We start from the raw sequence: 144,179 nt of genomic DNA, 5'->3' as shown, positions 1-144,179 counted from the left end.
AAGAGGATTAGGAGCTCATGGTCATCCTTGACAGGGACTTGAGACCACCCTGGGCTACATGAGACCTTGTCTCAAAAGACAAAAAAAAAAAAAAAAAAAAAAGTTTCTATTGTAAGCCCATTTTTTTCTCCCTATCTTAGAGCAATCTTTTCTTTTATAGAATCTAGTCTTACATTTAATTTCTGAAACACTGGGTTTGCTATAACACTGTTTTCTATTTGTCCCTTACATTATATGTTTCTTCTCTCTCTTGTCTTCTTTTTTAAAATTTTATTTATTTATTTGCAAGGACAGAGAGGGAGGAACAGGGAGAGGACTGGCATGCTAGGGCCTCTAGCTGCTGCAAATGAACTACAGATGTATGTTCCACTTTGTGCATCTGGCTTTACGTGGGTACTGAAGAATCGAACTTGGGTCATTAGGCTTTGCAGGCAAGTGTCTTAACCACTGGACAATCTCTCTAGCCCTTGTACCTTCTTTTTGATGAATGAATTTTTTAAAAATCTATTTTTATACCATAATGCAGTGGTTACCTCAGTAAGTCCAACATGTTACTGGGAAAACCACTATTGGAATTGTGGCCTGCTCCATGGGAAGGAATACTGAAAACTTAATCAAAAGCTTATGGCTAGGGAGGTCATAAGCCCAAGTAGAAGAACTACTACTGTCTGGCTAAATGGATGCATTATGTCCACCAAACTGCCCTCTACAATGTTTATGTCCACATATTAATGCTACTCTCACTTCTTGTTAGAGAAGCTTCTCTTTCCAGATAGTGATGACCACTGGGGTGACTCAAAGCTCACCAAAGTGCCGAGAAGCAATGTTCAGCACTAAGTGAAACATCTCTATTGCACCTTCCAAGGCTCAAGGACCACTGTGGAAGAGGTGGAAGAAAGAATGAAAGAAAAAAATGTTGATTTCAAAACAGAAAAAAGACTAGTTAGAAAGAAGAAGGTATTCAGTAGAGGAGAGATTTGGGAGGAGGACAGTAGTAGAATGGGATTAGGATTATGGTTTTTATATTTATTGAAGTTTTCAATACAAAGTTAAAATAAGAAATGTCAACATGTGTTAGTAATTGAGATCCAGTACAAATGAGTACTTTTGCCACTTCCTGGAAAATTCAAGAACCAAAAGCACTTTATTTCCATTTATGATCTGTCTGCCTTTTGCTGCTGTTTTTTTTTTTTTTTTTTTTTTTTGGCTCAAAGGCCAAAGGCAGAGGTCAGATTTGGTTCATAAACTACATGTGGTCAATCCTTCCATAAGACACTCAGGGAAAAGAATGACTGTGCTTCTTGCCTATATATATGGAATGGTCGTATGCTTCTCCCATACTTGGAATAGTTGAGAAAATAGCCAATCAGATCATGCTCTGTGAGCTTCTCTCATAGAATACTTGTTGAAAATGTTTGCATCATATTGGCAAAAATGAAGATTAAAGACAAATGAACTGATGATGATATGAAGTAGCAGGGCCTCTTCCACGGGGGCCATCAGAATAAAATTGATAGAATCGTTTTGGAGGATATTCTGGTTTCTGAAGAGATAATCTTCATAATAATATCATAATCATCAAAGACCCCCAAGTGTCCTGGCATGTTTTTGCTGTGTGTGGCAAGATGATAAAACCCTAACAGCTCTTTATCTAGACCATGCTTCACTGATATCAAACAACACTGAGGAAAGCAGGGACTCACTACAATTCATTATTCCTTTCTGTTAGTGCCACCAAATGTATGTGCAGGGATCTGCTGACACCCATGTGTGCTATCCCACATCTACCTACCGGTGAGATCTAGCGGCCAGGGAAACCAACAGAACTGTGAAACTATAGCTACTTCTGTTGCCATTAATTTGTAGTTCCTGATGTTTCTGACCCAAGTATCTTATAAAGTCTCCTAGCATCTATGAAACAGTAATAGGCTATCCTGTTAAGTTTGCAAGAACTGTGAAGGTCTTGACTTTTCACAGCTCTTGACAGGCATTATCTTCTACCTAGTAAAGTTGGCGATACCTTCAACCTGTAACCTAGCAAATGCATTCCTAAATATATGCTCAACAGAAATGCATGCAATGTATCTTGAGATAGCCATAAATCATGCTGTTAGTGTGTACCTTTGTACCTTTGATGTAATATAGTCTTTCTCTCAATAAACCACCACACCTGCCTGATTTTAAGAAAAAACAAATTTCAGGAGCAGGTGTGGTGGTACACACCTTTAATCCCAGCACCCAAGAGACGGAGGTAGGAGGATAGCCATGAGTTAAAGTCTACCCTGAGAGTACATAGTGAATTCCAGGTCAGCCTGAGCTAGAGTGAGACCCTGCCTCAAAAAAAAAAAAAAAAAATTCAATAGAAGGGCACCCTAACAAATGATCTGAATAGTACTTGTTAAAGCTGTCAAAAGTCATCAACATAAAGCTGATGTACAATTATCACTACTAAACTACCTAAGGCTATATTCTAACTACATGTAATGTAGTATCTTGGTTGTGATCCTGGAACAGGAAAAATGACATAGCTAAACACTAAGGACAGCTGAGTAAACTGAGTAGCCTTTAGTAATAATGTAGCAAAATTGGTTCATTAGTTCTAACAGATATAACATACTGATATGTTAATAATAAAAGAAACTAAGCATAAGATGCTAATTAAAAAATAAAGCTGGGTATAGGCTATGTTGGAATACTCTGAATTCTCAACTTAACTTCTATGTAAATCTGTGTTCTAACATGTTTACCTTAAAAATGCCACTTTTTCATTAGCGCTCATTAAAGTCATATCTCCTCCAAGAAAACTCTCACTGAACCCCTCAAACTAAATGAGAATTCTTACTCAGAATCTGCCTTATGCTTCTGTTGAGCAATTAGCATATTTTTGCCCAACATGATTGTTTATAGGTATATTTCATTTCATCTACTATATTATAAAACTTAATGTCAACCAAAATTATATCATGCATGTTACTTAATACAAAAGCAACTCAAAGCAAAATTTATAGACCAATTAACCCAAATGAAAGTCACTTTCAATGATAGTTAGTTAATATCTCCCAAGGCAGTTCCATTCTACTTTTGAGCAACTCTAATAATTAGAATGTTCTTCCTGCTGGGTTGAAACCATCTGCTCTATAATTTCCTCATTTAGTGCATGAATGAAATGAATGACAAACTAGCTAGCTTCATAAGAGCAGACACACTTTCTGGTTTACCTAATACAGCTCTTGATACACAACAAGCAAATGAGTTGGTTGGATAAAGGCCTGGAGTGTATTTTCATCTAGCTAATGACAGTTGCTTGATAAGACACCCACACGACTACATATATTCAAAGGTTGTGGTTAAATATGGAGTATCTACTGGTACACATGTAGTGTGTCTATCAGCAAACATGCTCTTCACACCCTTACATACAGGTTTTTAAACAATTTAGATTAAGTTAACCAAAGGTGCACTGATAAGTGAAGGGAAAGGAACTGGGTGACTGGAGTCCCAGAGTATGCTGTTGAGGATTAGTATCCATCAGGAAACCAGGGCTGGAGCAGTTGTAACTTAAGCAAACCACCTAACCTCTACCTAGCCATCTAAAAATGAACTTAGACCTAATGACCTCTTCTGGTTAGTTCTAAGGGCTTCTGATAGTAGGCTTCTGTTGTTCTGGTTTTGTTTTTCTCATACTCCAGAGTATTCTTAAATTTAAGTGCATTACAATTTCCAGTAAATCACTTTCCCTGCTCAGCCCCTGGCTGTCAAGAGTGCCTCTGATTCACGGCATCTTCATGGTTTCTTCTATTCTTTACATTGCTGTAAATGTTTCAGCAGTTACAGGCGCTTGCTTGCTTGCAAAGCCTGATGGCCTGGGTTCGATTCCCCAGTACCCACAAAAAGCCAGCTGTACAAAGTGACACATGCATCTGGTGTTCATTTGCAGTTACAGGAGACCCTGGCACACTCATACTCTGGTGCATGTGCTTTCTTTCTTTCTCTCACTCTCTCAAGTAAATTTTTTTTAAAAAATTATTTATTTATTTATTTGAGAGAGACAGACACAGAGAGAAAGACAGATAGAGGGAGAGAGAGAAAGGGCGCGCCAGGGCTTCCAGCCTCTGCAAACGAACTCCAGACGCGTGCACCCCCTTGTGCATCTGGCTAACGTGGGACCTGGGGAACCGAGCCTCGAACTGGGGTCCTTAGGCTTCACAGGCAAGCGCTTAACCGCTAAGCCATCTCTCCAGCCCTCTCAAGTAAGTTTTATCCATACACACATATATATATTTGGATTTTTCACGGTAGGGTTCTTGCTCTAACGGAGGCTGACTGGTAATCACTATGTAGTCTTTGGGTGGCCTTGAACTCGCAATGATCCTCCTACCTTTACCTCCAGAGTGCTGGGATTAACGCCATGGGATCCCATGCCCGGCCAATAAAAAATACTCTGAGAATAATGGCAAAAGTAAAGCACTTGGGAGGCAGAGGTAGGAGAATCGCTATGAGTTCAAGGCCAGCCTGAGACTACATAGTGAATTCCTGGTCAACCTGGGCTAGAGCGAGACCCTACCTCGAAAAAGCAAAAAAATAAAAATAAAAATAAATAAATAAATAAATACAAATTCCCAGCGTGTCTCAAGGCTTGGAAGGACCGTGGTCCCCGGGCGGGAAGGCTTGGAGGTCTCTCCCATCAAAGCCCTGACGAAAAGATTCCCGTCTGGGCAGGCCTGAGGAAAAATCCACCGGCAGGAGAACGAAACTGCGAAGACAGTCCCCAGATCTGCCAGTACACGCCCTTACCAGGTCCTCAGAGCCCACGTGGCGGCGCAAACTTCCAGAACGTTCCACGAGCTGCGACCGGAAAGAGGCTCCGACAGGACTCCCGAGGCGGCGCGCGCAGCCGCACTGGGCCCGGCTTGTGCGCAGGCGCAGACCCGCCCCCGGGGCCCGCTGGCGCGTGGGCCGGTGGTCCAGGGCAGAGCCCGTGGTGGTCTTGCTCCTCTTGTTGTTGACTTAGACTCAGCTATCCGCTATTAATTTTTTACAAGTTTCTAAACAGTTTAGAATCAGTTGTTGTGCCACTACTGGCAACATAAAATCAAAGTGACCTCCATTTTACCCGCACTAAAAAAGTTGATGGTTTTAAGTGTAAAACATAGGGGACTGTGTTTACTAGGACTGTCGTTTTCAGACCTAACTGAAGTTACTAAGCCTTGGTGCTCAGAAGAGAAAAAATTGAAAAAGAAGAATTTATTAAAACCATGCTTACAGCCCAGTGGTTAGTATATAAAACTATGTATCTAGCTTCATAAAAACATATAGTCTTGGGGGGCGGGACAGACTTTCAGAAAACTCGTTTGGTATATACTTTTTGTTTTTGTTTTTGTTTTTCGAGGTAGGTTCTCACTCTAGCCCAGACTGACCTGGAATTCACTATGGAGTCTCAGGGTGGCCTCGAACTCAGGGTGATCCTCCTACCTCTGCCTCCCAAGTGCTGGGATTAAAGGCGTGCGCCACCACGCCCGCTGTCACTCTCAAATAAATAAATAAAAGTAACAACAAAAATTTTTTTAAAAAAATACTTTTTAAAATTTACTTACTTATTTGACAAAGAAAGAGGCAGGCAGAGAGAGAGAAAGAGAAAGGGAGGGAAGGAAGGGGAAGGGAGAGTGAACACACCAGGGCATCTAGCCACTGCAAACGAATTCTAGATGCATGTGCCACTTTGTGCACTGGCTTTACGTGGTACTGGGGAATTGAACCTGGCCATTAGGCTTTGCAGAAACAAATGCCTTTAACCTGGGAGCCACCTCCCCAGCCCTTGGCATATACTTTTCCTTTTTTTTTTTTTTTTTTTTTGGTTTTCAGGCTGACCTGGAATTCACTATGTAGTCTCAGGGTGGCTTTGAACTCACTGTGATCCTACCTCTGCCTCCCTAGTGCTGGGATTAAAGGCGTGCACCACCACGCCCAGCTCTGATATATACTTTTAATATGGATTACATTTTTTCCATGATATAATCATTCTCATAATATTAAATATTACACCAATGTTAAAATAAGGTGCATTATTTGCTGCTGCTATTGAGCAGTGTATTAAGACGGGGACAGGGCAGATGAGAAGAGTGAAGACGCTGTTCCAGCCACACATTTCCTTAGCACTGGTGTGGGCAGAAGAGGTTTGGTTTGCCAAAAGACCTTTCTTAGAAGTCTTTCACATCTGGCTGGAGGAATGGCTTAGCGGTTAAGGCGCTTGCCTGCAAAGCAAAATGACCTGGGTTTGATTCCCCAAGGACCATGTAAGCCAGATGCACAAGGTGGCACATGCGTCTGGAGGCCCTGGCACGCCCATGCTGTTTCCCTCTAACTCATTCTCTCACTCTGTCAAATAAATAAATAAAAATGAAATCTTAAAAAGAAGTCTTTCATACGGAAGAACAGTGTAATAGTGGAGGGGTGGGCGAGACACCTAAGACTAAACAGCACAGTCTGGACAGAGTGTAAGACAGCCTCCCATCCCACAAGTGACATAAAGAGATGTAGCTGAGCCCGCGGCCGCCGGCAGCCGCCCAAGTGCGGGCCGCGGGCCGCTGCCTGCCCGCCTGCCCGCCAGCGCGCCCCGGAGCGGCCGCGGAGCGCACGGCGCACGGGCCCCGGGGCGGGACGCGCGCAGGAAATCCTCAAATTGAAACTTAACTACACAGTTTCCGGTTGACCAGCATTCATGGGAATGAAGACAAACTCAGAGATGGTGTGTCTAAGGAACTTCAAAAGGTGTAGACCTCCTAACTGAAGTGGAGCTGATTTATTTCATTTGTTTTTTTCCATAATATTTCTGTACTTGTACAAGGGAAAGTCATGATTACTCTAACCGAGCTGAAATGCTTGGCGGACGCCCAGCCTGAAGCCGTGGTGGGATGTCTTCTGGTATTACATCACCCTCATCATGCTGCTGCTGGCTGTGCTGGCCGGAGCTCTCCAGCTCACACAGAGCAGGGTTCTGTGCTGTCTTCCTTGCAAGGTGGAGTTCGACAATCACTGCACCGTGCCTTGGGACCTGCTCAGAGCCGGCGCCAACGTGTCCTCCAACTCCGGGGCGCCGCCGCCGCAGCTCCCGCTGCGCATCCAGAATGATCTCCATCGGCAGCAGTACTCCTACATCGACGCCGTGTGTTACGAGAAGCAGCTCCACTGGTTCGCCAAGTTCTTCCCCTACCTGGTGCTCCTGCACACCCTCATCTTCGCCGCCTGCAGCAACTTCTGGCTCCACTACCCCAGCACCAGCTCCCGGCTCGAGCACTTCGTGGCCATCCTGCACAAGTGCTTCGACTCGCCGTGGACCACGCGCGCCCTGTCCGAAACCGTGGCCGAGCAGTCCGTGCGGCCCCTGAAGCACTCCAAATCCAAGACGCTGCTTTCAACCTCAGGGTGTTCAGCCGAGATCGATGCCAGCAAGCAGTCACTCCCTTACCCACAGCCGGGCTTGGAGTCAGCTGGCATAGAAAGCCCAACTTCTAGTGTCCTGGACAAGAAGGAGGGCGAACAGGCCAAAGCCATCTTTGAGAAAGTGAAGAGATTCCGCCTGCACGTGGAGCAGAAGGACATTATTTATCGGGTGTATCTGAAGCAGATAATAGTCAAAGTCATCCTGTTCGTCCTCATTATCACTTATGTCCCGTATTTTTTAAGCTACATCACTCTTGAAATTGACTGCTCGATAGATGTGCAGGCATTTACGGGATATAAGCGCTACCAGTGTGTCTACTCCTTGGCCGAAATCTTTAAGGTCCTGGCTTCATTCTATGTCATTCTGGTTATACTTTATGGTCTCACCTCCTCTTACAGCTTGTGGTGGATGCTGAGGAGTTCCCTGAAGCAATATTCCTTCGAGGCACTCAGGGAGAAGAGCAACTACAGCGACATCCCGGACGTCAAGAATGACTTTGCCTTCATCCTGCATCTAGCTGATCAGTACGACCCCCTCTACTCCAAACGCTTCTCCATCTTCCTGTCGGAGGTCAGCGAGAACAAGCTGAAGCAGATCAACCTCAACCACGAGTGGATGGTGGAGAAGCTGAAAGGGAAGCTTGTGAAAAACCCCCAGGACAAGATGGAGCTGCATCTGTTCATGCTCGGCGGCCTCCCCGACAACGTCTTCGAGTTGACGGAGATGGAAGTGCTGAGCCTGGAGCTCATGCCCAAGGTCAAGCTGCCCGCCGCGGTCTCCCAGCTGGTCAACCTCAAGGAGCTCCGCGTGTACCACTCGTCTCTGGTGGTAGACCACCCCGCGCTGGCCTTTCTGGAGGAGAACTTAAAAATCCTCCGTCTGAAATTTACCGAAATGGGCAAAATCCTGCGCTGGGTCTTCTACCTGAAGAACCTCAGGGAACTCCACCTGTCGGGCTGCGTCCTCCCCAAGCAGCTGGGCACCACGCAGCTGGAGGGTTTTCAAGACTTAAAGAACCTGAGGACCCTCTCCCTGAAGAGCAGCCTGTCCCGGATCCCCCAAGTCATCACTGACCTCCTGCCTTCACTGCAAAAGCTCTCCCTTGATAACGAGGGGAGCAAACTGGTGGTGCTGAACAACTTGAAAAAGATGGTCAATCTCAAAAGCCTGGAGTTGATCAGCTGTGACCTGGAACGCATTCCACACTCCATTTTCAGCCTGAACAACCTGCATGAGTTAGATTTAAAGGAGAATAACCTTAAAACGGTGGAAGAGATCATCAGCTTCCAGCACCTTCAGAATCTGTCCTGCTTAAAGTTGTGGCACAATAACATTGCATATATTCCCGCCCAGATCGGGGCTTTATCAAACCTAGAGCAGCTCTCTTTGGATCATAATAATATTGAGAATCTACCCTTGCAGCTTTTCCTATGCACCAAACTCCACTATTTGGATCTCAGCTATAACCACCTCACCTTCCTTCCAGAAGAAATCCAGTATCTGAGTAATTTGCAGTACTTTGCAGTGACCAACAACAACATCGAGGTCCTGCCAGATGGGCTGTTCCAGTGCAAGAAGCTTCAGTGCCTGCTTCTGGGGAGAAACAGCCTGACGGACCTGTCCCCTCACGTGGGGGAGCTGTCGAACCTCACACACCTGGAGCTCATCGGAAACTACCTGGAAACCTTGCCCCCGGAGCTGGAAGGGTGCCAGTCTCTGAAACGGAGCTGCCTGATCGTCGAGGACAGTTTGCTCAACACGCTGCCTCTCCCTGTGACGGAACGTCTGCAGACGTGCTTAGATAAATGCTGATCTAGAGCTCAGGGGCTTGGCCGAAGCGCTTCAAAAGGAAATCCCCAGGGCTTTATAGGAGAGTGAAATTTCCCAAGTTATAAAGATGGGGGTGGGGGGAAATGGCTGGTGGCTATAATACACTGTAACGGGATATCTTATTAAAGCAACTCAGTGTCTGGCCCTAAATCAAACAGATAAAAAAAAAAAAAAAAAAAAAAAAAGAGATGTAGCTGAATTGAGAACAGAGGCTCCGGTTCTGGGAGTGCATAGTAAGGTCTGTTCTAAGGAGGAAGAGGCTCACTAAAATGAGAAAGGAGAGGAAAGCCAATTTTATGAAAAACTTTTTGCTAGGCACTGTACCAGCTGGTTTACATACATAATTATCCTCCACAAATTCTGTGAGGTATGTATGTTTTTCTAATTTTGAAGATGAGAAAATTGAGGCTTAGTGAGACTAAATTATTTGGCTAAGGTAACACAGCTTTTGAGAAAAGAGCTAGAATTCAAGCCTAAGTTTATCAACTATCTAGGCCATACTCTTACTTCAACAAGCTCCTCCTCCACACATGGGCCCATTTATAAGATCCGGGTCACACCATTTGGTTTACGTGAATAGCACAAGTGACAGAAAAGTAAGAATGGAGATAGCATTGGTTGACTGCCTTTTCTTCCTTCCTTTCTTTTGTCTTTCCATTTATTCAGTCAACCAACAAATAGTTGTATATTAGAACTTAGTCTCTGAATCCAAACAGTATGTAAGCTTTTTTAGAGCAACACCTAGAGCATAATAATCACTCAGTAGGTTTACTTGCAATTATTTTTGTTCAAATGTGTTTTTAATCTTGGCACACCTTCTAGCACATTCCTAGACAGTTGTTTCATCCTTCCTGCTGTGATCTGAACATCTTTGTCCTCCCAAATTCATTGAAACTCTATATGACAGTATTAAGAAGTGGGGCCGGGGCTGGACAGATGGCTTAGCGGTTAAGTGCTTGACTGTAAAGCCTAAGGACCCCAGTTTGAGGCTCCATTCCCCAGGACCCATGTTAGCCAGATGCACAAGGGGACGCATGCATCTGGAGTTCGTTTGCAGTGGCTGGAGGCCCTGGCATGTCCATTCTCTCTCTCTCTCTCTGTCTGCCTCTTTCTCTCTCTGTCACTCTCAAATAAATAAATAAAAAATGAGCAAAAAAATGTAAAAAAAAAGAAGTGGGGCCCATAGGAGATGATTAATTCATGAGGGCTCCATCTTTCCAAATGGGATTAATGCTCTTATAAAAGAGACTCAAGAGCTGGGCACCGTGGTGCGTATCTTTAATCCCAGCACTTGGGAGGCAGAGGTAGGAGGATCACTGTGAGTTCAAGGCCACTCTGAGACTACGTAGTGGATTCCAGGTCAGTCTGGCCTAGAGTGAGACCCCACCTCAAGAAACTAAAAAAAGTTTAAAACATAAAAAGAGACTCAAAGAATAATACTTGTGCCTTTTGCTATATGAAGTCACAACTCAAAGGTACCATCTGTGAGGAACAGGACCTCACCAAACAATGAATTTCTGGCTCCTTGGTCTTGAACTTCCCTGCCTCCAAAGTTATAAGTAACAAATTCCTATTCATCTATAAATGACTTTGTCTAAGGTATTTTGTTACAGCAGCTCTAATAGGTAAGATGACTTTCTTCACGCTTTCAGCACTGGGCTAGCGAAACAGATCAGTGGTAGAGTGCTTAACTGGCATGTACAAAGTCCTAGGTTCAATATTCAGAACTGAACAAAAAAAATCTCTAGCACATCTTCCCTATCCTTACTTCCAACAGAATCGAAATATTTATTCTTAGTAAGTAGATCATAAATATGATTTAATTATAATAGCATCTGAATATTAAACAGGATTTAAATGAGATGTGTGAAATGATCCGGAAGCAAACTTTCACAGATGACCACCAGCACATCCATCCACCCAACACCATCGGTACTCAGTGATTCTTTTTACACGTGTGAGTATACAGCACATGTAGTGTGATGCGATGTGTGTGCTGTATGCATGTGTGTGTGCACAGAGGAGAGTGTTGGGTGTCCTCTATCACTCATCTGCTTATTTCCTTGAGGCGGTCTCTCTGTTAACTCAGAGCTGCTGATTTTCTTTTAACATTTTTTTTTAATTTTTTTCTATTTACTTATTTGAGAGCGACAGACACAGAGAAAGACAGATAGAGGGAGAGAGAGAGAATGGGCGCGCCAGGGCTTCCAGCCTCTGCAAACGAACTCCAGACGTGTGCGCCCCCTTGTGCATCTGGCTAACGTGGGACCTGGGGAACCGAGCCTCGAACCGGGGTCCTTAGGCTTCACAGGCAAGCGCTTAACCGCTAAGCCATCTCTCCAGAGCAGCCCAGAGCCACTGATTTTGGTCAGTACACCCAAGCAATTCTCTGGTCTCTGTCTCCTTATGGTCTAGGTTTGATTCCCTGGTGCCCACATGATGCCAGATGCACAAAGTGGTGCGTGAATCTGGAGTTCATTTGCAGTGGCAAGAGGCCCTAGTGTGCCTACCTCTCCTATAATTGGGATTACAGACATGCATGGGTATACTCAGATTTTTTTTTTTTTTTTACATGGGTGCTGGAGAATGGAATTCAGGAGGTCTGAGGCTCTTATGTTTAAGTGACCAGCACTCTTACCTGCTGAGCCATCTCCTCAGACATTCAATGATTTGTCTCTCTCTTCTCCCACAGTTGACCTGTGTAAAGGCTTGCCCTCCAGGTGGACATTACACCTCATATCTTCTTTCTTACCGGAGAAAATTGCTTCAAAAGTTTCCCATTTTGAAAACATCACCAATTTTCTCCTGTCTACTGGATCATTCTTTTTTTTAAATTTTTATTTTATTTTTTATTTATTAAGTTGATAGGGAGAGAAAGAAGCAGAGAGAGGCAGATAGAGAATGGGTGTGCTAGGGCCTCCAGCCACTGCAAACGAACTAGATGCATGTGCCACATCTGACTTACGTGGGTCTTGGAGAATCAAACCTAGGTTCTTTGGCTTTGTAGGCAAGTGCCTTAACCACTAAGCAATCTCTCCAGCCCTCATTCTTTAAAAAAAAAAAAAAAAAAAATTAAGTTTATTTGTTAGAGACAGAGAGAAGGAGAGAAAAAGAGAGGGGGGAGGAGAGAACGGGCATGCCAGGGCCTCTAGCCACTGCAAATGAACTCCAGACGCCCATGCCACCTTATGCATCTGGCTTACCTGGGACCTGGAGAATCAAACCTGGGTCCTTAGGCTCCACAGGCAAGTGCCTTAATGGCTAAACTATTTCTCCAGCCCTGGATCATTCTTAGTAGAACTTAATCTGTTATTTCTCCTACCTTAAAAGTCTATTGACCCCAACTTTCTGCTCCATTGATGTCCCGTTGATCTGCTTCCCTTTTCAGCAAAACTCAAAGGGGTAGCTTATGGCTTGTTTCTAATGCCTCTTTACTCATTCCTACATTTACTCTAATCAGGCTTTTTCATTTCCACCAAGCCATAGAAATTACTCATCAAGGTCATTGCTAAATCTAGCAGACAATTGTCAATACTAATTTTACTTGGCTAATCAGCAACATTTGTTACAGTTGACTGTTTCGTCCTCCAGAAATACTTTCTTCAACTGGCTTCTCCATACCATGCTCTAATGGTCTTCTCTAATATTATTCGTCACCTTTCAGCATGATTCTTCCTAAGAACCCAACCTTTATTTATTTTTGTTTTTCGAGGTACGGTCTCACTCTAGCCCAGGCTGACCTGGAATTCACTATGTAGTCTCAGGGTGGCCTTGAACTCATGGCGATCCTCCTACCTCTGCCTCCCGAGTGCTGGGATTAAAGGCGTGCGCCACCACACCTGGCTAGAACCCAACCTTTTAATCCTTATTTTCTTTATATATACATTTGCAGTACTAAGGATTGAATCTTGGGCCTCAGACATGCTATGCAAGGACTCCACTATCCCTACCACTCCTTTTACTTTTAATCTTACCTTTAATCTTTCTTTATTACTAATTTGCAAGTACAGAAAGAGGGAGGATGGGCACACAGGGCCGCTTGCCTCTGGAAATGAATTTCAGATGCATGCGGCGCTTGGTGTATCTGTCTTTACATGGGTAATAGGAAATCAAGCCTAGGACATTAGGCATTGCAAATAAGCACTTTTAACTGCTGAGCCATCTCTCCAGTCTAGGGTTTTTTTTTTTTTAAATTTAATTTAATTTTATTCATTTATTTATTTGAGAGAGAGAGACAGAAGGACAGAGAAGGGATGGGCATACCAGAGCCTCAAGCCACTGCAAATAAACTCCAGACATATGTGCCACCTTGTGTATCTGGCTTTATGTGGATACCGGGGAATTGAACATGGGTCCGTGGACTTTGCAGGCAAAAGCTTTAACCACTAAACCATCTCTCCAGCCCCTAGTATACTTTTAATTCTGAGAGAGAGTTACTAAATTGGCCAGGCTGGCCTTGTACCCACACTGTAAGTCTAGGCAGTCCTTGAATTTGGGCTTCTCCTGCCTCAGCCTCCCAAGTAGATGGGATTACAGGCTTGCCTGCACTAGGAATGTGGTTTAATCTTTATTTCTAAATTTTATTTATTTGTGTGTGTATGTATGCAGTTATGTGTGTGTGTGTGTGTTTATATGTGGGTAATATGTGTGTCAGAGGATGGTCTTGGGGTGCTTCTTTCCTTGCACCTTCTTTTTTTTTTCTGGCTAAAAGTATCAAAGGGTTTATTAATCAAGAAATGAACACCTTGGGCTGGAGAGATGGCTTAGCGGTTAAGCGCTTGCCTGTGAAGCCTAAGGACCCCAGTTCGAGGCTCGGTTCCCCAGGTCCCACGTTAGCCAGATGCACAAGGGGGCGTACGCATCTGGAGTTCATTTGCAGTGGCTGGAAGCCCTGGAGCGCCCATTCTACCTCTCTCCCTCTATCTGTCTTTCTCCCTGTGTCTGTCGCTCTCAAATACATAAATAAAAAAAAATGAACAAAAAAAAAAATTAAAAAAAAAAAGAAATGAAAACCTTAACTGACAAGATGATTATCAGAAAGAAACAAAGCTGCTGCCCGCCCCAACGCCCAACCTAAGATTTCTTGCGCATACGATCCTCATGTATCACAGAATGGAGCACTCAAGGAACTAATTATTGCTTTTCAAATTAAAAAAAAAAAGGGGGGGAGGGGAAGGGAAACAGAAAACAAGTTAAACCTGACACAATCTGATCAAACATGTGTCAATTTACAACTTTGAGATTATTTTACAAAATATCTACATTTACACAATAGGCTCCTGGCAGCATTTTCAGACAAATGTTCTTTTAATTTATCCTGACATGCTGTAAATGAATAAATTACACTACTTAAAGAATTATCGGTAAGTTTTCCTTCTCTTGGATCAGAGAAAAAGTGTACAAGTAAGACTGAGAGGAGGCGCATATGCGCGCACACACAGGTCATCTACAGAAGCGGGCTGGGGGGCTAGAGAGGGTCAACAATCACAAACTTCACACAGTATGACACTCTTATAGCCATTTCACAAGTATTACAAAGAAAGTATTTTGTAGTTAAACCCTTAGAGCGCTTTCATTCGTATTCAAAATCAGTCTTGCTGCCAGTCAGTGGCAGCAGGAGCCTTGCACCTTCTTTTGAGACAGGCTCTGTTTTGCTGTTGCTGGCTGCTGTGAGCATCTTGGGCCCACCTCCCATTGCCCTAGGTACTTGGGAGTACGCTGTCTTGTGTACACCACATGGGTACCAAGGAAGATTGAACTTGGCTTGGCAGGCTAGCAACCAAGAACCTTTAACTACTAAGCCATCTCTGAATGCAGCCTTCTCCACTCAATTTTTTTTCTTTAGAGAGAGAAAGAAAATTGGCGTGCCAAGGCTTCAGCCACTGAAACCAAACTCCAGATGCTTGTGCCACCTAGTGAGTATATGCGACCTTGTGCTTGCCTCACCTTTGTGTGTCTGGCTTATGTGGGATCTGGAGTGTCGAACATGAGTCCTTAGGTTTCACAGGCAAGTGCCTTAACCTCTAAGCCATCTCTCTAGCCATCTCCCACTTTTTTGAGACAGGATCTTGCCATATAGCTCAATCTGCCTCAAACTCAACGCTCAAGTGATTCTCTTGCCTCAGCCTCCTAAATGCTCAGACTAGAAATATGTTCTAGGGCTGGAGAGATGGCTCAACAGTTAAGGTGCTTGCCTGCAAAGCCTTATGACCTGGGTTTGATTCCCCAGTACCCATGTAAACCAGAGGCACAAAGTAGTGTGTGCATCTAGAGTTCATTTGCAGTGGCTAGAGGCCCTACAGTACCCCCACACTCTCTCTCTCTGTATGTCTCTGCTTGTAAATAAATTTTAAAAAATTTAAAGTGTGTCCCAGATCTCTAGCACCAACTTCTTAATCTTTTCTTTTAAAAGAAATGTTTTATTTATTTGCATGTGTGCATATGTGTGTACCAAGCTCTTTTGCTATTGAAAATGAATGCCCACCCAGCTTTATGTGGGTGGCTGGGGAATTGAGCCTGGGTTGGCAGGGTTTGTAAGCAAGTGCCTTTAACCTCTGAGTCATCTCCCTGGACCCCAACCTCTTAATCTTAAAGTGTCCTAAGCTCATTCCTTAGACTTCTTTTATTCTCTAGCTATACTTATATCTTTAGTGATTTCATCATTTCATAGGATTACATATCACCCATATGCTCATAAGTCACAAATTGTCATTTCTGACCCTAGCCTTTCCCCATAAATACTAAACTGGTATAGCCAACTGCCTATTTAATTTCCACTAATGGCTATTTCAGATGTCTCATGTACAAAAGTGAACTTACAACCTCCAATCCTGTACCACCCATAGCCTTCCCTATCTGTCTTAATTTTCCTGGTGTTACATTTTAATATCTTGACTCTCACTAACCTTAACTTCATCTATCTGGAATTATTGTTCTCTATGCATTCAAAATATATCCAATAATCTCCTCCATGTTGTGAACCTCCAACTCTTACTTGGAATGCTGCAATTCGTCTCCTAGCAGGTCTTTACATTTATGCCTAAAATTCTTTTTTAATATTAGAAAAACAGGACTGGGAAGATATCATCATGGTTAATGGTGCTTGCTTGTTTTCAAAGCCAGTGGGTCTGGATTCAATTCCCCAGTACCCACCAAAGACCAGAGGCACAAAGTGGCATGTGTGTTTGGAGTTTGCAGCAGCATGAGGCTCTGGTGTGCCCATACATTCACACACACAGTCTTCCCACAAATAATAAAAATATTTGAATAAATAAATACAGAGTGATCCAGTTAAAACAGCAGTCATATCATGCCTTTCCTTTGCTTAAAACCCTCTAATGGCTCTCAGAATCAAAGCCAAAGTTTTTCTGGTGACATGCAAAACCCTATTTGATCCGAATCTTTGATTACCTCTCTGGCCTCTTCTGTGTGTCACAGTTGCTTGCCCTGTTCCACCCACACTGGCCCCTTTCCCTCTTCTCATACCTGCCAGACATTCTCTTGTCTCAGGACTTCTGTTCTTCTTTTTTGAGGCAGAGTCTCATGCTAGCTCAAGGTGACCTGAACCTCACGGTTGCCCAAGCTGGCCTTGAACTCATGGCAATCTATGAGTAGCTAGAAACCTCAGCCTCCAGAGGGCTGCAATTAAAGGCATGAGCCACCATATCCAGCCCTATCTCAAGACTTTTGAATTAACTTTTCTGTTAGAGGTGCTGCTCTCTCTAGATAGCTGCAAGGCTCTTTCTCCAGATCCTACCTCACGGATCATCTTTTCTATAAGCTCACCAGACCTTCCTTCAATCTTAAGATTGAAACCACTCCTAATCCTCTTTAGTAGTTTGTTTTATTCTTAACACTTGTCACTTGCAACATGTTGTGTAACTTACATATGTATTACTTATTGTTTGCACCTTTTCACTTCCCACTAGGAGGTGAAGTCCATAAGAACAAACATTTAAAATATTTTTATTTATTTGTAGGGAGAGAGAGAGAGAGAACATAGGTGTGCCTGGGCTTCTTGCTGCTGCAAATGAACTCCAGACACCTGCACCACTTTGTGCATTTGGTTTTATGTGGGCACTTCAACTGCTGAGCCATCTCTCCAGCCCAAGACCAAGCATTTTTATTTGGTTTGCTAATGAAAACCAGCACCAGGAAATGGTATCTGGCATTATGAAGTTCTGACTAATAATGACAAATGGTGTATCACTCACCCTTTTATGTAAAGTGCCTTCTGGTTTATGTCTTTGTGATAATGTATTTGACTTCATTGAATGTTAGTAGCTGTAACATGCATGTTACCAGTGGGTACCTCATTTTTATTATAATTCTTGGCCTTATTAGTTTTAGGTTTGAATTAATTTATTTCAAGCTCTGGTCCTGTGGGTCCAGGCTAATTAGTCTGTCTGGGAGGTACTTGCTAGAAATGAATGTTTAACAGCTTACTCCACTAAACAAGTCTTCATCCAGATTGTGTATGCATTACTACAATTCATTTGTTATTAAGACAAGGCTGTTTGAGGTGTACTTTTAAAGATGTCTACATGATTCAGTCTCAAATATATTGAAATTGAATACAAAAATATATATGGCAGCTCTGTAATGGCCCAATTCCCCAATTTGCTACTCTCTAGAATTTCTACACAGGAATTTGTTTGGTTTACATTCCAGCTTAGAGTCAGAACATTCTTAATTTAGCAGCTGTGAGAAAGTTATAATGAAAAATTAATTCCATAAATTATTGATTCTTGGGTTGAAAATATATACTTCAACTTGAAAGCATAGATTCAATAAGAAAATCTATATTTCATAAGCCTTGCAATGCCATATTTCCACATTAGTTACAGAGTGACAAGCTGTTATGAGACTGCAAAGAATAACTTCATGCTGCTTGGGAAATGTCACTGTGGTGGTTTGATTCAGGTGTCCCCCATAAACTTGGGTGTTCTGAATGCTAGGTTCCCAGCTGATGGAGATTTGGGAATTAACACATCCCAGAGGGAGTGTATTTTTTGGGGCGGGTTTTTGGGTGTTATAGCCAGTTTCCCCATGCCAGTGTTTGGCACACTCTCCTGTTCCTGTTGCCCACTGTATGTTGGCCAAGGGGTTATGTCCACCCTCTACTCATACCATCGTTTCCCCCTGCCATCATGGAGCTTCCTCTTGAGCCAAAATGAACACTTTTATTCCCCAAAAGCTGCTCTTGGTTGGGTGATTTCTGCCGGCAATGTGAACCTGACTGTAACACACTGTTTCATCAACAGCAGCTCACCCTCTAACCTACTTAGTGGTTTGAAAGTCATGATATACTGTGAGGATGAACATACTTCAGTGTTTGTCCTTTTGTGCAATTGCAAATATTAGCAGGTATTTCCTTTGGAAGCTCTGTTGTTTGGAAGCTCCTTTTGTTTTATGCTTCATCCCCTGAGGTTTTTGACCTTCACATTGTAACTTAGCAGAAGGAAACACACACACACACACACACACACACACACACACACACACACTAAGAAAACTACAGTGTAAATCTAATTAAGAAAAACCACTCAAATCTCTTTCACCAGTGTTCTTTGATACAGAAAATTGACACAATATTGCATTCTCAGCACCTGAGTGTATATAGGTGTTAATTTTCTGTTTCTATGACAAAATACCTGATATAATCAACTTATAAGCAGGAAAGGTTTGACTCTCAGCTTCTGTGTGCTAGGCCCTGTTGCTTTGGGCCTGTGGTAGCACACTAGATTATGGTGGGAGTGTGTGGGCCTGTTCATCTCATTGTGTCTAAGAAGCAGAAAGAAAAAGAGAAAGGACCTGTGGTTTGGATATGCCCCACAAGGACACGCTTCTGAAGTCTTGACTTCCCTCTATGAGGTTCCACCTTTAAAAAAAAAAATTGTAACCTGTATTGCCAAGGCTCTTGGTTTCCCACCAAGAATGAATAAGATCGTATTGCTGAAGACTCCACATGCCTGGGCTGCAAGGTCGCCGAGAAATCAAACTGGGGATGAGCTGAAAACCTTCTCCCAGTAGACCAGCTGACAGAAAGCTGGAAAATGCTGCAATGCATGCAGCCTCATAGGAGACAAAAGCCATCAATGATGAAAACAGTGGGCACTGCAAGCCTCAAGTTTGGCCAGCCAGGCCAAATGACCAAACATAGTGGCATGTCTGTTACAGGGGAAAGCAACTGCTTTCTAATTGGACTGGAGGCCCACTCTATGGGAGAAAATACATGCCTGGTACTGAAAACCTAATCAAAAGCCTATGGTGGGGTCATGAGCATTAGGAGTATAATGCCTGCTCTTGTCTGGCTAAATTCATATACTAGGCTCACCAAAACTGCCCTGTAAGCACTTTACTTAATGTTAATACCCATATATTAATGCTACTCTCACTTTTGGTTAGAGAAGCTTCTCTTTTCAGATGGCAGTGACCATTGGGATGACCCAAAAGATACCATAGTACTGAGAGGAAATGACAGAAAAATGTCCAGCACTGAAACATCCCTATCACACTTTCCAAGGCTCAGGGTCCATTGCAGAAGAGGTGGCAGAAAGAATGTAAGAGCTGAAGGAAGGATAGGACTGCTCACAAGACAATCAACCAGACAGAAATTGGCCAGTCTGTTGGGCTTGCTACAAAATAATTCTGTAACTTAGGAGGGCCTGGAGAGATGGCTCAGTGATTAAGACACTTGCCTGCAAAGCCTAAAAACTGGGGTTCAATTCCCCAGTTCCCATGTAAAGCCAGATGCACAAAGTGGTGCATGCATTTAGAGTTCATTTGCAGTGGCTAGGAGCTCTGGCATGCCCATTCTCTCTCTTCTCTTTTCTCTATCTCTCTCTGGTTGCAAATAAGTCAAAATATATATTTTAAATTATATAATCTAACAATGGTGTCATAATCTTGGGAACAAACTTTCAACACATATGCCTTTGGAGGACATTATAAGATCCAAATTATAGTAGTACATAAGTTCTTATTTTTATTTATTTATTTATTTTTAATTAATTTATTTATTTGAGAGCGACAGACACAGAGAGAAAGACAGATAGAGGGAGAGGAAGAGAATGGGCACGCCAGGGCTTCCAGCCCCTGCAAACAAACTCCAGACATGTGCACCCCCTTGTGCATCTGGCTAACGTGGGACCTGGGGAACCAAGCCTTGAACCGGGGTCCTTAGGCTTCACAGGCAAGTGCTTAACCGCTAAGCCATCTCTCCAGCCCAAGTTCTTATTTTTAAATTTTTGGATCAAAACAATTTGCTAAAAATGACAGGCTTATTTAATTAAACCATGGGTTAGTTTTCAGTATCTGGTTGTTTAGCCCCGTAAGTAACATTTCCATTTTGGCGTAAGTTTGAGCATGTCAGGTCAGCCTGGACCAGAGTGAGACCCTACCTCGAAAAACCAAAAAAAAAAAAAAAAAAGTATTAAGAAAAGGATATAACTTCAATAAATAATAAATTTGATGTAAGAATATTATAAGTAGATTAATGCACACTGATCCCTTTTTATGAATTACAAATGAAAATAAGTTGAATGCTTTGCTGACATTACTTTAAAAAATTATTGGAGCTAATACACTTACCTAGCCAACTGAAATATATTAAAGTGACCGGGTGTGGTGGCTCATGCATTTAAGCCCATCTCTCCAGTCCATAGATTCCATCAATTTGGGAATTTTGTTCTCAGACTTACATATTTGTCACGTCCTGCTTCACCTGTCCTGTTGGCCCCTGTGACTTGCCTCTCTCCTGCCTCTCAGCTTAACCACTAAGCCATCTCTCCAGCTCTCCATCCTACTTTTAAGGGAGTTAAAAAAGTTAAAAGGCAGCCAGGTATGGTGGTGCCTGACATTTTAATCCTAGCACTGGGGAGGCTGAGGTAGGAGGTTCCTCATGAGTTCAGGCCAGCCTAGAGCTACAGAATGAATTCCAAGTCAGTCTGGGCTGGAGTGGAGCCATGTTACGAAAAAAAAAAAAAAATTAAAGTAGCTGCTTAGGTTATTAAATCTCTGATAATAGTCTTGTGACATTGATGTACTATGAATAAGCCAGTGTGGAAATACACATTGACTCAGTCATTTGTGCCACATATATAGCCCAACATGCCTTCATTTCCTCTTAGTGATGTTTAGATTGACTTACCTCAGTGACTAAGCACAGTTATCCCACACACTGTTATTGGATTGAGTTTTAATGTAATCTGCTTGGAAATTTAGCTTGATTTCAAAATTAGAAGTGAAGTTGAATTCCAAGTAAGTTATTTGACCTGACCAATAATTTAAATTTGTAGAGTTAAAATAATACTTGAAATTAATTTTCTCTCTTTTTTTTTTTTTTGAGGTAGGGTCTTGCTCAGGCTGTCATCTCAGGGTGGCCTTGAACTCACGGCAATCCTTCTACCTCTGCCTCCCGAGTGCTGGGATTAAAGGCGTGTGCCACCACGCCCGGCAATACTTCTTTTTAACGGATTATTTTTTGTTGTTGTTTATTTTTATTTATTTATTTGATAGCGACAGACAGAGGGAGAAAGAGGCAGAGAGAGAGAGAGAGAGGAGAGTGGGTGCACCAGGGCTTCCAGCCACTGCAAATGAACTCTAGAAGCGTGCGCCCCCTTGTGCAGCTGGCTAACGTGGCTCCTGGGGAATTGAGCCTTGAACCGGGGTCCTTAGGCTTCACAAGCAAGCACTTAACTGCTCAGCCATCTCTCCAGCCCTTTAATACTTCTTTTAAAATATATATATATTATTTATCTCTCTCTCTCTGTATGTGTGTGTGTGTGTGTGTGTGTGTGCGTGTGAGAGAGAGAGCGAGACAGAGAGAGACAGAGACAAAGAGACAGAGAGACAGAGAGAGAATGTGTGTGTACCAGGATCTTTTGTTGCTGCAAATGAACACCATCCAGTTTTAAGTGGGTGGCTGGAGAACTGGCCCTGGGCCAGCACTGTTTGCAAGCAAGCCTTTAACCATTGAGCCATCATTCCATCCCCTCTAATGTTTCTTTAATCATGAACATCTTGTTTTTTATTAAACATCTTTTTATTGTTTAATGGCTGTTTGATTTTAATTTCTGTTAAATAAAAAAATGTTCCAACTTGCCTGTCTTTCCATTATTTCCATGATATTTTGGGCATATCTACATTCTACATTTTTCTGCGTGTGTGTGCATGCATGTGTGCACACATGTAATATGGTCTGTTTGGTGGTGGTGGCGGTTGTGTGGGTGTGAAAAGTATGCATGTGGATGTGCCCTTGTGGTGCCCCATAGCTCACCTGTAGTGGCTGGAGTGGAGCATCTGGTGTTCGGCTACCTCGGTCTTCTACCTGGTCCTATTTTCAGCTGGCGTCTCCTTTTACTGCCTCAGGGCTCTTGGATTCTTGGGTCTCTGTTCCACTGAGGGACTAGGGTTTGTGTGGCCATGCCCAGCGGCTTTACATGGGGTCTGGAGATTTGAACTCTAGTCTCCGGCCCCTATGAGTCCTCATGCTTGTGTAGGAAGCACTCTTAACTACTGAGCCATCTCTCTAGCCCATAGTCTACATTTTAAATAGCCAAATATTAATCTTAAAACTTATGAGTTTGCTGGGCATAGTGGTACATGCCTTTAATCCCAGCACTCAGGAGGCAGAGGTAGGAGGATTGCTGTGATTTTGAGGCCAGCATGAGACTACATAGTGAATTCCAGATCAGCCTGGGCCAAAACAAGATCCTAACTCAAAGACTCAAAAAAAATTATGAATGTATGGGGCTGGAGAGATGACTCAGCAGTTAAAAGCATTTGCTTGCAAAGGTTGATGGCCCAGGTTCAAATCCTCAGTAACCATGTAGAGCCAGATGCATGAAGTGGTGCATGTGTCTGGAGTTTGTTTTTTTCAGTGGCAGGCCATGGCATGCCCATATTCACTCTCTCTAATAAATAAATAAAGTTATCTAAGTAAATTCATGAATTCAGTGTTCCATGTTCCATGTTGTCCTGGTTCATTGTCAAGTTGGTTGGATTTGGCATCACCTAGGAGTTACATCTTCCGGTATGTCTGTGGAAGTGTTTCCAGAGGGGTTTGACTGAGGAGGGAAGTCTCAGCATTGAGTCACCTTACAGTTTTTGAATAAATTGTCACTATTGTCTGTATTATTTCTCTCTTTTTTTTTTTCATGATAGGGATTCACTCTAGGTCAGGCTGACCTGGAATTCACTATGTAGTCTCAGGGTGGCCTCGAACTCATGGTGATCCGCCTACCTCTGCCTCCGAGTGCTGATATTAAAGGTGTGCACCACCACACCTGGCTCTCTCCCTCTCTCTCTTTTTAATACTTATCTATATAAGAGAGAAAGGGAAAAAGAGAATGAATTACGGCTATGATATGGCTTCTAGCCACTGCAAATGAACTCCAGATGCATGTGCCACTTTGTGCATCTGGCTTTACATGTGTACTGAGGAATTGAACCTGGGTCATCAGGCTTTGTAAGCAAGTACCTTTAACTATTAAGTCATCTCTCCAGCCCAAATGTATATTCTTTTCGATTATTTTCTTTCAATTCAACTTGATGTTATTTTCTTGAGTTTATGTTGTTTTCTATAACTCACTCTAAATCAGTTTAAGAAGATACTTTATTTACTTTATTTTTTAATGTATTTGTGTGCAAGTGTGTTTATGGAGGCCAGAGATCAATCTCTACCATCATTCCTCAGGAATGCCATATACTCCTTGCCACTTTTTTTTTTTTTTTTTTGAGACAGAGTCTCTCAGTGGCCTAAAGCTCTCCAACTGGGCTAGTCTGGTTGGCCAATGAGCCCCAGGGATCCACCTGTCTCCACCTCCCTGGTGCTGGGATGATAAGCACATGCCACCACATCTAGCATTTTTTACACTGGTTCTAGGAATGGAACTCAAATCTTCATTCTTTTGAAGCAAGCACTATACTGATAGAGCTATCTGCCAAGGCCACTATTACTTCTCTTGACTTAGGATTTGTTAAGAGAAAAACATTTGACATTTTAAATTTAGCTGGGAAATTCAAGCAAAGAACACTTCATGAATTGGAAAGAACTCAGAACCAGAAAAGATTTAGCCAATTCTCCTCTTCAACAGCAGGCATTATTTATAGATGGAAATGGGAAGTACAGAAATAACTTGGTCACAGCTCCACCTTCTGCCTTATTTGAACATGGTCTGATCGGTTAGCAGCCTGAGATTGGGTGAAGCCTGGCTGCTTCTGGTTGGCTGAGGCACAGCTGTTGGCTATGCTTGGAAGTTCAGCTTCCACTCTGTGGTGTACTGTTGGGTTGGTATTCCTTCCGAGGAGTCCACAGTATGGATTCTGCCTCAGGTCAATGGCCTCCTGCTTCCTAATTCAGCCAAGTTGGTGATTCATATGTTAGAGGGCTGCATTGATCTGGAAGGACAGCATTATAAGGTCGCTTGGCATCTTACTTCCCAAGCATGTGAATGGTTAAGTAAAAGTCTATTTCAATTCCAATTTTTCAAAATTAAGGCCTGTTGCCAGGCTAACATTGAACTGGAACTGAAACACAACAGGTGAGGCTCATCATATTTCATATGAAAGCCCTTTAAGGGAAAAATGTCTTTGTAAGAAAATATTCTCTTCTTCCTGCTATACTATTGATTTAGACATTCACTGCTTAATTGACTGGGGTAATTTTGCTATAAAAATATAGAATCAGGGCTGGAGAGATGGCTTAGTGGTTAAGCGCTTGCCTGTGAAGCCTAAGGACCCCGGTTCGAGGCTCGGTTCCCCAGGTCCCACGTTAGCCAGATGCACAAGGGGGCGCACGTGTCTGGAGTTCGTTTGCAGAGGTTGGAAGCCCTGGCGCGCCCATTCTCTCTCTCTCCCTCTATCTGTCTTTCTCTCTGTGTCTGTCGCTCTCAAAAAAAAAAAAAAAAAATTAAAAAAAATATAGAATCAGTATAGAATTTAATTTCTCAGAATAAAATTCTTACGCCAATCTTAGCTAAGTTTGGAAAAAAGAATACTGTGTGAAAGGTGGATTGCAAACATTAAAAGTAATTTACAGGGCTAGGGATATAGCTCAGTGGTTAAAGGCACTTGCTTGCAAAGTCTGCCAGTCCCAGTTCAATACCTCAGAATCCACATAAAGCCAGACACACAAACTGACTCATATATTTGGAGTTCCTTTGCAGTAGTAAGAGGCCCTGGCAAACGCCATACACATACTCTCTCTTAAATAAATAAATATAAATGTGTATTTTATTATTTATTTATTTATTTATTTTTGTTTTGTTTTGTTTTTTCGAGGTAGGGTCTCACTCTAGCCCAGGCTGACCTGGAATTCACTATGGAGTCTCAGGGTGGCCTTGAACTCACGGTGATCCTCCTACCTCTGCCTCCTGAGTGCTGGGATTGAAGGCGTGAGCCACCACGCCCGGCTATATGAATATTTTTTTTTTTTATTTACTTATTTGAGAGCGACAGACACAGAGAGAAAGACAGATAGAGGGAGAGAGAGAGAATGGGCGCGCCAGGGCTTCCAGCCACTGCAAACGAACTCCAGACGCGTGCGCCCCCTTGTGCATCTGGCTAACGTGGGACTTGGGGAACTGAGCCTCGAACTGGGATCCTTAGGCTTCACAGGCAAGCGCTTAACCTCTAAGCCATCTCTCCAGCCCAATTTAGGTCATCTTAATAAGCAATCTTACATGCAGTGTATCTGCCTGTTTACAAATTCTTGGTGTTTGCCAAGTTTCTCCTGTATGCTGCCTTGTATCAAATGCTGGTGATCACATCAAGATGTCTTCCTTCTAAATGTGCAAGACCCATCAGTTTGCCTGGCTTGCATTTTTCCAGCTTACCTTCCACTGCTGCCCCACATATGTTGCTGGTTCACTTATATTCAAAATATGAAGTTTATAGAAATGTCTTATATCCACATTCTGTGTACTTGATCTCACCTTCTCCTGCCTTGTTCATTTCTTTTTCTGAGACAGGGTTTCACTATGTCACCCTGGCGAGCCTTGCCTCAGCTTCCCCTCCACCTCCTTCTCTTCCTTCCCTTGCTCTTTCCCTCACCTCATTTCCCCCTCCTTCTCTTCTCCCTCGTATTTTTCAGAGATAGCCCAAGATGTTGAGAGATCTCAGTCCTCCTGCCTCAGCCTCCTGGATGCTGAGAAAGCAGGCATGCGGTACCATATCTGGTTTTCCTGTATCTTTTCTACTGGAATTTGAACCACTGACTATTCCCAGCTCCTTATTTTCAAAGTGATAAGACATTTTTATTTTAAAATCAGCAGAATCAGATCCAGGAATGGTGGTGTGGATCTATGATTCCAGCTACCAAGGAAGCTGAGGCAGGAGGATCATGTGAGCCTTGGAATTCAAAGGCAGCTTGTTCAGACCTTGTTCAAACAGAAAAAAAAAAAAAAATCAAGCTAATATTGTCTCCTTTTCAGTCAAATTCTATACTTTCTATTTCCTTATTTCCTATTTGCCTTTAAACCCACTGTAGTCTATTCCCACTGAAAGACTTTAAAGCCTAAACAATACTTTATAGTAGGCCAAAAAAAAAAAAAAAAAATCAAATAGTGCTGGAGGAAAATTATGCTTGTTTCTGGGATAGGTGGTTATCACTCTAGAGTATATGATATATGTTTCTCTCCTGCAAGAGTATACTGGGGCTATGGTAGAGAAGACTATGCATCTAGCCTGGGGGCATCAGCAGCCAGGTGCAGCCAAGGGAAGACAAGCACTGTAAAGAGGGCCTGGAGCCTGTTGGAACAAGGAACCGACCCTGCTGGCAGCCACAGGTAGCTAAAGCACAGCCCTGCTCCCTGTTAGGTATGAGCTAACGAGAACAGCTGGCTCCACAGAAACCACTGGGAGAACATGCGCAGGGGCCTCGTGGCAGCAGCAGCACCCCAGAATGAGGAAGCTGGGGGGGCTCATGGAAAGTGGTGTATGGAAGGTTGTAGTCAACATTGCTCCTATGATGAAACAGTTGGTATAAGTGATGGGGTTGCTTTGTGCTATATTACACCTTATTATTATTATTATTATTTTTAGTATCCAAGACCAGGTAGCACATCCTTGGAATGGATAATGGTGGGCCTTTAGAGATCCTGCCCACTCTTTGTAAAAACATTTCAGTATCCAATTTCAACCAAGTGCCTCACAGACTAAAAGAAGTCACCTGGAAGAACAAAAAGAACAGCAGTTGGGCTTCTAGGTACCATGGCAGCTTAGTAACCATGCCAAAGCAGCCTGGGGGTGGGGTAGGTAAGCAGAAAAACAGCAAAATACACTCTTTCACCAAAAGTGAAGGTGTATAAGGAATTATCAACCACAGTAGAGAAACAGGAGACATCTAGAGCTTCAAGCGCCCAGGCAATCAGCCAGAATCAGTGGTGCCAGGTCCATGTGCCTGCCTGGCCCTACCCTGCCTGAGCCACAGGAGCAGAAGCGTGGTAAAGGGATTTTTCTACTCACTCCAGCCTCCTCACAAAATCAAGAAGCCTGTAGCAGAAGACAGCAGGGACCCGCTGAGCAGCTGCTGAAGGAGATCACAAATGGGAACAGCTGAGCAGCTGCGGTACAACTCCATGCATTCCCCACAGCCTCCAACCCCCTCCCCCAACTGCCAGTGCCAGTGGAGAACCACACCCCAGCCACACAGCCAATCAAAACACCAGATCCAGCGACCCAAGCAGCCTAACCAAGTCTATAGCACAACAAAGAGGGACCACAGTGGGCACTCAGCATGGGTCAGATTGGAAGCCATCCCAAAAGGTAACAGGGTCTACTTATATAAAGCCAGGTACATGGGCCTGTACTGGAGGTGCTAATCTCACTTCCATATCAGGGCAGGTTATGTGTTAGATTTGATTGATGTATTATTGGTCAGCTTTACTATTCCCAAATAAGCTGTATATGTTGACTATTGTTACTTTTAATGTTTCCTGATTTACTGGGCCTTTGCCTTTTTCTTCTGTCATTCTTGGGGGCAGGATTTCACTTGGCTCCAGGCTGACCTGGAACCCATTTTCAGACCAGAAATCTTAGCTTCTCAGTTTATAGGATTAAGGTGTAGGGTAACACACACCCTTAACAACTTTGACTTTATTAGAGTAACCTTTTGTTTTAGTTGTCACTCTCACATAAATATTCCATGTTGATTTTGATTGAATGAGTATACTGCTCAGTTGAGTTTTAGAACTTGCCAGTAATTTGTTCCACCCAGCCCACCAGAATACTTGAATAACAGGCAAACTCAACACCTAGGGTCAATTTTACTGTTACTCTGGGTAATAAAAGAGCCACACCTGGCACCTTAAGTGCCTACCGTGGAGATATATAAAGTCAGCTCTATACATATTGCAGACAATTAGAAAGTCAGCTCTATACATATTGCAGACAATTAGAAAAGCCAAGCATCAACTTAACTCCAGATACAAATAACTCTACATTATAATACAAGGAACACGAAAAATCAAGACAATACAATTCCACCAAAAATTATAAATCCATAAGAAATGACCTCCAGTGAGATTGCTTTAGATGAAATGCCTGACAAAGATTTCAAAAATGATTATATATTGAATATATATAAATATATATTGAATATATATATACACATATATATTCAAAGAAATCAAATAAAAAGTCAAAGAAGAAAACAAACTGAAGGAATCCCAAGAGAACATAGGACACCAACTTAATGAAATAAGGAGAGCAATATAAGCCATGAGTAAGGAAATAAAAATAATGAAAAAATACCAATTAGGAATACTAGAAATGCAAAACAGAGTAACTTAAACAGAAAACTCTGTAGAAAGTCTCACCAGCAGAATGAATCAAGGAAAGGACAGAATATCTAAACTAGAAGACCAGGTGGCAGATCTAATACAGGCCAACAAAGTGAAAGACAAGCTGATTGGTAGAAAGACAAGCTAATATGAATGGGAATTTCAAGATATTTGGGACACTATGAAAAGATCAAACATAAGAATTTATGGTATAATAGAAGGAGAAGCATTTCACTCCCAAGGCATAGTAGGTATTTTCAGCAAAATCATAGATGAAAATTTCCCCCAATTAGGGAAAGAGATGCCAATATGGATAAAGGAAACTTTTAAAACACCAAACAGACAAAATCTAGAAAGAACCTATCCTCACCATATTATAATTAAATACTAAACACACAAACCAAAGAAAATATATTGAAAGCAGTTAGAGAGAAAAAGCAAGTCACATACAAAGGCAAGTCCATCAGGATAACAGCAGATTACTCCCCACAACCTTTAAAAGCCAGAAGGGCTTAGAATGATAGAGTCCAAGTTCTGAAAGACAACAACTGTCAACCAAGATTACTTTATTCAGCAAAGCTATCCATCCAAATTGATGGAGAAATAAGGACATCCACAACAAAAACAGGCCAAAGGAATATATTATCACTAAGCCAGCTCTACAGAAAATACATGAAGGGATCCTCCATGCTAAAGAGAAAGGAAAGCACATACATGAGGAAACAGGAAAAAATAAACCATACTCAAATAATACTCAATACAAGAGAGTAAAGGAAGAACTGGAATAACTACAGAACAAGAAGAATGACTAGAATAAATGCACATCTTTCAATAATAAGTCTTTTTAAAATTTTTTGATTATTTTTATTTATTTGAAAGTGACAGAGAGAGAGAGAGAGAGAGAGAGAGAGAGAGAGAGAGAGGGAGAAAATGGGTGTGCCAGGGCCTCCAGCCACTGCAAATGAGCTCCAGATGTGTGCGACCCCTTGTGCATAGGGCTAACGTGGGTCCTGGGAAATCAAGCCTCAAACCGGGGTTCACAGGCAAGAGTGTAACTGCTAAGCCATCACTCCAGCCCTCAATAATAATTCTTTTTTTAAAATTTTAGTTATATATATACACATATATATATAATATTTTATTTATTTATTTAATAGGGGGCAGATAGAGAATGGGTGACCCAAGGCCTCCAGCCATTGCAAACGAACTTCAGACACATGTACCACCTTATACATCTGGCTTTACATGGGTACTAGGGAATTGAACCTGTATCCTTAGGCTTCACAAACAAGCGCCTTAACCACTAAGCCATCTCTACAGTCCCAGGAATACATTTTTTTTTTAATTTTAAAATTTTTATTAACATTTTCCATGATTATAAAAAAATATCCCATGGTAATTCCCTCCCTTCCCACCCCCACACTTTCCCCTTTGAAATTCCATTCTCCATCATATTACCTCCCCATTACAATCATTGTACTTACATATATACAATATCGACCTATTAAGTATCCTCTTCCCTTCCTTTCTCTTCCCTTTATGTCTCCTTTTTAATTTACTGGCCTCTGCTACCAAGTATTTTCCTTCTCAGGCAGAAGCCCAATCATCTGTAGCTAGGATCCACATATGAGAGAGAACATGTGGTGCTTGGCTTTCTGGGCCTGGGTTACCTCACTTAGTATAATCCTTAATAATAACTCTTAATGTTAATGGCCTCAATGCCTCAACCAAGAGACACAGGCTTTCAGACTGGGTTAAAAGGCAGGATCCTTCCTATTTATTGCATCTAAGAAACTCACCTTCCCATAAAAGACACCATCTTATAGGGAAAGGATGGAATATGGCACTTCAAGCAAATGGGCCTAGAAAACATGCAGGTGTTGCTAACCTAGTATCTGACAGGATAGAATTCAAACCAACATTACTTAGGAAAGAAAAGAAGTTCACTTTATATTATTTAAAGGTATACTCCAACATTAGGACATTAAAATCCTAAACATATATGCACCTAACATGGGGGCACCCAATTTCATCAAACAAACACTATTAGAATTAAGGTCATAGATAACACCAAACACAGTTGTAGTGGGTGATTTCAACACCCCACTCTCATCAGTTGACAGGTTTTACTGGCCAACAACAACAACAAAAACAGAGAAGATGCCGGGCGTGGTGGCGGACACCTTTAATCCCAGCACTTGGGAGGCAGAGGTAGGAGGATCGCTGAGCGTTCGAGGCCACCCTAAGACAACATAGTGAATTTCAGGTCAGTCTGAGCTACAGTGAAACCCTACCTCGGAAACAAACAAACAAACAAACAAATAAAAACTGAGAAGCATCAGGATTAAATGAGGTCATAGAACAAATGGACTTAACAAATATCTACAGAACATTCCATCCAAATGCTGCAGAATACACATTCTTTTCAGCAGCACATGGAATATTCTATAAAATAGACCATATATTGGGACACAAAGGAAATCTTAACAAATACAAGAAAATTGAAATAATTCCTTGCATTCTGTCAGGTCACAATGGGATTAAACTGTAAATCAACAGCAAGGAAAGTTATAGACCATACACAAAAGCATAGAAACTGGGCTGGAGAGATGGCTTAGCAGTTAAGCGCTTGCCTGTGAAGCCTAAAGACCCCGGTTCGAGGCTCGGTTCCCCAGGTCCCACGTTAGCCAGATGCACAAGGGGGCACATGCGTCTGGAGTTCATTTGCAGAGGCTGGAAGCCTTGGCACGCCCATTCTCTCTCTCTCCCTCTATCTGTCTTTCTCTCTGTGTCTGTTGCTCTCAAATAAATTTAAAAAAAAAAAAAGCATAGAAACTAAATAGTACACTACTAAATGATGAATGGGTCAATGAAGAAATCGAGAAACAAATCAAAATTTTCAGAGTCAAATGAAAATGAGAGCACAGCATGCCAAAATGTTTGGGACACAATAAAGGAAGTCCTAAAAGGGAAATTATAGCTTTAGGTGCTTATATTGAGAAATTAGAAAGGTCACAAGTAAACAACTTAATTCTTCACCTTAAGGCCTTGGAAAACGAAGAACAAAACAAACCAAAATTCAGTAGATAGAAAGAAATAATAAAGATTTGGGCAGAAATTAATGAAATAGAAACAACAACAAAAAACAATACAAAGAATCAATGAAAGAAAGAGTTGGTTCTTTGAAAGGATACACAAGATTGATAAATAATCCCTTAGCAAACCTGACCAAAAGAAAGACAGATGAGACACAAATAAACACAACTAGGGATTTAAAAAAAGCATCATTACAACACTTACCGAAAAACTTCAGAAAATCACAAGGACATACTATAAGAACATATACTCCACTAAGTTTGAAAAAACTTAAAGAAATGGATAATTTCCTTGATATATATGACCTACCAAAATTAAATCAAGATGAGATTAACCACTTAATAGACCTATAACAAGTATGGAGATCTAAGCAGTTATAAAAAAAAAAAATCTCCCAGCTAAAAGTCCAGGCCCAGATGTATTCACAGGTGAATTTTTCTGGACCTTCATGGGAGAACACCAATGCTTCTCAAACTTTTCCATAAAATAGAATGAATACTACCAAACTCCTTCTATGAAGCCAACATTACCCTGATACCAAAACCAGACAAAGAACGACAACAACACAAATTACAGAACAATCTCCCTCATCAACATAGATGCAAAAATTTGCAACAAAATACTGGCAAACAGAACACTATCAAAAAGATCATTCATCCTGACCAAGTAGGCTTTATCCCAGAGATGCAGGGATGGCTGAACATATGGAAATTGATAAGTGGAATGCACTATATAAGTGGACTGAAGGACAAAAATCACATGTTCATCTCCATAGATGCAGAAAAGGCATTTGAGAAAATCCATGTTTATTGCCAGTCTATTCACTATATCCAGGAAATGGTGCCAGACTAGATGTCCCTCAACTGATGAATGGATAATGAAGGTGTGGTACATTTATATAATGGAGTTCTCTTCAGCAGTAAAGAAAATTGAAATTATGAAATTTGCAGGGAAATGGATGGATGAAAGGATTTTACTTAGTGAGGTAACCCAAGCCCAGAAAGCCAAGCACCACATGTTCTCTCTCGTATGTGGATCCTAGCTACAGATTTTTAGACTTGTATGTGAGATAGAATAAAACTTGGTAGAAGAGGCCTGTAAACTAGAAAGGGGCTAAAAGGGAGGGAGGAGAGGGGAGGACTTAAGGAGATAGTATTGTATGTATGTAAGTATATGAACAGATTACTGGGGGTGGAATGACCTAAGTGAGATCAGGGGAAAAGATTGAGTAAAGGAAGGGTGGGGGAGGGTTAATCAAAATCTAAGCTGTGTTGAAACCTAGTTTTTTAGACAATGGTACACTCAGAAGCCATATATTATTGCCATAAAAATTTCAGGGCCAGGTATGGGATACTTTCAGGTGAGTTGTTGGCCATGGAGGGCCCCAGATACCACCAAAACATTATAAGCCATTGCCAAGGAATAGATAGCAATAACCTATTTCACATGCTTGGGCTGCGAGGCCACTGAGAAAGCACGCTGGAACTGGCCTGAAAACCTCCTCACTGCAGAAAGCTGGAAAAAGCTATGCTGCTCAGGTAGGGAGAGAGAGGTGTCATCAGTGGACATAAACCATACTGGACACTGCAGGCCTTAAGTTGGGCCAACCAGGCCAAATTAGCCAATGGGTGCAATAGTGGCATGTTTGTTATGGGGGAAACCAACTGCTGTCTAATTGGACTAGAGGCCCGCTCCTTGGGAGGAAGTAAATGCCTGATACCGAAAACCTATGACAGGGGAGGCCATGAGTACTAGGGGTATAACACTTACTGGTGTCTGGCTAAATGCATATTTTGTGCTCACCAAACTGTCCATGAAGCACTTCTCTTAACGTTCATTCATATATATTAATGCTACTCTCCTTTTTTTTTAAATTTTATTTTTATTTTTATTTATTTATTTGAGAGCGACAGACACAGAGAGAAAGACAGATAGAGGGAGAGAGAGAGAATGGGCGCGCCAGGGCTTCCAACCTCTGCAAACGAACTCCAGACGCGTGCGCCCCCTTGTGCATCTGGCTACGTGGGACCTGGGGAACCGAGCCTTGAACCGGGGTCCTTAGGCTTCACAGGCAAGCGCTTAACCGCTAAGCCATCTCTCCAGCCCGCTACTCTCACTTTTGGTTAGAGAAGCTTTTCTTTTCAGATGGCAGTGACCTTGGGATGACTTAGAAGGCACCATCATGCTGAGAAGAAGTGACAGAGGAGTGCTCAGGATGGAAACATCTCCATCACACTTTCCAAGGCTCAGGGTCCATTGGGGAAAAGGTGGCAAGAAGAATGTAAGAGTCAAAGGAAGGGGAGAACTGCTTACAGTGCAATCTTCCAGACACAAAATGGCCTGGATATTCATGAACTCACAGTGCCTGACACTACATACACAAGACCATCATAATAGGAGGAAAAGATCATGATTTCAAAATAAAAGAGACCAACTGAGAAGGGGAGGGGATATTATGGAGAGTGGAGTTGTGAAGGGAAAAATGGGGGGTAGGGAATTAGCATGGTTTATTGTATATAATTATGAAACTTGTCAATAAAAATTAATAAATAAAACAACTAAGAGTGAAGGCACCCTGCATGAGTGAGAAAAGACACTCACAAAAGCCATCATGTTATTGAGTGAAAATGTTAAGCCAGGTGTCGTGGCGCACGCCTTTAATCCCAGTACTCAGGAGGCAGAGGTAGGAGGATCACTGTGAGTTTAAGGCCACCCTGAGACTCCATAGTGAATTCCAGGTCAGCCTGGGCTAGAGTGAGACCCTACCTCAAAAGAAAAAAAAAGAAAGAATAAAGAAAAATGTCAGTGCCAGAGGTGGGTTACTTCCCCAAGTTGTTGACCACGGTGGCCTGTGAGACCCCATAAAGAATAAAGTATATTGCCACTGCTGCTGAATGCATCCCAGAACTAGCTTGTAAGACCCTGCTGCTGAAGACATGATGTTCTCTGGTTGCTGATCATAGAAAAATCAAGCTGGAACAGAGCCTGGAGCTCCCTCCCCATAGACTGACCTCTTATTTATTTATAAATAGTTTTACTTATGAAAAAGAGAGAGAGAGAGAGAGGTGTGGGGGATAGGGAGAGAGAATGGGCATGCCAGGGCCCCTACCTGTTGCAAATGAACTCCAGACGCATGCACCACCTTGTGCATCTGGCTTATGTAGGTCCTGGGGAATCAAACCTGGGTCCTTTGGCTTTGCAGGCATCTAATGAGATGATCATGTGATTTCTGTCCTTTGGACAATTTATCTAGTGTATTACATTTATCGATTTGCATATGTTGAACCATCCCTGCATCTCTGGGATAAAGTCTACTTGGCTGAGGTGAATGATCTTTTTGATATATTCTTGTATCCCTAGCCCTTGGCTGGCTTTTATAGTACCTGAATGTGCGATGCAGGCTGCTGTGGGAGAATATCACCAAGGGTCCTGCTTGATTATGGACCCTGTATGCTACACTACCAATATGGCAGGGAACACATGCACACTGGTTCGATAGTAGCATTACTTATGAGTATAACCAACTGCTTTCTGATTGGATTTAAGATCTGCTCCACATGAGGGAATTGCATACAACACTAAAAACCAGGGCAAAAGTTTGCATGTGGCTGGAGAGGTCATAGGTCTGGGTGGGGAAGCAACTGCTACTGTTTGTTAAACAGTGATGTGCCTGTCAAATTGTCTTTCTGGACATTATGCTTACAAATTCCTGCTGCTTTCATTTAGTCATGGAAGGAGTGTGTGCGCACACAGGCACAGTACAGCCATTACTGCAAAGATCCTTACCCAGTTCAAATTCCTGAGAGTAAGTAGTTGTTGCTGTGGCCCAATGCTTAGTCATAAATGAACAAAAATAATCAGACATCTACATCCCCTCCTCCTCAGCTCATAAAATACTGAGAAGAGAGTAGAGATAATATTGAGGGTTAGGAGGAGGAGTGGAGTGTTTCATAGCTAAGTCTCCTTCGGTCTTGGAGGGAGGAGGAGGGAGGAGAGAAGCTAGCACACAACTTACCGGGCTCAGGAAGCTCAGAGTTACAAGATTCGCAGAGACCCTTGCTCCTCAATGTTAGGTAAGTAGGAACAAATGCTGAAGAGAGGAGTTTCCTGGAAGGTGAGCTGCCTGCCACTTGTTCCAGAGTTGGGCTTTTTGGTGGTGCAGCTGCTCCTGCAAGTAACCCCCACCTACCCTCCAAAAAGTAACCACAGCAAACTCACTAGTTCACTTGGGTGTGATGGCTGTCACTGGTGCCCTGTCTGGGGTGAGTAGACTTATCATGCCTCTACAGAGACTTATGCAACAGTGCCTGACATGAACAAATGGATAAAGAAAACATTCTATGTAGTAAATGGAATACTGTCCAGCTTTTGAAAAGAACATCATCCTGTGAATTGTGATATTAATGAACCTGGAGGACATTATGTTGAGTGAAACAAGTTAGGCAGATAGATAAATACTCTATGATCCCACTTAAGCATGGAATCAGAAAATGTCAAGTTCATAGAGAATGGAATGGTGGCTGCCAGGTGCTGGGAAAATGAGAAGATACTGATCAAAGGGTACAAATTTTCAGTTATGCATGATGATTAAGTTCTTTGATATCTAATGTACAGCATGGTTACATTAGTAATATATAGTTGAAATTTGCTATGATAATTGATTTTACAGTTACACAAACATAAGCTCCCAAGCGGAATCTGGACAATGTCTATGTAAGTGTGTGTGTGTGTGTGTGTGTGTGTGTGTGTGTGTGTGTGTGTGTATATGTATATATATATATATGTGCACAATTTGGGTATTTTTTTCTCATAAGCATCTTTCCTTGTAACTAGATTTTTTGAGACAATTTGAATCACTGTATAATGTTATACCATATATTAGTCTTTGATTCTAACATTTAGCTACTTTTCATTCCAATACTAAATATAGCCCTATAATAAACATCTTTGCAGACAAATCTTTGCCAATATTCTTATTTTTATTTATTTATTTGAGAATGATAGGAAGAAAGAGAGAAAGAATGGGCACACGAGGGCCTCCAACCATTGCAAACTCCAGATACATGCGCCACCGCGGGCATCTGGCTTACCTGGGTACTGGGGAATCGAGCCTCAAACTGGGGTCCTTAGGCTCCATAGGCAAGCTCTTAACTGCTTAGCCATCTCTCCAGCCCTTCTTAAAAATATTTATTTATTTATTTATTTATTCATTTAAGAACAACAGAGAGAAAGAGGGAAGGGCGAGAGAGAGAGACAGAGAGACCTGAGATTCTTATTTTTGTCTTTTTTTTTGACACGGTTTTGCTATGAATTTAAACTGGCCTTTGATACTGCAATCTTTATAACTTTGCCTCCTGAGAGAGAAAGAATGCCGGGGCCTTTTGCCACTGGAAATGAACTCCAGATGTACGCTCCCCTTTGTGTATTTGGCTTTAATGTACTGGGGGAATTGAACACAGGCCATCAAGCTTTCCTAGCAAGCACACTTAACTTCTGAGCCATCTCTCCAGCCCCAGAGTCTTTTTTTTTTTTTTGTTCATTTTTATTTATTTATTTGAGAGCAACAGAGAGAGACAGAGAGAAGGAGAGAATGGGCGCGCCAGGGCCTCTGGCCACTGCAAACGAACTCCAAATGCATGCGCCCCCTTGTACATCTGGCTAACGTGGGTCGTGGGGATTCGAGCCTCGAACCAGGGTCCTTAGGCTTCACAGGCAAGTGCTTATCCACTAAGCCATCTCTGTAGCCCCCCCAGAGTCTTCTTAATGGGGGATTCCAATATGGGAAAAAACTAGGTTAGGGATATGTAGTTATGAGTACTCTTGATATAGAATTGTCTAGTTGTTTGCTGGAAAGGTACCTTGCACTCCCATATTTGGGGATTCCACATTTGCTCTCACACTAACATTGTTTTTCTTTTTTTAATATTTTATTTTAATTAGTTTATTTATTTGACAGAGAAAGGGGGAGAGAGAGAATGGGTGTGCCAGGGCCTCCAGCCACTGCAAACAAAGTCCAGATGTGTTCCCCCTTGTGCATCTGGCTAACATGGGTCCTGGGGGAATTGAACCTGGGTCCTTTGGCTTTGCAGGCAAATGCCTTAACTGCTAAGCCATCCCACCAGCCCTTGCTTTTTCTTTTTAAAAATATTCTTATTTATTTGAAAGCAAGAGAAAGAGAAAGAGGCAGATGCAGACAGACAATGCAGGAGTATGGGCACCCCAGGGCTTCTTGCCATTGCAGAGGAACCACAGATGCATGTTTCACTTTGTGCACCTGGCTTTATGTGGGTATTGGGGAATCGAACCCCAAAGACCATCAGGTTTTGCAAACAAGTGCCTTTAACTGCTGAGCCATCTCTCCAGGCCTCACGTTTTTTTTTAAAAAAAAGAGAGAGAAATAAAAGCCTTTAAAATCCTTGTGAATTTGATAGGTCAAAGCAGAAGCATGTACCTCCAGATGCCCTGCTCTGGTTAGTAGCAAGAGTACAGTCATTGCTTTCTTAGCTTTGGGATGGCCTCCTGCTTCTATTTCTGAATACTCCCTTTTCAGTCTCTCTAGAATTTTCTTTTTCTGACTGTTCACAGTATTTTTGTTCTTGGTGCCTTGAATGTCTCACAGGCATCTCAAACAGTATGTCCCCAATTAAACTCATTTTCACTCCTACTCTTGCTTCAATTTTTGGTTATGACATCAACCAGCCAGGCACTAGTCATAGACCTAAATCTTCTAGATGACTCTTTTCCTAATAAAAATACTTTGGTATTTCTGAAATTTAAGGATATCCAGGCTAGGGAGATGGCTCAGTGGTTGAGAGCACTTCCTGGCAAGCATGAGGGCCCGAGGCCTGAAAGACTGCTTTGAGTTCAATCCTCCAGAACCTCATAAACAGCTGGGTGTGGCCACACACATCTGTAACACCAGCCCTGTGGGAAACAGATTTGCTGGAGCTTAAGAGAAAAATGGCAAGCTCTGGGATCAGTTGACAGAAGAGTGATGGAGTGGGACACCCAATGTTCTGTCCATGCTGCTGACCCCAGAGAGGGCATGGGCTCTGCATGGGCACATATACATACATACACCACATACACCATACATTCACATTACGCACATACACAAACAAAATATATATGTATAATTATGCCTTTTGAATGGATGATTGGTTTTTTTTTTTTTTTTGAGTTTTAAAAAACACTTTTGCATATGTGTACCTATACCAGTGAGCTTCCAGGGATTTTCCTGTGTCCACCTTCCACCTCTTGGGAGGAGTGCTGTGATTACAGACATGATCTACCATGTCTGTCTCCATGTGGTTTCTGGGGATCTGAACTCAGGTCCTCATGCTTGCATAGCAAATATTTTACCCACTGAACCATCTCTCCAGCCCATAAAAGCATCTTCACAAACATATTTTTACTTAACTGCAGTATACTAAGTGACTTTTTTTGTTTATTATTTATTTGAGAGTGACAGACAGAGAAAGAGGAAGGTAGAGAGAGAGAACGGGCGTGCCAGAGCCTCCATTCACTGCAGACGAACTCCAGACGCGTGTGCCCCCTTGTGCATCTGGCTAACGTGGGTCTTGGGGAATCAAGCCTGGAACCATGGTTCTTAGGCTTCACAGGCAAGCACTTAACTGCTAAGCCATCTCTCCAGCCCCTAAGTAACTTTTATGTAAGTGCATCACTAAGCAAGTCTCCTAGCCTTGGCTTGTAAATTGCAGATTCCAGCTGCAGCTGAGTTCTAAAGAGTGCTGACCTCTTTGCGACAATCTCAGTGGTTTCTCCTGACTCCTATGATTGTGACCATGTACAACTGTGATCTTAGCAAACAGTAACAGAGTGTGTTATTTTCTCCCTGGTTTCTTCTGCTTTGGCAGCTCACCCAGGATAAAGAGTCTACATCTGTTTCTTCATATGTGAAAATTAAATACATTTAAAAAAAAGAGTTACCTTATGTACAAAGACATACCTCATAGGTCTATTATAATATTTAAATATGTAAATAAACATAATCATTTAGCAATATCTGATATATAACTAATGGTAAATAAGTGTTAGCAATTGTTGTTCAATGTATGGTGAAGACCTATGATGGAGGCCCATAGGGAACAGTGGCAAATGCATGAAAGAGCATGACATGAAAATGCAGTATGTCCTTGGGGCTGGTGAGATGGCTTAGCAGTTAAGTGCTTGCCTGTGAAGCCTCAGGACCCACATTAGCCAGATGCACAAGGGGGCGCATGTGTTTGGAGTTCATTTGCAGTGGCTGGAAGCCCTGGCATGCCCATTTTCTCTCTCTCTCTCTCTCTCTCTCTGTTGCTCTAAAGTAAATAAATAAAAAACAATTAAAAAAAAAAAGAAATGGGCTGGAGAGATGGCTTAGCGGTTAAGCGCTTGCCTGTGAAGCCTAAGGACCCCGGTTCGAGGCTCGGTTCCCCAGGTCCCACATTAGCCAGATGCACAAGGGGGCGCACGCGTCTGGAGTTCGTTTGCAGTGGCTGGAAGCCCTGGTGCGCCCATTCTCTCTCTCCCCCTCTACCTGTCTTTCTCTCTGTGTCTGTCTCTCTCAAATAAATAAATTTAAAAAAATTAAAAAAAAAAAAAAAGAAAATGCAGTACATCCTGAAAAGTCCACATGGTCACTACTAAAGCAAAAATACCTTCCCAATTATCTATTTGCATAAGTGATACTAAACTGAGAACATTTTAATGCTTAACAATTTAACTTGAATAATTTTAAGATTTTAAGATGGAAAAGAAGGGAAGTTTCAATCACAAATTTCTAAACTTGGGAGGAATTGTATTAAAAATAACACTTTGCCTTTGGGAACAAAACACCCCACAATGTCTTTGCAATCTGTGCTATCTTAACTCTTCCACACAACGTCTTTATACTACAATGATTTTTTAAATGTGCTTGTTCTCAGCTTTGTGAGAACTATCAAACGCAATGTGTTGTGTGGCAGAAAGAACATCAAAGTGGCATTAAGGAATACTGGAATCTAGCCTACAAGTTAGCTTTGGGATGTGGGGCCTGGAGACATCTTTTAATTCCTCTGGCTTTAAGAGCCCTGCTTTGGAATTTGAAGGGATTAGACTAATCTCTAAATTCCCATCCAGCTCTAAAATATAAATTTTTAAAATAGGAATGCATGTGTGTGTGTGTCTGGTAAGGTGCAATTGCCTGCAGTGGCCCGGCTGATCCAGGTTGGGTGCTCTCCTCCAGCACCCCTCTGCCTATTCTTATTTACGCCAGTGTCTCTTACTGATCCCAGTGCTCGCCAGTTTTCTTTCATAAGTTCCAGTGATTCTTGGGTCTCTACAGGACTGGGGTTACAGATGGTCATACCCAGCTATTTATGTGGGTCCTGGATATTGAACTCCAAGTAGGCTCTTAGGCCTCTTCAGGCCCTCTCATGCATGTATAGGATATGCTCTTAACTGTGAGCCATCTTTCCAGCCTTGGATTTTTTTTTTTTTTTTAAAGCAGCACTGAACTACTTTTTAGGGTAGGAATCATATCCTATTTATTTTCGCACTTCTGGGCTTACACTCGATGCTTATTTTTTTGGCATGTGTGTGTGGTGTGCATGCATGTATGCATATTCATATATGTGTGTACACGTGTGTCTGTGGAAGCCAGTTGACATTGGGTGTCCTTTCTCAATTGCTCTCACCTCACTGGGACAATCTCACTTGAACCTGGAGCTCACTGATTCAGCTGGACTAGCTAGTCAGCTTGCCCTGGGGATCCAGTGTCTGCTTCCCCAGGGCTGGGACTGCAGGCAGTCTGCCAGACCCAGTGAGCATTTACAGGGTTCTGGGTAGCCAAACGCAGGTCCTCATGCTTGTGTGCGAAGTGCTTTGGTGACTTATGACCTAGCCATCTCCTCAGACCTCAATGTCTAGTTCTTTACTTTGAAAGACCGAGTTAGTAATTGTTTCTTGAATGAATGCTCCCACCCTAGCAGAGTATGCAGTTAAAAAAGGCATAGAAGGGCTGGAGAGATGGCTTAGGGGTTAAGCGCTTGCCTGTGACGCCTAAGAACTCCAGTTCGAGGCTCGATTCCCCAGGACCCACATTAGCCAAATGTACAAGGGGGTGCATGCATCTGGAATTCATCTGCAGTGGCTGGAAGCCCTGGCGCATCCATTCTCTCTCTCTCTCTCTCTGCCTCTTTCTCTGTCTGTCGCTCTCAAATAAATAAATAAAAATAAACCAAAAAAAAAAAATTAAAAAAAAAAGGCATAGAAAACGAATGCTATAATAGATTAGTACCCAACGCTAACATGTTTGTTACTTTAGAACAAATGATTGTGCAATAATTGTTAATGTTCAAGATAGATATATATTCTATTGTTGATCATTATTTTTGAAAATTTTGCTGGTTCATAAAAATTCTACCTTAGGAGATTTCCTTACTTCTGACATATTATAATTATGATTTGGGTACGAAGTGTTGAGAGACGCTAATGCTCACAAGCCCATTATCCTAAGTAGATATCCACCAATATAAAAGATTCAAGTATTTACTCTCCAGTAGCATCTTGTCAAAAAAAAAAAAAAAAGAAAAGAAAAGAAAGAAAGAAAAGGCTATCTACCAAAATTAAAGACTGAAAGACAATCTCACCAAACAAATATGGAACTATGACGTCTTCGTCCTGAGGGCAAGGCCTGTCCTTTGCAGAGCCAGGGATGCACCGCATAGAACTAGGGTAGCCACACTGAGAAAGCCCAAGGGTGTGCACTTTGTACCTGCACACACATGCACACGTGCATGCACAGGTACTTTCCAACACTCAGCAACTCCTTGATTGCCTCGTGAGCTCATTTTCAAGTTAACATTTCGTGTCAGCTTATTGTAGATGCAGTTCCAACATATTCCTAACAAGAAGCAAAGTGGAATATGTGACTATAAGGGCCTACATCGATAAGATCGTTTTTCCATTGCTTCTGAAAAAGGGCCAGTGCCTCTCTCTGGGATATTCCAAAAGGAGTGACAGAGGAAATCCTATTTCTCCTGTTTTATTAACAATATGATTGACATTTGAGGTGCACTTGCTTCACAGTTTCTTGAACCTGGACTGTTAAGAAAGCTGAGGTTTTTCTCCAACACTCAGCTATTAACCTAAACCACCTCAGCCTGAGTTTGAATGTTACTCATGAGTTAACTTTACAAAACAGACAGAAGCACGGTGCATTTTTATTGTTAATTTCCTATGGTACCATATGCAGTGCCTGAAGTAAAAGGACTGGTCTACTTGTGCATTAACATTTAAACTCCTGAATAATAAATGAACAAATGATCACGTGTGGGAAAGGAAAACTGAAGCATGGGTTTCCTTACAAGCCTTCTAATTTCTCTAATAATTATAGAAAACATGCTCAAAAACTTTAGAAAAACACTTTTTTTTTTTTTACATCTGATACCATATTAATAAATAAGCTATATTTACCTCAATTATTTGGAAAAACACTATCAATTTTAAGGACAGTCTATATCTGGCTAATGCAATTATAATTCAAATATAATATCAGCATCAAAAATAAAGGATGACATAGTTTAATTTTTCCAAAATGTTAAGATTCCTAATGCTGAGTTTCCAGTTCCAGAATTGTCCATTCCCCTTGAGGTGAACAATCTTCAGAGGAAAAACTAGCCATGGTGATACTTGCTGAGGAATTATCAAGTGGAGATGTTAGTTCACTCCATCTGCTCAAAGTGTCAACATGTGCTATGCCCTGAGGTTTTGAGCTGTCTCGTGCTAAAAGGAGTGTCTGATTGATTAAATACTGTGCTAAATTTAGATCTTCAGGAAGAGAATTTATAACATTTAAGTTTGAATCTTGTTCAGAAAGCAGTTGCTTTAGCAGTGTCCAATCTTGTTTGGCAAAGTGTTGGTCATCTTTAGAATCCCTGTCTGTAACATGTGTTTCTGATTCCATTTTCTGCTCAAATGCTTCTGTTACATCCATCTCATAAATTGGAGAGAGGGTTTTTGAAGGCCGGTGGTCATACATGCGGGTTTGTGCCAGTGTGTCACAATCATCTATGTCTCCTGAAATAATTCACAATACTACACAATGTAAAAATTGCACATGTCGGTACCCATCAGAGTTTTGAAGAACAATATTAACACAATATAACAGTTACAGCCTCTCTCCCCAAAACACAAAATGGCAAAATGACATTTATACAAAATTGACAAAATTTTTGAGGCATTTATTTTTCTGTTAAAAAATTAAAGGGTCATTAATGTTTAGCAGCAAAATCAACATAAGTAACTAACATTTTCCATACTTGAATTGAAAAACTTGTAATATAAAAATAGCATAAATTAGTTAAACATAAACATAGAAAGTACACACATATCTAATTCACTACAATAGAAACTTAAGGAAGAAAAAAAGGCAGTTACTTTAAAATAACTCAGTTCCAAAAGGGGGAATAGATACACTTTCTCTAAAGGCTTACTTGTTTATTGCACGTGCAAAGGGGGGTGCAAGCTAGGACAAACAAACAAAAAGTACAACTTTTAAAGATCTCCTATTCTTATGATTTTGCTGAATTAATGATCAATATTTCTCTTAGTTATGATACACAATAGTTACTCAACCAGCCACTATTGCATATTTCAAATATGGGTCATTAGTCTGAATTATTTTAATAAGGAAGACAAAAACACAAAACAATTAGACACGAAGTCATTGAAGCATATGAAATAAGCCTGGGCTTTTCCATATATTATCATTGCTCGTAAATATAATCTTTTAGGAAATTTATCTTTTTTACTTGAAAATTTTAGAATAGAATCATACTAGTCCTCAAAGTCTTAATCTCTGTAAAATGTATGTAAACTTTAATAATCTAGTTGTTAAAACAGTTCAGTGCTCTCAGTTACATGTTACCATGGTTATTGCACAGCCCTCTTAGATATATGCTAGCAAGTCCATAAATCATATCCAATGTAATAAAGTTTCTAACAGTCAAAAATTCTTATTTTAAATTAGACATAAATAATTAAATAACACCAAACTAACTTCTCTTTGTTCTTTCCTTTAAAATCTCCTAGCAGGCTCTGTCTAATAACCAATTTTTAACTAGGTATTAATTCTTCGCTAGGATTTTAAGTGAACAATAAATAAGGAATAACTAGCTCATTTTCATATTATTAAGAAATTTAAATTTTCATTTAAAATTTGAAACTTGCTTAAATAATTATTCTATTTAAAATATAACATTCAAGGCTATATACATTTTTAAACCTCTATAAACTTATTTTCTTATGCCTCTAGCACTTCTATTTCTGTACATTACCTGCAGATAAAGCATTATTAGCTTTCTCGGGAGGTGTAGAGTGGCTCTCTTTCCCTTGACCTTCCTGAGGCAGAACTTGACTCCTAAAGGAATCTACAGATTTTGTAGAGCCGGTCTTTGGTATGTCAGAGTTGGGTTCTCTTTGATAAAGTTCCAAATGACATGGTCTCTCTTGAGATTTCACGTCACCATCCAGGAATTTACTGTGTTGCTGAAAGTCATTATTCATATCACTTTCACTGTTCACTTTTTTACCTTCTGGCAGAAGCTGGCAGCTTCCTTTGGCCAGGACATGTGACCTGGTGTTTTGGTCTGTGGCTGAGGCACTCTGTGTGCCTGGTCTTGAAGAGCAAGTGCCACTGCGGCTTGGCAGAGTGCTTTCTCTTTGACATGCACTATGGCTTGTATCTTGTTTACTGTCTTCACTCTGCGAGAATCTGGAGAAGCAGGTCCTTCCGTGATGCTCAAGAGAAACCCCATCAAAAACATCAGAAGGAGAAAAACAACCTACGGAGGGCTGGGAGGGAGTTTGGACTTCCCCTTCATCGGATCCCAGCTCTTCACATTCGTCTACTGAAAGCAAAACTGACCTTCGAAACTTCTTAGTAGCAGAAAACTCGCGACTTTCATTTTCAGTCCCATCTTCAAAAGCCAAGTTAATTATTCCCTGAAACTGTTGAGGATTGGGGGTGGACAAAGAGAAATTTTCTGCAACATTTTCTGCTTCTGATCTTTCATCTTCTGTTTCATCTGCTGAAGAAGAAACCTGGTCCATTTCCTGAGTGAATGGGACACTGCCTCGCAGAATATTTTCTTTTTCCCTAGGATGGAATATGGTAGAGCGAGACCAAATTTCTGGCTTTTTCTTAGGAATCTCATCATCACTTGTGGAATTCACTTGGAAAGGCTCATTACTGCTTTGCTTTTTTACTTTCACTTCGATTCTTAGGTTGCTGTCGTAAATCTTTAGTTCTTCGGGAGTGCTGGTGTCACTGCTACTTCTCCCAAGAAAATCATGGCACCGCATAGTACCGCACTTAGAAATACCTCTGCCATTCGACCCGTCATCATCCTGAGAGCCTCCAGCGTCATAGTCTTCAGACCGGGGCTTGATGTCGTCAGAGGACGTGCTGGCACTGCCGGTGTCAGACTCAGGGCTCTCTCTCGGCTGCACAGCACTGGAGCTTAGACTCCAGTGACCCAAGAATGGAGCCTCTGCAGTTGCATGGTTCTCTGGAGTTTCTGATGTTTCCATACTTTTAGGAGATTTTTTTCCAGATGGTTCACCCAAAGCACACTTGGTGTTAACACCTAAGTCTACTGTAATGTGCTTATCATCCTTCATAGCAGAGTCATGTGACAACTGACTAGGAATTGTTGGTTCTTCTCCATGAAGTTTAGACTTCCTGTCATCTTGAGCAGAAGTTAAGGCACCATCTGTCCTTTCAGGTCCACAAGGGAAAGCATCCTTCCCACAATTCATGCTGGGCATTTTGTTTGTGTCTTCTTTCCCTACTTGTTTTTCTCTATCTGATAGTAAGTGGATTTGCTCTGCATTTGTTGAGTCTAAATCACAAACTGGATTATAGCTTAAAGAGTTTTCATTTGGGTTTGAAATCTGGGATTTCTGAGCAGTGATGCTATAAAGGTTTGCCTCTGGACTGCAGTGATTTGTGTTGTGACTGGGGATTTTTTTTCTATTTTGATCTGAACCAATCTCTCTGGATCTCAGTTCATGTCTTACTAATTTACTCAGCTGTGAGCTATTCAGGCTCTCTACCACCACCTTGTCTTTTTCATGGTGACTGGGTGGCTTGTGAGGGTCAGGCCTGCGTGGCAGGGACGCTGCTGCACCACCAGCATCAGGCGCGGGGTGAGCCACAGGGGCCCTGCGCTGCCCGTGGTCATGCGCACCGCGAAGGAGGCCTTTTTGGATAACAGGTGCTTCAGTTTTTAAAGGTCTTTGAGATGAAGACTGAGTTTTCAGTATAACCTGTCCAGGAAGCACTTTTTGTTTTGAATCTTTATTGTTCAAACTTTCACCTTTCTTGGCCTGGTTTAGGTTTTTAGGCACTGGCGCCAGTTTTGCATTAACTTTAGGCAAAGTTGGGTGCCCTTGCTTGACAATTTTTCTCTTAGGTGTTTGTCTGTCTGCAGCTGTGTGATGACTCAACTTGGCCACATTTTCATCAGACTGCCTTGAAGAGACTGAAGATTTTACTGATTGTGGTGACTCTCCTTGGGATCCTAAGAAAATAAAATTCAGAAACAAAATGCACTCTTCAATTCTGAGTGAAATTTGATATTCCAAATCACTTTACAGAAAATACAATAATAAAACAAAAGAATAACACTCAATATCTGTAATAAAATAAACAATTACAGGTTGGGAGTTACTCACATGGTAAAATATGTTTTTCTGTTAAAAATATAGAGGAGGAAGAAGAGGTGGCTCAGCAGTTAAGGTGTTTGCCTGTGAAGCCTAAGGAACCAGGTTCACATACGTCAGAGGCACAAGAGGGCACATGCATTTTGAGTTCATTTGCAGTGGCTAGAGGCCCTGGCTTACCCATTCTCCCTCTCTCAATTAAATAACATATATATATATATATATATATATATATATATATATATATATGTATGTATATATATATGTATACACACACACACACACACACACACACACACATAGAGAGAGAGGTGTGGAGAGATGGCTTAGTGGCTAAGGCGAATGCCTGTAAAACCAAAGAATTCAGATTCGACTCCCCAGGACCTATGTAAGCCAGATGCACAAGGTGGCACATGCATTTGGAGTTCATTAGCAGTGGCTAGTGGCCCTTCATGCCCACTCTCGGTCTTTCTGTGTCTCTCTCTCAAATAAATAAAATAAAAATAAAAAGTATTTAAAAATATATAGAAAGAGATTCTATTCTAGGATCTTAACAAAAATTCAAATATGATCTCCTTTCACAACCAAAGACTTGATTCCTATGCCAATATTGGATTTGCATAAATGTATGAAGGCACCAAAATCTGATTTTCTTATATCAAAGCAGCAAGAAAGGCCTTCTCTTTGAAGTGTTTTTATGGAGTGAGGTATTAAAAGAAGACTTTTCTACGCAGCTGAAAAAGAATGTAAATATAAAATGGAATGTTGTCGAAATAAGTTTTTCTTCAAACATTATTGAGGCCATTTTATTTACACCATATTATTATTGTAGCTCATTAGAATTAACAAGTTAGGTCTACAGTGGAAGCCAGAACTGTTGACTGCACACAATGAGGGATTAACTTTGCAATTACATATGTTTATGCTGCTTAAAGTCTTAAGAGATGATGTTTTGGGCATTCAAATCATTTAAAAATAATCCATCTTATATTTTATTTTTATTTATTTGAGAGGGGGAGAGAGAGAGAGAGAAAGAGAGAGAGATGCAAAGTGAATGAGCATGCCAGGGCCTTCAACCACTGCAAACTAACTCCAGATGCATGTGCCACCTTGTGCAGCTGGCTTACATGGGTCCTGGGGAATTGAACCTGAGTCCTTTGGCTTTGTAGCAAGAGCCTTAATGACTAAGCCATCTCTCCAGCCCAGGGTTACCTTTTTTTTTTTGTGGTACTAGGGGTTGAAATATGCAAGCTTGGCAAGCCCTCTACTAGTGAGCTACATTCAATCAAAAACTTTACTATGTTTAATTTTAGCTGTTACTGGCAAATGAATGATTTTCTCACCCTTCGTTTAAATTGACCTTTGGTTATATTTCATAATGAAAATCAAATTATTTTCATAATTTTTAAATTTTTTATTTGAGAGAGAGAGAGAGAGAAAGAGAGAGTGAATTGGCAAGCCAGGGCCTCAGCTACTGAAATTGAACTCCAGATGCTTGCGCCACCTAGTGGACATGTATGATCTTGCGCCTGCCTCACCTTCGGGCATCTGGCTTACATGGTGGGATCCAGAGTAGAACATGAGTCCTTAGGCTACACAGGCACCTTAACCGCTAAGCCATCTCTCCAGCCCTTTTTTATTTTTAGAATTTTATACTGTTCTTACACATACCAGTGTATAATGCACGAAAAGTTAGTTTTTTTTGTTTGTTTGTTTTTCTATGACAGGATCTCATGTAGCTCAGAATAGTTTCAAACTCATTATGTAGCCAAGGATGATCTTGAACTCCTGATTTTCCTGTTTCCACCTCCAAAAATGCTGGAACTGAAGGTATGTACCCCCATACCTGGTTAAAATAAATACTAGTATTTAAGATCAGCTAGGAGGTTAGCAAATTATGTAATTCAATGTAACCCACTCTTCTTTCTGAGAACAGTGAGAAAAATGGTCATGATACAGATTTTGGAGAAAGTCTTCATCCTTATATAACACATACAAAAACCATCAAGCCCTAGTCAGGCGTGGTGGTGCTCACCTTTAATCCCAGCACTCAGGAGGCAGAGGTAGGAGGATTCCCGTGAGTTCTTGGCCACCCTGAGACTACATAGTGAATTTAGGTCAGCCTGGGTCAGAGTGAGACTCTACCTCAAAAAACAAACAAACAAAAAAATCAAGCCCAACCCCCATCAAATACCAAAATACAAATCTAAAAAGCATATTTTCACCTTTATAGTAGAAAACAAATGTAAAGTAAGTGAAATAATGTTTTATCTTGCTTATTTGCTGTGAAGTTCCAAATCAGAGTTTTGCTTATTCATCTTACATAGGAAATAATATTCATGACACTCAGGAGTATTTCAGTTCTACCTTGAGTTTTTGCAAGATTAAATGGGGCACTCTTTGTCCTCTGCTGAGCTGGAGTATAGCCATTGCCACTTCCTCTTTTCTTCAGGATTGCTTGTGGTACTGGATCACTATATCCTTTGGCACTGGCCTTTTTTACTAGACTAAGAAAAAAAGATTTACATTTAGTATTATAATAAGATCATAAAACATGGAAACTTATAAAACACTCATACATGAACTTTTTGTTTTTGTTTTTTTAAGGTACAGTCTCACTCCAGCCCAGGCTGACCTGGAATTCACTATGTAGTCTCTGGGTGGCCTTGAACTCACAGTGATCCTCCTAGCTCTGCCTCCCAAGTGCTGGGATTAAAGGCGTGTGCCACCCCACACGGCTATGAAGTATTTTTATTTATTTATTTTTTTTTTTATTTATTTTTTTAATTTTTAAATTTTTAAAAAATTTTTATTAACATTTTCCATGATTTAATTTTTAAATTTTAATTAACATTTTCCATGATTATAAAAAAAGTCCCATGGTGATTCCCTCCCTCCCCACCCCCACATAAATATACAAGTTTTAATAATAATTCCATCAATAGCCTTGATGCCCCAACCAAAAGACAGATTTGCAGACTGGATTAGAAAGCAGGATCCTTCTCTTTTTTGCCTCCAAGAAACTCACCTCTCCATCAGTCACTATCTTTAGGGTAAAAGGATGAAAAGCTATAATGTAAGTAACAAACAGGCGTTGCTATTCTAATATAGAAAGGATAGACTTCCAATCAACATTACTTAGAAGAAATAAAGAGAGGGCTGGAGAGATGGCTTAGTGGTTAAGGCACTTGCCTGCGAAGCCTAAGGACCCATGTTAGACTCTCACCTAATCCAGATGCATAAGGAGACACAAGTGTGCAAGATTGCACATGCACAAAAGATGGCACACATATCTGGAGTTCAATTGCAGTGGCTGGAGACCCTGGTGTGCCAACTTTTCTCTCTCTCTGTCTCTGTCTCTCTCTCTCTCTCTCTCGTAAAAAAAAAGCCCACAAAAAAGCAGGATCCTAGAAAATGATATTTTAATTAAGTGGGCTGTAAGCAGACAGCTTCAGGTTTGCTGAGATGAACTTCCAGACCAGGCACAGTTATGGAGGAAGGGATATTTATTGAAGCTTACAGATCTAGGGGAAGTCCCATAATGGCAGAAGAAACTGGCCTGCAACTATGAAGTATTTTTATAAGAATTAAAAACTACATCTCTTGGCAGTGACCTTGGGACGACTCAGAAGGTATCATGGTGATGGAAAGAAATGACCACAGTGCTTAGTACTGCAATATCTCTATCACACCTTCCAAGGCTCAGGGTCTAATGCGGACGAGGTGATGGAAAGAATGTAAGAGCCAAAGGAAGGGTAGAACTCCATCCAACATGCTCCCTTCAGACACAAAATGGCCTGGATATCCCTGGCCTCACAGTGCCTGACACTACCTGTACAAGACCATCATAAGAGGAGGACAAGATCATGACATAAAAATTAAAAGAGAGACTGATTGAGATGGGGAGTGGGTATGATGGAAAATGGAGTTTTAAAGGGGAAAGTGGGGGGAGGGAGGGTATTACCATGGGGTATTTTTTATAATCATGGAAGTTGTTAATAAAAATTTGGAAGAAAAAAATAAAATAAAAATAAAAAAGATAAAAAAATACATCTCTTCTGAAAACAGAAAACCATATATTCATATGTTTTTAAATTGTAGAAGTACAGTCAAACATGATAAAGTGATGCATAGTCACATGCCATGAATGTAGAGTAACATGCTCTCAATATTTTGTATCAACCGCCATTTTGTATATAAAAAATAATTGCATATGTATATTTTTAAACAAAGAAGAGTCTTTAATAATATTTAGCTGGAAGTCAGTTCAGAGATAGTTACATGAAACAGTAGGTGGACTCATACCTGCTATTTACATTAGCATCTTGTTCATGAATGATTTTTTTATTTGAAGTTCCATTGGTAACTCGTGAAACAGGTTTAGATTTTATAGCTGTAAATTGAGAAATATCAACCATGAAAGAGAATACATTCAAAACAAATTGATATAGTTTATCAATTAGGCACTCCAAACATAAGACTTATGGCATTTGAAAGTAATTAAAGCCAGCAAGGACTATTCTTTCTAGGAACTTTAGTTATCAGGAGCTTGCAAAAATCAGGAGTATAGGGCTGCAGATGTAGTTCAGTTGGGAGAGTGCTTGCCCTGGGTTCATCCCCAGCACCACATACATGGGGCATGGAGGCGCAGGCCTATAATTACAGCACTTGGGAGGTAGAGGCAAGAGGATCCAAAGTTTGGATCTTCCTCCACTACAGCATGAGTTTTAAGTCAGCATGACTGACCTTGTCTAAAAGGAAATGTTTTTTAAAGAATATTGAGCTTGGGGTATAGAGTACAAGGCCATGAGCTCAATTTACACTGCACCCCCACCCTGGACCACACACACACAAAGGTTAAATAAATTACACTGCTAAAACTCACCTACAGTGGAAGGTTTGACACCATCTATGCTGTTTTTCACCATCTGTCCTGGAGGATCACAAAAGTATGACTGCTGACTAGAACACTTCTCTTCTACTAATCCATTCTCTTGTGGCTCACCTGGACACTCAGTGGAAATCAGTAACTCCATACTTGAGTTTGTGGATCTGTTGGAGGGCCCTGCAAGGGGGAGGCATGGGAACTCTTTCCCTGTCACCTTTTTAAAAGACTTGGCTTTGGCTTGTGCATTTAGGTTTCCAGTCAGAACCTTGGGCCTGGCACCTGCTACCTGCCCTTCCTGACTTCTTACTCCCTTTCCATTTGCTGAAGGTTTGTGTTGTTCTGCTGCTGCTGCTCTCTCCACAACTTTGGCCGACAGTTCCTCCACACTGGCATTGCCACTGTTTTCTGTTTGGGGCTTTACTATTGTTTTGGGATTTCCAGATATATTTTTTTCCCCAGTTTTCAAGTCTTTTGTGATTTTAGATGTTATTTTTGTGCCACCATTCTGCTTTAATACTTGATTTATACTATTTCTAGTAGTGTTTGATGGATGTCCAGATGCTCCTAACCCATCAGATTTCATCTTTAGATTAGTAGACTGGTAAGTCCAACACTCTGCTTTGTTATTTTCTCTCCAAACTTTCTTTTTCACAACACGAGGGTCAGAAGATTGTCTTCTTTGCTACAAAAAAGGGAAAAAATGTAAATGAACAAATCTTTGACACATAATATTTCATGTTTCTTTTTTAATTTTTTTGTTTAATTTTTATTTATTTATTTGAGAGAGACAGACACAGAGAGAGAGAGAGAAAGGCAGACGGAGAGAGAGAGAGAGAATGGGTGCACCAGGGCCTCCAGCCACTGCAAATGAACTCCAGACATGTGTGCCCCCTTGTGCATCTGGCTAACATGGGTCCCAGGGAATCGAGCCTCAAACTGGGGTCCTTAGGCATCACAGGTAAGTGCTTAACCGCTAAGCCATCTCTCCAGCCCAATATTTCATGTTTCAACACAGTATCTTTACTGCACTAAAATTTTATTTCACACACACACACACACACAATATTTTAATTTACTCATTTGATAAGAGTGAGAAAGTATGAGCACAGTAGGCCTCTGCTCCTGCAAATGAACTCCAGAAGCCTATACTACTTTGTACATCTACTTTATATAGCTACTAGGCAACTGAACTAGGGCCAATAGGCTTTGCAAGCAAGCACCTTTAACCACTGAGACATCTCCCTATTTCTTTATTTATTTTTGGTATTTCTAGGTAGGGTCTCACTCTAGGCTAGGCTGACCTGGAAGTTTAAAAAAAATATTTTATTTTATTTTATTTATGAGAGAGTAATAGAGAGAGAGACAGGGAGGGAGAGACAGACAGAGAGAGAGAGAGAGAGACAGACAGACAGACAGACAGACAGACACCAGGAGCTCTAGCCACTGCAAACAAACTCCAGAGGCTTGCACCCACCTTGTGCATCTGGCTTTACAAGGATTACATGGATACTGGGGAACTGACCCTGGGTCCTTGGGCTTTGCACACAAGCATCTTAACTGCTGAGCCATCTCTCCATTCCCCTATATTTATATTTTATCATTTTACTTTTTTTTTGACATTTTCAAACATATATTGCATTTTGATCATATGTTCTCCACATTGGCCTCCATTATTTCCCTCAGTCCCTATGTACTCCTTCTCATCACTTATCAGCCAAGGGATAAGTAATCCTTTTTTTTAAAGTATTTTATTTATTGTTTATTTGAGAGAGAGGCAAAGAGAAAGAGAGAGAGAGGGATGGAAGGAGAGAGGGATGGAAGGAGAGAGAGAGAAAGAGAGAGAGAGAATGGGCATGCCAGGGTCTCCAGCCACTGCAAAATCTGAACACATGTACCACCTGTGCATCTAGCTTATGTGGATATTAGGGAATTGAACCTGGGTCCTTAGGCTTCCCAGGCAAGTACCTTAACATCTAAGCTATCACTCTAGCTCCTAAGTAATCTTTTGAAGGCAAAATTTAGTAAAGTTCATATTATGATAGGCAAGTCCTCTACCACTGAACTACCCTTAGCCCTTTAAACTTTTTATTATGATATGAAGTCATTAAGTGCTTGAGACAGGGCTTCGGAGGACCTGAGTTAGGATGCCCAGAACCCATGGAAAGCTGGACACTGTGGTGTTAGCATCTGCAATTCTGCAATAGGGAAGGGTGAGAAGGGAAGTAGAGACAGGAGAATCCCTGGGAGGTGTCATGCCAGAACACAGTGGTGAAAACGGGAGACCCTGCTTCAGACAATGTGGAGGTTAAGGACTGACATACCTAAGGTTGTTCTCTAACCTTCACATATGTTCTGTGACAGGCATGTGCCCTCATACAAAAACATACTCATTATATACATAAACACAAAATCTTACACCAAAACTTTATATCTCAGGCCTGGGGAGATGGCACAGAGGTTAAAGGCATTTGGTTGCAAAACCTGACAGCCTAGGTTCAATTCCCTAGTATTCATGTAAAGCCAGATGCACAAAGTATTACCTGTATCTGGAGTTCATTTACAGTGGCAAGAGACCCTATTCATTCTCTCTCTCTTTCTTGCTCATGCGCGCTCATACACTTTCTTTCAAATACATAAAAACAAAAACATATTTTGAAAAAACCTTGTATCTCTAGCCATATTATCTTAATAAAATTTAAAATACATTATTAAATATCTACTTTACTTACTAAGTTATAACAAAGATTAATACCTAAAGTTTCAGTATATCTTTAGTGAATGACAATATCCATTTTTTGAGGCCCATTCTCAGGGTCCATGCTAGACCTTTTTCATGTGTCATTTCTTTTAATCCTTGTGGTAATCTTATGAAATAGGTCCTATAGCTATTTTTACTTCTTAGATAAGAAATTGTGTTTAAAGCAGGTATGTGACTTACTCAAGGACAAACGTGGAAAAGGGATGTAACTGGGGCTTAAGATCATGATTTTTTTTTTTTACCTCAAGGTTGTGGTCATCTACATGATATAATTTAAGAGGCATAGTAAAGAGTTAATCAAAAATTCATCATATGTGATTCCAGGAAATATATCATTATACATTTAACACTCTATGGTAAAAATAATTTACTTTGTGGAGTACTCATTAAAACAAAACAAAAAGGTGCCTAAGCAAAACAACACATACAACTGAAAAGCTTGGTTTTAGAAAAAAAAAACAAGATGGTAAAAACACTGACTGGAGGTTGTAGAAAGAAATCGTAAAGTTAGCTGGAAATGGGAAAGGAAGGAAACAGAAAGGCACTGAACAAACTGCTCCGTCACTTTTGTTAAACTCAATCTTAGTAAGGAAGGAAACTACAACATTTTTTTAAAGTTGGCAGGAATTTTAGAATAAAATGCTAAGTTACATTGTCATTCTTTTTGCTTATTTTTCTTTTGGCAAAACTGTATGAGACCTCAGGACAGAACCTGTGCTGTCTTTATCTTTATATCTAAAACCCTTGACACCTTGCTGACAATAATATATGAGGGCCTCAAGAAAATGTTCATAACTGCTGTGAAAGCTGAGTGTCTACTGACACACAGTTCAAAGTATAATGTCTTTTCTTTTATGAGAACATTCTTATATGTACTAATTTTTTATTGATTTATTTAATTGAAGAGAGAGAGAGAGAATGAAATATGGGTACTTCAGGGCCTCCAGCTGCTGCAAGTAAACTCCAGATACATGCATCACTTTGTGCATCTGCTTTATGTGCGTACTAGGGAACTGAACTCATGCCATCAGGCTTTGTAAGCAAGTGCCTTGACTGCTAAGCCATCTCTCCAACTCTCAAAGTCCAATTTCTTTTTTAAACATATTTTTATCTTTTAGAGATAGAGAAAGAGGCAGATATAGAGAGAAAATGGGTGCATCAGGGCCTCTAGCCACTGCAAACAATCTCCACACACATGTGCCATCTTGTGCATCTGACTTATGGGGGTACTAAAGAATCGAACCTGGGTCCTTAGACTTCACAGGCAAGTGCCGTAACTCCTAAGTCATCTATTTGCAAGCAGAGAGAGACAGAGAGAAGAGACAGACATACAGAATGGGCACGCTGTGGCCTCCAGCTGCTGCAAACATTCCAGAAGCATGTGCCACTTTGTGCATCTGGCTTTACGTAGGTGCTGGGGAATAGAGCTCAGGTCATTAGGTTTTGCAGGCAAGTGCTTTAACCATCTCTTGAGCCATCTCTCCAGCCCTTAAAATGCAATTTCTAAATGTGAAAAGCTTTTAATTACTGGAAATATCTGCTTTTAGACCCCTTCCTTAGCCTTTAAACTAACCCTACTTACTCCCCCTTGCTATGTGTTATGTGGGTAAATATTCTCCTTTGGAAACTTTACCTTAACATACAATCATGATAAAAATTCAATGTGTTATGTATTTCTAGGCAGATTTTAACTTATATCTTCAAAGCTTATATTCTATTCTAGTATGTATTTCTGGATAGTCTTTAACTTATATCTTCAAAGTTTCTATTCTAATTCTAGCAGTATTTTTTGATTACTTTTTTTCTTTCAAGACAGGGTCTCTCTATGTAGTGTAGCTGCCCTTGAACTCATAATCCTTCTGCCTCAGCCTCCCCAGTGCCGGGATTACTGACTTGCACCACCATGCCTGGCTTGGAAACATCATCAAAAGAACATAGAACAGTATATTAATTACCATGTACCTAATATCCAGCATTAACAACTACCAATGCATGGCCAATCTTGTTCTGTATAAAACTACCCTTCTTTTATCTTGAAGCAAATTTTAGATTTCATGTACTTTAACCTGAAATATTTTAGCACTAGCAGTGTTCCTAAACTCTTCTCTTTGTCTCATCTGATTACTTAAGATTTCATCTCTTCTGAAAACAGATATTCATTGAGCGTATGCTATATGCCAGATAGCTAGCTGCTCATAAAATATTCAACTAATTTTCATAATAATCTTGCCAGGTTTCCTTACTCCATGTATTACAAAAGCAAACAGAGAATAAAAATGAAGGCAAAACCTGAACTCTTCTATTATATGCAGCACACATTTCAGTATACCATTTTCTTACTGTTAACAGACAAACCTTTCAAATAGCCAGGAAGATAAAGTAAAACAACTAGCATTTGTTCTATTTCAGTGTAAGGAAAGGAACATGGAAAAGACTGGTTGATGACAGGGGAATGGGAACAGACAGGTTGAATCCTGGGAGGCTTAAACAAAAAACACAAGGAAGGGCTGGGGTTGTAGGGAAGTGCCTACTACTGCTGTGGGGTAGGTGTGCAGCCTGCAATAACCTAAAAAAACCAAAACCCAGACAAGGATGGCAGGAAACTCAAGAACACACACACACACACACACACACACACACACACACACACACACACACCTCTATAGAGTATGTTATGAGCAACTATATAATAAGCTTATTTTTAAAGAAGACTTCCATTTTTAAAACATTTTTTTTGTTTATTTTTATTTATTTATTTGAGAACGACAGAGAGAAAGAGGCAGATAGAGAGAGAGAGAGAATGGGCAGCTCAGGGCTTCCAGCCACTGCAAACAAATTCCAGACATGTGTGCCCCCTTGTGCATCTGGCTAACATGGTTCCTGGGGAATGAAGCCTCAAACTGGTGTCCTTAGGCTTCACAGGCAAGCACTTAACTGCTAAGCCATTCCTCCAGCCCATAATAAGATTTAATGTGACTGAAAGGGAGCCTACTTGTTTCTGAACTTATATAACTTGAAATTTGGGGTGAAATGGAATTAAAATCTTTTTTTTTTTTTTCCTTGAGCTAGGGTCTTACCTAGTCCATGCTGGATTCAAACCGGCTGTGGACCAGAGGCTGGCTTTAGCTTCCTGACCCTCCCTAGTGCTGGGATTATGAGTGCACACCAACATGGCCATCACAAGTGTTCTTGAGTGTACTGTTTTGTTTCTCAGCACTTTTTTTTTTTTTTTTTTTTTTTTTTTTGAGGTAAGGTCTCACTCTAGCCCAGGCTGACCTGGAATTCACTATGGAGTCCCAGGGTGGCCTCGAACTCACGGTGATCCTCCTACCTCTGCCTCCCGGGTGCTGGGATTAAAGGTGTGCGCCACCACGCCCGGCTCTTTCAGCACTTTTAAGGTACAATCTGCATCATCAGTCTCTAAGAGGGGCTAAGGTGTGAAGTAATTCTTCACCCTACACTAGATGCCAGATGGTCTTAGGTAGAGCATAGGATGGTATCAGCATACTGTGAAATATGCTCTGAAAAACAGGGTAAGAGGTTTTCTGACAAAAACCTTCCATTGTCCAGTTTCATATCAGGGACATTAGGAACTTGACCTCTGCCTTAAGCTCCAATACCTCGGTTATGTCTGGAGAAGCACTAGTTCCTACCTACGGATGATAAGGAAGCAAAGATTACATGGTTTTTGCATTCTAAAATAGAATTCTCAGGCTGGAGAGATGGTCATCAGTTCAGGCGCTTGCTTGCCAGCAATGCCTAACAACCTGGGTTTGATTCCCCAGTACAAATATAAAGCCAGGTGCACAAAGTGGTACATGCATCTGGAGTTTGTCTGCAGTGGCTAGAGGCCCAGGTATACCCATTCTCTATGTTTCACTCTTCTTGCAAATAAATAAATATTTGTAAAACATAAAGAAATCAGAATGCTCAATGAAAGATTCCATATTATTATTCAAACATAATTTTATACTTCAAACATTTTATTGGTTATATGAATGAATATAGTTACTTTGGAAACCTGACCATTATTAATAGTTGACAAGAAGAAAAATTATATATATATATGTATATATGTATATACATATATATATATATATATATAAAATCAAAATTTTCCATTTTAATATTTTAGTGCTATCTATATGATTGATGGCATAGCAGATGTCTGGAACTTTTTCAACAGGGCGCACATAGTGTATATTCATTAACAACTACTCCCTTTTGACACTGCATCCCTTATCTTCAAACCCTGGCAATTATCTTTTTACTTCTGTTTATAAGAACATGAAGGGGCTGAAGAGATGGCTTAGTGGTTAAGGCACTTGCCTGCAAAGCTGAAGGACCTCTGTTCAATTCCCCAGGACCCACACAAGCCAGATGAACAAGGGTGCATGCACCTGAAGTTTGTTTGCAGTGGCTAGAGGCCCTGGCACATGCATATTATCTATCTATCTGTCTATGTATGTATGTGTGTATGTATGTATGTATGTATGTATGTATGTATGTATGTATGTATGTATGTATGTGTCTGTCTGTCTGTCTGTCTGTCTGTCTGTCTGTCTATCTATCTATCTATCTATCTATCTATCTATCTATCTATCTATCTCTGCCTTTCTATCTCTCTCTGCCTCTTTCTCTCTCTCAACTAAATAAATAAAAATAAAATATATAAAACAAAAAAAAGACGATACCTTATATAAGCACACCAAGTAAATTTTAAAGTAAAACACAGGCATTTCTTGGTACTCATTGCTTTCCTTCACACCAACAATTGTAAATTAAAATCTTAGCACAGAGGAAATTGGAACAAGTAAAATTTTCCTTTGTAAGAAGTAGGTTAATTAGAAACACAGACATGGAATTTGATCTAGATTTCTTAATCTACTGGAATAGCTCCAATCTGCAACTTGCCAAAAAGGTTTTCAAGGAAATGAAAAGTGTTTCCTATGCCAGCTGGATATAAACATTCGACATCATTTAAAATTTCTACATCAAATGTTAGATGCTTTTAAAAAATTATTTTCAAAATTATTTTCACTTAGAAATAGCTTTAATTAATGAATATATTTTTGAAAATTATCCTCAAATATAAAAGTTAAATAGTTTGAATTTTTTTCATTGGGCTCTATAATATTTTATCTTATCTTTATCTTTATTTATTTATTTATTTTTTGGGGGGGCCCTATAATATTTTAAAAGTTTACCTGAGAGCTACTGAGCACAGGCTCTGTGAAGATTTATCTGAGAGCTAGTGAGCACAGGCTTTGTTAAGGTTTACCTGAGAGCTAGTGAGCACAGGCTTTTTGCCAAGTCTTCGATCATCACCTTTGTCAAATGCAGCTGTGGAAAAAACAATCCAGCAATTTATTTTTATAAAGTATTAGTATAAACATAGAAGTACAGGAAAACAGGATGCCAGCAAAAGGTTGTATTTTGATGAAAATTGAAAAAAAAAACTGAAACCAGATGAGTACACAAAATAATTCTGTGATATTTTTAGAACTAAAAAAATCTTTTATTTATTTATTTATTGGAGGGGGACAGGTAGAGAAAGAGAGAATGGGTGTGCCAGGGCCTCCAGCTACTGCAAACAAACTCCAGACACATGCGCCACCTTGTGCATTTGGCTTATGTGGGTCCTTGGGAATTGAACCGGAGTCCTTTGGCTTTGCAGGCAAGCACTTTAACTGCTAAACCATCACTCCCACCCTATTGTTAAGAATTTTCAATAAAGAAACCCAATTATCAATCATATTTTTGGCCCCTGAAAGTCTATATTCTTAAAGTTAATGAAAAGAAATGTAAAATCTCACATTAAACTTTAAAAAACCTAGAAATTTCTCAAGCTGTGAAGTTTTAGATAACTGGTTTCATTTAGCTTTACAAATTTCAAAAGATTACATATTATTATAAATGTAATATTTTATAAGCAACTCAATATAAAAATATGTCAAACAAATATAAAAGCACTCTATTGAAGTTAAAAATATTTTCTGGTTTTTCTGGTATATCATGAAGAAGACAGAAGAGAAAATACGGTTCTGCTAAAAATAAATCAAGAAATAACCCTAAAACTCATCACACTTTTTTTGAATTAAATAAAAATTCATTTTTTGTTAGGTTTATTTGGGAATTATTGGGGAACTCAAGTTTATGCTTTTAAAATAAGAATTTGAATGACTCCTAGAAAATATATAAGAATATATGGCAATTATAAATGCAATTTAACTAATGCATTTCTTTGGAAGGTCATGAGGATTTAAGATATACTTTGGAGATATATATATCATTTCTAAAATTTGATTTTATAAAAATCAATTAAAATACATTATATTATCTGCAACTCTATCATGTATCTTCTATAATCTCTGTTCTACAGGATATGTGCTGCACGACAAAGCAAGATCTTGGAAATGGCATTGTAAAGCCTGATCTGCTGCAAGCAAATGACTCTGCACAATGATATATAGAAAGGAATTAATAAAGGAATTTCTCCCAAGATAAGTAAATCAACTGGAACATAAGAAATGTGAGAACAAAGATGACCCAAAATCATTCCTTTATATACATTTTTCAATGCATTAATTATGCATGTCAGGATTCATTACAATTCAACATATTTAAGATTTTAAAATGTGACACTGATACAATGTAATAGAATGAAAAGTTCTTTTGATAATTGTAACACCAATGCCATTTTATTTAGATGTGTGTATATGAACGTTTAAATGTATTTTTAATTAGTGCTGTGAAAAACTAAAGAACAATGACATTCAACTTAACTAAGAAATCTAAAATAAAGAAAAACAAAGTTTGCTACCAATCAGAAGAGAGGTGAAGGACACCTACTCTAAGAATGCTGATCTTGCTACTTCACACTATATAGGTTTAATAGTGAAGAAAAACTGTCATCTAAAAACCAGCACAGAAAAAGTCACAAGGAAAAATGTCCAATTTCTAATGATCTCATGATTTTGAGCAATGGACTAACTTTGAGAAGTGCTCTTCAATTTATATCTAGTTGCTTTATCATGCTATTCATAATGCAGGACAGAGCAGGTTACATTCTGAATACAGCAATGAAGTATTTAAGAATGCATTACCAAGAATATATTTCATTACACATAGCTTCCATGTGCCAGACTACTAAGATGTTTGCTTTATAAAATATAGTCTCTTAGCTTAAAATGTTTTTTTTTTTTTTAAGTACAGCTGCTAAGCATACCACTATAATTTCTAAGGCACCTGCTTTAATCCCAAAACAATCATGAAGCCATTTTTAGTTCCACACCCTCAAATTTTTATTTTAACATTTTAAAACAAACATACTTTCTGATCAATATACATCTTTTGTTTAGTGCTAATGTTTCAAATGGTACCTATTAAGTGTCAGAGATCACTGTGCGGCTCCTGAGGGACACTCCGCAATAGCACACACATCCCTGAACCAATCAATTGTGAAATAAAGCCATCTAGGCAAAACCACAGAAAGGCTAACTCCCGAAACAGATGTAAAAGGTTTACTGCAAAATACGTTTGAAAAGGGAGAGCAAGTCTGTTTGGTAATCTGTTCTGTATGGATTATAATTTTTTATATTTCTAAGCTCACCACAAGAATGTTTTTAAGCAAATTTGACTCAAATATTGTAACAAATACACAGTAGGATTAGCAACTGATACAAAAATATCTTTCATTTACTAAGAACAGCAAAACCCTGATTTATTCAAACTGCCTAACATGCTATGTGAGTTTTGATTAGCATCCTAGTACTGAACAGAAACACACAGATATTATCTAACCACTGTTTAGAATGCTCTCAAAATAATGTTGTCACAAAGATCATAATTTGAGAATTAAAAATCCCATGGCTAACATACCTGCTTGGATTTTCTGTTGATCATCTGTGTTCATCAGTTTCCAGTTCTCTGTGTGACGAACAGCATAGAAAGACTGAACCAGGAAGACCCAGAGCTTATCACGCAGAGCCTGGATCTTGCACGTAAAACCCTGTGCTCAAGCAACAAATCAGCAGCTGGTGAGAGCCACATTGTCATAGCAACCAGTCATTACTCCTTTCCGAATCTACTTACTCCTGAGCTAGATCAATGATGTCATCACTTAAGATTTTTAAGATCGCTGGGTGCTGTTCTTCATGAAGGCTTACTCATTAACAGACCATTACAGTGAACATGAACATGAAGCTCAATGTTATCCTTTCAACTACACATCATTTTAAAACATCAATGCTCTTTACAGGAATATCTTTCACAGCCTTTTCAAGGCAACTGTGACATTACAAGGTCGAATACTCTATGTAATAGTAATAAATTTGATGAAATATTTTATCATTTTATAGAATAAAATGCCAATAATCTGTAATTAGCTTATTAATTGTCACTGGTTAATTACATTTAAAAATTGTAATGTTTAAATTCTGACTTTTCCTATTCAATCTAATTTTTAAAGTAAAAGATTTTTGAGAAATAGGAATTAAGAATATATTAAGAATATCATTAAAATAAAAGGCACTGATGATTAAAACTACTAAAATATACATTTTATATCTGTAAGCTTAATGCAGTTATCAGAAAGGCTAGAGTTACACTGGCCAAATAATATTGCTAAGTACAAAACTATCTTTAGAATTAATGAGCTAAACTACCAAATTCTAAACTAAGTTCATTTGGAGGTAAATGGAATTTAAAAAATTATATTATGAAAAATTCTAAATATATAAAAGAGACCATAATCAAGCCTCAAGGTGTTTGCTGTCTGGTTTCAGTGACCCAGGCATCAATTAAAATACATATGAAGGGCTGGAGAGATGGCTTAGTGGTTAAGGAATTTGCCTGTGAAGCCAAAGGACCCAGGTTCAATTCCCCAGGACCCACATAAGCCAGATGCACAAGGAGCACATGCATCTGGAGTTTGTTTGCAGTGGCTGGAGGCCCTGGCGTGCCCATTCTGTCTGTCTGTCTCTCTTCTCTCTATTTCTCTCTGCTTACAAATAAATAAAATAAAATAAAAAAGAAAGGTTATTGCTGGGCATGCTAGTGCATGCCTTTAATCCCAGCATTTAGGAGGCAGTGGTAGGAGGGCTGCTGTGAGTTCAAGGCTTCCCTAAGACTACATGGTGAATTCTAGGTCAACTTGGACTAGAGTGAACCCCTACCTCAATAAAAAAAAATACATATGCAAGTTAAACTCTTAAATCACTTCAAAGATTACATTATTTAGTGAATGCTCTTATACTCCGTACCATTTCCTTTGTATTTTCAGAGCTCAGTAATACATCCAGAGCCCCAAGAAGAGAGCAACTATTTTCAGTGGTAATGTTTTCTTCAATTGCTTTTAAAATTTGGTCCAACAGATCAGTTGTACTACTCATTGCTTGTGACTATAAAATATAGAAATTGACATTTAATTAAACACATGTAAAATACATTAGCAATGTAAACATCTAGTAAAACAGCAGTACAACCATCATAATTGGTGGTATAAAGTCAGCCAGAAACCATATTTGCTCTTTTGTTTCCTTGTTAACATGTCTGCATACACACATACATATCTACATTCACACAAACACCCAGGTTCTAAGCATTAGCACAGCTCTAATAACAGAACCTAGAAATAAGCAATAGGAGTTCTTTATCCAATGACTAAATCAGATACAGGAGATTTTCAGTAAAATGGAATTTTTCATGGACTACAATTGTATTACTGATCAAATCAGTTTCTTTATGACTTTGGTTTCTAAAAGGTGGCCATGGTGACTGAGGGCTAAAGTTGGCTAGAGTTACAATGTGCCTGGCCAGGACATTCAAACCTGTCCCTCCTGCTTTCCTTATACGAAAGCCAAAAATCCTGCCCATCACTGCTCTAAATCTGCTGCAAACATGCCATCTGCTGTGGAATTTATTTAAATCACACAAATTCAATCAAAGGCAACCTGAATTTAAGAACTCTTATGTAACTGAAACTAGAACACAAAGATGAGACTAAATAAATGCAGCATATAATTTTAGACATAGTACCTGTAAAAGAAAGGTGAAATTTTCACTCTGAATGATCTTAGGAAAGTTTTCTACAATAAATGCAATACACTTTTCATGGAGCTGAGACGCCATAGACAATGCTGCTTCTGCCCACTTTATTCTAGGCAAATTGATGATGAGCCTGTCGCTTTCCATCAGAAGAAAAGAAGCATTTGTATCATTCTAGAATTTTAAAAATATTGAGGAAAAAGTTAGGTCAGATTATTGTTCACAAAGTAACTTTTTTAAAATTAAAAAAATTTTTGTTCATTTTTATTTATTTATTTGAGAGAGAGAGAGAGAAAGAGGCAGAGAGAGAGGGAGAATGGGAGCACTAAGGCCTCCAGCCACTGCATACGAACTCCAGATGCGTGCGCCCCTTGTGCATCTGGCTAACGTGGGTCCTGGGAAATCAAGCCTCAAACCGGGATCTTTAGGCTTCACAGACAAGTGCTTAACTGCTAAGCCATTTCTCCAGACCACAAAATAACTTAAAAAAAAAATTTTATTAGCATTTTCCATGATTATAAAAAAAATCCAATGGTAATTCCCTCCCCCCCCCACTTTCCCCTCTGAAATTCCATTCTCCATCATATTACTTCCCCATTTCAATCATTGTACTTACATATATACAATATCAACCTATTAAGTACCCTCCTCCCTTCCTACAAAATAACTTCTTAAGCAAATCAAATACTTTTGTTTTCTTGTGATGTTTTATGCAAAATACAAAATCCAGGTACCCATTATCTTTGTCATTAGTTTTAGTTATAATATTCACTTATTCAGAATTATCCAAAAGGGCAAATTTTGAACTAGGAAGAAACTACCTTTAAAAAGCATCTAAAATAAGGCTGGAGAGATGGTTTGGTTGTTAAGGCGCCTGCCTGCAAACCCTAAGGACCCAGGTTGATCTCTCTTCAGATCCCATGTAAGCCAGATGCACAAAGGAGATGCAAGTGCAAGGTTACACATGTGTACTAGGTGGCCTAAGTGTCTGGAGCTTGATTATTGTGGCTGAGACCCTGGAGTACCAATTTTCTCTATCTCTAAAAAAAAAAGGTTTTTAAAATAAACATGAGTCCAAAACTATTTAGAATTATAAAGAAAAACTACTGCATTATTTTTTGTGCCTATAATTATCTAGTAAGGATTACCCCAATTTGGTCTTAATTTTTTTGTTTTGTTTTGGGTTTTTGAGGTAGGGTTTCAGGGTGGCCTTAAAATCACAGCAATCTTCCTACCTCTGGCTCTCAAGTGCTGGGATTAAAAAGGTGTGTGACACCACACCTGGCTTTAGTTTTTATTAGTATAAAATATGTTCTTTATTGAAAATTTGGGAAGACTAAAAGTTACTTATCTCCAGTGACTTTCTTCTAGCTTGGTAAGAGTCTACTTTTTATACTTTATTCACTTACTAATGACTTATTTTTATGTCACAGAAAAACATTTGCAAAAATTGATTTGTATAGAAAATGAACCCAATTCAAAAATTGTTTGCTTAAAGAAAAAGGACAATTTAAATTATAATATCTCGGGCTGGAGAGATGGCTTAGTGGTTAAGCACTTGCCTGTGAAGCCCAAGGACCCCAGTTGGAGGCTTGATTCCCCAGGACCCACATTAGCCAGATGCACAAGGGGGCGCACGTGTCTGGAGTTCGTTTGCAGTGGCTGGAAGCCCTGGCGCGCCCATTCTCTATCTGTCTCTTTCTCTCCCTCTCTCTCTGTCACTCTCAAATAAATAAATAAAAAATGAACAAAATAATTTAAATTATAATATCTCGCTAATGCTTTAGTGTTTAAGTATATAATTCATTATTGAATGAATAATTCTCTAATAGATAAGTAGCTCCAATCACTATGAGGTAAAATCTATTTCCTTATGCTTTGAATATGGACTGGGCTTTTGCCTTGTTTAACCAGAGCCTATGTCTCAATGAGACTTGTAGCTATCAGAAACGTTATGTGGAGTGGGCTCAATCTCCAGCTTAGCTATCAGCTCAATGTAGCAACAGGTGTGAACTTAGGTAAGACCAGCAGAAGAATCACCCAGTCAATCCATAGAATTGTGATAAGTTGCAGTTTTGTTTTTTTTTTTTAATTTTATTTATTTATTTGAGAGCGACAGACACAGAGAGAAAGACAGATAGAGGGAGAGAGAGAGAATGGGCGCGCCAGGGCTTCCAGCCTCTGCAAATGAACTCCAGACGTGTGCGCCCCCTTGTGCATCTGGCTAAAGTGGGACCTGGGGAACCGAGCCTCGAACCGGGGTCCTTAGGCTTCACAGGCAAGCGCTTAACCGCTATGCCATCTCTCCAGCCCAAGTTGCAGTTTTTTTTAAAGTGTGTGTGTGTGTGTGTGTGTGTGTGTGTGTGTGTGTGTAGGTAGGTAGGCTAGATGATAACCTTGGGTATAGTTTCTTGGAAATGACTTCTACCTTTTGCTGAGACAGGGTCTGTCATTGGCTTGGAGCTTACCAAGTAAGCTGGCTGGAGAGCCCCAGGGATCTGCCTGTTTCCATCTCCTCAGCCCTGGGTGGCCAAGCACACACCATATGGCCTGAAAGATTTACATGGGTTCTAGGGATCAAACTCAGGCCCTCATCCCTGTAAGGCAAGCATTTTATTGACTGAACCATATCCCCAGCCACATAAATTATAGTTCAAACCATTTGGTTGTGGGATGGATTTGTTATCCAGGGATGAAAATGATAGATTGAAATACAGACTATCGGAGGTGGACTATACAATTTTCTCTGTATTGTTTAGGTTTAAATTAAAGCACCATATCTTCTTAGATCCTATCACCTATATCAGATTCCTTTTAAAAAATTATTTATTTATTGGTAAACAGAGAGAGAGAGAGAATGGGCACATCAGGGCCTCCAGCCACGGAAAATGAACTCCAGATACACGTACTACCTTGTGCATCTGGCTTATGTGGGTTCTGGGGAATTGAACCTGGGTCCTCAGGCTTTGCAGGCAAGCACCTTAACCACTAAGCTATCTCTCTAGCCCTCAGATTCTTTTTATATGTGCTATCACAGAACTGTCCCTTTTCTTTAAAGTCCCTTTACTTGAATTGATTTGTAATTATTTGAACATGAACACATGATTCATGCTGGTCCCCCTCACCTTACTCCCTCTGTGAGTGTGAAACCATGTTTAGTTTTGATAACCACTATACTTGTAGGGCCTAGTGCATAACTGAATCATAACAGACACCAAAATACTCATTGTTCTTTTACCAGGACCAAAGACTGAGAATCTATAAGTGAATTTCTAAATTTAATCCTTGAACATTAAAAATGTTGCATTCTAAATAAAAATTCATTAAAATGTACAAAATGTTTCCATTGTCTTAACAGATTAAAAAATACTTTGCTATGATTTAAGGTTTTTTTTTTTCTTCAAATACTATCATCCTTTCCTCCTGTGGTGAATTGAGTATATATTCAGAGAGTTTTAGCCAAATTTGCTCTACTGAGGTATTATTCTGATAGTGGAGCCAATTCTACCTTATTTCTTTGAGACAGGGTCTCAAGCTGACTTGGAGCTTGCTGTTTTTAGTTAGATTGGCTGACCAGTAAGCTCCAGTGATCCTCCTGTCTATGTCTCCCTCAGTATTGGGTCTACAAGCATGCATAGTCACACCTGGCTTCTTACATGGTGATGGAGATGAGAACTCAGGTCTTTATCTCCCTAGCCCATTTAACCTTATCTTTGATACAGGGTCTCACAATGATCCCATAGTTCCCTAATTCAGCTAGTTACGCCAACCAGCAAAGCCCCAGGGCCTTCCTGTCTCCACATCCCCAGCACTCGGGTTATAGGCATGTGCCATCATGCCTGGCTTTTATGTGGGTTCTGGGGATCTGAAACCAGGTCTTTATGACTTTACACCAGCACTTTATCCACTAAGCCATCACCCAACACAACGGATGACAGTTTTAGCAGAAACACAGTGAGCTAGGGAAGCAACTCCATGCCCAGAGCAAATATTCATTCCAGCAAGAACAGGTATTTTCTTTTCCACAGGAAAGTGGCCCATTGTCAACAACCTGCCATTAAGTAGATGGCTAGACACCTTGGAAAACAGAGCCATCAAGAAATGTCAACTATTATATCCAGAACCACCTTGCTTAGTCCATTTATTTGCACAGTGTGTATAGCTGAACCAATGCAGTTTCGACTTCTAGAACCCTTGTGTTCATGAATATATGCCTCCCAGTGGTTTCAGAAGAACAGAATTTTAAGACTGGGGTCTCTGATTCAGTCTTGCATTAGCTGGAATTATTAGTCATCTGCTTTTATAGTAACATTATACATTTGTATTTAAATTATAGAACATACTATCAAAAAATGAAAAAAACTTTCTGATGGCTCACATAAAAAGTGTAGTCAGGTTATACTCACTAAGGACTGAATCAACATATTAAGACAACTTTTCTGAAGCTCAGGATGTATATTTGCAAATCTTCTCTCAGACCAAAACCTTGCAAAATGCTTTACAATCCATCTGTTAAAACATAAAATCCCAAGTTAAAGTAATAACATTTTTTTCATTGTAAGAGTCAATAATATTTTAGTTTTCAGTTGTATAAATGACACACAACGTGTCTGACTAATCCTCACAATTTCATAAACAATAAGATGAACTTAACTACATTCTTTTTCGAAAATATACTTTAACCCACTTTTGGTTATGTGCATATTTTAACATAACAAAGGTTCACATTAAATGGAATTAGATATTACTCAAGCTCTACACATCAAAATCTACACATCATCTTCAGTAAGATCTAAATTGATACTTCTATGCAACTGGCACAACTTGTTAAGCTCTAAAATACTTGCATTGTGCCAAAGAAAATGGAGCCAGTCAAAATTGTTCATGAAATTAGAATAAAAGGACATATTATTCACCCTTTTTGTTATATATGTGGACATATAATAATGGCAGCATTACTTAAGAGAACTCACTTCATGCAGTCAGCCAAGAGACTCTCCACTCCAGCTGAGTAAGCAATAGTTAGGCATTCTAGTACAGATGTCAAAGTTCTGGAAACGGGCTAAAATTGATAGAAAAATATCACATTCATCCCTTTTTCAATTTACAGAAGCTAAAAGTATTTGGTTCATAAAGAAAATTTGATTTATGAACTTAAACTATGTAATAAATAAATATAGTTCAAAATTTGATGAGTTTAAAAATTCACTTTCTAGAGATCGTTTCATTAAATAAAATAATCCAGACTCAGAAAGATAAACATTGCATGTTTCTGTTATATTTGGAACATAGATTTAAAAATGTGTGCATGTATGTGTGTGCATGTGTATGCACGCAGGGCATGGAGATAAAATAGGGATTCTGAGAAAGGAGGAAGAGATTTAAGGGAGGGCAGAGTGGAGGAAGGAGAGAACAAAATGGAATTGTGAACATCATGAAAACAAAAGGGAGAACTACAGCTGGAGAGCTGGCTCAGAGATTAAGGTGCTTGCAGTGCCTAATGAGCTGGGTTTGACTCGCCGGTACCCACGTAAAACCAAATGCACAGTGGCGCACGCATCTGGAGCTGTTTGCAGGGCTGGTGGTCCTGGTGCACCCATTCTCTATGTCTGTCTCTGTTGTCTCTATCTCACTCTGCTTACAACTACCCTCAGCAGAAGAAACACTGCTGGAAGTATCATTTTACCCAATTTCAAATTATACCACAAAACCACAGTAATAAAAACAGCATGGCACTGGCATAAAAACAGACATGGATCAATGGAACAGAATAGAATCTAGGCTTTGGTTCAAGTTACTATAGCTACCTGATTTTTGACAAAGGAGTCAACAATGAACACTGGAAGAAAGACAACATCTTTAATAGATGCTGCTGGAGAAATTGGTTAACCACATGTAGAAAAATTCTTCTAGATCCATTTCTCTCACTATGTACAAAAATCAACTCCAAATGGATTATATAAGACCAGAATCTCTAAAACAACTGGAAGAAAAAATGGGGAGAACATTCCAAGATACAAAAGTGGGGAAAGAGTTCTTAAATAAGATCCTAGTAGCTTAGGAAATTAACCAGAAGGATCTTATGAAACTAAAAAGCTTTTGTATAGATAAGCATACCATAAACAGAGCTAAACAGAGAAACCAAAGAATGGAAGGAAATCTTCACCAGCTATAAGTCCAACAGAGGTCTAATAACTAGAATCTACAAAGAACTCAAAAAACTATGCAATAAAAAAAATCAGACAATTCACTCCAAAAAATGGGCCAGAGAACTAAACAGAAAGAAATAGAAATGGCTGCTAATCACTTAAAGAAATGTTCAATATCCTTAGCTATCAGAGAAATAAAACAACTTTGAGATTCCACCTTACTCCAGTCAGGATGGCAATCATCAAAAAAATCAAATAACATAGCCAGGCATGGTGACACACACCTTTAATCCCAGCGCCGGGGAGGCAGAACTAGGAGGATTGCCATGAGTTCGAGGCCACCCTGACTACATAGGGAACTCTAAGTCAGCCTGAGCTAGAGTGAAACTCTACCTCACAAAACAAACAAAATTAAATGACAACAAATGTTGGTGAGGATGTAGGGAAAGAGGAATCCTGGTTCATTGCTGGTGGGAGTGCAAACTTGTAAAACCACTATGGAAATCAATATGGAAACTCATGAAAAAGATGAAAATACCATCTGACCCAGTTATTTCACTCCTGGGCACTTACCATAAAGACTCCACTCTTTACTTCAGAGATACTTGCTCAACCATGTTTATTGCTGCTCTATTCACAATAGCTAGTAATTGGAATCAACCTACATGCCCATCATAATGAAGATGTGGTACATAAACACAATGGAATTCTACTCAGCAGTAAGGAAGAATGAAATCTGCAGGAAAATATCATTATAAACAAGGTCATACAACCTAAGAAAGTCAAATGCCACATGCTTTCTCTCATCTGTGGCTTCTAAAATGGGCCAGCTGAAGAGAAAGGCAAAAGGTAGTAAGTACTAGGACTATGGGCATATAATTAGAATGAGACCAGGGAAAAGTGAAACCAGGGAGGGAAAAGAGGAGGGGATAATAGATAAACTAACAGAGGGGGAAATATTGGGGGTGGGAAGATGGAGGACAGGGGAAGGGAAGGTGGAGAGAGGAACTATACAAAGATAAAAACTAAAGCAGCAAGTACATTAGGAATTGTCCTCCAGGATACCAGCATACAGGATACAACTCCAATTAAGGGAGGTGAACGGACCAGACTGATATGCCCAGTAGAAAGTATAGAATGTTTAATCCTAAAACCATAGGCCCTGGCTTGTGAATCCCATCTGTGAGGTCCCCAAAACAATGTAGGACATTACCAAACATTTGGTTATGCAACAGAACTAAAAGGTAAGACCCTATTGCTGAAGATACCACAGGCTGTCATCCCAGGATACCAAGAGACTACTGGGCACTGAGAGGACATCCAGTCCTCTCCTGACAAACCCTCATGGCACTGAAAAGTGCTAGGGGAGCTACTAAGTGAGAATGGTCACCAACAGCATGAAAAAGCAAACTTTGCAAACTACGCAACCTACCAGATAAGAAGCACAGACATGTAACACAGCCCATGTGGGTAATCAACTCTCCCCCTCACTGGACATGAGGCCTGCTCAGTGGAAGTGAGCTCATAACTGGTGCTGGGAACCAAGTTAGTGCCCCATAGGCAGGAAACTCACCACCCCACAGAGAGGTCCTCATTATTCTCTGGACAAGTTGAGTGGGAATCTTCTTCAAAATGTCTCTCAAAATTATATGCATAACCCTCCCCCCACTTAATCAAAGCTGCTCTCACCCTTGGTTGGAGAAGCTGTTTTATTTTACAGATGGCAGAGAATACTGGGGAGATCTAAGATCCACCAACTCAACAAGAAAAGAAGGCCAACTGCTCACAACGAGATGTGCCACCTCTACCACATTGACTGGGGTCCAGGGAGAAACTGTAGAGGGGGCAGCAACACGAGCACTGCTCCCAATGCTAGCCTGACAACCGCCTCCTGGGAAACAGCAACAAACATGAAGGTAAACTGAAGTACATCATGGCAAAAATACAGAGGCTACAAAGAACTCAACACTAAAAACAAACCGTTAACACACCCAAGCTACAGGGATTGTTGAGAGGATGGGAAGATTGTAAGAGCCACAGGGTGGGTATAAGCATCCTGAAGTACAGCCTCTCCCAGAAACTGAGGCCCTAACTACCCCACAGTGAACATCAGGGACCCTACTGAGGAGGGCTCTCAGGGAAATGAGGATGGGAGAGAGGGATACAAGACTATAACCTATGTAAAAAAAAAAAATATATATATATATGTATATATACACACACATATATATAGTTAGATAGACAGACAGATGAAAAGTGAAAATGAAAAAAATATTTAAAGTATAAAGCAACAAAGTATCAGCTCAATAAAAACAAACTGTTCTCTCAAATATCAATATCAATTATCACAGCAATTTAGATTGCATTAATTAAATGTAGTAAAAAATTTTTTTTAAATATATTTTATTTATTTATTTGAGAGCGACAGACACAGAGAGAAAGACAGATAGAGGGAGAGAGAGAGAATGGGCGCGCCAGGGCTTCCAGCCTCTGCAAATGAACTCCAGACACGTGCGCCCCCTTGTGCATCTGGCTAACGTGGGACCTGGGGAACCGAGCCTTGAACCAGGGTCCTTAGGCTTCACAGGCAAGCGCTTAACCGCTAAGCCATCTCTCCAGCCCAAACTGTAGTAAAATTTTTTAACAAAACAACATGCATATAATTAAAAAGAAACATTTCCTATTGTTTACTCAAAATGAAAGCACCCTTTATGTTTTAAAAAATAGTAGAGATCTTTTTTGGATCTATTTTTAAATATTTGTTTATGTGAGAGAAGGGGAAAGAGGCAGGTAGAGAGAGAGACAGAGACAGAGAGAAAGAATGGGCATACCAGGGCATCCAGCTACTGCAAACAAAGTCCAGACATGTGCACCACTTTGTGCATCTGGCTTATGTGGGTCCTGGGGAATCGAACCTGAGTCCTTTGGCTTTGCAGGCAAGAACCTTAATTGCTAAGCCATCTCTCCAGCCCTTTATTTAGATCTTAAGTGCAATGATAGGGTAAATACTTTATTGTATATGAGATGTGCATCAGCACATGGCTATACAATAAAAAAAATTAAATAAAACTAAGTAATGTGGGCACAACATGGCCATTACATCATAAACGGAAAGCAGCCATAGTCACTTGCACAACACTGGGTCATCGACACCCCACCACGGATAGAAGAGGGCCTCTCTGACAATCTGGTGGCTGGTGGCCTTTGATCTTAGTGTATGAGGACTCTGCTAGCAGCTCCCGATGCAGAAGTCTCCCTAGTGGGGCACTGTTATTTGCTCCTGTATCAGTTTCCTGGAGCTGCTAAAGGTCTTCCTCGCCCTCACTAGAACCTGGGTAACAGGGGTGCAGGGTGGACTCCTCGGGTTTTTTCCTCAGTATAACACTAACTATAGTACCTTGGAACTAGAATACCACTCGATTCTCAGAAAGTCTTCTCCCTTTAGATGCTGCTAAGAAATCTCTTACGACTCCATTTTATTTTTTGATAGAGGAGCAGGGCAAGGTGGTTTTACAAGTAGAGTAAATCCTTATCTGGGGGATAAGGCATCTTCTCTCACTGACAATAGTCCCTACTTTTAACCTTTGTGATGTGCTTGGATCTCTCTCCTGGCACTTAACTAGGAAGACAAGGGAGGCACATGAAGGAGAAGTACAAACTCTTAGCTGAATTTTTAAAAATATAAATATACCTTATTTATTTATTTATTTATGAGAGAGAGAATGAATTAATGAGTACATGAATGAATATGGGCTGCCAGAGCCTCTAGCCACTGCAAATAAATTCCAGATACATGTACCACTTTGTGCATCTGGCTTTACAGGGTACTGAGGAATTGAACCTGGGCTGTCAGGCTTTTGCAAGCAAGTGCCTTTAATCACTGAGCCATCTCTCCAGCCCCTCTTAGCTGGACTTTTTTGTTTTGTTTTGTTTTGTTTTGTTTTGTTTTGTTTTGAGGTAGGGTCTCACTCTAGCCCAGGCTGACCTGGAGTTAACTATGTAAAAACTATGTTTGAGGGTGGCCTCAAACTCATGGTGATCCTCCTACCTACCGCTGCCTCCCAAGTGCTGGGATTAAAGGCTTGCGCCAGCACACCTGGCTTCTTAGCTGGATTTTTATAGCACGAAGCTGAGGATGCCAAAGCTGTCATCTTCCTTACATTTTCTTAGGGAGGATGGAGTAAACTGCTGGGCAAAGGTTTGACCTTGCAGAGGAGGTAGTGGTGGTATTTGTGTAGCTGATGTAGCTCTTTTTTCTTTTTTAAGCATATGGACTGCCTCATCAACTACAACTCATAAGGAGTAGAGAAAGTCCGACCCAACACAAAATTAAAACTTGGGGCTTCAGCAGTTAAGGTGCTTGCCTACAAAGCTTAATGACCAGGGTTTAATTCCCCAGTACCCACATAAAGCTAGATGTACAAAGTGGAGTATGCATCTTGAGTTCATTTGCAGCAGCTGGAAGCCCTGGGGTGCCCATTTTCTCTGTCTGTCTTCTATCTCTGTCTGCTTGTAAATAAATAAAAAAAACAAATTTAAATGTTATTGAGCTAACAAACTTAGAATTCATACAATGTTTATTACTGCCACAAGTACCCAATAACAGGACATACAATGTAAACAACTATTTTAAAGAAATATTTTGTTTTTATTTATTTATTATTAGAGACAGAGAGAGAGAAAATGGGCGTTCCAGGGCCTGAAGCCACTACAAATGAACTCCAGATACATGCACCACCATGTGTATCTGGCTTACGTGGGACCTGGAGAATTGAACCTGGGTCTTTAGGCTTTGCAGGCATGTGCCTTAAGTGCTGAGCCATCTCTCCAGCCCATAAACAACTATTTTAAGATTTGTTTTTGCTGACCTTTAAGGAAATGTATGTTTACTGTAGAAAACTTATAAAAGAAAAACAAGGAAATATAAAAATTAAGTCACAAAGCACAGTAAAGAAGACTACAAATAATGTACAAAATGGGTTTGAAATACATAGTATAAGATCTTTCTTTATATAGTAAATTGACATAAGCTAAAAATAAAAAAAAAGTTATTTACACTCCATGGGAAATGAACTATTCTCTTTCCCAAGGATATTCTGTAAAGAGGTAGAAGGAAGGAATATACTTTAAAGGAAAAGAACCAATGAACCATTGTGTTTTTCATAACTGGAGAAAATAACCATAGTTGTTTCTTTCTCCTAATGCCAAACTCTAATTGAGCCCTAACGATATGCTCTATCTTTGAATTATATAGGCTATCTTTACAACTTTCAATAAGACCTCACATCAATTGTACTTTATTTAAAATTATTTAAGTCATTTTCTGAGTTTTGAGAGCATACTGTGTGTTATTTCTCAACCAGAGCTCCCATGGGTTCTAACAATTTAACATTAAAGCACTGTTACTGCTCAAGTTGGGAATCTACTAGGTAATGATTAGTGACTGAATACCCTGCATAAGGATTTAATGGACTTAACAATTACCTGCTGAAAGAAATCACAGTAATCTCTTCTTAAAATATAGATTGCTACTTCTTTCAATCCATCTAGTCCATACATATCTGCTACATTGAGTATCTCACTAAAATAAAAATAAGTGAATTGTTAATTCTCAAATTTAAAGTGAAACTATAATACACAATAGCCTTTTTTTGATAATATATAGTCTATTTAAAATATGAATTAAAATTCTAATTTTTTTACGAAATAGATATTCCTTATTCCCATAAAAATAACATAGGTCAAAAGTTAAACAAACAATCTGCTTTATGGCAAACAGAAGTCAATTTGGGGCTGTTTCACATCCCTCATATGCTCAGTGACATAGAACAAAGGCAATGGCTCTGGAGGCTGTGCATCTTACAAACATCTCTGCAAATATTTTCTGCATTAAAAGTTCAGAGGGACTTCACTGAGGTTTAACATATTTAAAATGCCTATAATGACTCTAAGATCATATCCAACAACCACAACGTTCCCTTTCATGTGATAAACAAGCATGAGCACTTATACATGCACTTGGTACTTAGGAAGCTAACAGCCTTGAGAACATGATAAACTTCACATAGGCTTCCAGGAGATTAGCATCTGTGACTCATGATGGGGTATTCTCCAAAACATATTCAGATGAAATTAAAGAAACCCCAGGTGAATTTTCAAAAATTCAGGAAAGAAATGTGTGCCATTGTAAGAGCAAGGTGGACTTGCATGCTTCAGTAGCATATCAGAGCTCAGGTGTGATTTTACTCTATAGCATATCAGAGCCACACAACTCCTGGTCTTTAGGGTGCCCTGTACTCTTAAATAAGTTTCAGAGTTTCCCCCTTTTATTTCTTTCGCTATTTATCAAAGGCATGCTAAGCTGGGCACAGTGGCTTACACCTGTAATCCTAGCACTTGGGAGTCTGAGGGTGAAGGGTTTTGAGCTCAAGGCCAGTTTTGGTGGTGGTGGCTCAAATCAGATATCCCCTATAAACCCATATAGTTTTTTTTTTTTTTTTCCTTTGAGAGAGAGGGAGAGGAGGGAGAGAGAGAGAATGGGCGCGCTAGGGCCTTTCAGTGGCTGTCAACAAACGCCAGACGTGTGCGCCTCCTTGTGGGCATGTATGGCATTGCACACTTGCGCTGGCTATACATGGGATCTGTAAGATTAGAACAGGAATTCTTAGGTTTCACAGGCAAGCGCCTTAACCGCTAAGCTATCTCTCCAGTCTAACTCATGTATTTTTAATGAGTGGTGCTACTTGGTTCCAGTGCCCAGCTGCTAGCAATTTAGGAGGTGGAGCCTTGCTGGAAGAACTCTATTGTTGATGGTGGACTTAGGGGTGTTATAGCCAGTTCCCCCTTGCCAGAGCTCAGCTAACTCTTGCTGCTATCTTCCTCTTGCCATGGAAGGAGTGAACTCCGCCTCTGCTCATGCCATGTTTTAGCGTGCCAGCATGAAACTTCCCACTTTGAGACTGTGAGCCAAAATAAGCCCTTTCCTCCTATCAGCTGCTTTTGGTCATGTTTTGTCCCAGCAATGCAAAGAACTACAACACAGGGCAACATAGTAAAAATGCTGTCTCAAAAAAATAAAACAAAAGATTCTAGAATTAAAAAATAAGTTAGTGGGCTAGAGAGATGGCTTAGCAGTTAAGGTGTTTGCCTGCAAAGCCAAAGGATCCCAGTTCAACTCTCCAGGACCCACATAAGCCAGATGCACAAGAGGGTGCATCCATCTGGAGTTCTTTTGCAGTGGCTGGAGGCCCTGACATGCCCATTCTCTCTCTCTCTCTGCCTCTTTCTCTCTCAAATAAATAATAAAAACATATTACAATAAGTTAGTAAAATATCATTCAAAGTTATATAAAAGACTGATCAATTTTTATAAAAATCTATCATTTGTTTTCCAAACAAAAATAAAATTCTTCTAACTTAGTTAATTAATTTATTGTTTTATTCTTTTGGTTTCTCAAGGTAGAATTTCACTCTAGCCCAAGCTGACCTGGAATTCACTATGTAGTCTCAGGGTGGCCTTGAACTCACGGTGATCCTTCTACCAATGCCTGCCAGTGCTGGGATTAAAGGTGTGTTCCACCACGCCCGACCTTCTAACTTAATTTAAATGTAACAAGGACTTTTAAAATGCTATTACTATGAATTATCAAGTCACCTTTTCTTCCAAGTAAGACCTGCTTTGTGTTTTTAGGTATTTCCAAAACATACTTGACATATAGAAAAATATATAATAAACATAAAACTTCCACTGCATTAATACTTTGCAAGATAGTTCAACAAAACACACATATAAAATATTGACTTTGATTTTTAAACTTATTAAAATAAAATACATACCCAACATTAGCTTCTTCTGGAAAATCTAAAATACCTCCATATATAAAATGCATCATGACATCCATTTCTACATGGTTTATACTGCAAAATAAAAGAGAACTCAAATTCAGAAATAATTAAAGTTTAATATAAATGATACATTTGATTTTTCCATAAACTCAAAATTCTAACCTCTGTTATTCAAATAACATCTATGGAGGTATGTCATTAAATTAAAATTGGGGGCTGGAAAGATGGCTCAGTGGTTAAAGGTGTTTGCTTGCAAAACCTGACAGCCCAGGTTCCATTTCCCAGTACCTACGTAAAGCTAGGTGCTCAAAGTGGTACGTGCAGCTGGAGTTCATTTGCAGTAGCAAGAGGCCCTGGTTCACCTACACTCACTTATTGTCTTCCTCTTTCTCTGTCAAAATAAAAAATAAAAATATTTTGAAAAAATGAAGTCAACTACAGTTATGGATTTTATATAATTAAAAATGTATTTTCAGGGCTGGAAAGATGGCTTAGCGGTTAAGCGCTTGCCTGTGAAGCCTAAGGACCCCGGTTCGAGGCTCGGTTCCCCAGGTCCCACGTTAGCCAGATGCACAAGGGGGCGCACACGTCTGGAGTTCGTTTGCAGAGGCTGGAAGCCCTGGCGCGCCCATTCTCTCTCTCTCCCTCTATTTGTCTTTCTCTCTGTGTCTGTCGCTCTCAAATAAATAAATTAAAAATTAAAAAATAAAAAAAAAGTATTTTCAAATCAGTGATTTTTAAAATTAACTTTAACAATATTTTATTCATTTATTTGAGAGAGAGAAAGAGGGAGTACAAAGAGAGAGGGAATGAATGGGCATACCAGACCCTCCAGCCACTGTAAATGAACTGCAGATCCATGTGCCACTTTGTGCATCCAGCTTATGTGGGCACTGGGAAATTGAAATTGGGTCCTTAGGCTTCACAGACAAACAGCTTAACTGATAAATTTAAATATCTCCAGCCCTAAAATTAATTTTTTAAAATATTTTTTGTTCATTTTTTATTTATTTATTTGAGAGCAACAGACACAGAGAGAAAGACAGATAGAGGGAGAGGGAGAGAATGGGAGCGCCAGGGCTTCCAGCCTCTGCAAACGAACTCCAGACGCGTGCGCCCCCTTGTGCATCTGGCTAACGTGGGACCTGGGGAACCGAGCCTCGAATCGGGGTCCATAGGCTTCATAGGCAAGTGCTTAACTGCTAAGCCATTTCTCCAGTCCCTAAAATTAATTTAAAAAAAATATTTTTATTTATCTGCAAGCAGAGAGAGACAGGAGAGAGAGGGAGAGAGAAGGGGGGAGAATAGCCATACCTGGGCCTCCAGTGGCTGCAAACAAACTCCAAATGTATGCGCCAGTGTATCTGGCTTTATGTGGGTACTGGAGAATTGAACCTGGGCCATTAGGCTTTGCACACAAACACCTTAACTGCTAACCCATCCCTCCAGCCCTAAATTAAAATTTTTTATTATTTATTTCTTCTGACTTCTATAATTCGAAGGGTCATTAGAGGTTGCTGTCCAACCTCTAGCTCATGAAATTCTCTCCTCTGCTGTGACAGGAACTGGGGTAGCGCACCTGTTCTAGCATGGGCAAGGCCTGGGGCTCCATCTCCAGCATGATACACACATATCCTCTCCTCAGCATCTCTGATAAATAGCCTCTGGTCTTACCTAAAAATGAACAGCTTTATTTACTAGAAAGATTTTTGTTATGCATATAGATTTCTTAATTTGTAATGCCTACCAGTGTCTCTAGCTTAGCCAATGTTCTGAATTATACAAGTGAAGAAGTCAAGGCTGGATGGTAAGTTGTGACTGGAGTAATGATTAATATGATTTACTGACGAGAGTATCTCACACTCTGAATCGAGGGCCTCAGTCATACAGAAGTAGCCTCAGGGTGGGATAACTCCCAGGGAACGGTAAGCACCCTAACTTTGGCTCTTACACTGAAATACATTCTACTGTCTATCAATAATAAAGGAAATATTTTCTTACTCTGGTGATTCCTATATTTTACTCTAAATAGAAAGGAAATGTGATATGTATTGCCACTCCCTGAAAATTCTGACAGGCATCATTCAACTAAGTGCCCAAGATGAGGGGTATCTTAATCCTCTCCCTCATTATGTCTTGTGACTGACTCCTTCAAGAATTTCTTGCATTTGTTACCTTCCCTCTATTTCCCTTGTCACTGCTCTCTTTCATGCTTTCTCTTCTCCCATCTGAAGTATAACATTATTTTTAGACTGTCCTGCAGGGTAATACTCCTGTCTTATCTATCCTATCTCTGGTGCTACAGACTGTTAACATTGGTTCAATGCCCTTTAGAGCAATTTCCTTTCTTTACCTAACACTGAAGTTCAAATCTTGATGAAGACAGTACTGATAAGATCTGGCAGTTAAGCATAGTACCCAATATATACTAATGGAACAAAATGAAGAAAGCAAGGAGAAAAAATAAGAGCTCCAGAGGGCAGGACTCAGGTATTTACTTTGATTTTATGGCCTTAAATAATATATGCTTAATAAGTGTATAATAATACACAATAAATCAATGACTCACTGAATCACAGAAGAATCCAAACCTTCTAAAACTTTCTTGGGAACAGAGTTGAAAATACATAACTATTAATTTAATAAAGATTTGCTACCCTCTGCTATGGCCAACATTAGTTCCTGTTGATTCAAACCTCTACATCTTCAACTCTTAGAAAAAAGTGAATTCGCTAGGTGTGGCGCATACCTTTGATTCTGGCACTCAGGAGACAGAAGTAGGAGAATTGCCTGAGTTCAAGGCCACCCTGAGACTACATAGTGGGTCCTGGAGAATCAAACCGAGGTCCTTTAACTTTGCAGGCAAGTGCCTTAACTGCTAAGCCATCTCTCTAGCCCTATTTTTTTTTTTTTCAAGATAGGGTTTCACTCTAGTCCAGGCTGACCTGGAATTCACCATATAGCCTTAGGGTGGCCTCAAACTCATGGTGATACTCCTACCTCTGTCACCAGAGTGCTGGGATTAAAGGCGTGTGTCACCATGCCCAGCTACTTTTTTTTATTATTATTATTTTTCTTTCTTTCTTTATTTGCAAACAGAGAAAGAAAGAAGACAGAGAGAATGGGTGTGCCAGGGCTTCCTGCCACTGCAAATGGACTCCAGATGCATGTGCCTCTTTGTGCATCTGGCATTATGTGGGTGCTGGGGAATTGAACTCAGGTCATTAGGCTCTGCAGGCAAGGGCCTTAACCACTTAGCCATCTCTTCAGCCCTGTTTACTATTTATTGAATAATCAATTCTATTCTAGACACTGAGGACAAAATCAGCTTACATTCCAGGAGAAAGACATGGATAACAAAGATGTAAACAAACATGTAGAGAGGATAATTTTGACTGTGACAGTGTCATGAAGACAACACTACAAGATGGCATAAAGGCGAGCAGCTGAGGAGCTAGGGAAGAGCTACATTACGTGGGACAGGCTGGGAAAGTGACACTTGATACAAGATCTTTTTAAAGTCTTTATTGACAACCTCCATACATATTGATGATATACTATGATCACAATCCCATCCCATCACCCTTACTTTCCCCTCCCAAAACCTTGCTCCAGTGAATCCCTTCTTTTCAATTAGTCTCCTATTTTCGTATCATCATTTTTTCCTCATTTTGCACGCGTTGTTTAGGTAATATCAGCCACTGTGAGGTTGATCTGAGATTCAAAGCTTGATAAGAACTTTAGCTATGCAAAATACTAAGAGAAAATTTGGTGGGGAGAGCAGGTACAAACGCCCTTAGACTGGAATGAGTTTACTAGATGAAAATCCACACATAAGGGCAAGAATGATACAAAATAAGGGAGAAGCCAGGGGCCAGATCCTATGAGGTCTTGCAGGTCATGGTAAAGAGTTTGGGTTTAATTGTAATTGTGAAGAGAAGATGTGCAAAGATTTTAGTAGGAGAGAAATATGATTCATATCTCAAATAATCATATGAAAGTTTGAAAACAGTTTCAGAAATCTGAGGGAGATGAGAGATTCTAAATTTACACTACAAAGCCACCCCTGAAGAACCTCTATTCATAAAAAGTGTAAATGCATGGGATTCCATCACAGCTCATAGTTCAATTTCCATTATATAGTATGTGGAAAAAGTTTTCCTTCCTCTCTACGAGAACAGAAAAATCACAATCTATTCTCCAAGTGTGGAGGCATGGGGGAACTATAGTTGTAGGACTCTAATATCCCCATCTCACTTTATTGAAAGTTGTCTCTCTAGAAATATATGCATATTATATCCCTGAGTAACTAACATTAAAACACTGTGGTTCTGGAGAATGGAATTTCAAATGGGAAAGTGTGGGGGTGGGGAGGGAGGGAATTACCATGGGATATATTTTATAATCATGGAAAATGTTAATAAAAATTTAAAAAAAAAATTAAAAAAAAAAAACAACACTGTGGTTCTTTCTGTAAACATAAGACAGGACTTCATTATAATCTCCTTGCAGGAACAAGCTGCAAACATGCTACAGCTGCATTGTTGCAAGGAAGCTGCTGCACGTGTGAGTAGGGTTTCACTCTAGCCAAGGCTGACCTGGAATGCACTGTGTAGTCTAAGGCTGGACTGAAACTCATAGAAATCCTCCTCCTTCTATCTCCCAAGTGTTGGGACTAAAGGCATTCACCACCACACCTGGCCTGAGATTGGGTATTATTTTTCTTTTTAATTAATTAATTAATTAATTTTTCAAGCAGAGAGAGACACACACAGAGAGAGGGAGACAGCATGGACATGCCAGGGCCTCTAGCCACTGCAAACAAACTCCAGATGCATGCACCACCTTGTGCATCTGACTGTATATGGGTACTGGGGAGTTGAACCTGGGTCCTTAGGTTTTGCAAACAAGTGCCTTAACCACTAAGCCATCTCTCCAATAATCTAGTTTTTCTCCTTTCTTTCTTTCCTGCTCTCTCTCTCTCTTTCTTTCTTCCTCTCTCTCTCTCTCTCTCTCTTTCTTTCTTTCCAATTCATTTTATCTGTAAGCAGACAGAGAGAGACAGACAGAGAGAATGGCATGCCAGAGCCAACACCTGCTGTAAACAAACTTCAAATGTATGTGCCACTCTGTGTATCTAGTCTTACATGGGTACTGGGGAATCAAACTGGGGTTGTTAGGCAAGTACCTTAACTGTTGAGCCATCTCTCCAGCCCTTCATTGACTTCTTAAGAAACTGACTTCATCTTCAAAAGCCTTGGTATTTGAGTGTTTAATCTGAGCAGTTTGTGAAAGGTAATTAAGGGAGACTGAAAATATAAATAAAAGGACTCCCCTTCCTTTCATTCCTATAGTGAAACTCAGAGGCCATCTTGACTATGTAAAAGAGTTAAAAGTTGAAGGAGCACAGGGCTTGAAATGGCCTTCCTCTCAAATACCAACCCCATACCTAGGTTCCCTAATGTACCTACCTGAAAGCTTAGGGTTCTGTGAAACAAAGCTCTATGGGAAAAATCACTGACATCAATAGTGGAGTATTATGAGCTAACTCAAGAACGCAGGACAATGGGAAAACTTTTTGATTTCTTCAGTGTTTGTTGTAGAGTGAATATTGAACTAAGAATCAGAAAACATGTGATTTATATTTATCACAAGTACTTTTTTTGTTTATTTTTATTTATTTATTTGAGAGCGACAGACATAGAGAGAAAGACAGATAGAGGGAGAGAGAGAGAGAATGGGCGGGCCAGGGCCTCCAGCCACTGCAAACGAACTCCAGACGCATGCACCCCTGGTGCATCTGGCTTACGTGGGTCCTGGGGAATCGAGCCTCAAACCAGGATCCTTAGACTTCACAGGCAAGTGCTTAACTGCTAAGCCATCTCTCCAGCCCCACAAGTACTTTTTAAAAACCTGGGAATACATTTAACTTCTGTGATCTTGTTTTTACTCATTTGGAAGATTTGAATTTCTCTTTTTTTTGGGGGGGGGGTGGTTTCGAGGTAGGGTCTCACTCCAGTTCAGGCTGACCTGGAACTCACTCTGTAGCTCCAGGGTGGCCTTGAACTCACAGTGATCCTCCCACCTCTGCCTCCCAAGGCATGCGCCACCACGCCCAGCTTGAATTTCTCTTTTCTATCTCAAAGACTAACTCCAAAAGTTAAAGCGCCTGGTGGATGTGGAAGAAGCATAGAAAATACGACCTGCAATTGTCATGAATTATTATTGCTGAGAACATGGAGAGAGCAACAAAAATCTACACAAGAGGCATCAGGTAGTTAATAACAATCACGAATAGTAATATGATTTCTTCCAGTAAAAATCAGATATGTGCTCTGTATAAGTTGCTTTCTTATGCTGAGGGATGCTGTAATCAATACACTTCTTTTGACCTTGAGCAACAGAGAATCACGCCATGTTTAATGAATGCCACAAAGTTGGATTCTGGGTCAAACTAGTGGTATTCCTTAATATGAAGTTTTATTGAATTTAGTTTCAGTAAAACTACAGTGGCAGTTTTAAAAATAGATGTTGAATGTATGTCTAAGCCGGGCATGGTGGTGCATCTCTTTAATCCCAGCACTCGGGAGGTAGAGGTAGGAGGATCACTATGAGTTCGAGGCCACCCTGAAACTACATGGTGAATTCCAGGTCAGCCTGGGCTAGAGTGAGACCCTACCTAAAAAAAAAAAAAAAAAAAAAAAGTCTAAAATACAGGAAATAGAGACTCTGAACTAGTTTTCAAAATTAATACAAGAATGATTATTCTTAAGATTGTCACACTTAAGAGACTAGCATAACCCTTCCCAAATCCAGTGGATATGTTAAACTCATCAAAAAAGAAGATATTTCAACATTAATGATAAAATCTTACCAACAGATCCATCTCTACCTTCCTTTTTACCCACAGAACAATACACTTTGAAGCCTGGTATTTCAAATATTATGTAATAAGAAACTTCCTGTTATGGAATAAATGTATCCTCTCCAAATACATGTGGTGAAGCCTTGCTGCCTAGTATTTGATGGGACCTCTAAGGAAGTAGTTAAGTTTAAATTCAGTCAGAAGGACAGAGTTTAGGTTGGATGGGATTAGTGTCCTTGGACACACCACAGAGATTTTGCTCAGACAGAGGCACACAGCAAAGCCACATGGACACACAGTGAGAAGGTAGCTGTCTGCATTCCAAGGGGAAAGCCCTTATCATACAGCAGTTTTGCTGACACTTTATCTTGGACTTTCAGACCCCAAAACTGTAAGAAAGTAGGTTTCTGTTGTTAAAGCCACTCAGTTTTGCTATTGTGTTACAGTGCTTGAGCAGATTAACACATAATCTCTATCACTACATGCTCCATGCTATTTTGTGTTTCAGAAAATGTGCTCTGTTGAATTCCATCACACAAGAAATATACTACTGAACATATGGGGGAAAAGTGCATTGTAAGGCTGTTATTTTCAATCTTACAGTCAAGATGCTTTGTAAGAAAATCTGCTTACCCTTGAAGAGTAACATACTCCCGGGAGCTTTCAGCCCAACAGCCACTCAGCATTGCAGCAAAATAACTAGATCTGGAGCTTAAAATGGCCCTAAAGGGAAGAAGGGGACACGCAGGTAAGCATTTATGTACTATGCAGTGTATTTTAATGAAACTTCACCTTCTTTTTTAAAAAGTATTTATGTGGAGGGTGTGTGTGCACACGTGTGGTATAGATGCATGTGGAGGTCACAGGACAATTTTCAGGTTGGTTCTTGCCCCACCTCATTTGATTGTCAACAGTACCTCTTATTGTTCAGCTCTCTATTTGTGAACTTCCATGGAATTCTCTTGTCTCCACCTCCCTTCTCATCATAAGCATAGTGGGACTGCAGAAGTCTGACACAGTTTCTGGCTTTTTATGTGGGGTCTGGGGATCTGGACTCAGGCACCCAGAAGTTGCCCAGCAAGTGCTTTACCCCCTGAGCCATGTGCCAGTCCTCATCTTTACCTCTTTCAACATTACAACCAACTTGCCTTGTTGGTATTCACTGGTAGGATTACTATAACAAAAATTATAAGCATAGTTGTACCTAAGCATTTTTTGTTGTTGTTGTTTAAAGCATCAATTCCAAAGGTATGCTTGTTAGCACATTCCTGTAATTGGAAGGCTGAGACAGGAGGATCACAAGTTTAAAGTCAGGTTGGTCTACATCATGAGACCCTAAGTTAAAAAAAAACAACTACAAAACCAACAAACAAACAAACAAAAAATAAACACTAATTTCAATGCCATTGTCATGCTTTAATTTTTTTCTCTTGAAAGCTCTTTATTTTACTAGTAACAATTAACTTCTTTTTTTCTCTTGGATGGCAGTTATACTAGTTGCTGTTCACTTGTGGCAGTTAGGGATTAAGTTAGTTCTGAGCTGGCATTACAAAGACTTGTCCTGATCACTCTTCATCCTAGAATATTACCCTAGTACTTTACAAGGCTAAGAAAATAGGAAGCCATAAGCAGAGACAAAGACCAAATATGTACTTAGCATCTTGAGGAAACGTCAGTGAGAGATGAAAATTATTGCCAATAAGTTTTTTAAAAGACAGAATAATAAAATACTACAAAGGTTGATTTCTAGTTCAGAACTCACCCTTATTTCCTGTTCAGCTTAGGTTTGAGAAAATGACATGAAAGACTTTTTAAATTTTCATTCTTTCTTCTAAAATAAAATGTTTCTTAATTCCTTCATCCAAAATCTCCATTGGCATCTACTCTGTGGTAGGTATAATGCTAGTACTATAAACACAGCAGCCAAATAAAGCCAGAACCATGCTGTATTCCAGTAGAGGACGAAATGGGAGAGTGGAGGAGAATAAGAAAGGAAAGACACCTCTGATAACGGCTTGATTATATGTGCACATAAATGTACACATAGGTGTGTGCACACATATGTACATTAGGAAAACTAAGGCATGTGTTGAAGGCATCAGAATACTACCATAGTGGATAGACAGGTTACAAGAGAAAAGACAAGTGAGGAGATGGAGACTCAAGCACTTGAAGAAAGTTTCCCCTGAGGCGATTTCCAGCATAAACACTATCAACAAGGCGACTTCCACAATACCCAGATAGATAGCTGGTGTGGCCACACATCTGTAACCCCAGGTCTGTGGGAAGTGGAGACAGAGGAAATGCTGGAACTTGAGAAAACGGGAGCTGTGGGTTCATAAAGACTCTGTCTCAAGGAAATATGTATATGAGTGACAGATAAAAACACCTGACATTCTCCTCTGGCCTCTACATGTGCATGCAGGAAGCACACACATCTACACACATGCATACACCATACATACTACATGTGCACTGCAAAAAAAAAAGAGAGAAAGAGACAATAGCATGTCTGATTTCATCACATGAAATTTTAGCACATGTAAAGTAACCTACAATTTAGGGAACAGTAACAAGGAAACAATCCAATCAAAAACAGTGGGCAAAACTGGGGTGAGACAGGAGGACTGCTTAGGCTATCAAGCTCAAGAACAACCTGGGCCATATAGGGAGACTGTCTCCAACACAAAGGCCAAAACACATGTACAGAAGAATCCACCAAAGAAGGTCCGACAGAAGCACATATGGCTCAGTTGTTGCCTGGGGCTAGGGCGTGGAAGAGACTAATGGCAAATGGGCATAAGGGAACTTTGTAGTTGGTGAAACTTGGCTGTATCTTGATAATGGTAGGTGTTAGACAGGCTGAAATATTAGTCAAAACTCACTGAAAGAGACTTTTAATTGCATCCTGGCTGGGTATGAGTTCAAACTCAATAAATTTAACTATCAGAAGGATGAAAGTCAAACTCATTTAATAAAGAAAATAACAGGCCAACATGGCTTCCTTCCACAATGAATGCAGCAAACATTTGTAAAAACTACATGGAGGCCCTGCCTAAAAGGAAGTAGAAGTAAATAATTTGTATTTTATTTATTTATTTATTTATTCGAGAAAGGGAAGGGGGGTATGAACACACCAGGGCCTCCTGCCACTGAAAACACACTCCAGACACATGTGGCACTTTGTGCTTCTGGCTTTATGTGGGAACTGGGGGAAATGAACCCAGGGCATCAGGATTTGCAAGTAAGTGTTTTAACCAGTAAGCCATCTTCCCCACCCCTCTAGTAAACTTTAAGGAAGATTAAAAAAAAAAATCAGTTTTATCAAACTAATGAATAAAAACAAGAACTATTTCTAACTCATTCTATGAAGTCAGTAGAACTTTAAAACCTAAGCCCAACAAGCATATCACAAAAAGGAAAAGTACAGGCCAATCTTTCTCATGAATATAGATGCAGAAATCCCAAACAAAATATTGCCAAGATAAATCCAGCAATAAGTTAAAACATCACAATCAAGTAAACATTATTCCAAGAATGATAAATTGTTTTCCCATTCCCAGAACAAGCAATATTATTATTTTTAAAAAAATTATTTTAGAGAGAAAAAGAGAAAGAGGGAAAATGGGTATGCCAGGGCATTAGCCATTGCAAACAAACTTCAGACTCATGTACCACCTTATGCACCTGGCTTTATGTGGGTACTTAGGAATCAAACCTGAGTCCTTAGGCTTTGCAGGCAAACACCTTAACTGCTCCAGCCCAAGCAAAATTATTTTTAACACATTAAGAAAGTAAAGGAAAGCCGGGCATGATGGCACATGCTTTAATCCCAGCACTTGGGAGGTTGAGGTAAAAGAATCATCATGGGTTCCAGGCCAGCCTGGACTACAGAGTACATCCATATAAGCTTGGGGTACAGTAAGACTCTGCCTCACAAAAGAAAAAAAGAAAGAAAAGACAAAGGAGAAAAAGTTATGTTCTCATCAAAACAGAGATAGTAAGAGTATGACCTTTTAAAAATATAAAATTTAATTAAAAATAACTTTATTAAACAGACTTATATTCCTACAAGAAAACCAGATGTAGCCAAACACTTTTCAAAATTCAACATCAACTTACAGCCTTCAATTTTTAGGTTATTTTGGGCTGGGGAGCTAGCTCAGTGGACAAAGCTCTTGCCTCAAACTCTGCATTCCTGAATGTGGATCCCTGGATCCCACATAAAACACATGACGCCGTGGTGGGCTTCTGTAATTTCGAGGCTCCTGAAGCAGAAAGGAGGTGGAGAAGGAAGCTCACAAGGAAGCAGGAGCAGTGACTACATGGAGGCCCTGCCTAAAAGGAAGTAGAAGGCAAGAACCAACCTGAAAAGTATCCTCTGAATTCTATACATGTGCACCATGGCACACACATGTCCACACTCACACACACAATAAACAAATAATAAATTTTAATCAAAACCTAGAAAAATATTATGTCAACACAGGTAAAGTAATTCTAAAATTTATATGGAGATAACCTAAAATGGCTAATACTAAAAAACAACTGGGGGGCTAGAGAGAGATGGCTTAGTGATTAAGTGCTTGCCTGTGAAGCCTAAGGACCCCAGATCAAGGCTCGATTCTCCAGACCCACATAAGCTAGATGCACAAGGTGGTGCATGAATCTGGAGTTCATTTGCAGTAGCTGGAGGCCTTGATGCACCCATTCTCTCTCTGCCTCTTTCTGTCTGTTGCTCCCAAATAAATAAATAAAAATAAACAAAAAAAACAAACAGAATGGAAGATTCACATTCCCAGATTTTAAGAATCACTATAATGTCAAAAGTAATTAAGCCAGGTATGATGGCACACACCTTTAATCCCAGCACTCAAGAGGCAGAGGTAGGAAGATCTTTGTGAGTTCGAGGCCACCCTCGGGCTACATAGTGAATTCCAGGTCAGCCTGGGCTAGAGTGAGAACATTGCCTCAAAAAAAAAAAAAAAAAAAGAAAAAAAGAAAGGAATTAAGATAGCAGGATACTGTGAAAATATGACACATAGGGCTGGAGATGAACCTAAGTGTAGCACACTTGCCTTCCACGTAGATGACCTTGGGTTCCAGCCCTAGCACCACAAAAGAAGCGGGGGCAGGGAGGCTACGGAGATGCCTCAGTGGGTAAGTAGCTTGCCACACAAGCAGAAGGACCTGAGTTTGGATCCCCGCAACCTACGTAAGAGCCAGGCATGGCTGAAAGCCACGTGTAAGCACCTGTAATCCCAGTGGGGAGTAGGCAGAGACAAGAGGATCCTAGTGGCTTGCTTGCTAGCAAGGCTAGCTGATTAGTGAGCTCTTGATTCACTGAAAGGCTCTGTCTCAAAAATAAGATGAATGAGCTGAAAACTCAAGAATAACAAAATCAGCAATCCAGTTTCAAGATGGACAAAAGTCATGAACAGAAATTTTAGCAAGGCAGATATATAGATGGGACCTATGTATTCAAAGTACTCTCAACACCGTATGTCATTAGGGAAATGCAAAGTCAAACAATGAGATATCACCACACACCTACTAGAAAAAGTCATGGGTGAATTCTTAATGTACATTGCTCAGTGAAAGAAATTGTTCTGAAAGGCTACCTAGTAAATGATTTTACTTATATGACATTCTGGACAAAATAAAACTATGGATACAGTAAAAAGATGGGCTTAAGGAAAAGATTAAGATAATAAGATTAAGCATAGAATTTTTTAGTAGCAGCTATTCTGTATGATACATTAATGATAGACACAGGATATTATGCATGTCAAAACTCATAGAACTTGATGACACAAATAAATCTTAATGTAAGCAAATTAAAGGAAAACCACTTAGGAGGTCGTGGGAATCACAGGATGGAATTAAGAAAATGCATCATGGGACAGAATGCAGACAATGATACAAGAATCTAACTATATTACAAATGCATGAAAAATCCAGCTAAAAGGGGGTCAGGGAGAAATAGTGCTGACCTAAACAAATCTGGATATCAGAAGAGAATCTAAGAGTTAAAGACAAAGAAACTGTAGATAAGCATTGCCCTCTAGTTGGAAGTTTGCTTCCCCCAGGGGAAGAGGAACAATTCTACAACTTCTGTACGGATGCTACTGATTTAGAAGGATGAGTCCCAATGAACCTACTAAATTGAAAATATCCTTAAGCCACACTTTCAATGTATTAGATGAACTGGCTAACCTGAATTACATAATTCAGCAGCAAAGTACACTGCCAAGCACCAGCTGTTTACCCTTGCAGCTTAGGGTCACTGCCCAGTATATCAAGAAAGTGTCACACTACATATGACTAGACTGGGAAAAGATCAATATTCAAATTTTAAGTATGGTTTCAAATAAATGCATATCACATTTGTATCATCATAGAATTAAGAAATTGTAAGTTCGTTTGAGATGGGGAGGTAATAGGATGGAGAATGGAATTTCAAAGGGGAAAGTGCGGGGGGAAGGGTATTACCATGGGATATTTTTTATAATCATGGAAAATGTTAATAAAAATTGTGAAGAGATAAAAAATTAAATTAAATTAAATTAAAAAAAGAAATTGTAAGCCGGGCGTGGTGGCACACGCCTTTAATCCCAGCACTCGGGAGGCAGAGGTAGGAGGATTGCCATGAGTTCGAGGCCACCCTGAGACTACATAGTGAATTCCAGGAACAGCCTGAGCCAGAGTGAGACCCTGCCTCGAAAAACCAAAAAAAAAAAAAAAAAAAAAAAAAAGAAATTGTAAGTTCGGGCTGGAGGGATGGCTTAGTGGTTAAGGTACTTACTTCCCTGCAAAGCCAGGACCCAGGTTCAATTCCCCAGGACCTACGTAAGCCAGATGCACAAGGTGACACATGCATCTGGAATTTGTTTGCAGTGGCTAAAGGTCCTGGCATACCCATTCTCCCTCTCTCATCAGCCTCTTGCTCTCTTTCTCTCTCAAATAAAATATTTAAAAAGATTTTAAGTTGAACCACCATAAATTAGGGACTTTCTATGCATAAATTAAGCACTTCAGTACTAGAACTGAATAGTTAAGCCTGAGATGGTAGGTGGTAATGGCTAGGTTCAGAGCTATATTAGAAGACTACAAATAAGCAAGAGGGAAACACCAGAATGACACATGTGGTACCAGATCAGACATTAGCATGAATTCATGTTTAGCTTAATATAATAATGGCTACATATAAAAATATCTATAGTTATATATAAATATAGTTTAATATGCATGGATTTATATCTTTGCTATAGCAGCTAAGTGGACCTTGAAGAAATAACACCCTAGTACCATACCAAATACCCATTTCTTGGTTTCTAACATCATTTAAACAAAAGGGAAAGATAGATGTAGTAATCATGCCTGAAATCACAGTGCTCGAAAGGCTGAGGCAGTAGTATTACCATGAGTCCAAGACAAACCTACACTACACAGCAGGAGTTTTGTCTCAGAACACAATACGACAAAACAAAGCAAGAGCTGGAGAGATGGCTCATGTGGTCAAGTACTTGCCACACAAGAATGAGGACTTGAGTGCAGGTCTCCAGCACCTGTGTGGTGTGTGCCTACAGTACCAGTGCTGGGGACAAGGTGACAGAAGGGGCCCTAGGTTTTGCTGACCAGCCAGTCTAGCCAGATGGCTCAACTTCAGGTTTAGCAACAGACCCTGTTTCAAAAACAAGGTGGAGGGAAATGGAAGAAGATACCCGATGCCAACTTCTGACCTCTACATGTAGGGATACACCCCCCACCACCACCAACTACCACCACCACCACCAAGAAAGGAACTACAGGTATACTGATTCCCTAGAAAGGGGGAGGAAAAGGAAGACCAGATCAGGGTTCTGAGAAAAAGTGGTATTCTAGAACAGATAAGTACACAACAGCCTTTAGTGCCACAAAGGGAGGTAGTAGACTACATGTGAGCACTCACACTGATGGGTGTGCGAGAGGGACACAAGAACCAGCTGAAAGAACAGCAATAAACCGAGCAACAAGCTAAGACAAAGAACGAAGTAAAGATCCAGAAGCCCACACTAGCACGACTCAGTCCCCTACTTTACAGTTACTTTCTCTGTTTGCTTTATTTGTGAGTGAGTTTCTTCATATGTTAGTGTGGGCTCCTGGACCTTCACTTAGAAGTCATATGTTACATCATATGTTATTATGATGAAAATGCCCCTTTATATTTGTGATCTTCCTCCTCTAAGAACATAATTTACTTAATAACTAGAGAAAGATATCAAATAAATTTCACTTGGGTAAATTCTACAAAATACCTGATTGGTACTCCTTAAAATATTAAGATCATCAAAATTAGGAAAGTCGAAAAGTGTCACAACCAAGAGGTACCCTATGGAGACAAGACAGGGAATGATAATGTAGTGTCCTGGGTGGAATCCTAGAACAGAAAAGGATATGAAGTAAAAATTAAGGAAATCTGGGCTAGAGAAATAGCTCAGTAGTTAAGGCACTTGCCTACAAGGCCTAACTGCCCAGGTTTGATTCTCTAGTACCCACATAAAGCCAGATGCACAAAATAGTGCATGTATCTGGAGTTCATTTGCAGTAGCTGGGGGCCCTGGCAAGCCCATTCTGTTTGTCTCTCTTCTCTCTCTCTCCTTTCAAAACTATGTAATTTTTTTTTTTAATTAGGGAAATCTGAATAAGCCATGGACTTCAGTAAATGTATCAAGATTGGTTCATTAGTTATATATTGAAAAGTACATAAAAGATGTTAATAATAATAGAACCAGGTATGGAGAATATGTCAGAACTCTGCACTCTTATTTCTGTAACCCTAACACAAAGGCGTTGGAGGCAGGTGAATCTCAGCAAAAGGCTACTCTGGTCTACATAGCCAGTTCCAGGCTAGCCAGCCAGCCAGGGCTACATGGAAGCCCTACTTCAAAAAGAAAAAAACAAAAGCATAAAGTGAGCCAAAGAAAGAACAAGTATTAGAAACTGGCAATAAAGTGAATATTTAATGTACTGTTTGCCTATAGTTTCTATTTTTCTAGAAAAAACACAAATGTTTAAAGTATGATTGAGCCTATGACCAGATTAAAAATCATCAAGAAATCCAGAATTCTTTCCTAAAGCATGGAAAGTCAATTTAAAAAAAAGTGACAAAATGTATGGGATTATAGAATGGTATAAAGTAAAAATTTTACTTCAAGGATATAAACAAATTCTAGTGTACAGAAATAACCAATGTTGGGCTGGGGACATGGCTCAGAGGTTAAAGACACTTGCCTGCAAAGCCTGAGTTTAATTCCCTGGTACCCACATAATGCCAGACACACAGAGTGGCGTGGTGTTCAGAATTCATTTATGGGCAGCCTGGCATGCCCATACTCTTTCTTTGTCTCTCTCTCTCTTCTTGAAAGTGAATAATTTTTATAAAGAAACAATCAATGTTAATAGTTTATTGAAATTCCTATCCTTTCTCCATGGCAGTTTTTTCTATTGGTGAATTTAAATGCATGTAATACATTCTGTTCTCTGTAATTCTTACGTTATTTTTTATGTATCTGATTCTCAATCAAGCATAGTGTCTAGCCATACACAATTCTGTTTCTTTCTTCTTTTATTTTGGTTTTATGAGATAGGGTCTCACTCTAGCCCAGGCTGATCTGGAATTCACTATGTAGTCTAGGGGTGGCCTTGAACTCACAGCAATCCTTCCACCTCTGCTTTCTGAGTGCTGGGACTAAAGGCGTGCACCACCACCCCCATCCATAATTCTGTTGATTTTTGCATGTTTACATTTGATGTGTGTGCAAGTATGAGTATTCATTTGAATAGGGGGTGTGCAGGCAGATCTGTATGAGTGTGTTGAGGTCAGAGGACAACTTAGGGTATCATCATCAGGAATACCGTCGACCTCCTTTGAGACAGTCTTTTTCTTTTAAGACTAGCCCAACATATTGGCCTTTTTTTAATGTGAGCAGCAAGAGCAAGTGAGTGAGAGAGAAAAAGCAAATTGGTATGTCAGGGCCTAACTGTAATTGAACTCTAGGTGCTTGCATCACATTGTATGTCTGGCATGGGTCCTTAGGCTTTGCAGGCAAGCACTTTAACCACTAAGCCATGTCTCCAGCCTGAGACAGTAATTTTATGGCCTGGAGCTCCCAGTTAGGCTAAACTACCTGGTTGGAGAGCCCCAGGGATCTGCCTGTCTCTATCTCCCCAGCACTGGGATTACAGACATATACCACCACAGTTGGCATTTCAAATTTGGGCCCCCATGCTTCCAAGGCAAGCATTTTACTGAATAAACAATGTCCTCAGCATTTTTTTTTTTTAAATTTATAAGAGTGAGAGAGAGAACTGGCACACCAAGGCCTTACTTAGCCTCTGCAAATGAACTCCAGACGCATGTGCCGCTTTGTGCACATGTGCACTGTGCGCATATGTCGTCTTGTGCACATGGCTTACGTGGGATCTGGGGAGTTGAACCTGGGTCCTTGGGCCTTCACAGGTAAACACCTTAACTGCTAAGTCATCTTTCCAGCCCTACTCAGCAAATGTTAATGAACAATACTATTAGAATCTTAGCCTTCCATCTACATAGCTGATCTGACAATAATAAAGACATACAAATATAGTACATGCCATAACTTGCACACATGGCAGTCATGAGAATTCACCCTAGGAATTAGTAATTAAATAACTGACCTATGGCCCCAACTACAGCACTCTGAAATCTGAACCATACTGGTCCCAAGGCCACCTTCTCACAAGCTGTTTCATGCCAATGGCAGCCTGGTGAGAATAAGAAGGCACATGGGGCTGGAGAGATATAGCTCAGCAACTAAGGCATTTGCCTGCAAAGCCTAAAGACCCGAGTTTGATTCCTCAGTACCCACATAAAGCTAGATGCACAAAGTGGCGTATGTGTCTGGGGTTTCTTTGTAAAAGCTAGAGGACGAGGCACACCATTCTTTCTCTTTCTTTCTGCCAGGAATAGTGGCACATTCCTTTAATCCCAGCACTACCAGCCTGAGACTAGATAGTGAATTCCAGGTCAGTCTGGATTAGAGACAGAGACCCTATCTCAAAAAATAAACACATAAATGAAATGAAATGAAATGAAATGAAATGAAAACGAGGCACGTCCAACCCTCGAGAGCCAGGCTGCGGTGGTTTTCTTTGGGAGCGTTGCACCCCGAGCCACCACCGAGGCTGCCGCTGCTCAGTGTCACTCCTTCCCTGCTCCTTCACTGAGGACGAGACTGGCACTGCAGTCGCCAGCTCCCTAGGTCATCTCTGGCTCTCCTCCTCATGTTATCTTATGCTTACTAATCCCATCTTTGTGTGTGCATCACAAAAGACTTGAACTAACCCAGCATGTTAGCTGTTTCCAGCAGTGGAGGATTCAAAGCATCTGAAGCTTAAGTGATTATCCCAACCTTAAAATAGAAACTCAGAAAAGATTCTTATTTAATTAGGAGACATGCCTCGGGCTAAAAAATAATGCCATAGATGGCATGGTATATTAAAAATCTTTGCTAAATCTTTTTATTTTCCAACATGTCAAAAACTATTTTCCCCTTTTGATTAAATTTAATTTCAACTGGCAATGCTACTTCGGGCTCTACTGAGGTGCCCTAATTTCCCCCTTGCTGGTGCTTTAGTGCTATTCAATAGTTCTCAGTGTTAGCTGAACTCAATTCACTCTTCCAGGCGGAATGGCCTGGATTACTCAAAGAAGGCTCTAGAGAAGGCAATTTCTTTTTATTGGAACTAATTTTTAAGTACTCTTACTTTAAGGGAGGAAGGGAAAGGGAGAGAGATAGGAAAGAGAAAGAAGGAGAGAGAGAGAAGGAGTGATTTGGGGATAGGTATCAGTAAGAACACTTGCCTAACATGTGTGAAGTCCTGGGTTTGAACCTCAGCACCTCAAAACACATTAATTCATCTTATTACATATCCTTGATTATACAGCAAATCTTTTAAAAATTATTCTTAAAAATATTTTATTTTTATTTTGAGAGGGAAAGAGGCAGAGTGAAATATATATATGTGTATATATGTATATATGTATATATAGAGAGACAGAGAGAGAGAGAGAGAGAGAGAGAGGGAGGGAGGGAGGAAGTGAGGGAGAGAATGGGTGCGCCAGGGCTTCTAGCTACTGCAAACAAACTCCAGATGCAGGCACCACCTTGTGCATCTGCTTTACGTGGGAACTGTGGAATCAAACCAAGGTCCTTTGGCTTTGAAGGCAAGTGCCTTAACTACTAAGCAATCCCTCTAGCCCCAGCAAATCTTTGTTAAAAATGTTGGTTCACCAACTCGGGCCTCATCTTTCTTGAAAAAATTATATATCATACATTATGACTTTTAGTACAAGTTTCTCTAAAGCAAGGAAATGAAAAACTTTTGTGAATTTTTTTGCGTCTATTGCTCTAACACTAAGCTACTAATACTAATAACTAGCCCCCATGTTACACCTTTTATTGCTTCATTTAAACTTAATTAACAGCATTTTTAAGTGCTTCTCCCATATTAAATCATTTTTCATACTTCATATATTATTGGATTACATTATATTCATTAATTTGTGTCATCAAAATGACAAAGTCAGGTGCTAGGGAGATGGCTCAGTGGTCAAAGGCACTTGTTTGAAAAGCCTGCCAGCTCAGGTTCAATTCCCCAGTATCCATGTAAAGCCAGATGCTCAAAGTGGTGCTGTACATGTATGGAGTTCATTTGCAGTGGCAACAGGCCCTGGCATGCCCTCTCTCTCTTTTCCTCTTTCTCTTAAATATCTTAAAAAACATTTATTTATTTATGAGGGAATGGGTACACCACAGCCTCTAGCCTCTACAGCAAACAAACTTCAGACACATGTGCCACCATGTGTATCTGGCTTTTACAAGGGTTCTGGGGAACTGAACCTGGGTCCTTAGGCTTTGCAAGCAAGTGCCTTAATTGCTAATCCATCTTTCCAGCCAAAACTTTTTTTTTTTTAAATGACAAAGTCAGCCAGCCATGGTGGTACACATCTTTAATCCCAGCACTAAGGAGGCAGAAGTAGGAGGACTGCTGAGAGTTTGAGGCTACCCTGGAACTACATAGTGAATTCCAGGTCAACCTAGGCTAGAGCAAGACTCTACCTCGAATAACAAAAAAATAAAAGAAGAAGAAGAAGAAAATGACAAAGTCAAATGACATAGACATGTTGTGAATCAACCCAAGAAATTCTTGGATGGCACAAAGTCAAGTGATAGAAGCAGAGTTTAGCAGAGGGAGAGAGAGAATGGGTGCGCCAGGGCCTCCAGCCATTGCAAATGAACTCCAGATGCATGTGTCCCCTTGTGCATCTGTCTAATGTGTGTGGGTCCTGGGGAATGCAGCCTCGAACCGGGGTCCTTAGGCTTCACAGGCAAGCACTTAACCACTAAGCCATCTCTCTAGCCTTACAATTATTTTTAAAAAATGTTTTATTATTATTTATTAGAGATAGATAGAAAGGGAGAGAGAAAATGACACACCAGGGCCTCCAGCCACTACAAACAATTCCAGATGCATGTGCCACCATGTGCATCTGGCTTACATGGGTACTGAGGAATTGAACCTTAGGCTTAGCAGGCAAATGCCTTAACTGCTAAACCATTCTTCCAGCCCTTACCAGGCAATACTGTCCCGCTTTTACAGATATCTAATGAATTCTTAAAGCAACTAACGTTTACTTTCCAAACATTGTAACATGACAGCACATTTAGGTATTGGTGCCTTTTGTATAAGCATCCATTCAATCCTCACAGCATCTTACTCTATAATTACTATTATTATTCCTTTTACTAATAAAGAAAATGAGACTTAGAGAGATGAAGTAACTTCCCAACAATTAACAAATTCTCCAATCAGAATACAAACCTAGAAAAACTGCCTTTATGAAGATCTACCACTTCCAAAGAAGCTTTCAGCTAATCTCAAGACAGGTAGGCAGTGGCATGGCCCAGACTGAAATACTGATCTTCTGACACAGTGCAGTTGATGAACTATTTACAGAAACCTACATGTTAAAGAATATGATAACATTACAACCCAATGAGTGGACATCTAACAGAATAATATTAAGTACTACTAAAAAAGTGAATACTGGGGACCTGGGGAGATGGCTCACAGGCTGAAGGTACTTGCTTACACAAAGCCTGCAAGCCAGGTTCAATTCCCCAGCAGCTAAGTAAAGCCAGACACAAAAAGAGGTGCATGCATCTGGTGTGTGTTTGTTGTGGTAAGAGACTTTGGACAAGAGACACAGGTGCACGTACACACACACACAATATTTTTTTTAAAGTATCATATTTATTCATTCATTTGAGAGAGAAAAGGAGGAAGGCAAGGAGTGAGGAAGGGAGAGGGGGAGAGAGAGAGAGATAATGGACACATTAGGGCCTCTACTCAGTGCAAATGAACTCCAGACATGTACTACCTTGTGCATCTGGCTTATGTGGGCACTGCGGAATTGAAGCTGGGTCCTTAGGCTTCATAGGCAAGGACCTTAACCACTAAGTCATCTCTCTAGCCCCAAAATAATTTTTTTTTTTTTTTTTTTTTTTTGGTTTTTTGAGGTATGGTCTCCTGCTGGCTCAGGCTGACCTGGAATTCACTATGTAGTCTCAGAGTGGCCTCGAACTCTTGGCAATCCTATCTCTGCCTCTTGAGTGCTGGGATTAAAGGTGTGCGCCACCATGCCCGGCTCCTAAATAAATATTTTTAAAAGTATTTTTATGTATTTATGAGCACTATAATGAGCATGAGTATATCAGGGTCTGCTGCCACTACAAAAGAACTCCAGACTTATGAGCCATTTTGTGCATCTGGCTTTTCATAGGTACTGGGCAATTAAACCCAGGTCATCAGGCCTTACAAGCAAGAGCCTTTAACAGCTAAGCAATCTCCCCAGCCCAATTTAAGTATTTTTTTTTTTTTTAAGGAGGAACATCAAATCCTGAGTTTTCCAAAGCTAAAACATGAATTACTGCCCTGTTTTTCCAATAAGGCAGAATAATAGAATTTTAATTATATAACTCAGAATGTGATGAATTATCATAAAAATGTCACATTCAGTTTGTCTCACTAAAAGTTAAAATAAGAAATTACACTATATGGGCTGGAGAGATGGCTTAGTGATTAAGCGCTTGCCTGTGAAGCCTAAGGACCCTGGTTCGAGGCTCGGTTCCCCAGGTCCCACGTTAGCCATATGCACAAGGGGGCGCACGCATCTGGAGTTCGTTTGCAGAGGCTGGAAGCCCTGACGCACCCATTCTCTCTCTCTCCCTCTGTCTTTCTCTCTGTGTCTGTCGCTCTCAAATAAATAAATAAAAAAAAGAAAGAAATTACACTATAAAATGGGAGTCAGTGATGTAGTTGCTTAGGGTGACTGAAGGTGACAGGAAGGGTACAAGTTCTATGAGAGGTACACTATGCAGATGGTATTCACCTGGTCCTTGAGGAGAATCCAGGCAAGGCAATGTTGGATGACCACAGCACAGAGTACTGCACTGTCCGTTCTGGAATACAATATTCAGAAAGGTAGTGGTAAAGCTAACAAATGAGATCAGGAAGGCTAATGGACCCTCCTTTTACATAACCTCCCATCCTCTAGAAATATATTCATTTCACCTTTGAGCAGAAGTGTTGGAGACAAACAGGGACAAAGATGAAATGTGGGCTTTTCATGAATGTGTGTACACACACACACAGACACACACACACACACACACACACACACATTTTTTTAAGAGAGCGAGAGCGAGAGCGAGAGCGAGAGAGAGAGAGAGAGAGAAGAGATATTCGGCCAGATGCACAAGGTGGTACATGTGTCTGGAGTTTGTTTATACTGGATGGAGGCCCTGGTGCACCCATTCTTTCTTTCTCAAATAAATAAATAAATTAAATAATAAATATATTTTTTAAAGAAAAACCAACTGCTGTCTTCACTGGGATAATAGAGAATTGACATGTCAGGGCCTCAGCCACTGCAATTGAACTACAGATGCTTGTGCCACCCTAGTGGGCATGTGCGACCTTGTGTTTGCCTCACCTTTGTGCATCTGGTTTACCTGTGATCTGGAAAGTAGAACGTGGGTCCTTAGGCTTTTCAGGCAAGTGCCTTAACTGCTAAGCCATCTCCCCAGCCCAAATTTATGTTTTCCAAATGGTCTAAAATTCTTTGAACTATGTAACAACTAGCATGAACTAAACCAAAAGGTGCTCAAATTTGAATTAGGAAGGTAACCCAGTGATTTATAATTTGCTATTGTAATACATATAAGGTTAAAAAAAATAAGAAGACTTAAGGCAAATTTTGAAACACATATTTGGGAAACTGCCTTTCTAGTTAATATAATTTCTCTCATTTTTTGCCACTAGGTGGATAATTGAGAAATGTGAGCAAGAATGTCCTGGGAAACAAAGCTAATATTCTAGATTCAGCTTTAGAACACAGTCCTTTGGTCCCTGGCAGCCTACAAGGAAGGGCCAAATATTAGCACTGTGGACAAATCGCAAATGGCCAGAGAAGTTTACCTTCTCTGTATGACAGGAACAGCTTTAGGGCTCTTTAAGCAGAACACTGGTGGTGAGACCTATGGTGGTCTGAATGTAAAATGTCCCCCAGACTCGTGTTTGAATACTTGATCCCAGGCTGGTACTGTTCAGGAAGGTTGTGGAACCTTTAGGAAGTAAAGCTTTGCTGGAGGAATATGTTACTGAGGGTAGGCTTTGGGGTTGCATAGCTCATCCCTACTTGCTGTTCTCTGTACTTCCCACTGATACGATGATGTGAGGCCAACTGCTTGCTCCTGCCATGTTTTCTCTCCCATGATTGGACTCTATCCTCTGGCACTGTAAACTGAAGTAAGCCCCTTCCCTTCTGTAAGCTGCTTCTGGTCAGACATATTATCCCAGCAATGAGAAGTTGACTAACATAAAAATGGATACTGAGCCAGGTGTGGTGGCGCGCGCTTTTAATCCCAGCACTTGGGAGGCAGAGGTAGGAGGATTGCTGTGAGTTCGAGGCCAGCCTGAGACTACATAGTGAATTCCAGGTCAGCCTGAGCTAGAGTAAGACCCAACCTTGAAAAACCAACAAAGGGGGGGGGGTACTTAGAGGTGGGGCCATTATTGTAATAAACCTGACCACATGGTTCTTAGTCTTTTGAAACTGATTTGCGGGAGGAATAAGGTAGGATTTGGAACTTTGGACTAGAGAAAACTTAAATGCTATAAGCAGAGTTAATGGGCCATTCTGATGAGCATTTGGAACAACAGAAGGCCAAGAGAAATGTGGATGGTGTAGGTTCAGCTCATGAGGTTTTAGAGGAGAATACAGACTCTACTGGGAATGGGCTAGAAGTGTTTCTTATGATACTCTGGAAAAGAAACTAGGGACATTCTGCTCATGTTCTGAGAACCAGAGCAAGGCTGAATTTAAAAGTAATGGACTAAAAAAAGTAATGGACTAAAGTGTTTGGTGGAGGGAAAAATATTGATGTAGCTTTTATTAGTATGCAAATCAACAGTGAAAAAGAACAAAATACAGAAAATACAAAGTTTGTCACAGGAAAAAATGTTAGCAAACTGAAGTCCCAAGACACAGAAACTATAGCCCCTTGGGCTTCAACTGTTGAAGAGATTAATACCATTAAAGATAAAGCAACTGCTGCTAGAGACATGGCTTACCAGTTAAGGTGCTTGCCTATGAATCCTAAGGATCCAGGTTGGATTCTCCAATAATCACAAAAGCCAGATGCACAGGGTGGCACATGTGTCTGGAGTTTGTTTGCAGTGGCTAGAGGCCCTAGGGTAATTTCTCCCTCCCTCTTTCTTTATCTCTCTCTTAAATAAGTAAATAAATAAATAAATATCTTTTTAAAAAGATAAGCCAATTCCTCTCTTCACTGGGATAACAGGGAAGAAGCTGTGAGGGCAAGACCTATCCTGTTGAAGGCTCAATAAAGGAAGGATGTAAGTTCTTTGGAAAGGAAAGGTTCTGAAGGAAGAATGCGGAAAGAAGCCCTCTGCCCTTCAAGGTCAGTAACAGAGGTGGCTACAGCTCTGTTCCATGGGAGTCAGGCTTCATACCAATTGGCAACAGACCTTTGCAGCATCACCCATGTGGTACTAGTTTTGGAAGAATGAAAAAAAGCATACTATTGAAGAAGTCATGGAGTACTTCACCATTGTTCCAGAGAGCCACTGAGGCTTATCAGTGGGGCAGAGTTGGAGTCTCTACAAAAAAAGCCCTGTGAGGTCATTGAGGGAAGCTGTGGCAGTGAATCCTAAGTTACAATGGAGCCATGACCATGGGACATCTGTCAACCAGATTTGCAAACTTGGGCAGAACTGACCCACAAGAGCGGGTATAGACAGCACACTGGGGAGGGCAGAACTCCTCAAGCCTTTTGGAACATAGGATTTCATCAGGAGTCCCAGATACCAGACATGGAGCTGCAGGATTTAGTGTTTGCCTGGCTAGGTTTTGGACTCGCTTTGGTTTAGTCTTTCCTTACTACACCCTTATTCCTCTATTTTGAAACAGTAATGCTTATTCTGCGCTATTATATGTTGGATGCATGTAACTTGGGCTTTGATCTTACAGGGATGACTGCTTTGAGTCTCAGATGAGACCTTAGAATTTTGAAGTGTTAGAACTGTTAAAGATAATGAGGACTTTTGAAGTTGAACTAAATGCATCTTGTACTAACTATGAGATGGCCATGAAACTTTGGAGACAAGGGTTATGACTTACATGTGACATGTTTGGGTGTCAAATTGACAAGGGGTATATTTGTGATGGCTTATATTGATTGTCAACTTGGCAGGACCTAGAATCACCTGTGAGGGCTTATTTACACTAAGTTGGCCTCTCCATGTCTGTGAAAGATTATCACAGCTAGGTTAGTTAACAAGGGAAGACCCACTTTAACTGTGGCAGCATGGATCAAAGGAGAGCGCTGGCTGGGCAGCAGCATTCGTCTCTCTGCTTCCTTACCCAGGACTGGATGTGAGCAACTGCCTCACACTCCAGCCACACGCCTTCCCTGCCATGATGGACTGTCACCTGGAACTGTGGGTGGAAAGAAGCCTTTCTTCCCTTAAAAACTGATTGTTGTCAGTTTTTTTTTTTTCTAGCAATGAAAAGATGAATAATTCAAGGCAATATGGTCTGAAGAAAAACTAAGTATAAAATGAAATTGATTTTTATTGTGTATGTGTATTTGTGTGTGTGTGTATGCTGTGTGTGCATGGATATGTGTATATATGTATGTCACAGTGCATGCATGGAGATCTGAGGACAATCTTAAGGTATTTTTCTTCTTTGTTGTTTTTGCTGTTCTTGCTGCTGCTGCTGTGTGTGTGTGTGTGTGTGTGTGTGTGTGTGCGCGCGCGCGCGCGCGCGCATGCGCGTGCCAGCTTCTGGATTCTCCTGGCTCTGCCTCTCATTGCCACAGGTGTGCTGGGATTATAGACGCATGAGTCACTTTGCATCAGGCTTCACAGGATGCTGGGAAATGGAACTTGGGTTGGCAGACTTGCAAGCAAGCACTTTTCAGCCCCAAAATTATTTTTAAAAAGTGTTAAGCCGGGTGTGGTGGCGCACACCTTTAATCCCAGCACTCAGGAGGCAGAGGTAGGTGGATCGCAGTGAGTTCGAAGCCACCAAAACTACATAGTGAGTTTCAGGTCAGCCTTAGCTAGATTGAGACTCTACACCTCGAAAAGCCAAAAACAAAAACAAAAACAAACAAAAAAAGTGTTAGCAAACCAAGAAAGAGAAAAAAGATATATACATACAACAACATTTAGTATGATTTAGGAAGTGTATACCTATGATATAGAAAAATTTATTGGACAATATATGTTAAATTATGCATTCTACTATATATAATGCAAATTTCACAAGAATTAGGAAAATGCCAGGTGAGGTGGTACACATCTGTAATCCCAGCACTCAGGAGGCTGAGGCAAGAGTATTGTGAATTTAAAGCCAGACAAGGAAACATAGCTAGACTGGCAGTAATAGTAGTAGTAAATAGGTAAATTAGGAAAATGTATATATCTATATACGTATACTTATAAAATACATGTTAACAAAGGAAATATAAAATTCTGAATGATAATAAATAGTCTCATTTAGACAGGCAATCCTAGACAGTACACTGTTTCAATTAACTGGCAAACCAGTACAACTTCTAAGTTTAGCAGATCCCTATATTCTAATCTACTGCTAACTTCATTAAGAGCTATGGACCTTTGAACATAGAAAACAAAACACCCAAATGAACCCTCATATTTAAAACAGAGAGGAGGAAGACTATCTGGGCTCCTTGGATTTCTGGTTGATTCTAGTCCAGTGAGACCTGGCTGTATTTTTTTTTATACAGATGATGCATTTTTTGTTATATTTTTTCTCTTTTAAACAGATTTTTAGCTACTTACAATCAAAACAGCCTGTTCAAAACAGGCAACAGACTTTTTAATTTGAAATCTAAAAGCCTGCAATGTCTAAGCAAGCCAATTTTAAAGCAAAACAATGGTTTTTAAAAAGTACATGGAAACATGAAACTTCCTAATCAGTGCTATTCATGAGTATCCTCTACTTTGCATAATAAAATTTGAGCTAAAATGCATTCAAAGAAAATGCACGACATTAACATAGTAATAATCATTCTCAATACTATAATGCCTATAAAATTAAAAACTTCATTTAACTACATTTTCTGTGACAGTGGCTTTCAAACCTATTTTAGGCAACAGAACATTTTCTCCTAGTGAAATCTTAGGTTCATGCCCAATGCAAAGCACAGACGAGAGCAGATTTCTGGCAAAAGCATACACATGCCTGGATGGATCCATGTGTGCACATATGAGCCTGAGGCAGAAAACCCTGTCTGATAGCCAGCGTCTTCCATTGTGCCAGAGACTCCTGCTGAATCACTGGGGAACCCTGTGGTTTACAGGAGTTAAAGGTTGACAGCCACAGTGTGAGAAAAGGTCACTCACTGTTCTACATGCTAACGTCACAGCCAGCACACTCAATCAATCACACAATTTACCTGTGAGCTCTGAAACTTTTCCCATCAACATAAATCTCAATGTCTGGACAATAATGTTCCACATACAGCTTCAATAAATCTTTTCCTAATTCAGATGCAGGTTTCAAGCCATAATTACCTTAAAAAGAGAAAAAGACTAAAAATAGTACTTGTAATATTATAAACATCCCCTAATTTAGTAATAATAATAATAGTAAGAAGCTTTGTGCATAACTATTTCAATTGGAATATTTAAGTGGCAAACTCACAATATACCAGATATTTTAAACTACCTATACTTTCTACTTTGTCAAGATATGCATTTCTACTTATACTCAGATACAGATATACCTTCAAATAGATACACTGAAACGGAATAATCATAAAATTATACAGAAAAATGACAAAATGAATTTACTTTATGAACATCTGTATTAAAAAGCTAGAAATGGGGCTGGAGAGATGGCTTAGCAGTTAAGAGCTTGCCTGTGAAGCCTAAGGACCCCGGTTCAAGGCTCAGTTCCCCAGGACCCACGTTAGCCAGATGCACAAGGGGGCGCATGCATCTGGAGTTCGTTTACAGAGGCTGAAAGCTCTGGCGTGCCCATTTTCTCTCCCTCCCTCTCTCTCTCTTTCTCTGCCTACTTCTCTCTGTCACTCTCAAATAACTAAATAAACAAACAAAAAAATTTTTTTAAAGCTAGAAATGTTTCCAATATCAATTTTTTTCTAACACTTAATCCCTCCCTATTCCCTATGCTACAGTGTGGACAGTGAATACCCTCCAGAGGTCCATTTGTTAAAGGCTTTGTCCCCATGGTGATGCTCTTGGTGGCACTGTAGACTTGTGGGAGGTGGAGCCTAGTAAAAGGTCTGTAAGTCACTGGGGATATGCCCCTGGAGGGACTATGGAACTCTAGCCTCTTCACAACCCCTTCTTCTCCGATAGGGTCTAATGTAGCCAAGGCTGGCCTCGTACTATGTAGCTGATACCCTTGATCCTCCTGCTTTCCTTTCTCTCTTTCTTTTTTAAGTTCGTTAAGTTTTTTTAAAGTAGGGTTTTGCTTCAACTTACACTGACCAGGAATTCACTGTATAGACCCAAGATGACCTCAAACTCATAGCTATCCTCCTACCTCTGCTTCCTGAGTACTGGGACTAAAGGTGTGTGTCACCATACCTGCCCTGCCCCCATCTCTCAAGAGCTGGATTATAGGCATGCACCCCCACATACAGTTTATGTGGTGCTGGGGCTGAACCCAGGGCTTCATGCATGGTAGGCAAACACTCCACCAATTAAGCTATACCCCAAGCTCTTCTTGGTTGCTTCTTGGATATAGGTAAGCAATTTGTTTTGCCAGGTACTCCCTGAATTAATATACCCCATGAATGAATGAATATATGCCTAAAGTGACATGTAAACTGATAGAAACTCAACTGAAATGAATAGAAATTATTAGAGCATTTATTGTGATGAGTTGACATTATATATACATTAGCAGGGGAGGCACAGAAAATATGTATTTTAAAACGTTTTATTCAGTGGCTGGGGAGAGGGCTCAGTGGTTAAAGGTGTTTACTTGCAAAGCCTGATGGCCTGAGGTCGATTCCTCAGTACCCATGTAAAGCCAAATGCACAAAAAGGCACATGCACCTGGAGTTCATTTGCAGGAGGTACTGGTGCACCCATACTCTCTTTCTCTTTCTCTACCTCTCTTTAAAATAAATAAATAAAAACATTTAAAAATTATTTTGTTTGTTTTTATTTATTTGAGAGTGGCAGAGAGAGAGAGATAAAGAGAGAGAGGGAAAGAGAGAGAATGGGTGCACCAGGGCTTCCAGCCACTGCAAATGAACTCCAGACACATGAGCCCCCTTGTGCATCTGGCTTACATGGGTCTGGGGGAATTGAGCCTCAAACCGGGGTCCTTAGGCTTTGCAGGCAAGTGCTTAACTGCTAAACATCTCTCCAGCCCATAAAAACATTTTTTAATATTTACTTTTATTTATGTATTACAGACAGGGGAAGAGAGACTAAGTGAGAATGGGCAAGCCAGGACCTCTAGCCACTGCAAACAAACTCTAGATGCATGTGCCACCATGTACATCTGGCTTATGTGGAATCTGGAGAATTGAACCTGGGTCCTTAGGCTTCACAGGCCAGCACCTTAACCACTAAGCCATCTTTCCAGCCCTTGGAAAACTTTTTATTCAAAGCCAGGTGTAGTGTATCACACTTGTAATCTCAGCACTTGAGAGGCTGAGGTAGGAGGACCACCATGAGTTCAAGGCCAGCCTCACTATAGAGGGACTTCTGAGACCCTACCTCAAACAACAATAATAACAACAAAAACAGAAACACATACATAACAAATGAAAAATGCACTGTATATCATACTTCATGGATATAGATCATTGTATATCACAGCACACATGTATTACACTGTCAAATATGACCCAAGACTACCCACATACTTTTGAGATTCTATACAGTGAACTGAATGAACTACAATCTAACTTAGTAAGTAAACAAACCAAACCCTAACTTAATAGTATATAGTTTTGGTAGTATAGCCAAATATCAACCAATCACAGGTAGCCAACTGATCAGACTGTGTCCAAATAAGGCCAACACCTAGATACAACCAATAAAGCTATTTCTCTACTTCCACGCTTTGTCCACAAATACTGTCCAGGCTTATTGTCTATTTTTTTTTTCTTGTGTGACTGACTGAGTTTAATTAAGATTGTCTGCATGAACATGGGTGGGGGACTGTATATCAGAGTACGTGGATCCTACAAGTGGATACAACACTGTAGAAAATGTCTCCCATTCCCCCAGTCACCAATTAACTACCTGTCACACCTCAGGGAGAAATGGGAGCCTTACACCCTCCTCCACCATCCACGGATGCAGTACTGGAAGGCCCGGTATTGTGTCGGTCTTATGCAAGTTATAACAGCCACTGTGAGGATGTGAGTATAACAACCCTGTCATGCCTGGAGGATGGTGCCCTTCCATCCTCCAGCTTTTCTTATATTCTTCCTTCCTCCTCTTTGCATTTTTGAGTTTCCTCAGTAGTCACCAACATCTGCAAAAAGAAGCTCCTCTAGTCAATGCTGGGACAGACACTAATCTATGGGCAAAAACATGCATATTTAGAGGTCAACTTGATGGGCACAACATATTCACTTAGCCAAACAAGAGTAGCTTCTCTCTTAAGGCCTTTGGCCTTCCCAGCAATAGGCTCATTTTTCAGTACCAGGCATGAAGTTCCTCCCATGGAATGTGCCTCAAACAGTTATGCCACTATTGCACCAATGAACACACGCTGCTTAGTTGATCTGTAGTGTAGCTGGCAGGTCCACTGCTAGATAAGACTGCTGGTGACTTTTACTCACCAGCAGCTTGAATAGCACCTTCCAGCACTATGACAACCAGCAGGGGAAACTTCTAGCTCCATTCCACCTTGACTTTTCAGTGTCCTGCAATCGGGAAACAAGTGATGTCTTCAGCAATAGGACCTTACCATGTATTTCTTGTGGGCAAACAAGATCACAGGTAATAACCTGTATTGTTCTGGGGGCCTCAAGGACCTCCTTGACCTCTGTTCAAATCCATAGGGCTTTTTCATATTCTTTAGTTTGGGTTAGCTCTCCCGCCTCTTCCTTGCTATCCCCATGCAAACCTTTTTAGACCCAGTGCTTGTCTCTCTACTTTCATATCACATGTATTCTACTGCCCCTTCCTTAAGCCTTCCTCCATCTCATGGCCCATTTCTAACTTCCTGGCCTTTTGTGGCTCTTACTCCAGCTACACACATATCTAAAAATTTGAAGCTAAGATCCACAAAAGAGCAAAAATATGGCACTTGTCTTTGAGTATGTTTTATATTATTTAGTATAATAGTTTCCAGATCCATCCATTTTCTTGAAAATTTCATTTTCCTTTATAGCTGAATAAAACTCCATTGTATATATGTACAACATCTTTATTATTCATTCATCAGTTGATGGGCATCTGGGCTGAGTCCATTTCCTAGTTACTGCGAAGAGAGCAGCAATAAACAGGGCTGAGAAAGCACCTCTGTAGCAGGGCGTACAGTCCTCAGGGGATATACCCAGGAATGGTATTGCTGGGTCATGATAGTTCCACCTGGAGCTTTCTGAGAAACCTCCACACTAACTTCCACAGCAGCTGCACCACTTTGCACTCCCACCAGCAGTAAATAGGGTCTCTCCCCCGGCCACACCCCCTCCAGCATTTGTTGTCAGTTCTTCCTTGATACCAGATATTTAGACCAGAGTAAGATAAAGTCTCAAAGCAGTTTTAATTTGTGAAAGTTAATGAACATTTTAACAACTATTAATCACTTATGATTCTTCTTTTGAGAACTCTGTTCATTCCTTAGGTGGGGTGTTTTAGTTCTTTTATATTTTAGGTATTAATCCTCTGTAGACATACAGCTGGCAGCCTTTTCACTCAGTTGATAGTCTCCTTTGCTGCACAATAGCATCTTAGCCGCATGACTCCCATTTGTTGCCTTGTTCCCTCTGAAACCACAGTCCTATTCAGAAAGTCTTTCCCTATGCTTTTATCTTGGGTTGTAATCCCTACTTTTTATTCTAGCTGTTTAAGTTTTAGCTCTCATTTGAGGACACTGATTTATTTGGAATTGATTTTTGTACAGGAAGAGAAATAAGGATCTAGTCTTATTTTTCTACACATAGATATCAAGTTTCCCCAGCACTATTTGTTGAAGATGTTTTCTTTTTCCAATGTGCATTTTTGTCATCTTTGTAAAAAATCAGGTAGCTATAGTTACCTGGACTTACCCTGAATAATGTATTCTATTACACTGGTCTAAATATCTGTTTCTATGCTAGTCCTGTGCTGTTTTTATTACTATAGCTCTGTAGTATAACTTGAAATCAGGTATAGTAATATCGCCAGCAGTATTCCTTTTGCTAAGGATAGTTTTGACTACCTGGGTATTTGTGTGTGTGTGTGTGTGTGTGTGCGCGCGCGCGCGCGCGCGCGCTTCAATATGAATTTTAAGACTGCTTTTTTTCTACTTTCTGTGAAGAAGAATACTAGAATTTTGATTAGGATTATATTGAATCTGTAGATTGCTTTTGGTAGTAATGTCATTTTCATATTGATTCTTCCAATCTATGGGCCTGGGAGATCTTTCCTTCTTCTAGTGTATTCCTCAATTTCTTTCTTGGTGTTTTAAAGTTTTCAGTGCAGGGCTGGAGAGATGGCTCAGTGGTTAAAAGCACTTGCTTGAAAGTCTGATGGCCTGGGTTTGATTCCCCAGTACACACATAAAGCCAGGTGCACAAACTGGTGCATGCTTCTAGAGTCTGTTTGCAGGAGCAAGAGGCCCTGGAGCACCTGCTCTCTTGCTTGCTGCGCTCGCTCATGCACGCATGTTCGCTCTCTCTCCTTTGCAAATAAATATTTTTATTTAAAGTTTTCATTGGGGTTGGAGAGATGGCATAGTGGTTAAGGCACTTGCCTGATTTGATTTCCTCAGTACCCATTTAAGCCAGATGGAGTTCGTTTGCAGTGGCTAGAGGCCTTGGCATGCCTATTCTCTCTCTCTCCCTCCCTCTCTTTCTGCCTTTTTAAAAAAAAGTTTTCACTGTAGAAGTCATTTACTTCCTTAGTTAGGGTTATTCCAAGGTAAAGGTGGGTTTTTTTTGACTACTGTGAATGCGACTATTCTCCTGGGTTTTTTTCTTAGTATGTTTGTCATTGACATATAAGAAGGCTGTTGACATTTGTATATTTATTTTGTATCCTGTCAATTTGCTGAAAGTGTTGATTAGCTTCAGGAGGTTTTGTGGATCTTTAGGGTCTAATATATACTATCATATCATCTGCAAATAGGAAGAGTTTGACTTCTTCCCTTCCTCTTTGTAGTCCTTCTATCTCTTTCTCTTGTCTTATCACTGCAAGACTTCAAGCACTATATTAAATAGCAGCAAAGAGAGTAGACACCCTTGTCTTGGTTAGATCTTAGTGGAATTGCTTCAAGTTTTCCTCCATTTTGCATGATATTAACTATAGGTTTTGTCATATATAGTCTTTATTATGTTCCCTCCATCCCTAGTCTCATCAGGGTCTCTATCATGAAGGAATATTAGTTTGTCAAAGGCCTTTCTGTATTTACTGAGATGATCTTGTGGTTTCTGTTCTGACTCTATTTTTGTGATGTACTGCATTTATTATGTATCTCTGGAATGGAGCCAACTTGACAGAGGTGAATGATCTTTGATATATTCTTGAATTAAGTTGGCAAATATTTTATTGAGAAATTTTATGTCTATGTTCACCAAGAATATTTGTCTAAATTTTCTTTTTTGGAATATAAATTTTATTTTATATAAAATATAGCAAGTTATACTCTTCCATGTCCTTGTTCTAGCCTCTGCTACTCTAGGGGCCCTTCCCAGTGGTGTCGTGGTATTTACTGTGGGGTTTGTTGTGTCTTAATCTGGTTTTGCTATTTGTGCCATGCTGACATTGTAAATGGAGCTAGGGAATATTCCCTCCTTTTGTACTTTATGAAATAACTTGAGAACCACTCATTTTACTTCTTTCAAGTCTTGGTAGAATTCTGCAGTGGACCTTGACTTTTTGGGGACTGGGAGATTTTTTTATTACCACTTCAATTTTGTTGTTTGTTATAGATCTATTTAAATTATTTATCTCATTTTGGTTTAACTATTTGCTTGTAATATCTTTTTCTATCCTTTTACCCTAAAGTAGTTTAACAATGGTGAATTGCTTAAAGACAGTAAAAGGATGAATCCTGTTTTCTTTCTTTGTTGCTATCTTTCTCCCTTCTTTTCTTTCTTCCTTTCTTCCTTCCTTCCTCCCTTTCTTTATTTTTTGTAAGCCAAGTCTCACTGTATCCCAGGTTGACCTGGAACTCACCCTGTAGACCCAAGCTGGCCTTGAACTCACAGTGATCCTCTTACCTCAGACTTCCAAGTATTGGGATTAAAGGTGTGTGTTACCCAATAGGCAGGATCCTGGTTTGTGATCCAGTCTGTTAGCTTGTGTCTTTTGATTGTAGCACTTAGATCATTAATATCCAGAGTTATAATTTAGTCTTTATTAATTCTTACTACTCCAGAACAAGTAAAATTGATCTTCTATATCACCAAACTCAGTATCTGCATATTCAACAACTCAGATGAAAAGTATTTGAAAATACCCTGAGAGATATAGCTCAGTAGTAGAGTGTTTGCCCACATGCACAAGGCCCTGAGTTTATTCCCTTGTAACTGCCCCCTCTGATAAAAACTATTGGAAAAAAAAAAACTGTTGGAAATTTCACAAGCGAAACTTGGATGTGTCACTTAACAAGCAGTAGTAATGGAAAATGAAGCAATGTGGTCAGACCCTGCCCCCTGTGGTAATCTCCTGCCATCTCATAGTCCTGAGAGCCTCTGCCATTCATTTGTGCTACTCATCTCCCCTCTTATTAGTGGGCTATGTAGTTAAGCCCCAGTAGCTCCATCTGTGCTGAACATGCACAGACTTTTTCCCAGTCACTCTTCCCTAAACAATGCTGTATAACAACCATTTATAGATCATTTGCATGGTGTTTGGGTATTATATATAATCAAAAGATCATTTAAACTTTAAACAAGAGAATGTAAGTAGATTGTAAGCAATTCTATACCATTTTATTTAAGGAAACTATCAGCTGATTCTGGTATCCAAAGTGAAAGGAAGTACTGAGATAATCCTCTGTGTAAAATAAGGCATGAATGTATTAATAGTAGCAACCTTTCAATCTCTCAGAAGAGTCTGGTTTAGACAAATATAATGTCATCCTTCCTATATATGACTGTTCATTATAAAGCTCCTGCTTGGATCTCCAAGCTCAAATCTTCCCTTACTACATCCCTTCTTGTCTCCCCTAATCCATCCGATTCCCACAATAAATGATTTCTGGTTTTGCAAATAAGCTATATTTCTGACTTTTTCTGCTTCTAGGCATGTAATCATGTTTACTTTGTTGGAAAATTCCTCCCTCAAATTACTTTTGCTGAGTTAATTTGATTTTCTTTTGGATTCAACTAAGCCATCACTTCCTGCAGAGCCTGGCAGCACAGGCTTATGATTGTAGCTTCTGGGGAGACTAAGGCAGGAAGATGATAAGTTTAAGGCCTGTCTGGGCTTCAGAGTGAGTTCATAGCCAGTCCATACAACTCAATGAGATCCTGTCTCAAAATATAAAGTATAAAGATGGTTGGGGATATAGCTTAATGGCAGACTGCTTGCCTAGCTTATATGAAAAAATGCAATCCCCAGTTCTGCAAGCAAAGTAACACAGAACAAAACAACAACAGCAGCAACAAAAAGGAGTCATCTCCATAACACAGCTTTTTTGCTGTTGTTGTTGTTGAAGCCTATGTGCCCGATCTGTGTCCTCTTAACAAGCTGTACCTCACTTACCTGATTGTATCTCCAACCAGACTCTGCGACAGGAAGACTACTTTGCTCATTTTTATCTTTTAATATAGTGCAAAGCAGACATTCAAAGATTTGATAAGTGATTAGAATGGTAGTCCATGAGTACACAAAGAATAGAATTTCTTTGGGAAACGTCAGGCAATTCAATGGGACTATCACTCAAGAGGCACAGAGTCTGTGAAGAGAGGAGGAAGCAAAGGCTGAAGCAGAAGCCAGCTCACTAACCCACTAGATACCACAGAAAGGAACTGAAGCCTTAAGGTAATGGCATAGGAGACCACTGAAGAATCTCAGTCAGAGGAGTGCTCTGACAGCCTTATAGGTAACATTGCTCAGAACTCAAATAGAGGGAGTACAACTAGGAGCCTCTTAGGAATTCTCCAGCACAACAGCAAAATCCTAAGAGAGAGAGAAAAATAAAGAAAAATAGTACTTAAGAATATTTGCTGGGCGTGGTGGCGCACGCCTTTAATCCCAGCACTTGGGAGGCAGAGGTGGGAGGATCATCGAGAGTTCAAGGCCACCCTGAGACTACATAGTTAATTCCAGGTCAGCCTGGACCAGAGTGAGACCCTACCTCGAAAAACCAAAAAAAAAAAAAAAAAAAAATTAAAGCCAGATGTGGTGGTGCATGCTTTTAATCCCAGCACTCAAGAGGCAGAGGTAGGAGGACTGCCGTGAGTTCAAGGCCACCTTGAGAGTACAGAGTGAATTCTAGGTCAGCCTGGGCTAGAGCAAGACCCTACCTTAAAAAAAACCTAAAGGAATATTTAAGGACTGGTGAGATGGCTCACTGGTTAAAAGCACTTGCTTGCAGAGCCTGCTGGCCCATGTTCAAGTCCCAATACCCACATAAAGGAAGAAACACAAAATGGTACTTCCATGTGGAGTGTGCATTGACAAGAGGACTTGGAGCACCGATTTTTTTCTCTTTCTCCTTCTCTCTGCTTGAAAATAAATATTTTAAAAAATATTTATGTAGGAAACTTACAGGTAAGATGGCAGCATAGTAGCCATGCCAAAGCAGCCTAGGGAGAAGATAAGCAGAAAAACAGCAAAATACACTCTTCTACCAAAAAGTGAAGGTGTATAAAGAAGTATCAACCTCAGCAGAGAAGTGGGAGAGACCCAGAGCTTCGAGAAGCAGGCAGAAAGAAATCCTGCAGTGGTGTTTGTCTACTTGGCCGCCTGGCTCTGCCTGGGCCACAGGAGAAGCCAGGTGAAGAGAGTTTTCACTCACACTAGCCTCCTCCTCCTTGCAAAGTCCAACAATCCTGAAGGAGAAGACAGCAAGACCAGCTGAACAGCACGAGGAGGACCTCAGAGACTAGCTACACAGCTCCAACACAACTTCAGGAACTCTCAATAGGCTTCCCTTCCCCAGCTGCCAATGCCTGCAACTCCTAAAGACCTGGGGAAGGGAACTCAGCTATACAGCACCCAGCAGACAATCACAGCAGCGGACCCACTGACCCAGTCAGCCTAGCCAAACCCATGGCACAGTGAAAAGGGACCCAAGTGGGCATGCAGCATAGCTGAGACCAAAGCCATCCCAAAAAGAAACAGGTCAATACCCAACACAAAGCCTGGCGTATATATAGGCCTGCATTGGAAGTGCTAATCACACCTTCCGTGTCAGGGCAGGTTATGTGTTAGATATGATTGATGGTCACCTTTGCCAATCTTTTTTTAAAAAAAAACAAACAAACACAGTCTTTAAAAAAAAATTTTAAGCCGGTGTGGTGGTGCACGCCTTTAATCCCAGCCCTTGGGAGGCAGAGGTAGGAGGATTGCCATGAGTTTGAGGCCACCCTGAGACTACATAGTGAGTTCCAGGTCAGCCTGGGCTACAGTGAGACCCTACCTCGAAAAACCAAAAAAAATTTTTTTTTGTTTATTTTTATTTATTTATTTGAGAGCAACAGAGAAAGAGGGAGGGAGGGAGAGAGAGAGAGAATGGGTGTGCCAGAGCCTCCAGCCACTGCAAACAAACTCCAGATGCATGCGCCCCCTTGTGCATCTGGCTAACATGGGTCCTGGGGAATTGACCCTCAAACCAGGGTCCTTAGACTTCACAGGCAAGTGCTTAACCACTAAGCCATCTCTCCAGCCCACTTTTGCCATTCTTAAACAAGTTATATTTTGTGTTTGTTTTAATACCCTATCTTACATAAATACTCTATGCTGGTGTTGATTGAGTGTATATTGTTCAGTTGAATTTTAGAATTTGACTATATTTTGCTCCACCCAGCCTACTAGAATGCTTGCATAGCAGGCAACCCCAACACCTAGGGTCACTTCTGCTATTACTCTGGAAGTTCACATAAAAGCCACACCTTGCACCTTCAGCTCCTACACTGAAGATATATAACATCAAATTCACACATCTAAGAATACTGCAGATAACTAGAAAACCAAACATCAAATTAATCCAAGCTGCAAAAATCTCTACATTATTATACAAGAAACAACAAAAAAATATCAAAGCTGGGTGTGGTGGTGCATGCCTTTAATCCCAGCACTTGGGAGGCAGAGGTAGGAGGATCGCCATGAGTTCGAGGCCACCCTGACATTACATAGTTAATTTCAGGTCAGCCTGGGCTCTAGTGAGACCCTACCTTGAAAAACAAAACAAACAAACAAAAAAACTCAAGACAATACCACTCCACAAAAAATTATTAATCCATCAGAAATGATCTCCAGTGATTCAGATGAAATGCCTGAAAAAGATTTCAAAAGTATGCTGGGCATGGTGGTGCACACTTTGAATCACAGCACTTGGGAGGCAGAGGAAGGAGCAATGCTATGAGTTAGAGACCACTAAATGATATTACACATATGAATATGCCTGCTCCAAAGTCTCAAACATCTATTTATTTATTCATAAGTATCATGACTGTAATATAAATCTAACCAAGATTAAATCTATTTGGTGGTTATAACTGCTAACAGAACACTATTAATAAGATTATTAGTAAACAGATAATTAAAATGATAAATTCTATTATAACATTTGTTTTGAAATATAAACCTGATCTAATACAATTGTTACGTCAGGGAATAAATTTTAGCATAACTACATTTTGTTTGCTTAAGCACAGCTTCATAAGTAAATATTTCAATGTCAACAAAGAAAACTTACCTGGCTAAACTAAACATACACAAAACTCAAGCACATATACAAGGTATCTCAGTACCTTGCGTATGTGCTATGAGCCACACCATTCATATCTAGTGTTACCAATTTCTACCTAATTTCAGGTAACCAACTATGGAAGACAGTTTTCTATAAATATCTTTGCTTGCACAGCTGGCTTTTCTGAACAGAGCATCTATAGTGTATTGCTATAGAAAGATTTAGACTTGCCTCAGCAGAAGAGAATTCCTTATACCCAAGTAGTGAAAAGATCGTCCCATTTATTCCTAAGAGGTTTATTACTTTTCAAAATTAGAACTAGTATCTCCCTTAAACTCTCTTTACAGAGATGACCAGCAGCCTACAAAGCACATAATTTTGGTGTTTATTTCCTGTGTTGCAATCCCACTGCACAGGCGGGGTAACAACAGGCCTCACCACATCACCTCATGGAGCTTGACAGCAGACAACTGGCATCAAGGAACCCCATGAATAACCCCATCTATTCTCTGATTCAGGAACCTTAGATTTTCTGGCATAATATTTGCCTACCTAATTAATATCTTTTTCCCACCAATTCTTAATAACTTTCCAACTACAATCATTCTGACATCTGCTTCCGCAAATACTTTCATTTTCAAAATATAATACCTCAGTAACATATTTATAGATTTCTTTTTAATATAATTATGTATTTCTTAATCATTCAACATATATAAAATCATTTTTATTAGGTATCAAGCTTTTAGGGAGGTTTTATGATCAAGTATAATAGCAATTTGTGTGTTTTATAATACTTTTCTAAGAAATGTACATGCTGGGCTGGAGAGATGGCTTAGTGGTTAAGGCATTGCCTGTGAAGCCTAAGGACCCATGTTCAACTCTCTAGATCCCACATAAGCCAGATGCACATGACACAAGCATTCAAGGTTGTACATTCACACTAGGTGGCACACGTGTCTGGAGTTCAACTGCAGGGGTCGGAAGCCCTGGCAATCCCAATTCTCTCTTGATCTCTCTCTTTCACTCCCACACTCTCTGATTAAAAAACAAAACAAAACAAGAAATGTACATGCTGTGTTAGAATTAGTTCTATGCCTGTTAAAATGCCTTTCTTGGTGTAGATCAGAATAAGCACAGAGTCAGTCATACTAATCCCAGCTCTGTTCTTGGAGAAAGAAAATTAACCACAGTAGTGTTTTCTGTATACTCATCACACAAACAAATAACAAAAAACTGGTAGATCCATTCTTAAAATATGCTTTTCTATAATAGCATCAGAATATAATTATTTTCATTGCTATAAAATTTTATAACCCAAACAAGATATCTCACCATTGGAAATTAAATTATCATATCCAGTGCCATCTTCTGGAGTTTCATGCTTTTCAGAGCAATTAGGTGAATTTTTACTTTCTTTTAAATTGAGGTCATGTTTTTTTTGTGGTATTACATCCAATACCATTTTCTTAAGCATTTCCTCTTCATGGTTTTTTATGCTTCTGTTTGATGAATATACAATCCTAAAAGACAAAATATAAAATCTTAATTAAGATAAAGATATTGTTTTGAGACTGGGTTTCATATAGTCCAGGTGACTTTGAACTTGCTGTATAGAAAAGGATACCCTTGAACTTCTGTCCTCATACTACCTCTGTATCTCAAGTGCACTTCAAGGTATGTGCCATCATATCTGGTTTTTGTGTTGCTGGGACGGGATATGGTTTTTTTTAAAAAAAAAAAAAAACATTTTATTTTTATTTATTTACTTATTTGACAGCAAGAAAGTGAGAGAAAGGGCCTCCAGTCACTGCAAACGAACTTCCTTGTGCATCTGGCTAACATGGGTCCTGGAGAATTGAACCCGGGTCCTTTGGCTTTGTAGGCAAACACCTTAACTGCTAAGTCATCCCCCCAGCTCTGGACATGGGTTTTATATATGCTAGCTGAGTATTAGCTAAGCTACATCCTCATCCTCAAAATAAAGCAATTCTTTAAAAAGAAAAAGAAAAGGCTAGTTACTAAATAAATGCTTTGCTTTCCTACACTACACATACATGTATGTATGTATGTATGTATGTATGTATGTGTGATACATATAAAACATTGATATCTAGTTTATATGTCCTTAAAGCATAATTTAAAGACTTTTTTAGTTTCAACTAATTGCAAAAAAAGGTTGCTCTAAAACAGTAGAAAGTTTGAAAAGTAGTTTATAAATTTTTTGATGTTAGAAACATCCTCAAAATAATAGCAAATTGAATCTATCGACATATAACAGCAATTATACACCATGACCAATGAGGATTTATCTCAGGAATTCAGGAGTGGTTAGATGTAAGAAAATCAATGTTACATACCAGGTAACAGAATAAAGAAAAAAAAAACACGTATTAGATTTGACACCAGCACTGAAGCATCTTTCAGGTTGATAGTAATGAATTTAAGGTTAGTCTTGTTCACATGGTTGTGTGTACATGTGCGTGTGTGTCCACATCCAGCTATCTGTGAGGAGCAGTCTCTCAGTCACTGAGTCCTCAGATACCAGAGTATCAGGAATACATAGCTAGAGCAGGACATAGTGGCACATGCCTATAATACCAGGTGCTTGAGCATCTGAGGCAGAAGGCTCACTTCAGCCCAGGAGGTCCTAGTCAGCTATGCAACACAATGAGACCTGGTTTCAAAAAATTAATAAAATAAAATATATAGCTGGAGCATGTAGCTCAGTGGTACAGTGTATATTCAGCATGCACAAAGCCCTGGGAGTAAGCCCAAGTCTCTCAACCGCACCCCTGACTGCTCTACGCTCTACCCAAAATGAAGAGATGCAGTTGCTTCAACAAGGAAGTCATATATTCCACTCATTTACAGCCCTAGTATTATAAGGGATGTAGCAGAGATAAAAGGTAGCACCGAAAAAATTACTCTGTGCTATTTTTTAATATTTTATTTATTTATTTGAGAGAGAGAGGCAGAAGGAAAGAAAGAGAGGGGAAAAAAGAAAGAAAAAGTGAGTATGGATTATTGCAAACAAACTCCAGACAAATTGCACCACTTTGTGCATCTGGCTTTATATGGGAACTGGGACATTGAACCTAGGCCATGAGACTTTGTAAACAAGTGCCTTTGACCACTGAGCCATCTCTCCAATGCTTCTCTGTGCTGTTTTATATGCTAACTTGACTAACATTTTATTCTAGCACTTCCCAGTTACTGATGTTAAACTAAAAATTCCAAGGCCCTTTTTTTTCTTTCTTTTTCATATATATATACATACTTAAACATCACTAAAAATGTTAAGTCTTCTTAGGAACTCAGAAATTTTGATGGACTTCAGTTTAATTTTAATCATGAGGTCACAAAGCGAGCACTACTTTCAACTGACACTTAAGCCTTGGTGGAAGTTACTGCATATAAAACATGCACATTTTATACTCTAACCCAAGTGTATACCAAAGGACTTGCTGCAGAATAAGCAGCAACAAAAAAGAATATTTTAAATCTTACAGATTGTTTAAAGAGAAAGGGTGTAAATTGAAGACTTTTAAATTACAATTTCAATGGCTAGGGCACAAGCTTGAGGGCCTGAGGCCAGAGACCAGCACCCATGCTGGGTGTCAGTATGGTGGTGTTGCAGTCAGGTTTGCATTGCTGGTAGAAATCACCCAACCAAGAGCAGCTTGTGGGAAAAATGGTTTATTTTGGCTTACAGGTTCAAGGGGAAGCTCCACGATGGCAGGGAAAACGATGGCATGAGCAGAGGGTGGACATCCACCCCTGGCCCAGGCAAGGTGGACAATAGCAACAGGAGAATGTACCAAACACTGGCATGAGGAAACTGGCTCTAACACCTAGAGGCCCGCCCCCAACAATACACAACCTACAGGAGGCTTTAATTTCCAATTGTTATCAGCTGGGAACCTAGCATTCAGCACTCCACCACAGGTGGTAAATGTCTGCAATCTCATCACTCTGGAGACAGGTAAGTGGATACTTAGGGCCAGCTGCCTAGCTAAACTACTGAATCATTAGGTTCTGGATTCAATAAGAGATTCTTTCTTCTTCTTTTTTTTTAAGTAAGGTGTTGCTGTAGCCTAGGCTGAGCTGGAATTCACTATGTAATCTCTGGCTGGCCTTGAACTCACAGTAATCCTCCTATCTTTGCCTCCCAAATTCTGGGATTAAAGGCATGCAACAACATGCCTAGAAAGACATCCTTTCTTTTTAAAAAAAGGTGTTTTTTTTGTTTGTTTGTTTATTTACTTATTTGAGAGTGACAGAGAGAGAGAAAGAGGCAGAGAGACCAAGAGACAGACAGCGAGTCAGTGAATGGGTGTGCCAGGGCTTCCAGCCATTGCAAAGAAACTCCAGACGTGTGCGCCCCCTTGTACATCTGGCCAACGTGGGTACTGGGGAATCGAGCCTTGAACAGGGGTCCATAGGCTTCACAGGCAAGCGCTTAACCGCTAAGCCATCTCTCCAGCTCAAGAGATCCTTTCTTAATAATTAAGGTGGACAGTGATTGGGGAAGACACCTGATATTAACCACTAGTTTCTACCTGCACACCTGTGCACACACATATGAACATACATGCATGAACACCACACAATTATAATAGTAAACAAATGACAATTTCATAGTGCAAAAATCCATTATGTCCTAATTTTTATTTGAAAAATTGTATATCAGCATATCCCTTTATAATGGTCTCCTTAGGTTTTATTTTAATATAGACAAATTTCAACACTATCTGCTAAAAAATAGGGGCAGCCTATCACAAGCACTTTGTAAGTGCAAGACACTAGAAAGATATCATTTGTGATGTGCACATCAATCAGACAATCTTCTTTCAAGGAGCTTACATAACCACAGAATACCATGACTAACCTGATGCATAAATAGAGTGATTAAATGCTTAAAATATGCACTGTCAAGTGGTATGAAGTCGAAAACCTGTTATTCCAACTTCCTGGTTCATAACGAGAAAACTGAAGCTGAAAGAATTAGGAAACAGGAAAATGCACACACAGAAGAAGGCAGATGCCAAATCCAGGGCTTCTATCACTATCTCATACTATCACTAATTCAGTATTTTCTTCCTGATCACTTTTTTCCTTTAATTTTTTTTTTCAGGTGGGAAGAAAGTGATTAGTGCATGTTCACAGACAAACAGTAGACTGAGCTTTTCTACAAAGCCTCCAACTCCACTCACTCTAGTACTTACTAGAGGAAAAAGATATATATTTTAAAACTGATATTTGGTCTATGTTGGAATATAAAAATTATCTAAATTACACTTAAAATATCTATTTAAATTATGGTATTATGATACTGTTCCAGTAGAGAAAGCCAAGGTAGGCAATTTTTCAATTATGCTTATAGAAGCTTCATATTAGAAACTCAAATAATGAAAATAACCAGGTCACTCTCTCAACTGCTAGGCATAAAACAGAGAACAAGAAGGCAAATACCTAACTCTGCTTGCATTATCCAAAACCAATTTTCTATGCTAAAGTCAACATGCTTCTGAAAACAGGCAAAAAGTATGTTAAAAGTAATGAAAATACTGTTATCTAAGAAGCACCCAGAATCTAATACATAAAAACACAAAAATCCAACTTAGATTTTTTTTTAAAACATAAATTTTATTTATTTATTTGAGACAGGGGGGGAGAGAGAGAGGGACAGATAGAGAATTGGCATGCCAGGGCCCCCAGCTGCTGCAAACAAACTCCAGACACATGTGCCACCTTGTCCATCTAGTTTACGTGGGTCCTGCAGAATTGGACCTAGGTCCTTTGGCTTTGCAGGCAAGCGCCTTCACCTCTAAGCCATCCCTCCAGCCCTTAGATTTCCTATAAAAGTCAATATTGATCATTGGCATAGGCCTAACAACAGAAAAACACATCAATGGAATAGACTTGACATAAGAGAAACAAACTCACATTTATGAGTGCATTAATCAGCTCAGACGGCCATGACAAAATACCCCAGGCTGGGTGGGGTCAATGAGAAAGATCTTGAAAGCTATGAAGTCCAAAATCCGGTGCCAACACAGTTGGTTCTGGTGCAGGCCTTCTTCCTGGCTTCCAGATGTTGCCTTTCAGTGGGCTCTCACATGGTGGGGGTGGGAGACAGCACAACCTCCCTGGTGTTTCCTCTTGTTCTTTGGCAGTATATAGTGTGGCATGGGGTATGGTGTATGTATGTGTGGTGTTTCTTCTTATAAAGAGACTCTGAACTTTATTAATATTCTACCCTCATGAACTCAGCCAAACCTAATCACTTCCTGAAGGGCCCATCTCAACTACCATCACACCAGGAGTTAGAGCATTAACATATTATAGGTGGTGAGGAATGATTCAGTTCATAGTAATGATCAAAAGGTTTCTTACAAGGATGTCCAGGTAATATAATAGTACAGTTTATTTAAAAAAATAATGCTAGGAGAATTTTGTATATCCAGATACAAAAGAATTAATAAAGTTTGAGCTCTTCCCAACAGCACACACAAAGATTGACTCAAAATAAATCACAGACTGAAATCTAATAGCCAAGAGGTTAAAGCCACAAAATTCTTTGGAGAAAATATAGGCACAAACCTTTGTGACCCTGGACTAATAATGATTTCTTAGCTATACCAAAACACAAGAGACGAAAGAATTTAAATAAACTGGGCTACATCAAAATGTTAAAATGCTGTCACGAATAGTACCACCAAGAAAGTGAAAAGACAACCCAAAGGGTAGGACAGTAGATCAGCACATTATGTATGACCCTAGAGTTCCAGAATATGTAGCTTAATAATATAAAGATAATTTCATGTAAATATAGGCAAAAGCTACAGATAAATAATTCTCAAAAGAAGATATCAATGTGGTAAATAAGCCATTCATTATCCTAAAAACATAAGGGAAAAATGTTAGGTTGGGACAGGCTCCTAACATGAAGTCACCATGGTCAGCAGACTGGTGATGGAGGTATAGGATAGTGGACTGTCCACATTCTTCAAGAATCCACCTGGTCACTATCTCCTTGCTTAATAATGGCCCAGGTCACAGTTTTCTGCCCCCTATCTCATGAGTCTGAGTTGCCTGGTCACTGTTCTGGTGCTATTCCCTAGCTATTGTAAGTGGTTTATGTAATGATCTCCCCTAAAGGCACTTCTCTATTCAACTTAACAAATGAGGGTATTTTTCCTTCCTTGCCTTCCCCCAACTGAAAAAGCCCCATAAAGCCCACTACCAGAAAACTCAGGTTGGCTGTGCTCCTCTCTTGTGGGTCAGGCCTGGCAGCTTGTGCTTTTCTTGACTACAAGCTTTCATCTTTGCCTCAGAGTGGTTTGCGTGGTCTTGTTCACTCCCAAACCTTACAAAAATCAAATGAGATAGCAGCTCACATCCAATAGGATAGCAATAATTAATAAGATAGGAGAGGGCTGGAGGGATGGCTTAGTGGTGAAGGCACTTTCCTGCAAAGCCAAAGGACCCAGGTTCAATTCCTCAGGACCCATGTAAAACAGATGCACAAGGTGACAAGGTGGTGCATGTGTCTGGAGTTCGGCTGCAGTAGCTGGAGGCCCTGGCACACCCATTCTCTCTTTTTCTGTCAAATAAATAAAAATTAAATTTTTTCAGTTAAAAAAAAAGATAGCAGAATGAGATGGGGAGGTAATATGATGGAGAATGGAATTTCAAAGGGGAAAGTTTTATGGGGGAGGGAGGGAATTACCATGGGATTTTTTTTTATAATCATGGAAAATGCTAATAAAAATTAAAAAAATAAAAGGGTAAAAAGATAGCAGATAGCAAAAGTTCCATACTGCTAGCAGTAGGAATGTCACATGGTACAATCAGTTTGGAAGACTCCGGCAGTTCTTCCAAAGGTGAAATAGAGTTGCCATATGGCCCAGCCAGTTTACTCACTCCTAGGTATTTACTCAAGAGAAATGAAGACAGATACACACACACACACACACACACACACACACACACACACACTGCACAAGGGCTGGAAAGATGGCTTAGCAGTTAAGGTACGTGCCTGAAAAGTCTAAGGACCCATGTTTGACTTCTCAGATCCCATGTAAACCAGACACACAAGATGACACATGCACAAGGTCGCACACGTGCACAAGGTGGCACACACACATCTGGAGTTCGATTATGGTGGCCGAAGGCCCTGGCATGCCGATTCTTTTTCTCTCTCTCTTTCGTTTTCATTCTCTCACATATATATATTTAGAAGAAAAAAAAAATGCCAGTCTGTTGGGCTTGCCTCAAAAAAAAAAAAAAAAGGTGAACAAATATTCATTGCAACATTAGCTATAATAACCAAAAAGTAGAAGAATTAAAGTGGCTATCAACTGATAAATAAATAAAGTGTGGGACTATAACAATTGTGCATTACCCAACAATAAAATAAAATTAAGAGGGGAATTAAGCTGGTTTTCCCATTATTTAACTAAGTTTAACCTACCCAAATCAATTGAAAAATTCAATTGAATATACATTTTCAAAAATTTTGACTGCATACAGGCTTCCACAGTCTCAATGTATACATCCCCCAAGTTAACGTCCAGTGTGATTTTATTAAAAGGGGGGACATGGGCTGAGGACATGGCTAAGTGGATAAAGTGCTTATCCTGCAAGTGTGAGGGGTGGGCCAGCACCACACATAACTGCTCTGCAGGTGTGGTGGCCCACCTGTAGCTTCAGTGCTTGAGAAGTGGAGACACACAGAAATTAAATAAAATTTAAAATGCTGGGGTATTAAGAAGGTTGGTTAGGTCATGAAGGCTCAACTCGCAAATGGACTTAGTGCTCTTTAAGAATAAGCTTGAGAAAGCTTGTTTATAACTTCTACACATAAGGTGCCATTTGAGGACCTACCCTACACCAGACACCAGATCTGCTAGCACTTTTATCTTGGATCTCTAATCCTCCAAAACTGTACTAACTTTTTGTTGTTTCTAAATTACTAAGCTTATTTTACTATTACAAACCAATAGACTATGGCATAAGCCATGAAAATGGAATTGATTATGAGGTTGTGGGGTTTTAAAATACGTAACTGCTCCATAGTTTTGAAACCAACAGAATAGAACTTAGTCTATAGCAATGGTTCTCGACAGGGAGCAATTTACCACTGCAGCCCCTTCTCCTTCTTCCCTGTGGAAACTTGGCCATGTCTGAAAATATTTTGGGTGTTACAAATAAACATCCTGAAAGACTCAGCACTACCCTATAAAAAATACTATCCGGGCTGGAGAGATGGCTTAGCGGTTAAGCGCTTGCCTGTGAAGCCTAAGGACCCCGGTTCGAGGCTCGGTTCCCCAGGTCCCATGTTAGCCAGATGCACAAGGGGGCGCACGCGTCTGGAGTTCGTTTGCAGAGGCTGGAAGCCCTGGCGTGCCCTTTCTCTCTCTCTCCCTCTATCTGTCTTTCTCTCTGTGTCTGTTGCTCTCAAATAAATAAATAAAAAATATTAAAATAAAAAAAAAATACTATCCAAGTCAAAATGTCAATAGGGCCACTTTTGAGATGCTTTGGGATCCAGTAATTCAATGAAATTACTAGATAATACTGAGGCTATAGCTCAATGCTAAAGCACTTGCCTAACATGTGTAGAGCTCTGGGTTTGGTATTCAGAAAAGAAAGAGAGAAAAAAGATAAAAAGAGAGGAAAGAGAGGGAGGTAGACAGGCTGGCTATGGAGCATATATCTTCATTTCTCTGTTTTTTGTTTTTTTTTTTATTTTTTTAAATTTTTATTTATTTATTTGAGAGCTATAGACAGAGAGAGAAAGAGGGAGACAGAGAGAAAGAATGGGCACACCAGGGCTTCCAGCTACTGCAAATGAATTCCAGACATGTGTGCCCCCTTGTGCATCTGGCTAACGTGGGTCCTGTGGAATTGAGCCTCGACCCGGGGTCCTTAGGCTTCATAGGCAAGCGCTTAACCACTAAGCCATCTCTCCAGCCCGATTTCTCCATTCTTTAAGATATAATCTCCATTCTTTAAGATATAATCTCCAGGGCTGGAGGGATAACAGTTAAGGCACTTGCCTGCAAAGCCAAAGGGCCCAGGTTTGATTTCCCAGGACCCACATTAGCCAGATACACAAGGGGGCGCAAGCATCTGGAGTTCATTTGCAATGGCTGGAGGCCCTGGTGTGCCCATTCATTCTCTCTCTTTCTCTCTCCCTCTCTCTGTATAAATAAATAAATATAAAATATAAATATAAAATATAAATATAAAATATTAAAATATAAATATAAAATATTAAAAAAAGATATATAATAATATAATAATATAAAATATAAAATAAATAAATATAAAATATAAATATAAAATATAAATATAAAATATTAAAAAAAAAGATATAGTCTCCATATGGAATCCAGGTTGCTCTTGAATTTGTGATCTTCCTGCCTCAGCCTTCTGAGTGTTAGGATCATAGGGGCACACTACCACACTCAGCTGTGGATCAGTCTAATGTTAGCTTTACTGACATTAAACCCTCTACTATTAATAGTGGACTCTTATTAATTACTAAAAGTATAAGTAATTTAAATGAATGGATTTTCTTAGGTTATAAAACAGACAAAAACACATTTTTTAAAAACAATTATTTATTAGATTTAAATGTAAGAGGAAAAAGATAAAGCACTTACTGTAAAAATGTTCTAAATTCTGAAGCTTCAACATTTTCCACAGGAATAGGCTCATAATTGGTTAAATTATTTGATGTCTGTCCAATAATATGATAATAAAAGTCAGGGATTCTTGCTAAAAGGACCGCTCTGTGTACTTTGAACAAAGAACAATCTATAGAGAAAGCAACATCTGTATGGATTTCTTCCCGGAACAGCCTGTAAGGAAGAAAAAACAATTAAAGTTTAATTAGTAATGGTAAAAATATATTTAATGCTTGTCTTTATAAAATAGATTTAAAAACAAAACAAACCTATAAATACAGGGGCAACAAAATAAAAGTTAATAAAAAAAGGGTTGAGTTTAACCCCCAAAATAATACCTAGCTGGGCATGATGGCACACACCTTTAATCCCAGCACTGGGAAGGCAGAGCTAGGAGGATCACCATGAATTCAAGGCCACCCTGAGACCCTACCTCAAAAAACCAAAAATAAATAAATAAATAAATAAAAATAATGCTTACTATTGGCTTAGAATTAATTTCCTAAAAATTGAGAGAGAACAAAGATAATTTGCCTTTTTTATTTTATTAAATCATATTCTAAAAAATTAATAATTTCTTTTAATAATATATTTTCTGCTACATATGTTGATTTTTAAAATATACCTTCTTTAGATTTGTTCTAAGTATAAGTATAGCAGGAAATTAATATGGCTTCTGGCTATTAAATGATCAATTTTAAAAGCATTCTTAGTAAAATAGAACAAAAAATGTAAACAGTCAACACTGTACAAACCAGATACCTAACAATAGACTATTCAGATTACAAACTGGTACACTTTGTTCTGTTAATTACCAAGGCTGATATGCAGGATTGGTTGTCAAGAATGTGACATTTAAACCCTTTCCCATCCCCACCAAACAGATTAATCAGTTTTAATCCATTATTCAAAATGAGACTCAGGGGGTAAACCCTTCATGTCCCTTTGGTAGTGCAGACACAGTTGTGGCAAAGTCCACTGATCTCACATATGCATACAGTGATGGAAAAAGAAATCAACATTATAAAAGAAATTTTCACAATATGATCTTTTTGTCTCCTACACTAGCTATTTTATCTTTGCTCCCTAAAAACTAAAAAATACTTTGTATTACTATGGTGATGTCATCACTATGGCAATACCATCTGCAGCATCAAGGTAAGAATTCTCAGAGGACTTCTGTATCCCAGGATATAATTGGCAATCATACCAGTGTACCACGAGATACTAGTGCTGGGTAAAGACATCCGTTACAGTGAGAGCTGGGAAACCTTCCATGACACTCATATTCCCCTAAGACCCAGTTAATGGTTCCCTCCTCTAATCCCACCACACTCTGTACATGCTCCTATTACAGCACTCCTCACCGCATTATTAGCTCTGCGCATCGCTCCCTACCAGACAAGGAACTCCCCAAGCACAGAAACTCTGTATCTTCACTACATAGCACAGTTCACTGTCTGCTTCTTGAATGATCTCAAGTTACCCCCAAAATAAATGCTTCAGAGCACAAAAATTTAAAGCCTTGAAGATGATGAGCAGACAGAACTTACTTGGTTAATAATTTCAATAAATTTTTTCCATAGGTAATTTTAAGGTTATACAAAAGTGTGCTGTTCCCTCAAATATTAATTGAAAACATATACATACTTTATTTTTTTTTTATTTGAGAGAGAGAGAGAGAAAAGGGGGGGGGAATAACAGAATGGGTGCACCAGGGCATCCAGGTGCTGCAAACTCCAGATGCATGCACCACCTTCTGCATGTGGCTTACATGGGTCCTGGGGAATTGAACCTGGGTCCTTTGGCTTTGTTATCAAGCACCTTAGCCACTAAACCATCTCTCCAGCCCACACATACTTTTTTTTTTAATTATTGGGCTGGAAAGATGGCTCAGCAGTTAAAAGTGCTTGCTTGCAAAGCCTGATGAGCCATTTTTGATTTCCTACTACCCAAGTAAAGCCAGATAAACAAAGTAGTGCATGTGTCTGGAGTTTGTTGGCAGGAAGCCCTGGTATACCCATACTCTTTCTCTCTGTCACAAACAAAATATTTTTAAAAATAAATAAATAAAATAAAAGGCAATTATTGGGGCTGGAGAGATGGCTCAGTGGTTAAATGTGCTTGCTTGCAAAATCTGACTGCCCAGGTTCAATTGCCCAGTCCCCACATAAAGCTGAAAAAGTGACACATGTCTGGAGGTCATTTGTAGCGGCAAGAGGTCCTGGTGTACTCATACTCTCCCTCTCTTTGCAAATAAATAAATAAGTTAAAAATAAATACTAACAACTGATTATTAGTTTTTTAGATATTAGATATTTATTATTATTGGATTTTATGTGGTTGAACAGGTTTTTTTAAGTTTTTAATTTATCTGCAAATGGGGGGGCAAGAGAGAGAGAGAATGGGCACACCAGGTCCTCTTACCATTATAAATGAATTACAGATGCATGTGCTACACCATACATCTAGCTTTGTGTGGGTACTGGGGAATTGAACCAGGCAAGGAGACGTTGCAAGCAAACATCTTTAACCACTTAGCCATCTTTCCAAGTCCTGAACAGTTTTGTCTTTTTTTTTAAAGCTAATATGTTACCATTGTGTTAGAGCCCTCATGAACTTACCAACCTTCTTAACTTCCTCCCTTGAATCTAGCCAGAACTGATAGATTTAGTTAATACAGCTAGCCAGCTAACCCTGGGGATCTGTCTCTGCCTCCAGGGCACTGCCACATCCACTGGGTATTTACATGGGTGCTGGAGATCTGAACTCAGGTCCTCATGCTTAGCAAGTGCCCTCCAGACTGAGCTACCTCCCCAATCCAGAGAGAATAGTTTGATTTGGTAACTTGGTGCTGATGATGCCACTAACTTTGAATCTGTATCTGCCAGTCAAACTCTCAACTCCAGACATATTTCAATTGTCTACTGGATAAGACCTTACCAAATATTTATTATATACCTCCCTTTTAAATGTCCTGGGCTTGACAGCCATCTTCAATTCCCTTTCCCCACTCCCCCACATGTATTCAGTCAACAACTTGATTAACTGTTCCACTTCCACTGGCAGTATGCATGCCTCAACTACTGTAAAATCTTCTAGCTCTTTTCTCAACTTCAAGATCTAGATGCTAACCCTACTTTTAAAACATTACTAGCTCTCCCCACCTTCTGAATATTCCAAATGCTTGGGTGCAGAAGGCCACTATTACCTAGTCTTAGTGAATCCATTCACTTTCTTTTTTTTTTTTTTTTTTTTTTTTTTTGGTTTTTCGAGGTACGGTCTCACTCTGGTCCAGGCGAATCCATTCACTTTCATGTGCTACCACTTTGCTCAACAGACTGACAATTGTCTCCTGAATAAAGTGGCCAAATTCACCTATTATTTATACAGGGTCCTAGTTCTCACTGTAGGTCCCTGGCCCTAATCTCATCTGAATTGGACAGAAGATGAACCAAGGTTAGCCACTGGGCAATGTGGTAGCTAAGCAAGAGATTTGTACAGGGATGTTTAGCGATGAACAGGGACCGAGTGATGTGATGGCACTCTAAGAGTATCTCAAAGCAACTCAATGGTACAGTCAGAGAAAGAAAGGGGTGAGGACACAGACATGAAGGGACAAAGTTGCTGAAGACCTGTTTGCACAGCTACGCAGAGAAGGTAAACTGGGCGTGGTGGTGCACGCCTTTAATCCCAGCAGCTGGGAGGCAGAGGTAGGAGGACTGCTATGAATTCCAGGTCAGCCTGGGCTAGAGTGAGACTACCTCAAAAAAAAGGAAGAAAAAAACATGATAGACAGACAGATAGAAAAACAAAAACAAAGAAAGGAAAGAAGAGAAGGCAGACAGACGGCTTGGGCTCAAACTCTGGCTATATAACCTGGGGTAAATCACTAAGATGTCACTGGGGCCAGGTGGCCAAGGGTCTGATCTGACTATGTCATAACCACTTTAATGTTTATCCAGTGCTTCTCTAATCTCAGTCTGTTAGATGGGGATGATATCAAGGCTTAAATCAAGGGATCTGGGGTAAAAGTAAATACAACATTACATGTAAGTATAGCATCTAGTAAGTAATACAATGGAAGCTTATATTTGCCTTAGAAAAACAAAGAAGCTGTCTAGCCACATAAAACCCAGGGTGGCAGCACACACTGAATGCCTGTGACCCAGCACTATCCAGGGTGGCAGCACACATTGAATGCCTGTGACCCATCACTATATAGTTTGAGGCCAGCCTGGGATGCAGCAGACCCTGTTTTAAAAAATAAAACAAAACAAAAACAAACCTGTCCTGAATAGCCCATTAATCAATGAGGCTGAGATGTTCTTATACAAGTATTATATCCTAAGTATTTCCAGTTCTACATCAGATCTTGGTGGTGGTTGGTTGCTGGAGACAGTTTCTCTATATAGCCCAAACTGGTTTTGAGATTACATGCATGATCCACCACATCAACAACTCAGATCCTGCTTTTTTGTTGTTATTGCTGTTGTTTGCTTGTGTATATGCGTGGGGTATATGTGCATGTATAGTGTATGCACGACATGGATGGGTGGATGGATATGGGTGCACATGTGCATGTATGTACATGCATATGGAGGCCAGAAGTCAATGTTGGCTGTCTTCCTCAATTGCTCCTCCACCTTATTTCTTTGAGATAGGGTACCACACTGGACCTGGAGGTCACTGATTCAACCAGCTGAGTGGCCAGCAAGTCCTGGGATCCTCCTGTTTCCAGCTCCCCAGTGCTGGGATCTAAACTCAGGTCCTCATGTTAGCATGGTCAGCACTAAGCCACCTCCCCAGCCCTTGGGGCTGGCTTCTTTTTTTTAATGTATTTATTTATTTGCATGTATGTATTGTGTGGGGAGGAGGGATGTCTCTTACCACTGCAAACAAATGCCAGATGCATGCATGACTTTTTGTGTGGTGGCTGGAGAATTCAAACGCTGGCTAGAAGGCTTTACAGATAAGTGTTTTTAGGGCTGGAGAGATGGCTTAGCAGTTGAGGCACTTGCCTGCGAAGCGTAAGGACCCATGTTCGACTGTCCACACTCCACATTAGTCAGACACACAAAGGTGAGGCAAGCACAAGGTTGCATAGGCTCACTAGGCAGTGCAAGTGTCTGGAGTTCAATTGCAGTGCCTGAGGCCCTAGCATGCCAATACTCTCTCTCTCTCTGGAAAAAAAAAAAAAAAAAAAAAGGTGTTTTTAACCAATAAGCCAGCTACCTAGCCCCCAGAAGATCTGGCTTTTTTAACTACTGAAACTGTTCACTGTTTATCCTCAATTCTCTACATTTATCATAACTACAGGTAACCTAGAATCTAACACAATTTGTCTGTACCAAAATAAAATGCTTTCAAATTTCTGTGTCTGTGTAGGTCTTGCTTAGATATACTCCCACTCTACCTTCCCAGGCTTTAAAATTTTTATTTATTTATTTACTTAAGAGAGAGAAAAGAGGGAGACAGAGAGAGAATGTGCATGCCAGGGCCTCCAGCTGCTGCTGCAAGAAAACTCCAGATGCATGCACCACCTTGTGTATCTGGCTTATGTGGGTCCTGGGGAATCAAACCTGGGTCCTTTGACTTTGCAGGCAAGTACCTTAACCACTAAGTCATCTTTCCAGCCCCCTTCCCAGTCTTGAATCAGTTCTTAAACTCCAAGAACTCACTCAAATGTCACCATATTGTCTTCCTCGACTCACTCTGATCACATTTTTTGTTTGGCTATTTAATTATTTGACTATTTATATTTATTTGGTGTTTGGGTCAGCATATGAAGTTTTTTTGTTTGTCAAAAACAATGTACAAGGAGCTGGAGAGATTGTTCAATGGTTAAAGGCAGTTGCTAGCAAAGCCCAACAGCCCAGATTTGATTCCCCACGTAACCACATAAAGCCAAAAGCAAAAAGTGGCATATGAATCTGGAATTTGTTTGCAGTAATAGGAGGCCCTGGTGTATTCACTCTTATTCTCTCTTCCTCTCTCTCTGCTTGCAAATAAATAGAAATATTTGTTTGAAAAGAATGTAAGAGCCTGGGCTGGAGAAATGGCTCAGCAGTTAAAGGTACTGATGCACAAAGTGGTGCATGCCTCTGCAGTTCACTTACAGTGGCAAGAGGCCCTGGTGTGCTCATGCTCTCTCACAGACACTCTCTGCTTTCAAAAAAATATTTAAAAAAAAAAAAGATTGTAAGGGTCAGACTGAGGGGATAGCTCAATGGTTAAAGGTACTTGCCTGCAAAGCCTGCTGCTGGGTTCAATTTCTGAATACCCACATAGAGCCTGATGAAAAAAGTAGTGCATGCATCTGGAGTACGTTTCAGTGGCAAGAGACCCTCATGCACCCATTCTCTCTTGCTCTCAAATAAATGAATAAAATAAATAGATTTTTAAAAAGAATGTAGGAGCCATAGGGTGGGAAGGCACTGTACTCCCAACATGAACTGACTGGTATACTCATGACACCATAGGGACTACCCATATCCTTACAAGACCAGCACAGTTCTGAGCCCACAAGCATTTTAACATAGAGGACTGAGGAAAAAAGGAATGAGAAGGCTGGAGAGATGGCTTAGTGGTTAGGGTACTTGCCTGTGAAGCCTGAGGATCCAGGTTCGATTCTCCAGGACCCACATGAGTCCTGGGTTTTTGAACCTGGGTCGTTTGGCTTTGTAGGCAAACGCTTAACCGCTAACCTATCTCTCCAGCCCAAATGAAAACATTTTAAAGAAACAGAACTTTGGTCTTATTTTTTGCATCTTTAAAAAAATATTTATTTTTATTTGCACGTGTGTTGGGAGGCAGGACTTCTTGCTTCTGTAAATGAACAGCAGAGGTTCATGCTACGTTTTACATCTGGCTGATGTGGGCAGTGTGAGAATTCTGCTCGCAAGCAAGTGCCTTTAACCTCTGAGCCAGCTTCCCATCTTTGACAGGAGTCACCTACTGGAGGAGACAAAGCAGGATCCCTTCTTCATTTTGGTAAGATTCCACTTATAGCTACAGGAGCATTATGAGTAGGTGAGTTTAAAATGAATACTAGTTATTATTAGTAACTCGATTTCTAGTTTAGAGGTCCTCAAAAATGTGATCATAGCCAACAGCTTCAGCATCTCTGGAGCCTTGTTAACAAGGTAAAATCTTGGGCCTCATCTCAGTCCCTGCTAGGGCCGGGTAAAATCTGCATTTTAACAAGCTTCCCCAGGTGAATCTGCACTGCAGTGAAGTTCACTGTTTTGCAGAAATGGAAATCACCTAAGTAGTTTCTGTCGGCTTCATTTAAACCGAGGTGGCTATTCACCAGGTTTACAACGGTTAAGTAAACTTCAGGACAACCTTTCACTTGCTTGGAGCTGTTGGGAGTGTTTATGAGGGGAGCGGGTAAGGCAGGTTCCAATCAGTATTTCTATAAGCATTTTTTGGTAAGCTCAAACAAAGAGATTCCAGTCATTTGTTCTATCTTTCCCCCTTCCAAATAAATACTCCCTCTCTTAATTTTATTGTTGTCTTTTATGTAAAAGAAAGCGGTGTGCGTCTCAGGACCTGGATGGACCCCGACCTTGGCGCTTTTGTCTTTCCAACACGTGAGAAGATTGTGGGCATCAACTGGTGGTGCACAGTCACGTCAGCGCGTCAGACAATGTTAGTTTTTGTTTTCCTTCTGACTCGGGAACGTGGTGTGTGAAAGGCTCGAGACGGGGTCCTTAGGTGGAGCAAGGCCGGTGGTTCCGAGGGGGGTGACCCGCGAACGCGGGGAGCCGTGTGGGGAGGGGTGTATGGGGAGACCGAGGAGGGCAGAGGTGGGCGCCGCAGGACCGGAAGCCGCCGGAGTTCCCGCCGCCTCCTACCTGAGCAGGTCGTGGCTGAGCTGCTCCGACACCGCCGCCTTCAGCCGGCGCCGCTCACCGGGGCCCTTGCTCTGCAACCCCTCACTGCGAGCTCCCGCCGAGCCCAGCGGAGCCACCGAGGCCGCGCTGCCCCCCTCACAGCGGGCCATAGCCCCACCACCGAGCCCCAGAGCGACCCGCAGGCCCGAGCGTCTCAGGAGCCGCTTCTGGAAGAAAGGGGGGCGTTCCCAACTGAACGCGGGCGCCGCGGCCAAACCCGCCCCCGGGCGGAAAGGTTGACGCCCCCTTAGCGGTTGCCCCCGGTCCGCGTTTGCAGCCGGACCGCCCTCCGCAGGGCTGGGAATCGCCGGGGCGGACCACGCCGTCACGTGACCGGGCCAGTGTGCGCAGGCGCAGTCCGCTCTGTTTGTCCTCCGCCCTGCAGCGTCTGCTCCAGTCGCCCTGGGCCAGGCCCGCGGGCCAGAAAGAGAAGCCTCTCTTCCTCCTTCTGCGAGTGGTTGGTGTTAACTATCCGTTTACCAGACGTCTTACTGAGCGCTGAGTTGAAGTCAATGCAATCAGCCTTTCTATGGTGTCTTCCTGGTGTGCCTGGGTTCTTTTTCTCCCTGAAAGACTGAGTCACAAAGGCCTTTGCAGAAGGGGGAGTCAGTTACCTGCTGCTCAGCCATGAAGGATAAATAAATGCTTTGGTTAAACAGAAAACTTGAGGGTAGGATAGGTACGGCTGGGGAGATGGCTCAGTGGTTAAAGGCATTTGCTTGCAAAGCCTGTTGGCCCTAGGTTCGATTCCCCAGTACCTACGTAAAACCAGCTGCAAAAGTGGCACGTGTGTCTGGGGTTTGGTGGCGTGACAGGAGGCCCTGGTGTACCATATATCCTCAGTCTCTCTCCCTCTTGCTGTCATAAATAAATAAAATACCTAAAAGAAAAATTGAGGAAAGAAGAACGAATTTGTAAGCTCTGCCAGATTTCAGAACAATTATGATCCAAGTAGTGACTCAGAAACCTGCAGGTGTATTTAAGATAAGAACAGTCAAATTATATGACAGGAAACCTTAATAAAATTTATCGCCAGGAATTTAGGAGTAAGATGGGAGGGGTAAGGCTTCCACTGAGCAGGGAAGTGGCTAGAAGAGCTACTGTATTCTGAATATTTTGGCTCCAAGAAAGTCGTGGGAGGAAATAAACCTTTAAAAGTCATTTGATAATTTCTATTTGAATAAGTGAATGAAGCTCAATAGTTCACTGACAACTTTGGCATAAAGAATAATAATTTCTTGGAAAAATATGTGCACTTTGTAACATAAGATTGTCCAAGAGGTAGTCATTTTGCCAAATATTCAGAAACCTAACACGTAAGTGCTTTTTTTTTCTTTTATTTATTTATTTATTTATTTGAGAGTGACAGACACAGAGAGAAAGACAGATAGAGGGAGAGAGAGAGAATGGGCGCGCCAGGGCTTCCAGCCTCTGCAAACGAACTCCAGACGCGTGCGCCCCCTTGTGCATCTGGCTAACGTGGGACCTGGGGAACCGAGCCTCGAACCGGGGTCCTCAGCTTCACAGGCAAGCGCTCAACCGCTAAGCCATCTCTCCAGCCCACGTAAGTGCTTTTTGTGTGATGAGTGCTTGCTGCGTGAAGAACGTTGCTCTGTGTTATTAAACTCTATATTCCCATCATTCATCTTGAGCCTATGTGTTCTCATCACTGTGAGCAATACCTGAGAAAATTAACATAAAGGAAGAAAGATTTAATTTGGCTCATGGTTTCAGATGTCTTAGTGTATCTTGGCATCGTAGAGCAGAGCAACTCACATTGTGGCAGCCAAGAAGGACAGAGAGAAAGGGAGGGAGGGAGAGAGGCAGGAGAGGAGGAAGAGGGGAGAGGAAATACATCGGCTGGCTTCCTTCCCCTTCCTTGGTTTATTCCGGTCAAAGAGAACAAAAAGTTCCCTCAAAGGCTGAGAAACGGGGAGCTTTAAGTACCTCGAAAACTCTTCCATTCCAATCTTCCCTCCTTTCGAGGCAGCCGCGATGGCTGCGTATTCATCCAGGTGCCTGTGCATGTTATCCCAATCTAATTTCCATTTCCGACTGGTTTTTGTAAATTCCACCAAACCAGCTTCCATGGGCAGCTGAAGGCCCCCCCCCCCCCCGCCCCTCGCGGAGATCATCAGCTGTATCCCCAAAGCGTTTGCCATGTTGACGCGCACTGCACTGGCAGAAAGCAGGGATTTTTTACTTTTCTTCGTAGCTCAGGACATAAACAGGCATGAACTCCGCCTCCACCCTGGTGAAGGCCTGACTCAGGGTCAGAACGCAGGCCTGGAAGCCCGTGAACCCCTGCCAGGTCCAAGTCACCGCGTCCAGGGTGTTGGGTACCTGAGCAGGACAGGTTGCACAGGGACACCTGGACAGAAGGGCCCCTAGTTTAAAAGTGACTAGGCAGAAGCGATTGGTACACACCCCTTCCGGGAAGATCAGAATCTGTGGCCATTTGTTTCTGGATGTCACGCGGTTCAGTATTTCTTCCCAGGGTAGTCCTCCTGGAATTGGGGTCCTCTCGGGTCACAAGCACCGGCTGGGTGGACTGGAGGAATTTCCCGGCGAATGTGATGCATAGATTTTGGCAGGCCGAGAGACAGAGGGGAGCCCAGCCACTGCGCAGGCGATGGCATCAAAGAACGTGGAATGTGGCGCTTTTGTCTTGGGTCATGCCTGAACACTTTGGAAGAAGCATGGAATTCACCATCAGGGCCCAACTCTTCTCCACCTAACAGGAACACAAAGTTATTGACAGTGGCAAGACAGTCCGGCTGAAGAGTTACTTGGGGACACTCCAGTTCCCACCAGACTCTTGGTTTCTCTAACAGAAGGATTTTACTATTAACCATGCTATGTCCAATCATTCCTCGGAATACTGTAGTTTGGGGTTTGGCAGAACGAATATGGCTTGATTTCATGTCCAACAAGGGCTGCTGGTGAACATTTTGAAAGTAATTCAGTGCTTGGTCAACTTCATAGCGCAGCTGTCGGGAGTATGTATAAAATTCTGATGTTTTAACCTTCTCAAAGACACTGGATGGAGTCATCAAACAAAACCTGATGTTCCGAATGGTGGTATCGGTATGTCTCCAGCGTCTTCTATCATGCCGCAGCCAAGACTGAACAGCCTCGTACAGCTCTATCTCTGGGAACCTACTCAGATGATCATTATCCAAATAAGACATGAGCTTTTCAAAGCTCAGATAGGACAGGAAGTCAGGCCTGGACATGAGTGGCACAAAGTTGTCTAGCAGAAAGGCGTCACAACTTCTCCCTGACTCCCTCGATGTTTACACCAAAATCACCTAAAAGCCTCATAATTTCTGCACAATTTTCTAAGCAGATTTTCGCTAACAGAAAAGAGCAGCAGAACTTCACCACTTCTATGAGTTGAACATACATGGCAGCCTGAAGAATTTCATGGACAGCATTCATACTCAGTTCTATAGTTCCATAATACATAAACTGAAGAACGTGGCTGAAACCAGTAGCTGTTAGACCTTTCAAGTGAATTTTGTCCTGATCTGTTCCCTCATGTCTGCTGTAAACATAATTCTGAAGTAATCACTCTGGGTGGCCAAAAGTGCTTTATGGGCCTGGAACTGATGATCTTCAATAACCAGAGTGACATCGAGAAGCAATCCCTCCTCATACAGTGCTCTGAACCCAGCAGAGACACTGGTGTCATGGATGGAGGAACAAAATCCTTCCACGTCCCCTGCCATGAGTCACCTCGGGGGTCCTGTCCAGCCTCTAGTGGACTGCCATCTGCATGAGGAAGAAGCGGCCGGGGGTCCTAACAGTGAGTAGTCGGGCGCCTGGATGGACCTCAGCACACTCTTCGAATGTCTACAGGGAGCCGCTCCTGACCGGGCAGAGTCGGGGCCAGGAGCCAGGGGCTGCTCTCGGCCTCACCCCCCCAGTGGGCAGGAAGCCGCCAGGGGCCGCCCAGGGAGGCGGGACATGCCAGCAGGGGACCCGGAAGCCAGCCTTCCCCCTGGTGGAACACCAGTGCTGCCATCTTTCAGCCGGCTCTCATCACTTCCGGCTGAATGTGGGGCTTTTTAACCCAGTCTGCAAACCTATGTCTTTTGTTTGGGGCATTGAGGCCATTGATATTAAGAGATATTAAAGGTGTATATTTATTTTTGCCATTTTTTTTTTTTTTAGTTCTTCCAGTTTTACCTTTGCTCTCTTTGTTAACTAGTAGTTGAGTATTGTTTTTTTTCCAGGTTCCTTGTATGTGTGCTTTTCTTTCTCTTAAGCATGGAGGATTCTTTCAAGTATTTTCTATAGAGCTGGTTTTTGTCTTCAAATACTCCTTTAGCCCACTTTTGTCATGGAATGTCCTTATTTCTCTGTCTATTTGAATGGCTAGTTTTGCAGGATAAAGTAACCTTGGTTGATAATTGTTACCTTTCAGAACTTGGAATATATCACTCCAAGCCCTTCTGGCTTTTAAAGTTTGTGTTGAGTAATCTGCTGTAATCCTGATAGGCTTTAGGTAACTTGATTTTTCTAACTGCTTTCAATATTTTTTCTTTGGTTTGTGTGTTTGGTAGTTTGATTATAACATGGTGAGGAGAGGTTCTTTCCAGGATTTGTCTGGCTGGTGTTCTAAAGGCTTCTTGTATCTGCATTGGCACCTCTTTCCCAATTTGGGGGAAGTTTTCTTCTATGATTTTGTTCAAGAAGCCTACTATGCCTTTGGAGTGAAATCTTCTCCTTCTACTATGCCCTGAATTATTCTGTTTGATTTTTTCATAGTGTCCTGAATATCTTGAAATTCCCATTCATACTTTTCTATTAGTATGTCTTTCTCTTTGTTGGACTGTATTAGATCTGTCACCTGGTCTTCTGGCTTAGACATTCTGTCCTCCCCTTCATCCATTCTACTGGTGAGATTTCCATTTTTTCATTTTTTATTTTATTTTTATTTATTTATTTGTGAGCAACAGAGAGAGAAAGAGGCAGATAGAGAGTGAGAATGAGCATACCAGGGCCTCCAGCCACTGCAAACAACTCCAGACGCATGTGCCCCCTTGTGCATCTGGCTAACGTGGGTCCTGGAGAATCGAGTCTCGAACTGGGTTTCTTAGGCTTCACAGGCAAGCGCTTAACAACTAAGCCATCTCTCCAGCCCTACTGGTGAGATTTTCTACAGAGTTTTTTATTTCATTAACTGTGTTCTTTATTGCTAGTAATTCTAACTGGTTTTTCTTTATTATTTCTATTTCCTTATTTATGTTTAGTATTGACCTCTTTATTTCATTAAATTGGCATCCAGTGTCTTCTTTGATTCCTTTGATTTCTTCTTTGACTTCTTTGAACATATTTACAGTCATTATTTTGAAATCTTTCTCAGGCATTTCCTCTAATTCGTTCTCACTGGAGGTCATGTCCGATGCATTAATGCTTTTTGGTGGATTTATATTGTCTTGATTTTTGGTGTTTCTTATGTTATAATGTATATATTTTTGCATCCTGGATTATTTAATGATTGGATTTTCTAGTTAACTGGGTATTATTAGTTGTATCAATCAATCTGATGCTATATATCTTCAGGGTAGGAGCTTAAGGTGCTAGGTGTGGCTCTCAAGACTCTCAGAGTATCTATAAAAGTGACCCTAGGTGTTGGGTTTGCCTACTATGAGAGTATTCAAGTAGGCTGAGTGGAACAAAATACAGATAGTTTCTAAAATTTAACTAAACAATTTACACTTTCAATGAAAAACAGTATTTATCCAAGAGTAGGTATTATGACAACTAGATCCTCTGTCTGTCCTCTGTCTGCCCCACCCACTCCCTTAATCACAAGAGGGTTAAGATTTCTCGTCTGTTGAGGGTTCCAAGTCAGCTTGTGACTAAGTGAGACCCTTCCCTAATGTATAACAGAAGAGGAAACAAAGCCACTATAAATCAAGAAGCAACAAATAACAAGCCCAAAATATAGCTTATTTAAGTATGGCAAATCTGACCATCCATCAGATTTAACACATAAATTATCCTGATATGGAAGGTTCAACTAGCACTTCTGGCTCAGGCCTACTATATACCAGGTTTATTAGGCGGGTACTGACCTGGTGTAATCCCAACTACCTTTTGGGGTGATTTTGGTCTCTGCTCCTACTTGAATCCTGCTGTGGGTTCAAGTAGGCATGGCTGGGTCCCTGGACCGCTGCTCTGTTCGCTGGAGCTGGGCACTGGCGGTGGGGGAGGGGAGATTGCCAATGCTGCTCTAGTTCTCTCACTGTTCCATGTGCTCTTCTACCTTGTGATTTGCTCCTCCATTGTTCACTGCCGTTCTCCCTTCATGTTTCTTGAGTTTGCAAAGAGCTCCAGTGTGAGTGAAAAATCCCCTCACCTGGCTTTTCCTGTGGCTCAAGCTGAGCCTGGCCACCGTGGACCTATGGACCTGGTACTGCTGCTGCTGCTGGAGCTGCTTCTGCTGGCT

General features: G+C 40.4%; 2 protein-coding genes and 2 pseudogenes across 4 annotated transcripts; 1 reads left to right on the top strand and 3 right to left on the bottom strand.

The window, feature by feature from the left end:
- Nucleotides 1-6,664: 6,664 nt before the first annotated feature.
- On the top strand, nt 6,665-9,421 carry LOC123456021 (volume-regulated anion channel subunit LRRC8B-like). The gene is given in 2 exon segments (XM_045138392.1): nt 6,665-6,893; nt 6,895-9,421. Coding segments are annotated over 2 exon segments (2,400 nt in total). The 5' UTR covers nt 6,665-6,852; the 3' UTR covers nt 9,254-9,421.
- A 33,898-nt stretch (nt 9,422-43,319) lies between these two features.
- On the bottom strand, nt 43,320-138,006 carry Btbd8 (BTB domain containing 8). Of its 3 annotated transcripts, none has more exons than XM_004653679.2 (18): nt 137,681-138,006; nt 129,798-129,995; nt 120,454-120,641; nt 107,507-107,624; nt 87,045-87,134; nt 79,538-79,618; nt 77,186-77,282; nt 70,526-70,614; nt 69,959-70,061; nt 65,544-65,726; nt 64,769-64,906; nt 63,387-63,516; nt 60,787-60,848; nt 52,745-53,429; nt 52,165-52,252; nt 50,227-50,366; nt 45,471-47,717; nt 43,320-44,211 (listed from the first exon to the last, which is right to left on the bottom strand). In XM_004653679.2, the coding sequence occupies exons 1-18, from the start codon at nt 137,827-137,829 to the stop codon at nt 43,742-43,744; spliced, it is 5,256 nt and encodes a 1,751-aa protein (XP_004653736.2). In that variant the 5' UTR covers nt 137,830-138,006; the 3' UTR covers nt 43,320-43,741. The 3 variants fall into 3 exon arrangements, with proteins under 3 accessions (XP_004653736.2, XP_044994172.1, XP_044994171.1); XM_045138237.1 differs by lacking the exon at nt 137,681-138,006 and adding an exon at nt 137,392-137,672; XM_045138236.1 differs by lacking the exon at nt 87,045-87,134.
- A 38-nt stretch (nt 138,007-138,044) lies between these two features.
- On the bottom strand, nt 138,045-140,177 carry LOC123456070 (annotated as a pseudogene).
- Nucleotides 140,178-140,199: 22 nt separating this feature from the next.
- LOC101612737 lies at nt 140,200-141,484 on the bottom strand (annotated as a pseudogene).
- Between the last annotated feature and the right edge of the window lie 2,695 nt (nt 141,485-144,179).

The sequence above is a fragment of the Jaculus jaculus genome, chromosome 19 (genome assembly GCF_020740685.1).
Source record: "Jaculus jaculus isolate mJacJac1 chromosome 19, mJacJac1.mat.Y.cur, whole genome shotgun sequence".
NCBI lineage: Eukaryota > Metazoa > Chordata > Mammalia > Rodentia > Dipodidae > Jaculus > Jaculus jaculus.
The sequence above is the reverse complement of the archived record's forward strand: the minus strand, read 5'-3'. Positions and strand labels throughout refer to the sequence as shown.

What these genes read in the sequence shown, in the direction of transcription:
- Btbd8 (XM_004653679.2), bottom strand. Translation starts at nt 137,829, where the DNA reads ATGGCCCGCTGTGAGGGGGGCAGCGCGGCCTCGGTGGCTCCGCTGGGC. An exon ending in ATTTCACCTTTCTTTTACAG is followed by an intron (nt 64,907 to 65,543) that starts GTACTATGTCTA and finishes TATATTTTATAG; the next exon opens with TCACAAGCAATGAGTAGTAC. An exon ending in TAATAATGCTTTATCTGCAG is followed by an intron (nt 44,212 to 45,470) that starts GTAATGTACAGA and finishes GAATTATTTCAG; the next exon opens with GAGACATAGATGATTGTGAC.